Below are 144,179 nucleotides of genomic sequence, written 5' to 3' on the forward strand. Positions count from 1 at the left end.
TTAACTGTATAACTCCAAAACCCCCACCAACTTTCTGGTACTACTGTGGCATGTTGTGGATTGTATCCTCTTGTGGGTCTGGTTTCATTGTTCATTTTTATTGTAGCTGTTAGTGCTAAAGAACTTCCCATGACAAAATGATCCCTATTTTCCAGTGGCCATAGGGATGCAAATGAGATATAAGTAATTTTGAGTTGATGCAAGATTTTTCAAATTTTGTATGCAGGTATCTGCAGCTTGAAAATTGATCATTGTCAACTGGGGATCATTTGTATCACTTGGACATCCCTAATTGGCCATTTCAGCATATATGTTGAGCTGAGAGATTGCAAAGGGTTCTGGAAGTGTGGGGAGCTATTGTGTACCCCACAGCCCTCACTGCAATGGGTCAGTTGACAACGGATGTGTAGGATTTGATCTTGTACTTGGCATAGGGTCTGTTACCGTCTGCATTTCTCCAATGCGATAGTTTGTTTTAGGTGCCAATGTAAACAAAGTGCTGCTATACACTGATAAGCCAAAATAGCCTGCTTGCATGTGGTGTAATTCCTCCTGGCGCTACCATAACTGCGCTAACCCATCAATACATAGACACCATGAGACTTATGCAGGTTACTTGTGATTTCTGGCAGCAATTCCTGCTGATCCTGTGCATCTAATACAATAAGGCTGGGTGCACACATGAAAGGCTGCGTTTTATGTCATGTTTTCATTTTATATTGTGTCCGGTTTTTGTGCGTTTTGGCTGCATTTTTGGTGCTTGTGTTTTGTTTTTACCACAGATGCGTTTTGCGTGCGGTTTTAATGTGTTTGCAGTTCGCATATTGTCTGTTTTTCATGCCTTGGGGGAAAACGCATATAAAAATGCATACCCATTGACTTTCATTATGTGTGGTTTTGATGCGTTTTTGCATATTCGTGTTCTCCCCAGGCTCTTTTAGCTGGGTGCTCCACCCGGCTGTCATCGGCGCACCCCCTCCTATGATGTAAGCAGAGTTGTGCAGAGAAGCGCCGGCCCTGCATTCTCTCCTCTCGCCCCACCCGGGTACTTTCATGCTACCCGGCTGGAAATAAATTCTGGGGAAAACACTGCATATTATGCAACAAAAGCAGCATTTTTTAATACGCACGCATATAAAACGCATACCGTATGCGTTTTTCCTGCGGCTCATAGACTTCCATTAACAGCAAAAACAGCGTTTTCTACAATGCTAACGTTTCTGCTATGTGTGCATCTAGCCTAAGCCGCAGACTGAGAATGAGGTTGCTGATCTGGTGCTCTGACTACAGTCTGAGTTACCAACTGCTCGGGGGACCCAAACCACTAGGAACGGAGCAGTGCTTTTCAACGCTGCTAGATTTGGGTGCAGCCGGCGCCTCCATAGACTTCAATAGGAATCATTCCTATTGTAGCGCTCAGTGAGTAACGTCGGCTCCGTCAGAAGACAGAGCCGAAGTTGCTTAAAAACACAATAATTCGGCCTCCAGCAATCGCTGGAAGCCGAATTATTTCATTCCCCCACTATCCATGTCGGCCTGGAGGGGGAATAGTAATTAAATCTGCCCGGACTTGTGCAGAAGCAGGATCAGCCATATACCGCTGTATCCTGTGCCCAAGTCTACCGGCGCCGATTTCAAATGTACGCACTAGGAAGTCTGATTACACTAACCACATACAGTTCTTATTCAAGGGGTATGATCACATATGCGTGCCACCTGCAGTGGCATCTGGGAGGAAATGTAGTGCTTGTACCATACACCCCCCCCCCCTTTCACCGTGATTGGAAGGGACTTTCCTTCCAATCATGGTGAAACGGGGGGTTTTGTATGGCACAAGCGCTACAGTTTCTCCCAGATGCCACTGCAAGTGGCAAGCATATGTGACTGTGGCTGTTAAAGCTCCAGACACTGGAGAGGGCAGGGATCTGAGACTGGTGATGTGGTCTAAGCAGCTCAGATTAGTTTTAGTTTCATGGCTCCCCACCTGGATGATCACCATGTTGAAGATCCTTAGAGGCATGTGGGTGGGCATTAGGTTAATTGGGGGGGTGAAGGGTATTGGCTAGAGAAAATAAAATATAAAATATGAAATGGGCTTTAAATGGACGTACTTTGCACTTTTTATTTTGTCATCCTCTAAAGTGTGCGTTAACGCATAAACGGCACGCAGGCCATAGTTTGCCCAGGGCTGGCTCTGCATTGCACTTGCCCTTCGTCAGTGATAAGCTATCTCCCTCAGTGTGAAAAACCCTAAGCTGTATACATACTCTAAGGCTGGTTTCACACCAGGACGTTGCGTTTTAGGGGACGTTAAGGTCGCATAACATGCCCCTAACGCAACGCCTGGTGGTGTTGGAGCAGGACGCTACCAAGAGCCTCGCTACAAGCAGCTCTTGGTGCGCCTGCTCTGTCGGAGGCACTGCGGAGACCACGTGAGCGGAGCTCTCCGCATCACGTGGTCCCGCCAGCCAATCAGCGGCCGCTCCAAGAAGAAAACACTGCAAGTGCAGTGAATATAAAGTAGCCATGTGCCTGGCTATGTAGCGGCCTCTCCCCGCCTCCTCTCCGCCCCCAAAATAAAAACCCACTCGTACTGAGCATGTGCAAACAGTCTAACGTGGCTTAGCCGCATGTAAAGTACTGCATGCAGTACGTTATCAGGACGTGCTGCGTTACAATGTGACGCAACGTGGGCACTGTGAACAGCCCATTGATTTTTCATTGCTGTGCGGTGGGGTGCGTTACAGGCTGCTCTAACGTGCGCCTGTAACGTCCCACTGTGAAACCAGCCTTAACCACCCTGGCGTTCTGATAAGATCGCCAGGGAGGCTGCGGGAGGGTTTTTTTTAAATTAAAAAAAAACTATTTCATGCAGCCAACTGAAAGTTGGCTGCATGAAAGCCCACTAGAGGGCGCTCCGGAGGCGTTCTTCCGATCGCCTCCGGCGCCCAGAATAAACAAGGAAGGCCGCAATGAGCGGCCTTCCTTGTTTTGCTTACACCGTTGCCATAGCGACGAGCGGAGTGACGTCATGGACGTCAGCCGACGTCCTGACGTCAGACGCATCCGATCCAGCCCTTAGCGCTGGCCGGAACTTTTTGTTCCGGCTGCGCAGGGCTCAGGCGGCTGGGGGGACCCTCTTTCGCCGCTGCTCGCGGCGAATCGCCGCAGAGCGGCGGCGATCGGGCAGCACACGCGGCTGGCAAAGTGCCGGCTGCGTGTGCTGCACTTTATTTGGGGCAAATCGGCCCAGCAGGGCCTGAGCGGCAGGCTCCGGCGGTACTGGACGAGCTGAGCTCGTCCATACCGCCCAGCTGGTTAAGGCTCATACACACATCAGACAATAGTCTTTGGAAAATGAAAGATCACAGACCAATCTTACCACCCTTCATGTAATATAAGAGCCATACCTACACAGTCTTTTCTATGGAGCTGAACTCCCCATCAGAAAAAAATCTTTGCATGATGCTGCACACACAGATGCTGTACAGACACAAAAGATCAGTATCTGCAAAAGATCTCTTCTTGCCAAAGATCCGTTCCTGCAAATTGCATTCATAGTCTATGAGATCTGCAGATCATAATACACACCTTGTTTAACTGACATTCATCTGCGGATCTGAAAATCCATCCTGGTGGATCTGCTCTGCAGATGAATGTCTGTTAAGCAAGGTGTGTATGGGGATCTGCAGATATCATAGACTATGAATGCATTTTGCAGGAACAGATCTTTTGCAGATACTGATCTTTTGAATGTGTACAGCATCTTTGTGTGCAGCATCTTGCAAAGATTTCTGTCTGATGGGGAGTTCAACTCCATAGAATAGACTGTGTAGAGTATGGCTCTCATACTACATGGAAGGGTGTAACTTTGGTCTGTGATCTTTCATTTTCCAAAGACTGATGTGTGTATGAGCCTTTAGTCTAGAAATGTAGGTACTAAGGATGATCAATGAGATGCAAATATTTCAAAGTTTATGCAAGTTTATGTACATTTTTATGCAGACATGCAGCTTGAAAAATGGACCAATCAATTTAAACCTGGGTGGGATTTGATTGGTCCATTTTCAAGCTGTGCATATTTGCATAAAAATTTACATAGACTCAGAAATATTTGCATATCATTGATCATCCCTAGTAGGATTAAAGTAAATCATACAGGGTGCCTTAAATATGGGTCAGACCTAACTTTCTGATTTATAATCCTGTTAAATGTAGGTTCTACTGTGACAATTTGCATTACTTCCCCCAGTACCATCCCCCATTCGTGTGTCTAAAGGTGCATACACACATCAGACTATAGTCTTTGGAAAATGAAAGATCAGACCTAGCTTACCCCCTTCCATGTAGTATGAGAGCCATACTCTACACAGTCTATTCTATGGAGCTGAACTTCCCCATCAGAAAGAAATCTTTGCAAGATGCTGCACACACAGAAGCTGTACAGACACAAAAGATCAGTATCTGCAAAAGATCTGTTCCTGCCAAAAATCTATTCCTGCAAATTGCATTCATAATCTGAGATCTGCAGATCATCATACACACCTTGCTTAATGCTGAATACACACGGTGCATTCGCGCACTCGATTTCCCGCTCGATTCCCGTCGATTCGTTTATTTCCAACATGTCCGATTTGGATTTCGATGGATCGTTAGGTCGATTCGCATGCAAAGTATGCCGAACCGACCTAACGATCCATCAAATTCCAAATCGGACATGTTGGAAATGAATCGACGGGAAATCGAGTGCACGAATGCACCGTATGTATTCAGCATAACTGACATTCATCTGCAGATCAGACAATCATCTGCAGATCTGAAAATCCATCCTGGTGGATCTGATCTGCAGATGAATGTCTGTTAAACAAGGTGTGTATGATGATCTGCAGATATCAGACTATGTATGCATTTTGCAGGAACGGATCTTGTGCAGATACTGATCTTTTGAATGTGTACAGCATCTTTGTGTGCAGCATCTTGCAAAGATTTCTATCTGATGGGGAGTTCAGCTCCATAGAATAGACTGTGTAGCTATGGCTCTCATACTACATGGAAGGGGGTAAAATTAGTCTGTGATCTTTAATTTTCCAAAGACTATCGTCTGATGTGTGTATGCACCTTTACTGTCAGCACTGCTGGTGCTTGAAGTGTCTGGTAGTGATGTCAGCCAAAGCACATAAGCTTTGGTGCTTCTAAAGTTTTTTTGGTACTTATCCGTTAGCCGGGCGCATCCTCTAGGTGGCGACAAAACTCCACCAGAGTTACATCTTTCCCTACTATCCATGTCGGCCTGGAGGGGGAATAGTAATTAGCGCCACCTGCTGGATGCGCCCGGCTAACGGATAAGTACCGTTTTTTTTATTACATATTCAAAATGCCATTATTAACCTGTTGCTGACTGTGCCACGCCAATTAGCATTTGCAGTGGCAGCCCCAGGACCGCTCCACACCGATTGGCGTGTACGGCCTTCTATGGGGCTAGCAGGCTGCGCACGCATCTCCTGCTTGGAAGGTGGAGCGGCGTTCTGCCTTCAGTCTCCCAGCGGCTATCGCCGCTCGAAGACTGTTAGATGGCGAAACCGACATCTAATAGGGTAGTACAGCGCTGCGATCTAAGGCCTGGGGGGTGGCAGCGCCTTGGGGACATGGAAGCGATCGGCGGTGATGGGTTGAAGCCTATCGCAGCCGATCACAGTGATTGGCTGACTGGGGGAGGGAGGGAAAATATTTAAAGAAATGTTTTTGTATTGAAGAAAATTTGTATATAAAAAAAAAAAACATGGGGAGCAATCGGATTCCCACCAACAGAGAGCTCTGTTGGTGGGGCGGATTCGCTTGTGTGCTGAGTTGTGTGGCCCTGCAGCGAGCCCTTAAAGCTGCAGTGGCCTATTTAATTAAAAATAGCCTGGTCACTAAGGGGTTTTAACACCCAGGTCCTCAAGTGGTTAATCGGTACTGTATAGCATAAAATGTGAGCTGCTTTTTTCTATTTGAAATTTTTCACAGTTACCAATAAACCATGGCAAATGTGACCACAATCACCTATGAACATATCACAAACCGTGCAGGGTCTACATCTGCAACATTAACCACTCTAACAGAAATATTAGACACTAAAAAAAAAACACTCTGAGGAATACTCACCTCGGTAGGGGGAAGCCTCAGGGTCCCAATGAGGCTTCTCCCATCCCTGTAGCTGCAGGCAATCCACCGCTGGCTCCCCCGAATCCTTCCCCGACAAGTCTGACGAGAGGATTTATTTACCTCTCTGGGATCCGGTGCAGTAGCAGTTCTTCGTTCGGCTAGGCGGAGTGCAATCGATACGTTCTGCTGCGCAGGAGCCAAAGGACTCGCACCTGCGTAGTAGAGCGGATTGATTGGGTTCGGCTATTTCCGCCTTAACCCGAAGGAAGAGCGGCTAGTGGGCCTGTGCAGGATCACGGTAGGTAAATATTTACCTCGCCGCGCTCCTGGGACCTGGGCAGGCAAGCGGAGGAGGATGGGGGAAGCTTCTTTAGAATCCAGAGAGTTCCCTCTCCTGCGGTAAGTATCACCAGAGGGATTTTTTTTTTAAAGGGGACCTAAACTGAGGGATATGGATGTTTCCTTCTAAACCATACCAGTTACCTGGCAGACCTGATGATCTCTTTGGCTGCAGTAGTGGCTGAAGCACATATCTGAAACAAGCATGCAGCTAATCCAGTCTGACTTCAGTCACAGCACCTGATCTGCATGCTTGTTAAAGAGACTCTGTAACAAATTGTTTATCTTTATTTCTTCTATGCTATAAGTTCCTATGCCTTTTCTAATGTGGTCTGGCTTACTGCAGCTTTTCCTAATTGCACAGTAGCTGTGTTATCTCTGTTATATGATCTAATCTTCTCTCTATAGTCGGCACAGTCAGGCTGAGGCAGTCAGACTGGAATGTGCAGGGCTGCTTGTGATTAGCTAGAAGCTGTACACACCCCCTGCAGGCTCTGTGTGACTAACACACTCTGCTTAGCTGAGCCTATTAGAAGCTGGTTAGTTTGTTTGTAAACACTGCCTAAAACTGGCAATTACAAGCCAGGTTTGCAGCAGAGAATGGCAGAAACAGCACAGAGGGGACCAGGAGCACATAATGAATAGAATGGTATGCTTTTTATTGTAAGAATTTCAGAGTACAGATTCTCTTTAAGGGGCCGTGGCTGAATGTATTAGAGACACAGGATCAGCAGGATTCAGGTAACTGTTATTATTTTCCATGGAAAAATCCATATCCTTCTCAGTTTAGGTTCCCTTCAAATCCAGATCCTCTTTAAGGTGGAATAAGCCCAGCGGTCCTGGATCTTTTATTTTTAAGTTAATAACAATTAGTTTTCTTTTTGTTGTTTTTTTTAGACTGACATCACCCAGCCCTGCTACAACAGCGCACAGACAAGAAACTGGTATGGTTGGGTAGTGCTGAATTTGTGCCCATTTGTTTCAAAAAATGTTATTGTACATAATAACCTTTTTATAAAGTTCAAAAGTTCACTTATTCCACCAACCAAACCCTCCCCGTCCCCTATACAGAAATGCATGGCTGGGGGAACTTTTGACCTTTTGTAAAAACTTTTATTTCAAAACCATAAAATATAGAATACCTTATTCAGCATGAAAGGACATGCTGCATTACATGACAATTTCATGTTTCACTATTGAGTGGGGCTTGGTGATGTCATCTTATGGGGAAAAAAAATCGTTCTCATGCACACAACAAAAGCACAAATGGGCATTAACACAACATGGAGTTTTTATTTATGCGGATTGTAGGGGGTACCAACATCACAGCTTCCCGACAGATGTGGGCAAACAAAGCAGATCCTACATTAGATCTGATGTGATCATACAGCAATGAGTTAGAACGGCTTGCTGTATGGTCGGGAGCAGGCACTTCCAACCATCACACACAGGGCAGCAGCAGCAGCTTAACACTGTTCTGCTTGCAGTCTTCTTTCCTCACCAATCCTAACAGCCTTCTTCCCAGTACACATCAACTGCACATCTCTTTCCTCTGGAGACATAGGCTATCATTCATAAAGCATTCACGCATGCGGTAATGCTGAAAACAGCTGACTTTACCGACCACTTCGCAAAATCTCCTATCATAAAAAATGTTCCTGCATGAACACCTGACATTCCCGAGCAGTGAGGTAAATGACTGCCTTGTGCAGTGATTATCTCAACACGTCACTCAATGTCAATTCATAAAGATTAGAGCAGGCGGTATTGGGACGGAGAATACTGCTTGCTTTGAAGAGGTGATAAGCGTGCGGATAACAGCAAAGTTAATGGAGACAGATCTCACAGGCAGCAGCGTTGAGAGCAGAACAAAAAAAAAAAAAAGCTTTCAGAATACCCCAGGCTAGGGTTGCCGCGGTATACCGTTATGACGGTATACCACGGTTTCAAAATGCATGATAACCATACCATGCACTTTTTGAAAATACCGGTTTACACAAGATGGCGCTGTAAGACGTTTGCCCGGCACACAGGGCTCCAACCCTTCTCTGTTCATCTCCCCCGACCGCCTCACCGCATCTGTGGGAAAGATTCCCCCCTGCCTCCAGGAATCCAGGGACCCAGGGCTCGCTGCAGTCGGACTCCGGAAATCTTAACCACGTGGCCGCCCCAGCTCCATACACGCAGCTGCCGCAGTCACTTCCTGCTGATCAGCTTCCTACTGATCGGAGCTCCCCATGGCTGACCGTGCCGGTCCCCGCCCGCTAAGCCCCAGGACCACCACCGCTATGCGGCCCCCACTGCTGGGTCTCACCGAGCAGCCGCCACTGATCGGCACTCCAGCCGCCTCTGCTTCCGGACCGCACGGCCACCCACGCAGGGGAGCCCTCTCCTTCCAAGCCGCCTCACATTGCCTGCCTTCCTCGCATCCACCACCACCAGGCACGGAAGACACCCCCAGCAAATGGCCTCCACACCACCTGCAGATGCCGCTGCTCCAGTGACAGACTAGGCCACCCATGTAGTCCTCTACATGGTTGGCCTAGTCTGTCACTGGAGCAGCGGCATCTGCAGGTGGTGTGGAGGCCTCTTGCTGGGGTGTCTTCCGTGCCTACTACATATGCTGCAGGCACCTATCCTGGCTACCTGTGCTGCAGGCACCTATCCTGGCTACCTATGCTGCAGTCACCTATCCTGGCTACATCTATCCCTCGCTACCTATGCTGCAGCCACCTACTACTGGCTACACCTATCCCTGGCTACCTATGCTGCAGGCACCTATCCCTGGCTACCTATGCTGCAGCCACCTACTACTGGCTACACCTATCCCTGGCTACCTATGCTGCGGCCACCTATTACTGGCTACACCTATCTCTAACGCCACCTGGACTTCTGCAGGAGCAGGGTAAGCCTTTTTTCAGTTTTACCTGGGGCTCCAAATCTCCCAGGGGCTTAATCAAATGTATACTGAAGGAGTAGTGCACCCCACACTGGGGTGGGGGTGGGGTGTAAGGGGTGCTCAGGGTCCAAATAATTCTATTATAATTGTATAATACCGTATAACGCAATACCGTCATACCGTGGTATTTTTTTTATGGTTATCATACCGTGAAATTTCATACCATTGCAACCCTACCCCAGGCTGTGTTTTCTAACCTCTTGGGTACCTGTTTACAGATGTTTTTTTTTACATCCGAATGTGTAACATTTCTTGAAGTTCTTCTAAGCTGTGGCAATTAACCTCCTTAGCGGTAAGCCGCCATGGAGGATATCAGCCCCTGGTGGGGCGATTCTTGTGCTGTAAATTGCAGTACGCGCAGCCAGCACTTTGCTAGCTGCGCGTCCAGCTCGATCGCCACCGCTCTGCGGCGATCGTCCGCACGCAGCGGCGGAAGAGGGCCCCCCCCCCCGCTAGAGCCCTGCGCAGCCCGGACCAATCAGTTCCGGGCAGCACAAAGGGCTGGATCGGATGGGTCTGACGTCAGGACGTCAGCTGACGTCCATGACGTCATTCCGATCGTCGCCATGGCGACATGAGAAGCCAAACAGGAGATTGCGTTCTATACGCGATCTCCTGTTTACTTTTGTTGCCGGCGGCGATCGGACTAGAGGGACACATGCGCCCTCTAGTGGTGTTTTATGTAGCTACCACTCAGGTAGCTACATGAAACAAAAAAAAAAAATATTTCAAAAAAAAAAGTGCAATGCAGCCTCCTTGGCGGAAAAATTGAACCGCCAAGGAGGTTAAATAGATTGTTTAGGAAAGACTACTAGACAGATTCAGGGCCAACAGAGGCAGTTAAAAAAATGCACATCTAAAAGGGAAGTTGGGGATGCCCCTTTTATTGTAACGCTGTCTCTGCAGGAGAAAATGTATCAACTCGGGCAGCTTCTCCTCTTACCACCAGCGTAGTTCGGGAAATCACCGAACTTCTATCGCAACTTTAAACATTTTTATGAAATAGCACACAGAAGTCTAAAATACCGAATGCTGTATTTTTCTGCCCAGATTTTTTTTTTTACCAAACACATTTTTATGAATGATAGCCAGATTGATGTTTGTCAGAGGGTCACATGATGGTTCTGTCATGGAGATGGTGCTTGAGCAGGAAAGGGGAATGGCTGGACAGATAAACGACCACCCACTCCGCTGGGAACTTTCTGTATGTAGCTCGCCCCACTCTACCCCTGGAAGTCATAAGGTGACCCGGGATAAAGGGGTAGTGGGGCACAATCAGGGGAGGACTAAGACCTTTCAGCCTGGGGGGAAAATACAAACTAGAGGCCCGTTTCCATGGCAGCCCCAGCCCAAATGACATCAGATACGCACCCCACATGCTGGTAGTCACGTGGGGCGCCCATGTGGAAATAAAGCAAGGACACTTCCAGGGCAGTGTGACAGGTAAAGTATAACTGCACAGGCACCGGGGGTCACATAATACATTTGGAGGGATGACAGCGAGGGGTTTCCGTTGTGTCCGTCGTTCGTGATTATCGCACGTCGTTACCGCTGCGCACCAAATCAACCACATCGGCCTGAGAATTCCCAGCATCTCAGATTCAACCAATTTCCGCCCAAAGTCAGTCAAATCGTCAATTGGGCATGCTTGTGGCGGCACCGATTTTCACCCAATCTGATAGTAATTATCAAAACAGTTGGTTGATCGCCGAGACAACAGATATATGGCCACCTTCATTCCCCAAGACTCCCCCCCCCCCCCCCCCACACACACACACACACTTATGTCCATAGAGGGCGTACGAGAGAGAACGGCGCCGGAGACTTGGGCGCAGGACACAGCCAGTATATGGCTGATCCTGCTGCCGCACAAGTCCGGGCCGTGTTAATTACTATTCCCCCTCCAGGACGACATGGATAGTGGGGGAATGAAATAATTCGGCTTCCAGCAATTGCTGGAAGCCGAATTATAGTTTTAAAAGCAACTTCAGGTCCGTCTTCTGACGGCGCTGAAGTTACTCCCTGTGCCTGCGATAGCCGTAGTTCCTATTACGGCCTATGGTGGCGCCGGCTGCGCCCAAGTCTCCTGCTCTGCTGCGCCCAAGTCTCCAGCGCTGGATTTACCGTTTTCGCCATAGAGGTACTGTCCCTTCAGAAGAGGGACAGTTGGGAGCTATAATGGTGTAAAAGCAGACAGATGGTTTTTTTTTTTCCTATGGACCCTGCAGGCAAGCCTCTGCTCTGCATCTTGCTGTGTATATTTACCAGCTTACCTGTCCTCTAATTGCTCCATAATTGCACCTTTATTTCTCTCAGCCAGCCTAATGTTTTACATTGCCTTATACAAAAACCTGAATGCAGTAGGCACTGTACCAGCCCTAAATCATTAAATGAGAGGCAGCCTGGGGGGAAATCTACCCCTTTCCCCCCTGGCCAGTCCTCCCCTGGGCACAATTATTGATCAAAATCAGGAGTCATGGGGATGCTTTGCAGATGCTATTCAATTTTATGGGGGTGATTTAACCCTGCTGCAAGCACCCCATTGGTGCCACCCCAACCTTTGAATAAGTCCATACTAGGTTGGTTTGGTTCCCCTTTGAAAAAATTAGGGCTATCTTAACTGATATAATCGCCCATAACTTATTAACTTTTCTCCTAGGAGATTTTTTCAAACCTTACTAATAAAAAGTGTACCTGAGACATGGGTTGGGGTAAAATTCATACATACCTGGGGCTTCCTCCAGCTCCCTTCAGACCTTTGGTTTCCTCGCCATCCTCCCGGGCTGCCTCGGCTCTCTGCTAAAGTCCTCTGAAATTTCTCCAGTCGGCACATGCACAGTTCAGCTGCACGTTTGCTCCTGGTGATGGGGGGCGCACGGCCGAGCCACGCATGCGCAGTACACCCAGACTGGAGAAATTTCAGAGGATTCTACTGGAGGATTGCGGTGACCTGGGAGGACAGCAAAGGAGCCAAAGGTCTGAAGGGGGTTCGAGGAAGCCCCAGGTATGTATGACTCAGTGGCGTCCCTAGCGTCGAGCGGCAGGAGCGGCCCGCCCCGGGTGTCTTCAAGGTTGGGGGTGACACCCGGAGCCCTGTGCAGCCGCCCCTGTGCTTTGCTTGCAGTGTGGCCTGGGGTCTCACCCCCTGCATGGGCCTTGAGATGGGCTGCCCCCCTGTGTTTCCCTCCCTCCCGTCAGACCTTCAGATCAGCGCGGCGAGCAGGGACAGACCTCCAATCAGCGTGGGACCCAGCTGACAGAGCGGCACAAAGTATCCCTGACTAGTACGACTACTTCATATGCGGAAGTGACGTCACTCATCATCTCCTGCATATGAAGTGACTTGCGCGGCTGCTGTGCGCCGCTCTGTCAGCCCGGGTCCCACGCTGATCGGAGGTCTGTCCCTGCTCGCCGCGCTGATCTGCAGGTCTGACGGGAGGGAGGGGGAGGAGAGAGAGACACCCTACCTACCTACCTACCTACCGCTACCTAGCAAAACCCCCACTGCTACTCTTCTACATGCCTACCTAACCACCCACACACTACTACTTAGCTAAACCATACCTACCTAACCACCCACTGCTACCTACCTAACCACCCACCCACACACTGCTACCTACCTAGCCACCCACACACTGCTACCTACCTACCTAACCACCCACACACTACTACTTAGCTAAACCCTACCTACCTACTTAACCACCCACCCACTACTACTTAGCTAAACCCTACCTACCTACCTAACCACCCACACACTGCTACCTACCTAACCACCCACACACTGCTACCTACCTACCTAACCACCCACACACTGCTACCTACCTACCTACCTAACCACCCACACACTGCTATCTACCTACCTAATTACCCACACACTGCTATCTACCTACCTAACCACTCACACACTGCTATCTACCTACCTAACCGCTCACACACTGCTATCTACCTACCTAACCGCTCACACACTGCTATCTACCTACCTACCTACCTAACCACCCACACACTGCTATCTACCTACCTAACCGCTCACACACTATCTACCTACCTAAACCCACACACTGCTACCTACCTACCTAAAACCACACACTGCTACCTACCCACCCATCTACTGCCTGGGGACACCCTACCTATCTGTAGTGGGGGCACCTTACTACCTATACTGGGGACACCTTACCACCTATACTGGGGATCACCTTACTACCCATGCTGTCGACACTTACCACCTATACTGGGGGGGAGACAACTCCTTCCCACCTTTACTGGGGACACCTTACTACTTATACTGGAGAATCCTTACCAACTATACTGGGGACACCTTACCACCTATACTGGCTGCACCTTACTACCTTTACTGGGGACACCTTACTTATGGGACATCTGGCCACCTATACTGGGGGGTTGGTACCCACATCTTGCTATATAGTGGTGCCATGGCCACACAGACTTTGCCTCAGAGGAACGCACAATCTAATCCTGTCATAGTGTAATGTCCTGCCATATAATGTATTTATTTAGCGCTGATATCTTCTGCATCACTTTACATAGTACATAGTCATGTCACTGACTGTCCTCAGGAGTTCACACTCTAATCCTACCATAGTCATAGTCTAATGTCCTACCATATTATTATTATTATTATGTATTTATATAGCACTGACATCTTCTGCAGCACTTTACAGGATATATAGTCATGTCACTGACTGTCCTCAGAGGAGCTCACGAGGGGGGGTGTCTATGGATAATCAGCACCGGGTGTCAAATACCTTAGGTACGCCACTGGTATGACTTTCCCCCCACCCCTGATTAAGGTTTCCTTTAAAGAGAATCTGTATTGTTAAAATCACACAAAAGTAAACATACCAGTGTGTTAGGGGACATCTCCTATTACCCTCTGTCACAATTTCGCCGCTCCCCGCCGCATTAAAAGTAGTCAAAACAGTTTTAAAAAGTGTGTTTGTAAACAAACAAAATGGCCACCAAAACAGGAAGTAGGTTGATGTACAGTATGTCCACACATAGAAAATACATCCATACACACAATCAGGCTGTATACAGCCTTCCTTTTAAATCTCAAGAGATCATTTGTGTGTTTCTTTCCCCCTGCAGCTCACTGAAGAGTTACAAGCTGATTGTTTGTTTACTCTTGCAGACAGCTCTGCCCGGTTGTCTGTAATTCTGCAGTATGTGACTCATCAGTATGTGAACAGAGGATTTATCCAGCTTGTAAAAGATAAGAGAGCAGAGAAAAGCTGGCTAATGTAAATAACACACACACACAGGGGAGTGTGCAAAGAGGGGGCATGCATAGCAGATCACACTGAAGAGTTGGCAGCCTTCCAGACACAGGAGGACAAGTCCGACAGGGGAAAGATAAGCTGATTTATTACAGAGATGGTGATAGTATAAAGTGCTGCAGTAAGCCAGAGCACATTATAATAGGTTTAGGAACCTGTAGGATAGTAGAAAACACAATGACATTTTTGTTACAGAGTCCCTTTAACCTCCTTGCCGGTTCAATTCCTCCGGCAAGGAGGCAGCGCAGGAGGTTTTTTTTTTTTTTTTTAAATCATGTAGCGAGCCGAGGGCTCGCTACATGATAGCCGCTGAGCGTCGGCATCCCCCCACCCACTCCGATCGCCTTCGGCGATCAGAGTATGCAGGAAATCCCGTTGAGATGGCGACGGGGCGGGATGATGTCACCGACGTCATGGACGTCGGGACGTCATAGGGAATCCCGATCCGCCCCTCAACGCTGCCTGGCTGTGATTGGCCAGGCAGCGCAGGGGTCTGGGGCGGGGGGGAGCGGCTCGGCGCGGCGGATTGCGGCAGATCGGCGGCGAGCGGCGGCGATCGGAAGTTACAAGCAGCTAGCAAAGTGCTAGCTGCTTGTAACAAAAAAAAATTATGCAAATCGGCCCAGCGGGGCCTGAGCAATCCTCCTGCGCAGGTTACCCCGAGCTGAGCTCGGGATAACCGGCAAGGAGGTTAAAGCTCTTAGCAGGCAAGAAAATACTCAAAATAAAATGTTTAACTAATTCTAAGTACTTTTTCAATTGCTAGGTGCTGACAAGTAATTTGTAGATGAGATGAAAAATGTCTGGGAGAAAACTATTTTCCTTCCAACATTACAAATATTCAGGCTAAGTTCACAGAACGAAGTTAAAACAACATTTAAAGGAAACCAAAGATGAACGATTCACACAAAATAAACATATCAGTCAATAGCTTGTAAAGAATAAATGCTCTACTTGATAATTTCGCCACTCTGGTGTGCCTTTTTGAGTGTTTTTTTTTATCCATTATTGCTCCAGGAAAAATCCAATATGGCCGCCGGCTCATACCCCTTCTGCCTCCGGGTTATGAGTTGTTCTGGATGTGCTGTTTAGCCTCTGAGACTATAGACAAGCAGGGCTGCTACTGCAGCCTTTCATCTGTGTGCTTTCCACTTTAATATTCTGGCATGCTGTGTGGCTGCCTGTAGGAAGTGTCTCTCATAGAATTGAAACTGCCAGGGGCGTAGCAATAGGGGTTGCAGAGGTAGCGACCGCATCGGGGCCCTTGGGTCAGAGGGGCCCCAAGGGGCCTTCTCTCAAGCACAATATTAGGTCTCTATTGGCTCTGTGTTGTTAATAATCACTTCTATAGATGCTTTAAATAGTAGTAATCATTAACAAACTGTTTCCCATCCCCTTCTTGCATCTCTGACACTGTTGTTGTCCTCTGCAGATCTTGGTGCGCCGTATCAATTGTAATGTATAGAGTGTTTGGAGGGGCCCCATGCAAAACTTGCATCGGGGCCCACAGCTCCTTAGCTACGCCACTGGAAACTGCATACAGTAGATAATGATGACTGCACAGTCAGTGCACACAGTAGTGATGGGTCGTTCGCGAACGAGCCAGCTCTAAGAGCCGGCTCTTTGCTGCGAACGACAAGAGCCGGTGCTCAGTTTAAAAAGAGCCGATGCCTGTCAGTCACTCACCAGTGCGCTCTGCTCTGTAATAAAGGGCACTGAGGCATGCCGGGAGATGTAGTCGTCCTCCTGTAGCTTGTAGGGGTGTATGGGGTGGAGCAGCAGCAGGAGGGATTGCCCAACTCAGAGAAGCAGCCTGGAGTTGTCATGGAGACAGGGCGGGGCTTTTCTTACGTATCTGAGTGGCTTCTAATGATAATAAATGAAGAGCTGTTTGAGAGCCATAGGAGCCGGCTCTTTAATGGGAGCCAAGCCAAAAGAGCCGATTATCTTAAAAGAGCCGGAATTCCCATCACTAGCACACAGCCACACTTGTCTGTTTCAGAGCTTCTTTCTGCAAGAGCAGCCCCTCCCATGTCATCAGCTCTGAGTATACAAAGCAGGAAAGCTGAGCCAGGAGGGGGCAGGCTTGGGCTTGAAAAGACTCCACAGAAGACTGACTCAGCTATAATGATTCCAGGTCAAACCTAGACTGAATGCTCAGTCGGGGATTCTTATCACAGCTGATAACACAGATTAAGCAGAGAAGAATGAAACTAAAAGCAGGGTAGGTGTTTACTGTCATGTTCCCACTGATAAATGTAATAAAATACATGAGGGTGCTTGGTCTCTGGTTCTCTTTAACGCAGAATAACTCACTGCAATGAAAAATCAATGCCCTGTTCACAGTGCACACGTTGCGTTGGTGTCTAACGCTGCACGTTAAGTGAAAGTACTGCATGCAGTGCGTTATACACGTTATTAGCTGTGTTAGACTGTTTGCACATGCTCAGTACTGACTTGGAAGCATACTTTTCATTGCCTGTATTTTCTACTGTATCTGCTGTACACGTTGGTAACGCTGCATTGCCACTTTTTGACCGCGTTGCAAGTTTGCGTTGTGACTTTAAGGTTGCATCAAAACGCAACGTCCCACTGTGATTCTAGCCCAGGCCTGGGCACACTTGGTCCTCCAGCTGCTGAGGAACTACAAGTCCCACAATACATTGCAGGAATCTGACAGCCACAGTCATGACTCATAAAGGCAAATGCATTGTGGGACTTGTAGTATCTTAACAGCTGGAGGGCCAAGTTTGCCTATGCCTGTTCTAGCCTCATGGTCATCTAATAGCCTAATTGGCCTCAATTCTGGTAGCTATGTAAATATTTTTTGTCGGTAAAATACAGCAATCGGTATTCTGAAAGGTTTTTTTGCATTTCCAAAAAAAGTGCGGAAAATGTGGTAACACATGAGGGATTTCAGCAGTAAGTATGCAGTAAATAATAATGGTCTTTAAATGTGTTCAATATGATAGGATGGTCTTTAGTTTAGTTTTTTTTTGAAGGTGGGGGGGAGGTGTATTTGATTATGTAGCAACCTATGGAAAGTTTATTTATATGCGGCATCTAAAAAAAAAAAATCCAGCATTTGGCGTTTTATTTCTACTATTCTTTTTTGATTCACAGCCTGGATACTCCACTAAAACAGAAATAGGAGCTCCTCTAAAAACTACAAAATGCATACAAATTAACATGCCCCCACTTTTTATGAGAATTCAGATGTTCAGTAAAATATTGCAAAATACCACGCAATTTATGACCTAATTTACCACATACGGTAAATTATGACTAAAATCTACTGCATAGCGAACTGCTTTTACCGCATGCGGTAAAATACTGTGTATGCAGAAAAATGGACGCTAAGCCTACCAGAATTGAGGCCATTGTGATCTCTCAGGATGGTAGGGGCTATCTCAGGACCAAGGTCTAATTTGTTAGGAGGGCCACAGGGGGTATGCAGGGCCAGGACTGTTGATTTCCACCCATGGGGACTTTCAGACTATCTCTCCTTTTTCTCTCTTTTTTTTTTTTTCTTCTCCAGAACACAATATTGGGCTCTATTCACAAAGCTTTTTCACCTGTTTTCCTCTGTTTTCACCTTATCTGTTACTTTTTTTAAAGGGAAGGTTCAGGCACATTTAAAAAAAAAATCCATATCCACTTATCTGGGGCTTCCTCCAGCCCGTGGCAGGCAGGAGGTGCCCTTGGCGCTGCTCCGCAGGCTCCCGGTGGCCGACCCAACCTGGCCAGGTCGGCTTCTTCTGCGCTCCAATCTGCCACTCACTGGTGTGCGATGAGGGCATCGGACGACCTCTGGGCTGTACTGCGCAGGCTCAGAACTACTGAGCCTGCACAGTATAGCCCGGAGATCATCCGATGACGTCATCGTGCCCGCGTGAAACGCAGATTGGAGCGCAGATGAAGCCCGACATGGCCACCGGCCTGGCCAGGTCGGGTCGGCCACCAGAGACCACCGGGAGCCTGCGAAGCGGCGCCGAGGGCACCTCCTGCCTGCCACGGGCTGGAGGAAGCCCCAGGTAAGTGGATTTGGATTTTTTTTTTTTTTAATGTGCCTGAACCTTCCCTTTAAGCTTCCAAAGAGCAAAAATCTAATTAAGGTAAGAACAGTAATATTGAAATGAAGTTAATCAGGAACAACTTTCTTTGAGTGATTATTTTGCTTGTAAGTGTGTTGAAAAGTTATTTTATCAAGGTGATAAATAAATCATGTTTGAGAAGTTTTGTGAATAGAGCCCAATGTGGGGTGTATGAAATGTGCTGTAGAGCAGTTAGTCATTGGAAATAAATTCGAGATAAAAAAAAAGCCAGATACTTACCTAAGAGGGAAGGCTCTGGGTCCTCTAAAGCCTTCCCTCTCCTCTCCCGGTGCCCGTTCCAGCACAGAATCCCCGCAGCAGCATTCAACCAATTTAGTCAAATGCTGGTGATGGTCAAGTAGATGCAAATAACTTCGAGTTGATACAACTTTATGTGCATTTTTATGCGAATGTATGCAGCTTGAAAATGAACCAATCAAATCCTTCTGAGGTAAAATTTGATTGGTTCATTTTCAAGCTGCATAAATTTGCATATACATTTGCATCAACTCGAAGTTATTTGCATCTACTTGACCATCACTATCGACTGCTGCTGTCTCCACCGCCGAAGGGAGACTTTTGGAACTCTTTGGGAGCCTGAGTGCTCCCGAAGACGGGCCGCTCCATACTGAGCATGTGCAGTATGGAGCTGCCTGCCTTCAGGTGGACTCGGCTCCTGAAGACTTCCGAAGTTCCCCGCAGCAGGGGAAACGGGGGAGCCAGCACTTCACCAAGGGCACCAGGAGAGGGAAGGCTCATTAGGACCCAGAACCTTCCCTATCCTTAGGTAAGTTTCTGGCTTTTTTAATTTATTTTTTTATCTAGATTCCCATTTACTTTAAGTGCCACACAGACTGTGGCAGCTCCGCTCAACATAGCACCCAGATGGACCTCTCTGGTTGATCTCACTGTGTCCTGTGTATTTCTACTATATGCTCTACCAACGCCAACCCTGTATGTGTCAAAAATAATTCCGGGTACAACCCCCATTGTACTTGGCAAAATAAATTATTCTGATTCTGTATCTAAAAACTGTATGCAATCCAACACATGGCTTTCTTCTGATCTGTTTCAAATCTACAGTTTCTCTAAACCTGGTGTAAGGTCTATATCTTAATATGCCACGTATTTTGTGTGTCATATTATGTTTTCTTGTTATAACGAAATACTTTGAAAACAGAAATAATCACATAACCGCGAGGCCAGATGCCCCAACCTGCATGTTTGTTCTAAGTAACTAATCAATGAGACCATGACATACTCATTATAGCCAAGATACTGACAGCTCTTTTCACTATTAGTAATCATAGCCTTTATTGTCGTTTCCTTCATGATAAGAAATGCAGCTGTGTGACTGCAGTGTTGCTCATTTCACAGAAGAATCCATCACCTGAATCATGTATGTTGCAAACCTTACTGCACTAGCTATGTGCTTGTTTTTAACCAAGTTGTCTAAATTATAAAGGTTCTCCAGGGTTGGATAACTTAAAGAGAATCTGAACTGAAAATTAAAAGTCAAAATAACCATACACGTCATACTTACCTCTTGTGTAGTCTACTCATCAATCGCTTTCTCCTCTCCTGCACCTTGTTTGTCCACTATGATCAATGGAATTCTCTGTCCTCCATTTTGAAAATGGCCATTACCGAAAAACAGCTTCCTGGTCAGCATACTGTTAAACTGTAAAATCGCCCACTTGAGCTATAGGGAAACGTGGACATTACCTTGCACATTCAGTTGTAACTGACAACAGCTAATATATATCTGACAGCAACTGTTATATTTTAATTCTGACAAAATATTGTCAGAACTGGAAGGGATCACTGGAAGAAGAATACTTCTGAGCTACTGAGAGGAACCGACTGCGAGGTAAGTATGTAATATTCATTTACAGCTACATCATGTGTTTATTTTACATAATTTTACTCAGTTCAGGTTCCCTTTAAGCGACCCAGAAAGTTATTTGAACCATTGTCTGTTAGGTAGCAAAAGATTGCAGCGGTATCAGGATCATGATAGCAAGGCTGGATTCATACTTTTTTTTCATCCCTAGGCCAAGTATATTGGGGCTCCCCTTTAAGAGCAGCAGCGCCCCTTTCATTCCATGCACCACCCCCTCTGCCATGTCTATCCTCCATGTACAGCAGGCCTTCTTTCATGTATAGCTCTCTTGGACATTGGCTTTGCTTTTCATGAGTTGCTCCCCATTTGCAGCCTTTTCTTTCATATTTAGCAAACCCTATTTCATGTCCAGGTGACCTCCTTGGGCTACAGCCACCTAAGGCCCGGGTCTTGGTGGCCCTTCCAGAAATCCCTCCCTGCATGGTAGACCATAGTTAGGATTGCTGAATATTCAGCAGATCTGAGGCTGTGTCATTGGCGGTGAGAGCAAATCCAAGACTACCTGCAGTTATAAGAACTGTTTAAAGTCTCACGTTTTAAAAAGAAAACGTGCAGAGGTGTTTTTGATGGATGAAATTTGTGTTGTAGCTCAGCAAAGGGAGGTCTGCTTTGAGTCCTCTACAAAGCTGCATAGATCTACCCGTATGTTTTGCTCCAGCTATTTAGCCAGAAGTTTGATCAGGCCACTAACCTAAACTGGCAAGAGTGCTTTACTGTTACTTTTATTTTTAGCTTCATAAGTATGTTGTTCAGTCCTCCAGATAATGTTGTCAAGTCTGTCTCTAAGTATGGTAATGTTTTCTCTCTGCTTTGGGTCTCCTGCTTGCCCATTCATAAACATCTAACGAGACTTCATCTTCCTCATCCAGCTGAAGACTACCGGATGACAGCCTGACTCTCACCATGGGATGCTTCATGGTTTTCCCAAATACAGCATAGTAATATGGATTTATGATCTCAGATTCAGAGTCACTTGATTCTGTACCACTATATACATAGCGCTCTGTCACTTGAGGACCTTTCTTTGAGGATGATGAAAGAACAAGTGAAGCTGGTGGTGGAGGAGGAGGTAGTGGTGGAGGTGGAAGTTGCAATGGAATAAGCTTATGTGGCAATGGACTTCTGGAGACACTTGAAGTCCTGCTTAAGATAGGATAAGGTCCTAAAGGTTTAAATTCTGAACCATGTGGAGTCCAGGTAGACTTCATGTCTGAATGACTCCAAGATCTTTTGGGGTAAGGGTCTTGACAATCTTCCATGTCTGCTGTCTGTACCTCTGATTGGTTCACTATACTAGCACTACCTTTGCAGCTAGTCCTCGGGTAGACTGGTTGGTGATACTCCTTTAATCTTCTGGCACTTGGATTTTGATCTGCTGATTTTCCTGGAAACAGCTTAGACTGGCTGGTTAGTCTCATGATTTCCTCCACCACAGCTGATGCCTGTGCTGAAAATGGAGTTAATCCATCTGTATAGCAGTATCTGTTGGGCGGACCTTTCTTTACATAGTGTCTTGCTGCATATGGCTCCGGGCCAGCATCTGTATAGGAAATCCTTGGTGATGAAGGTACAACCTCTCTCATGCTGCCTTCTGAAGAGCTCTTACGACTCTCAGTGAAATGGTTATTTTCCTCACAATAGGACACAGGTCTCCTCTGGTTCCGCTGATAAGGTGTATCCCTTCCTAGATCACTATAGTTACAGCCAGGAAACGAAGAACTGCTTTTGGATTGCTGCAAATCTACAGACTCTCCACAGATCTCCACAGGTTTGCAGTGTTCCCTCTCAGAGTTGAAAAGCACGTCGACAGCAGAATTCCTTCGGTTCCTGTCCATAAGGGGATCCCATTCCACACTGTTGACACTTCTAGAGCATGGTTTGCTGGTGAATACAAGGCGAAGGTCATTGGGCTGGGGACAGAAAAAAAAACAAAGCTATGTGCAATTCCATCCAAAAATCCAATACATTTTATACATGGTTAAAAAAAACACTACTGTGCCATGAAAAATTGTAAAATTTAAGCCACATGTAAGATGTACAATTATCCTAGAGTAAATTGCACTGTAAATTATTTTTCTAAGTCGCTATCACTTACAGTAGGACATAAAAAATCTTACAAATCTGACTGGTTTTGGACTAGTCTATATCCTCATGGACGATTCTTAATATTTTGTTTATCTTTTACAAAAGCACTGCCTGGAAAGAATCCATACAAAGATGTCAGCCATGCCTACTTAGGGCTAGTTCACACGAAGAAGAGCGTTTTTGAGTGCATTGAAAAGCACTTGGCTACTGTAATCCTATGAGGGTGTCCCCACAGTATCGCAAACGTGCTGCATGTACCATTTTTTGGAGCGATTCAGCATGAATGAATGAATGAATGAATGAATGAATGAATGTGCAAAAATGCTAATTTATTCAAAACTTGCTTTAAAAATCGCTGCCCAAAATCACTGCCCAAAATCGCAAAGTGCTAGCGGTTATGGAGTGAACTTGCACACTATTCTGGTGACTGGCTGACAGCAACATAAGAAAAAAGTAATTTATAGTGCATTTTACTGTGCAACAAAAAAAATCTTATATTTATGAATTTTAGAATTTTTGGCAATAGTGGTCCAAGTTTTAGCAAATGTAATTTATCTTAGCGAGTACCTTAAAAATCTGTCTCAAATGTGGGTCACATTATTTGCTTTGCTGCTTCCTGATTGTGATGCATTTGATTATGGAAGCAGGTATTCACAAGAAGGGGGGGGGGGGGGGGGAGGCTGCTAAAACTGCTGCGCTCTGCTTGGGAATCACAAAAGGACAAGATGAAGGGAAACCTGCAGTTATTTCCATAAGATTTATGAAAACTCTTGCAAAATCCAGACTTTATTTATGAAAGGTTTCTTACACCCCTCATACACAAAGCTACTGTAATAGAAACCTGTTAGTTACTACAGTCCTGACCTGCCTTGAAGTATCCTTGTGTAAGAGAAGAAAAATTGCCCCACCAACCTTCATATATTCTCCTCCCCCTGTTGATTGCACAGAGTGGTTAATCCCAACATGTAGAAAGTTCTTTGCATGCTGTTCATCAGCCAAGTATCTCTCATGTCATCTATGTAGAACTGTCCACAGGGCCGGTTCTAGTAACACCGGGGCCCTAGGGCAAAGTCAGCCCAGCCCCCCCCAAAAGACACCCCACAGCCAAAAAGCGGCATTAGGGATTCTTTGTTGCAACCAAATTTCCCTCCTGGGCCCCTGAAGTGACTGTGGACGCTCCCTCCCAATCACCTCCCACCTTAACTGTACTCCCTGGAGTCCCTTCAGAGTCTTTGGTAGAGATGTAGCGAACGGTTCGCCAGCGAATGGTTCCAGGCGAACTTAGGGGGTTCGCGGCGAACTTTTGCGGAAGTTTCTTTTCGCCCCATAATGCACTATAAGGGTCAACTTTGACCCTCTGCATCACAGTCAGCAGGCACATTGTAGCCATTTAGGCTACACTAAGCCCTGGAGCCCCACCCCCCCTTATATAAGGCAGGGTCCGGCGGCCATTACACCCACTCGTGTGCCTGCTAAAGAGAGGATAGGGACAGCTGCTGCAGACTTTTTCTCCTAGGGACAGATTAGTTAGGTTCTAGGCTGCTTTGCTTGCTCCTGACTATTATTGCTTTTAAAGCACCCATCAACAGCAACAGCTCTTTTTAGAGCTCATCCTGTACATATTTTTTTTTCTGTGTGTCAAACTGACACTTGTTGCATGCACTGGTGTGGCGGAACTATTAGCTCGCCAGCTATTACCATACAAGCTGGTGGAGTCGGAGGCTTTCCGTAAGTTCGTGGCCATTGGTACACCGCAGTGGAAGATACCAGGCCGCAATTATTTTTCACAAAAGGCCATACCCAAACTGTACCGTGCAGTTGAGAGGCAAGTGGTGTCATCTCTGGCACACAGCGTTGGGTCAAGGGTCCACCTGACCAAGGATGCCTGGTCTGCCAATCACGGGCAGGGCCACTACATTACATACACAGCCCATTGGGTCAACCTGGTGACCGATGGCAGCAAGCAGGGAGTACGTGGCTGCGCAGCGGACCGACTTGTCACACCTCCACGGCTTGCAGGCAGGCCTCCAGCCACCTCCTCTCCACCTGCTACCACCGCTTCGCTGTCGTCATCCTCCTCCTCCTCCTTGGCTGGTGCCGCGATCTCCTCTCCAGCTACACAGCCCCAGCACCCCAGGGCCTATGCTGCATGCCAGGTACGACGGTGTCACGCAGTGTTAGACATGTCTTGCCTGAAAGCGGAGAGTCACACTGGAGCAGCTCTCCTGGCTGCTCTTAACAAACAGGTGGAGCAATGGCTGACCCCGCACAAGCTTGAGATTGGCAACGTGGTGTGTGACAACGGCAGCAATCTCATTGCTGCGTTGAATTTGGGAAAGCTGACACACATACCCTGCATGGCACATGTGCTGAATCTGGTCGTGCAAAGATTTGTGTCCAAGTACCCAGGCTTAGAGGACGTCCTGAAGCAGGCCAGGAAGTTGTGTGGCCATTTCAGGCGTTCTTACAAGGCCATGGCACGCTTTGCGGACATTCAGCGTAGAAACAACTTGCCGGTGAGACGCCTGATTTGCGATAGCCCGACTCGCTGGAATTCCACCCTGCTGATGTTCTCTCGCCTGCTAGACCAGGAGAAAGCCGTCACCCAGTACCTGTATCATTACAGTACAAGGACACAATCTGGGAGGATGCGGATGTTGTGGCCCAACAACTGGACACTGATGCGAAATGCATGCAGGGTCATGGAGCCCTTTGAGGAGGTGACCAAACTGGTGAGTCGCGATGAGGGCACCATCAGCGACTTGATCCCCTACGCCTACTTCCTGGAGCGTGCCGTGCGTAGAGTGGTGGATACAGCTGTGGAGGAGCGTGAACGAGAAGAGTTACGGCAGCAGGAGTCGTGGACTCAGGAGTCGTGGAGCCATTTACACCCGAACCCGACCCGAACCCGATGTTCCCACAACACCTGTGGCAGCACAGAGGGGGGAGGAGGAGGAAGAAGAAGAGGAGTCGTGTGGGGAAGGAGAGGAGTCAGACTCTGATGATGGTGATGATGAGGAAGGTGTTTCTGTGGAGGAGGAAGAGGCGGCGGAAGAAGAACAACCGCGGCAGCCGTCACAGGGGGCTTCTGCTGCTCCACGTTCCCGTGGTATTGTTCGTGGCTGGGGGGAGGAAGAGGAGTTGCGTCCCGTCACTGAGGAAGAGCAAGAGGAGATGGAGAGTACGTCTGCATCCAGCTTTGTGCAGATGTCCTCTTTCATGTTGTCCAGCCTGTTGAGGGACCCCCGTATCAAAAAATGACCTGTACTGGGTGGCCACGCTACTAGACCCTCGGTACAGGCACAAAGTGGCGGACCTGTTAACAACTCAACAGAAGGCGGAAAGGTTGCAGCACTTGCAGAACAAGCTGTCGATGATGCTTTACAATGCGTTTAAGGGTGATGTGGCTGCACAACGCAATCAAGGTACGACTGGCAGTAACCCTCCTCCTCCCAAGTCCACGCAGGCAAGGACAGGACGCTCCAGCGATCTCAGGGTGATGTCGGACATGCGGACGTTCTTTAGTCCAACTCCTCGCCATAGTCCTTCCGGATCCACCCTCCACCAACGCCTGGACCGGCAGGTAGCCGACTACCTGGCCTTGAGTGTGGATGTAGACACTGCGAAAAGCGACGATGAACCCTTGGACTACTGGTTGCGCAGTGAATGGTAGAAAAGATGAGGCTCCAGCACACTCAAAATAACAGCAGGGGACTGGACTCGACTCTCAGCATAGGACTGCAGCGGAGTAATTCCTTTAAAAGCGTGCACAGGCTGTTAGGTGGCAAATGAGCAAGTATAGAGGAGAGAGAGGAGATTAAGCCAGCACTGCTATTCAGGTAATTTATTCAGCGGATAAAAACATGAACACTTACAGTCAGCAAGGTCGGATGCAAAGCGGAAGGGTGGGCGCCAGGTCTATATCCCCCTGCGGACGACCGTTTCGCGCCGCTGGCGCTTGTTCACCGCAACTCGCCAGCGGCGCGAAACGGTCGTCCGCAGGGGGATATAGACCTGGCGCCCACCCTTCCGCTTTGCATCCGACCTTGCTGACTGTAAGTGTTCATGTTTTTATCCGCTGAATAAATTACCTGAATAGCAGTGCTGGCTTCATCTCCTCTCTCTCCTCTATACTTACTGGTTGCGCAGGCTTGACCTGTGGCCAGAGCTGTCCCAATTTGCCATACAACTTCTCTCTTGCCCTGCCGCAAGCGTCCTGTCAGAAAGGACCTTCAGTGCAGCTGGAGGCATAGGTACTGAGAAGAGAAGTCGCCTAAGTCACGACAGTGTTCAGTACCTGACCTTTATCAAAATGAATGAGGAATGGATCCCGGAGGGCTACTGCACGACCGAAGACCAAGTCAGTCCCCACACACAGCATCTTTGCCTGCAGGCCGCTTGCCTTCTCCGCCACCACCAACAGGGTCCAGGACTCTAGGCGGATTCCTGAATTTTTAAGGCCGCTGTTAGCAGCGGCCGCTACACTAATTTTTCTGGTGCGTGTACATGCCTGCCTAATTTTTCTGGCTGCACTGCGGGCGGCTGCAACAAAAAAACAAAAGGCATGTACATGTGCCCATCCCCCTTCGTGATCATTACCTTGCCGCGGTGAAGGGGCTTGCATATCACAATGAAGCAATGACCGCCGGCTATTTGAGTGTCTCGGGTGGGGGTGGCACACCAAAGATAATAAGGTCGTTGCTTCATTGTGGTCAGACCAAATTTGATCAGCTGGACAGTCACTGTTGTTCTATCATTGAGCTACCACAGCCCGGCGACCATATGGGCTTGAAAACCGCCACAGCCTGCACTCTCGCCATGGTGCGCACCAGTCCAGCATGGCCGTCACTACGGAAACAGCTGTTTGCGGTGCATTACACAGTGAGTTTGGTGTGTCAGTGTGTAGCAGTACTCTAATTACACTCCCTGATTGATGTATACACATGCAAGATGTTTGAAAGCACGTTAGGCCTGCAATTTAGCATTCAATGTGATTTTTGCACTTAAAACGCTGCTTTGCGTCAAATCCAGATTTTTCCCGGGGACTTTTGGCGTGTATCCCACTCCGCCATGCCCCCCTCCAGGTGTTAGACCCCTTGAAACATCTTTTCCATCACTTTTGTGGCCAGCATAATTTTTTCTATTTTTCAAAGTTCCCCTCCCCATTGAAATCTATTGCGGTTCGCGAACTTTTCCGCGAACCGAACCTTCCGCGAAGGTTCGCGAACCGAAAATCGGAGGTTTGCGACATCTCTAGTCTTTGTCAGTGTAGTGTCTCACCTGCCCGCCAGAGCAGGTGAGACGCTACCCTGTCAAAGACTCTGCAGAGTCGCTGGGGAGCCACAGTTAAGATGGGAGGAGACACCTTTGGGGTCCCTACATGCTCTGGGGCGATTGCCCTCTTTGTCTCTATGGTAGCGCCGGCCCTGACTGTCCAAACTGAACTGAGAGGTATATGGAAGCTGCCATATTTACTTTCTTTTAAATAATAACAGTTGCCAGGCATTCCTGCTGATCTCTTTGTCTGCAGAGGTATCTGAATCAGGGCTGCAGTACACCAAGAGCGCTTCTGCGCGCTTTTAAAAATGCTAGCGCTTTGAAAAGCGATCGGCTAATGTATTTGAATGGGATGGAGCACACCGAAGTGATGTGCTTTTTTTCCCAATCGCAAACGCAGATCCTGCACCATTTCTGTGCTTTTTTGAGGCGATTCAGCCTCAATGTTATGTATAGGAAAGTGGAAAATCGCTCTGAAAAAGCACTAGAACAGAGCAATTTTACAAGTGTTTTTGTTACAGAAGCTGTTCAGTTTCAGCTCTACTGTAACAAAAAATAAAAATTGCTCCACCAAAACACTCCACAAAAATCACTAGGTATGATTAATAAATCGCTAGGCACATGCCTAGAATCACTCTGAAAAAAATCACTTCAAAAAGCACTGAGAGTTTGCGAGTACGCTATCGCATTTTTGGTGTGCACTGGCAACACATGCATCCAGTCAGACTTCAGTCACAGCATCTAATCTGCATGCTTGTTCAGGATCTATGGCTAAACATATTAGAGGCAGATGACTGCCAGGCAACTGGTATTGATTAAAAGACAATAAATATTGCAGCTTCCATATTCCTCTTACTTCAGGTGTATTTTAAGGACTTACCCATATGAAGCGTGTTGGCTTTTCTTGGGCCATTTAATACTTTATGTGGATTTGACTTCATAAAAAAAGAACAGCTTTTTCCTGAGTGTGGCCTGCCTTTCCTTCATTCCATGGCATCTCTGTCTGCACTACAAGGCTGCCATCACCATTTACCTGCCTGTGTAAGGGCTGGTGCACACCAGAGCGGTTCTGGAGCGTTTTTAAAAATGCTAGCGGTTTGAAAACTGCTTGGGTAATGTATTTCAATGGGCTGGTGCACACCAGAGTGGTTTGTTTTTTCCACAAACTCAAACACGGGGGCTGCAGCATTTTTCAGATTTCTGAGGCGTTTCTGCCTCAATGTTAAAGTATAGGAAAGTGGAAAACCACTCTAAAAAGAGAACGCTAGATCAGAGCGGTTTTCCAAGCGTTTGTTACAGAAGCTGTTCAGTAACAGCTTTACTGTAACAATATATGAAATCTCTCCAAAAACCGCTAGGCATGTTTAGAAAATATCTCTAAACCTACCCTTACTGGAAGGTTGTGGAGCTAATCTGTTGCTGCTACAAGTTTCATATCTGCAATAACTTGACACTTATTTCAACACCCAGTCTTATTTGGAATGAATCTAAAACTGCAGAAGTAAACGCTGTAAGGCCTGGAGCCCACTAGCAGCACTTTTTTTTGCAATTGCAGAACGCATGCTGCAGTGAATAAAACCCACCTATTTTATTTACCCATTTGTCCCAGTCATTACAACATTTAAAATATTTCCCTAGTACAATGTATGGCGACAAATTACAAGCCATTATTTGTAAAAATAATTATAATATACCCTCGTGACATACATATTAAAAAAAATTGTTATCCCTAAGGGTAACTATTTATGTAATTTTTTAAAATGTTTATTATGCAAATGTTTTATTTTGGTAACTATGGGAGAGTGGGGGAGGTAACAAGTTAATTTTAATGTTACATGTGTGTATTTTTATTCAAAAAGTGTATGTAGGTGTAATTTTACTATTTGGCCACAAGATGTCCCCCCACGTTATCTTCCTGGGTGTACTGTCAGTTTGCTAACAGGAAGTAATGTGTGCATGTGTTATTTTTGTTTTATTAATGGCCATAGCATCTCATTGATGCCAGTGGCCATTGATCATCATGGGCACTTAGATCAGTGAATGGGAACTGTGTTCCCATTCACTGATCAGAGTACTAGTACACCACCATGAAGGGGAGGGGTATGCTGGCATGCGCATTCGTGTATGCCACACATAGACGACAAGTATCTACATCCGTGGAATGGGAACAGTCTTCCCACAGGGCGTAGATATACAGGTCCTTCTCAAAAAATTAGCATATTGTGATAAAGTTCATTATTTTCTGTAATGTACTGATAAACATTAGACTTTCACATATTTTTGATTCATTACACACAACTGAAGTAGTTCAAGCCTTTTATTGTTTTAATATTGATGATTTTGGCATACAGCTCATGAAAACCCCAAATTCCTATCTCAAAAAAATAGCATATCATGAAAAGGTTCTCTAAACGAGCTATTAACCTAATCATCTGAATCAACTAATTAACTCTAAACACCTGCAAAAGATTCCTGAGGCTTTTAAAAACTCCCAGCCTGGTTCATTACTCAAAACTGCAATCATGGGTAAGACTGCCGACCTGACTGCTGTCCAGAAGGCCATCATTGACACCAGGGGCGCCTAAACCAGCAGGCACTACAAGCGGCCGCTTGGGGGCGCTGGACATGTCACCAGGCGCAGCTGCGGCCACTTGCCGGCCGCTATGTAAACACATTTTCCATAATAATTTATTGCGTGCCAAGAGGACTCCAGCGATGAGGGAGATCACAGCCCCACCTACATACACTCCCCCAGCCAATAGAGGGAGAAACAGAGCTCTGCTCCACGCCTTCACCTCTAAGGCCGCCCCCTCTTCACATCAGTGGCCACAGTGTTTACTGAGTTGCGGCGCCGCCTCTAATTCTGCCCCCTTGCCAGAAGAGTTAGGGTGATGTGCTGGTTACTCACACAGGCTGAAGTTCGCCATGTCCTCTGCGTCCCCCTGAGACTCCAGCTGCCGCTAATCACACTGCACTACAGGGGGTGGACAGACCGGAGTTGTGTGTGAGGCAGCAGGAAGCCTTCACACACATGTACAGCAGCCATGAGGGACAGAATAGTGACACTGGCACAGGAGGAGGGGGAGAGGAGGTGACCTGTGTCTTCAGTTTGCCGCTCTGTGTTGCCAACAATCCGTTAAAATTACCCGAATTGTTGCTGTCCGCTTTGCTCGTCCTTTTGGGACAGCCATCCATCCAAATAGATGCTCATTTGGCGAGATTGTCAATGTGCATGTGCGCTTCGAGATACAGGCATTCAAGCAAGCTAATCCCCGACTTCAGAGCCAGAAGTAGGCTTTCTTCTCCGAACCCGCCCTCGATCCCTCCCTTCATCAATAATACTCTTTCCCTGGTGCCTCCATGGCAACATACTACTGGGTTAACTCCGCCCTCTTAACCCTACCAGGACCATGACTATAAGAAGCTTTACCTGCAGGCCTGTGGCCATTCTTTTTTTTGTCCTCTCTACAGGATCATGCAGGACAACAGAACATCGATTTCATAAGGACCATATACATTGGAACATGTTGGAGATGTGAGTGGGGTTACCCTTCCCCTATATTTGGATTATGCGGCATCTAAATGAGCCTAATATTCCCAAAAACACTCCAAAACAGGTATATGTTTACCAAATTACTCATGTTTCCATAGTATCTAATGGCTTGTATCCCCAGTGCCTGATACCTGGTAAATCCGGTAGATATGGTACATAAAATGGCTGGCATAGTACACATGGCTAGGTAGGCAGGGTGTACTCACTGTACTTATGATTGTCCTCTTTTCCTATCTGCGCTTCTTGTTGCAGCCAGGCTCCATGTGCTTTGCCGGGTCGGCGTTCTCGCTCGGCCATTGCGCATGTCACTTCCGCCCTGTTCGGAATTCCGGAAGTGCGTCACGCTTGATTCTGGGCGCCCATTGGCCGGAGGGAACAGGGCAGGATGAGCGGGCGCCATCTTACTTAGGGGCAGGAAAGTGTGTCCGCGCAGCTGATTGGCCATAGGTTTAAAGGCCATGCGCGGAAGGCAGCGTAGCTCGCAGTAGACGCTGGACAGCGTGGAGGACGGAGAGTAGCTGCTGGGAGTCTGAATAAGCTTTACTATTATTCTGTGTAAGCTAACACTTTTTGTAATCCCTTTCTTATCTATGCTATTATCTAATTCTGATCCTAAAAATTGCCTTTTTGTATCTCTCTTCCTCCCTGCCTATCGCAGAGTGTGTACTGTGCCCTAATAGCTGCAAAGATCGCATCAAGTGATGGGGAAGTCAGCCAAAAAGAAATCCTCTAAAGGGTATGAGAAAAAAAAAAAAAAGGAGGGGGTAATTTTACCTCTTAAAGATACAGTCACTAACAGTGATATCTTTATCTTTATCTTATCTCTTCAAGATCTCGTAAATCCCCAGAGAGACGAAGATCAAAAGATAGAAGAACTAGATCACGATCTAGATCACCCCACCGAAGATCCTCCAGGGGCTCGCCTTCAAGGCGTCAAGACAACACACATCATCATGATGATCGATCAAGAGCGAGACAGTCAAGCTATAGGAGATTAGAGTCACCTGGACCATCTCACAGAGGGAGTTTAACAGTGGGATCGGATCTTCAGGGTGCCACGGCACAGCAGCAACAACAATTCAGTCCAAGCAGTATAGTGGCAATAATTAAACAGACCGTGATGGAAGAAATGGCAGCCAGGGCTACGCCGGCTACAGAATCACAGAATACTACTATTACACAGCATGGAACCACCTCATTAACAGGCTCCCAACCTTCACATGTTGATGAAGAAGAAGACAATGAGGAGGAACTGGAGGAAGAAAATGATTCTTCAAACTTTGACTTTGCATTAGTTGATCCACTTATTCAAGCGGTCAAAACGGCAATACATTGGGAAGAGGCAGAAGTAGATCCAGCCAAAGTGAGGAAATATTATCCACATTTGAAAAAGAAAAGTGCGTCGTTTCCCCTAATGGAAGAAATAAAAGAATTAATGACAGATGATTGGGAAAAGTTGGATAGAAAACCATCTTTTCAGAATCGCTGGGCAAAATTATATCCGGTGTCGGAAGAGGAAGCCAAATTTCTATCAACCTGTCCGGCAGTTGACGCTTCAATTTCAAACTTAGTTAAACATCTGACTCTCCCAATGGAAGACTCGGTCACGTTCAGGGACGGATTAGACCGACGCATCGATAATGACCTGAAAAAGATATACTTTTCATCAACAGGAGCTACCAAGCCTGCTATTGCATTGACGTCCGTTGCAAAGGCCATCAAAGCATGGGGGAAAAATATAGAAGATATAGTGAATGCAGGCGGAGAGAAGGAAAAAATCTTGGCAGCGGCGCAAGATATAAAGATTGCGGCGGATTTCGTCAGCGAGGCAGCAATTGATACAATACGAGCATCTTCAAGAACAATGTTATCCTCTATAACAGCAAGACGGGCATTTTGGTTAAAACCTTGGTCGGCAGACCCAACCTCGAAGCAGATGTGGGTGAAAATACCGTTCGATGGAAATAATCTTTTCGGAGAGAAATTAGATGAAGCAATAAAACGTGTGACCGGTGGAAGATCTACCTTAATTCCGCAGGAAAACAAAAAGAAAAGACAACGATTTTTTCAAAAAGGTCAAATTCAAGCAAAATATAAAGACACGAAAACTTACAGACCAGGTCAGAGTTATCGCAGATCGTGGAGAGTCAATTCGGCTAACAACCAAAGAGCAGCTAAGTCCACAACAGCCACTTCTCAGATGCAAGCGAAGTCTTTTTGACTATGTGCCACCCCACGAATGTCCAGTGGGGTCACGTCTAAGAGAATACAAACAAGTGTGGGAAGACAACATTCAGGATCCATGGGTGTTGTCTACAATAAAAGATGGCCACACCTGGTCATTCAAAACGGCGCCTATGGTAAGGTTCAATCCAACGAAAATGCCAACATCAGACCTAAAGAAAACAGTTTTGCTTCAATTCAAAGAAAATCTACTGGCTCAGAAAGTGATACAGCATGTACCAATGCAAGAAAGATTCGAGGGAGTATACTCACCCATATTTCTTGTCCCGAAAAAAACAGGAGAGTGGAGACCGGTCATAGACCTGAGATATTTAAACAAATATATAAAAGTGGAAAGATTCAAGATGGAATCTCTACAATCAATAATTACAGCAGTACAGCCAGGAGACTACATGATCTCGATAGATCTTCGCGACGCATACTTTCATGTTCCGATACATCAGAAATATCAAAAATTTCTAAGGTTCACAATACAGGAAGCACATCTTCAGTTCGCAGCACTACCCTTTGGCCTATCAACGTCACCTCGAACTTTCTCAAAGATTCTGCAGGCGCTAGTATCGCTCCTGAGGCTACAAAAAATCCGCTTGTACAGCTATCTAGACGATTTATTACTGCTAGCACAGACAACAGAAAAAATTATACAAGATCGAGAGAGGGTTTTGACCACTCTGACAGAGTTTGGATGGCTGATAAATGGTCAAAAAAGTCAGCTGACACCTTCGAGACAACTTCTGTACCTAGGAGCACTGTTCAACACAGAGAACAGTACAGTAAGTTTGCCACCAAACAAAATACTGAATATTATACAAAACGTTCAAGCAACACAAGCGGTAAAACGCATGTCAGCAAGACAATGTCTGAAGATCTTGGGGCTACTAACTTCAACGATACCGCTAGTCAGATGGAGCAAGTGGCGAATGAGACCGTTTCAAATTGGCTTCCTGAAACAATGGAAGAAGAAGAATTATCAACAGTCGATACGAATAACGACATCAATGAGAACTTCGTTGACATGGTGGAAAGTCAGCGGCAATCTCCAAAATTGCACATCTCTGACAGTAGAAGAAATATTGATTTTAACAACAGACGCAAGCAACACAGGTTGGGGCGCAGTATGTGGAGATCGTGCAGTACAGGGACAATGGTCTTGGTCACGACCGGTAGTATCGAACGAATTAGAGCTCACAGCTGTCCTCCTAGCTTTGAGATGCTTCCAGAACGAGACGTTCAACAAGGCTTTATGTATACACTCGGACAACAAGACGGTGGTCTCGTACCTCCAGAGACAAGGAGGTACTCGAAGCCAAACATTAATGAGGATAATGGAGGAAATTATGTCTTGGGCAGAACGCAATCTGAAGAGTCTTTCAGCATTTTATATTCCAGGGAAGGAGAATACTTTGGCGGACTTCCTATCGAGATCGACACCAAACAATCTGGAGTGGTCTCTGAAGAAGGAGATATTCGATCAGATTACACTACGATGGGGCAAACCAATGATGGACTTGTTTGCAACGAATCTGAACAACAAGGTACTGAACTTCTTTTCAAGATACCAGTGTCAAGGTTCAATGGGGATAGATGCATTGAGTCAGCAATGGCCACAGTTGGTGTATGCCTTTCCCCCAACCCCATTGATTGCGAGATTTCTTCACAAACTCAGATTCCAGAAAGTAACAGTGATTGCAATACTACCATTCTGGCCCAGGAGGCCCTGGTTTCCGCTACTGTTACAGATGACGGTGGAGGATCCAATCTTTCTACCACCAGTTCCAGATCTGTTAACACAACAGGGAATACTACACCCATGTCCACAGAGGTGACATCTGACGGCTTGGAAACTGAAAGGAGGAAGTTGACACGCTTAGGTTTTCCTGAGCAGGTCATTAAAACTCTACAATGTGCAAGGAAAGTTTCGACTAACAAACAATACTGTAACATTTGGAAGAAGTTCGTAGAATTTTCACTCCAAAACCAATGGAATCCCGAACACCCTTCGGTGGCTGATGTATTGACTTTCCTACAAACCGGAGTAGATTTAGGCTTAAGCTTAAGCTCAATTAAAGGACAAGTGTCAGCCTTAACAGCCTTTTCCGGAACACAATGGGCCAATGAACCGCTAGTACAACAATTCATGAGAGCAGTGTTAAAATTAAGACCACCAAAAAAGACTTTTTACCCCAAATGGGATCTTCCCCTGGTATTAAGATTTCTGGAACAATCACCATTCACGCCTACAGAGGACTGTTCGCTTATAGATCTGACACAAAAAGCGGTATTTCTAATAGCAATAGCTTCATCAAGCCGAGTATCGGAAATACATGCGTTAAGTGTTAACGAACCTTACACTACCTTTTTTGGAGACCGAGTGGTCTTAAGACCATGTCCTGAATTCCTTCCAAAGGTAGTATCAAGCTTTCATCTCAATAGGGAGATATCACTACCAGTACTGTTTCTCGAGGAAGATACTGCTACACAGACTACAGATCAGCAAACCAGAGTATGTCATCCACTGGATATTTCTAATATACTTCAAATATATATGGAAAAGACAAAGGAGTTCAGGAAAACAAATCAATTATTTGTCATTCCATCAGGATATAAAAAAGGCCAACAAGCATCGACTCGAACATTGTCGACCTGGATAGCAAAACTTATACAGAGAGCGTATAAAGCCAGGGGGCTAGAACCCCCTAAACAAATTTCTGGACATTCGACAAGAGGAATAGCAGCATCTTGGGCTGCATATTCAAAAGTCTCACCGGAAACTATCTGCAAGGCAGCTAGCTGGGCGACAGTACATACCTTTATATCCCATTACCAGGTGGATCCAATGGCATTAACCACGGCCGAATTTGGGAAAGCTGTACTGTCAGTTACCTAATGCTGTAAAAATTGCTTTGACTTGCTTTTTGCAAATTGTAAATAAAGATGTGTTTGTTTCAGCATATCCCACCCTCATTGTCAAGTTATTATTGCGATATACATCCCAGTAGTATGTTGCCATGGAGGCACCAGGGAAAACGGAAAATTGTATACTTACCTAACGGTAATTTTCCTTTCCTGGTGCATCTCCATGGCAACATACGACCCTCCCTGCTGAGGAGAGATAATATTCAAAAGAATGGCCACAGGCCTGCAGGTAAAGCTTCTTATAGTCATGGTCCTGGTAGGGTTAAGAGGGCGGAGTTAACCCAGTAGTATGTTGCCATGGAGATGCACCAGGAAAGGAAAATTACCGTTAGGTAAGTATACAATTTTCCGTTTTTTCGCTAATCGCTATGGCTTCTCTCTCCTGCCAATGGAAAAGATAAAGGAAGCCGACAAGCCCTCCCCCACAACTACATTCCGTCCATCTGCAGGAGCAGTAACTTGAGAGAGAGGAGAGAGAGAGGGGCACACGCACATGTGGCAGTCTGGCAGAGGATGTTTTTATGGGTTCATTCTTGTAATGTCCCCAGCAGCAGGTATTCCTCAAACTGTAAATGTGACGTAACTTTTAAGATTCTCCTGCAACGTGACATAACTTTTACATTCCCTAGTAAAACATCCAGATCCAGCTGGGGTGAGAACACATGCAATTTCCCTGTGCTGGCACTGCATTTTTTTAATTTCAGGGAAACGGAGCAAGTAGTCAAGCAGAACAGAGTAGCTAGCCTGTGCACGATCAGAGACGTGACAGGCTGTAGAAGCACGGTATGTGTTATCTTTTTTTTTTTTTTTTTTTGCAGTCTGATACTATTAATTTTAAGACCAGTGCAGTCCTCATCCTTTTCCCCCTTCTATAGTTATAATCATGAGTATCACAACACACTGGACTTAAAGGGACCTCACCAATAAGTATGTATATTTTTTGTAGAGGTTTGTCTAATATACTGTATTGTTCAAACATGATGGTTACTCCGACTCACCATCACGTTTGAACAATATATTAGACAAACCTCTAAAAACAAAAAATATACATACTTAGGGCTTTCTCCAGTCCCCTTCTGGCTGATCGCTCCCTTGCTGTCCTCCGCAACCTTGGATTGTCATCAGGTGGGATGAAAACCTTAGCTGGGGTTTCTGCACTGTAGTCTTCTGCAGCACTTTCAAGTACATAGTCATGTCACTGACTGTCCTCAGAGGAGCTCACACTCTAATCCTACCATAGTCATAGTGTAATGTCCTACCATATTATTATTATGTATTTATATAGCACTGACATCTCCTGCAGCACATTACAGAGTACATAGTCATGTCACTGACTGTCCTCAGAGTAGCTCACAGTCTAATCCTACCATAGTGATAGTCTAATGTCCTACCATATTATTATTATGTATTTATATGGCACTGACATCTTCTGCAGCACTTTACAGAGTACATAGTCATGGCACTGACTGTCCTCAGAGGAGCTCACAATCTAATCCCTACCATAGTCATAGGCTAATGTCCTACAATATTATTATTATGTATTTATATAGCTCTGACATCTTCTGCAGCACTTTACAGAGTACATAGTCATGTCACTGACTGTCTTCAGAGGAGCTCACAATCGAATCTCTACCATAGTTATAGTGTAATGTCCTACCATATTATTATTATGTATTTATATAGCTCTAAAATCTTCTGCAGCACTTTAACCTCCCTGGCGGTTTATTTATTTTGCCAGGGAGGCTGCGGGAGGGTTTTTTTTAAATTAAAAAAAAAATATTTCATGCAGCCAACTGAAAGTTGGCTGCATGAAAGCCCACTAGAGGGTGCTCCGGAAGCGTACTTTCGATCGCAATGAGCGGCCTATCTTGTTTCGCTTTCCTCGTCGCCATGGCGACGAGCGGAGTGACGTCATGGACGTCAGTCGACGTCCTGACGTCAGAGCCGCCCGATCCAGCCCCTAGCGCCGGCCGGAACTGTTTGTTCCGGCTGCGCTGGGCTCGGGCGGCTGGGGGGACCCTCTTTCGCCGCTGCACGCAGCGGATCGCCGCGGAGCGGCGGCGATCGGGCAGCACACGCGGCTGGCAAAGTGCCGGCTGCGTGTGCTGCTTTTTACAGAATTGAAATCGGCCCAGCAGGGCCTGAGCGGCGACCTCCGGCGGCATACCCCGAGCTCAGCTCGGGATTACCGCCAAGGAGGTTAAAGAGTACATAGTCATGTCACTGACTGTCCTTAGAGGAGATCACAGTCTAATCTCTAGCATAGTTATGGTGTAATGTCCTACCATATTATTATTATGTATTTATATAGCTCTGACATCTTCTGCAGCACATTACAGAGTACATAGTCATGTCACTGACTGTCCTCAGATGAGCTCACAATCTAATCCTGCCATAATCAAAGGCTAATGTCCTACTATATTATTATTATGTATTTATATAGCACTGACATCTTCTGCAGCACTGTACAGAGTACATAGTGATGTCACTGACTGTCCTCAGAGGAGCTCACACTCTAATCCTACCACAGTCATCATAGTCTAATGTCCTACCATATTCTTATGTATTTATATAGCACTGGCATCCTCTGCAGCACTTTACAGAGTACATAGTCATGTACAAACCCTGGCTGCCCAGAATTAATGATTAATCATTCTGATTATCAGCATATATGTTGTCACTCACAGCATATGCTGATTATTCAGCAGAACAGACAATAGTCATACTGTCCAGGTTGAGATAATGATGGCAGCTGCAGTAACAGGAGCAGAGGTAGGGAAGCACTGTACAGCACTATTTACATGATAATCTGACTTGCCATGGAAAGTTCCTGTGTCTCTGGATGCCCTCCTGATTGCTCTGCTTCAGTTCCAGCTTACCATGTGCTCCATACTCCTCCCCTCCCTCCTCTCTTCCTGCTTTTTCCTTTCCCAGTGTGCACCTGTCAAACAGGACCCCCATTGTGAAATATTTCTCCCATTAATTCTCCCTCCTGTGACTCCCACTTTCCATAATCTCTATAATATGGTTATTTTCGTGGTGGGGGGGGGGGGGGGGCGCCACAGGTTTTCTTGCCTGGAGTGACAAATTGGCTAGAGGTGCCCCTGATTGACACCCTCTAAACAAGAGGGTAAGACATTGAAAGAAATTTCTGAACGAATAGGCTGTTCCCAGAGTGCTGTATCAAGGCACCTCAGTGGGAAGTCTGTGGGAAGGAAAAAGTGTGGCAGAAAACACTGCACAACAAGAAGAGGTGACCAGACCCGGAGGAAGATTGTGGAGAAGGACCGATTCCAGACCTTGAAGGACCTGCGGAAGCAGTGGACTGAGTCTGGAGTAGAAACATCCAGAGCCACTGTGTACAGGCGTGTGCAGGAAATGGGCTACAGGTGCCGCATTCCCCAGGTCAAGCCACCTTTGAACCAGAAACAGCGGCAGAAGAGCCCAACCTGGGCTACAGAGAAGCAGCAATGAACTGTTGCTCAACTTTTGCATGTCATTTGTAAATCAAGGTGCCAGAGTCTGGAGGAAGACTGGGGAGAGGGAAATGCCAAAATGCCTGAAGTCCAGTGTCAAGTACCCACAGTCAGTGATGGTCTGGGGTGCCATGTCAGCTGCTGGTGTTTGGTCCACTGTGTTTTATCAAGGGCAGGGTCAATGCAGCTAACTATCAGGAGATTTTGGAGCACTTCATGCTTCCATCTGCTGAAAGGCTTTATGGAGATGAAGATTTCATTTTTCAGCACGACCTGGCACCTGCTCACAGTGCCAAAACCACTGGTAAAGGGTTTACTGACCATGGTATTACTGTGCTCAATTGGCCTGCCAACTCTCCTGACCTGAACCCCATAGAGAATCTTTGGGATATTGTGAAGAGAAAGTTGAGAGACGCAAGACCCAACACTCTGGATGAGCTTAAGGCCGCTATCGAAGCATCCTGGGCCCCCATAACACCTGAGCAGTGCCACAGGATGATTGCCTCCATGCCACGCCGCATTGAAGCAGTCATTTCTGCAAAAGGATTCCCGACCAAGTATTGAGAGCATAACTGAACATAATTATTTGAAGGTTGACTTTTTTTGTTTTAAAAACACTTTTCTTTTATTGGTCGGATGAAATATGCTAATTTTTTGAGATAGGAAATTTGGGTTTTCATGAGCTGTATGCCAAAATCATCAATATTAAAACAGTAAAAGGCTTGAAGTACTTCAGTTGTGTGTAATGAATCTAAAATATATGAAAGTCTGATGTTTATCAGTACATTACAGAAAATAATGAACTTTATCACAATATGCTAATTTTTTAGAAGGACCAATACTGCCGCAAACGTGGCTAGTGGTTAATGGCCCATTAGAGTCCTTGCAAAGTGGTACAGAATAATGGCACAGTGCACAATGTAAATCCTACCTGTCTGGCCACTTCAGTCAGGAGGTCTGGGGAGGATCGGCATTGCCTTTCATGGAGATTGGCCTGAAAGTGTCTCCTGGAATTACATAAGGAAAACATTCACTTGACCAGCAGCTACCATTAGCACTTTGGTATAATTCTAGTTTAACATAAACATGCTTACCGCTCAAATGGGAGATTCTTTGCTTTTCCTTTAGTCCAGGAGTCGAACAGTTGTTTTTGGGTTCTCCCACTAAATGAAAGAATACTATTGTTATACAACAATTCTGAAAGGATTAGTCCACCCAAAGCACATCACATCTAATTTTGTTTAAATAACATCTGACTCTTCTCAGGAACAACATTTTCTACTTAAGCTCCAAACCCTCCCATATTGTCCCATTCCTGCCCACATTGTCACAGCCCTGCCCACGCGTCACAGCCCTGCCCACATTGTCCCATCCCTGCCCACGCATCACAGCCCTGCCCACATTGTCCCATCCCTGCCCACGCATCACAGCCCTGCCCACATTGTCCCATCCCTGCCCACGCATCACAGCCCTGTCCACACGTCACAGCCCTGCCCACATGTCACAGCCAGCTAGCGCTCAAGTCTGTATTTTACTATCTAATACAGATGACAGAGAATAGAGACTTGACACGCTTTAAACTAGTGGTAGCAAATTTTAAAAAGGCCTGTCTTCTGGTTGTCTACACTTCATTTCACTCCACTTATTTGAGTTAACAGGGTTGAAACAACAGAGCTGTCACTGTCATCACTTTATATCAGCAGAAATGTAAAAGGAAAGGTGTCTAAACATTAATGGTGTGCATACACCTTTGACGGATGTCACCAGTCGGAGTTTAGGACCTGATCCCCTTGGGCGACAGCGCTAGGTCGGGCTGCACACACACGTGTTAGCTGTGTAGTTGACCACACACTGTTGCTATGAAGAAGAGGGTGAGCTGTGCGGCAGGCGGGGAAACGGTGCAAGCAGTGAGGGGGAAAGGGGGATTGGCATCGTTGGGGGTGAGTAAATCCGCCTGGCGGATCGGTCGTGGGTTGGGGATTGGCTTCCACACATGTCTGATTATCGACTGAGGCGGTCGTTATCAGCCAACTTGCATTTCAGCGCATGGGTAGGAGGGCCAAAGTACCTCTATAGTAATGTATAAGGTTTAGATTAAGATCTGCCCCCTACTCTATGGATTTCCAGACTGCCTCCAGTCCTGACATACCATAGTTCTGACCTGTTTATAGTGAATAAAGTCAAGTACCGTATATCACAAGATTAGCTGGTAGGAATGATCCCACACACTTGCTGCACTGCAAACAAATGTTGCCTTACTAAATCCCTCCCCCACCAGAGCTGCTTAACAAACGCAGCAGACCACATAATAAGCCCAGCTTTATCTACAACTATTTAACTGTATGCAATTAATTTACATTATAGAGAGGTATCCTCAAATCTCTGCAAATGTAAAGTTTGTGACACACACTATGGAAAGTCTGGTAATGAGGTGCTGCTGGATGGCTTGACTGGTTGCTTATGGGTTTCTAATCTGGGTTGAATGAATAATTCAAGTGTACCTGAAGCAAACCTCAAGTCAAAGAATGGATACTTACCTAGGAAGAAAGAAACCATGCCATCCTCCAAACCACCATTGTCACTCGTGGACCCTCCAAAGAAATCCGACATGAGCTTATGGGATGCGACCCGGATTTCTAGAAGGTCCCGGCGAGCAGCAGCAGGGGCAAGGAAGACACAGGAAGCCTCTACAGGATCTTCTTAGGTAACTATCTGTTTTTTAAACTGAGGTTCACCTTGCCCTCGGGTTCACTTTATGGCTTCCACCTTCTCTGCTTGTTTTCAGAGAATGAAGAAGTAGTAAAGTCTCACTTAGGCCTTGTTCACATTGCATTCCCCGCGCACGTCCGTCCGCGTTGGGCTGTTTTTGAGGAATCTTTTTTTTTTTTCCGATTCCCGGCGCTTGGGTGGGCGATTCATTTTTGTGCTTAGCGGTTTTCTAAGTGTTTTTTATGAGCGGTTTTGTAATTCACTCCCTGGTGCAAGTCAGGAAGTGAACTCTTTGACCCGGAAAAGAATAAATACAATGTATTTACTCTTAAAAACGTGAACGCAATCGCTACACAAAGCGATTTTGTGAGCATTTTGCGTTTCTCCCATACTTTTCATTGAGGCGGAATCGCCTCAGAAATGGTCCGTGCACGCACCGCTTTACTGAGCGGACAGCGCACGACCCGCGCTGATCTGAACCTTCTCATAGACATTCATTGCACAAGCGTTTGGTGGGCAATTTTAAAAATCGCCTGCGTGTAACAAAAACCCCAAAACGCCTGCAGTGTGAACAAGCCCTAAAAGCACGACAATGAGCTGAAACATCACATCATTCTATTACAATAGCTCCACCTTGCAGGAAGCCTGACATAATAGGAATGTAAAGTGAAGCTATTGCTATGCATTTGTTAAGTATCAGCTACCTGGCTACCAAGCTAATTTTATGACTGTCGAAGTCACAGGAAGACATTATTTTCGTTTTGGTTATTTGGAAAGGGAATAAAAGCCCTCTTGGATTGTATTGCTGTCCTATGTCTCAGTTTGAGAGAATTTCCATTACTTGTCCAGGCAGGAAGTGAGGTTATCTCTTCAAATCTGTCAGACAGCAAAATATAAATCATTTTTGTACAGTGAGGGTAGAGTGCCAAACATTACTGATGTTCTACATGAAAGTACCTCTAAAGCGATATAGTATCTGGTGGATTAAGCTCATGGTGGGTGAGGTTCCCTGATCCTAAATTTCGTTGTACTCATTGTTTTCAGGGACCCTCCTGTGCTTTCCACCCTTCTCCTCCTACCACTTTCCAGAAGCTTACCGAATGTTGAACAAGTGATTCTTAACTGGCCATGTGCAACTTCTAAACCACACTTACCCAGTGAAAGAAAGTGCTTATGTGCTGCTTCTTGCACAAGCACTTTCTTTTACCGGGTGTCTGGATCTCGAACATGCGCAATCCAGTTTAGCTTCTGCACAGCCATGGGCACTTCCTCTAACTTATTTGACTGATGAGCCTGTTAAAGGATACCAGAGCCCAACTCACTCTGCTAAAAAAAAAACATATTGTGCTGGTGGGAGGGTGTCAGTGTTCAATTACCGCTCCCTCTGTTTGCGGCTGTGTGCCTCCGGCACGTTCCTGAGCTCGTCCTGTCTCCTGACCTCAGCATTCAGTATGGAAATGCTGTGCTGCACATGCACAGTATTTCCTTTTACTTCTGTGTGACTGCGCTCCACCATCAACCCAAGACGCGCGCTGTGGCATCCTGACGTGCGCGCTCCACAGCCCTCTGCAGTTTCTGTTGTGGAGACGCTGTGGAGCACACCCGCCAGGAAGCCTGCAGGCGGAAGCGAGTGGACTGGACGCATCTAGGGGTGACGGAGCGCGGTCACAGGGGAGAAGAAGGTAATACTGGGCATGTGTGATGCAGTATTTCCATACTGGATGGTTGGGAGACAGGACGGGGCCCGGGAACGGGCTTAACGGAGGCACGAGCAAGCGAAAGAGGATCCGCAAACCAGACTTGGCTGATGAAAAAATACTGTTCTTTATTACAAAATCCACAAGACAATGTGCAATAAAACCACAGGGTCAACTGACGCGTATCGGGCCTACAATTTGCCCTTAGTCATAGTTAACGGAGGCACACAGCTGCAAACAGAGGGAGGGGTAAGTGAACGCTGACACCCTCCCACCAGCACAATATGGGTTTTTTTAGCAGAGTGAGTTGGGTTCTGGTATCTTTGAAATATTAAAGATTTAGAGACTGGAGAATGGGAGGGACCCTGAAGATGACAAGCACCACGAAGAAGGTTAGGAACAGGTAACCTAGCCGAAGTGGGCTTAATCCACCAAATACTGTATTTCACTTCAGGAGTATTTTAAACGTGAATACAACAGGAATTGGGATGGAAGACTGTGCTCGGCTACACTAATGGACATAAAAAGGTAAAACTCTGAAAAGGGAGGAGGTGGAGGGGATTATGCAATCTTTGCACACAGGTAGATTGGCTCCTCCTCTCTTCCCCCTATTCCTTCCCGACTCTCTAATGTGGATGATGAGGAGATATAGGTAGGAGTTTGGACGCCTGTCTCTCCAATAAAATTGCATTGCCATCTTAACAGGAAAAGGAGCCAGAGGAGCCAGGCTATAGTGCTGTGACAGCGCTCCTCTTCTTTTCTATAATTTAAACATAGAAAAACAATCGCACATAGTGCATTACTGTGAATCACAAAGTACAGTTCCCCACACGTGCATAGGTGCTCAATTGTGCATCACTCGTGGTCTCTACAACCCCTCCACACTAGCAGCTCACCAGATTGACACCACCTCACAATCCAGGTGGGTCTAGCGCTTAGCCTATAGAGCGGCCAACTCCAATGACACTTCCACGATACTTTAGTTCACAATAAGATGATCCATATTTAATGACAAGTTCCACATGAAAAACATATAAGAACACACATAGCATAAAACCGTTGGGCTAAAAGTTATTGCCTGCGCAATATCAGCGCACTCACTTGTGTAGGAAGATAACAGGCATTTCAGGCATTGCAGCCTAGCAATAAAGCTTCTCTGCTGGCGGTGTCGGCGTCCCGAACTTCCCCGCTCCTCGTGGCAGCCTGTCTCCTGACCTTTCAAATCCCAGTGACGTCAGCGCTCCTGGTCACGCCCGACGCGTTTCGTCCAATGGACTCATCAGGGGCTGATGTCACTAGGGCGCCGACGTCTTTTATACTGAGGGCTAGCTCTATTGCGTAGTCTATGGGTGCCTAGGGCGCCCAAACGTACTTGCATCCACTACTTACTTATTATGACGTCATCAGTGGCCGTCTGGAACGCTGATGTCCCGGCCCTACCTGATGACTAAAACCTGTGATGAGGGTTAATGCCATCTTGTGGCCAAATTACTAACTTCCACCCTTTTGGCTGAAAAAATCTTTCAGTCTAAGTCAGTGCCATCTTGTGGCCACTTGGCTAACTTTTTTGCATTTGTTGAAGCTAGACCTGCCAGTATGTCAACCAATGATTGGAAATAAGGGTGGAAAGCCCATGCTTTAAAATATATTTTATATTTTGAAAAATCCCAATGTTCCAGTTTTTTCTGGTCCGATGGTTTTTATTATCTTTTTCATTTGGAGTAAAAAATTAATAAAAACTAAAAAAACACATTTATGATTTAATATAAATCAACTCCTCCATCCTACATAATAATTTCAACATGAGGGACTGATTAAAGGTGGCCAGTATGACCATCCCTATGACACTCAAGGGGTCGACCATGCCCAAATCAAAGGGGGCTATGATTATGGAGCTCAATATATTTTCTTCTATTGCTTACATATTTCATTATAGATTTTCTACTTGAGGCACCTTATTGTTTAATCGGGCAATGGTTGTTTATTCCTGGGCTGCAATCCCTTGCCCTCTATTTACAGACAACAGTCATGACTTTTAGGCCCAATTTTCAACACCTCCTCAGTTTACATGCTGCAGTGCCTCCCATTGGCACCCGCCTACTGAGTGAGAATGCTGTGTATCTCCTCCCCATCATATACTGTGCCCTTATTTGGCCTCTATATCCCCTCCCCTTAGCTAGTGTGGTAATGTAAACAGGTGTGTGACCCCCACTTTAAATATACAAAGGAGCCACAGGATTCTCAGTGTTCAAAAATTCATACATCATTTGTAATAAAACAATTTAAATCAAACTCTACATTAAGTCCCCCCGGGGACAATGATCGCATGTTGAATATCCATCTCCCCTCCGCTTGGGAGATGTCCCTCACTACACTCGAACCTCTTCACCTCTTAACATGTGACTCTACCCCCATAAACCTCAGTCCAGTGGGGTCTCTATTGTGATGTGTTTTAAAGTGATTGGAAACACTATGTGTGGCCAGCCCTTTAATTATGTTTGCCACATGTTCCCCTATCCTTTTGTGTAATGATCGGGTGGTGCGCCCCACATATTCTAGCCCACAAGGGCATATCAGGACATATATCACCCCCTTGGTGCGGCACGTGATGCATTGTTTTATCCTGTGTTGGTAACCTGTGTTTTTCGCAGTGAGAGTATCCCCTCTACATGGCTGTGCCTCTCTACAACCCCTGCAGTCCCGGCAGGGAAAGAATCCCCTTTGACCCAGGAGGTTGGCCGTATTTACCTTCGGGGGGTCCTGGAAGCTGGGGACTAGCTTCGACCTAAGATTGGGCGCCTTGCGGTATATAAATCCAGGTTTCTTTGGGAGTGCCCTCCCCAGCGTCCCATCCAGTTGCAGAATACGCCAGTGTTTCATAATTATAGACTCAACATCTCTATATTGATGGCTATAATCAAGCAGTAGATCAAATTCTCTGCTCCTGACTCCTGATGGCTGTCTGTTTTGTAATAGGTCAGACTGTTCCATCCTCGATACTTCATTCACTACGGCCTGTAAGTCCGCAGGGTTGTATCCCTTATCCACAAATCGCTGGACCAGAACTTGGCTCTGTTCTCTAAAATCATACAGGTTGGTGCAGTTTCTCCTGATCCTCATTATCTGTCCCTTTGGAATGTTATTCAACCACCTACTGTGGTGACAACTGCCTTTAGGGATATACCCATTTTTGTCTGTAGATTTAAAGAAGGTTTTGGTCACTAGTTTGTCATCCTGTTTGATAATCGTCAGGTCTAAGAATTCCACCTGCTTAGCTGCCTGACAGAACGTTATTTTGATGGGTGACCAGTGGTTATTAGCTGTTTTACAGAATTCATTGAGTTCCTCACTCGTACCCCTCCATATAAAGAACAGATCGTCAATAAATCTGTTCCAGCTAATAATGTTCACAGCTTGTGCCTTGCTTAGTATTTCTTGTTCCCATTTGCCCATATAAATGTTGGCTAAAGATGGGGCAAACTTTGCCCCCATGGCACATCCCGTTAACTGTAAATAGTAATCTTGATCGTACCAGAAATAGTTATGCGAGAGCGCAAATTTTAACAGTTCCATAATGAACCCGATCTGCTCCACTTTCAGATCAGTATCCACCCCCGTGCCTGTTCTACTGCATACATCCCACTGAGATGGGGAATGACCGTGTATAGAGACGTCACGTCTCCTGTGACCAGTATATCATTTTGTTCAATGGATATATGTTGCATCTTTTGTAATAGGTCTTTTGTGTCTTTTAAAAGATATGGTAGTTTAGCCACTGCTTCTTGGAGAAACCAGTCCACATATTCTCCCACTCTTTGTGTCAATGATCCCACCCCACTCACAATGGGTCTCCCCGGAGGATGGACCTGGTTCTTATGGATCTTGGGGTTATAGTAGATTACAGGAAGTCTCGGGTTTGTGGGCATAAGGTATTTAAATTCATTTGTGGAGATAAAAGTTTCTCGTTCCCCCCTCATTAAAATCTCCTTTAGCTGTTGTTTAAATTCAATGGTGGGGTTTTTTCTCAGTTTTTTGTATGTAGTTGGATCAGCCAGTAGTCGGTTCATTTCCGTTTTGTATTGACTACCATTCAGCACCACCAGACCTCCCCCTTTGTCAGCGGGTTTTAATATAAGATCTTTAGTTTCCACCAGTTCCCTAATCTGTTGATCAATCATTTTACTGTTTTTCAGCCTTTTCACTTCCAGCCCATCCAGGTCTAGAAGTACCGCTCTTTTGAAAGTTTCAATGGTGCTGTCTTTGGCATTATCCTGAGGGTTAAATAGTGATTTATTTTTGAGGGTAGTGTGCATGTAGTGCTGAGGTGGTGGGTTGGCTTTGGGTATAAGGCCGGTTTTATTCATGAAATACTTTTTTTGATTGAGTTTTCTCACATATTTGTTTATTCCCAAGTATGTCTCAAATTTATTCAAACTTTTTGGGGGTGCATAGTTCAAACCCTTATCAAGTAGTTTTAATTGTTGTTTAGTTAAGGGTACCCCACTTAAATTGAAGATGCCTCCCCCTATCTCTGCCTTTTTCTGTCTCTCTCTTCGTCCTCCTCGAACCCCTCTCCGGTTCTTTTTTGCCCTCCTTCCCATTCCTCCTCCTGGTAATCTCTCTGATAATCCCATCTCTCTCTCTGACCTGTCCCTAAAAAACGGTCATTATACTCAATGAGTTCCTGATACCGATTTGATAGGGGTAATGCTGTATAGCCTCTATTTTCTCCGCCCTTATATTGGGCATTGATTCCACTTCTCTGCCTGAGATTATAATGTTGTTCCCCCGGTCTTAACTGGGGAGGAGGACGGCCGCCTCCTTGTGGTTGTTTAGGGGCATTTCTGAGTATAGGTCGAGGGGGTGGAGGTCCACCCCATGCCCCTCCCTGAATACCCTCCTTCTGCCCTCTTTGTTGCTCTTGCTGCAAATGTCTAGTTTCTGTGGGGCGATCTGGTGCTCTGAGACCTTCTTGGTCCAGATGCTCCCGCACGGGACCAGTGTTACCTGTTATGGGTACATGCTGTGGGTTTTTTGGCTCAACTAGCTTCTGAGCCTGCTCCACCTGCCACCTGTAGGCTTTATGAGTTTTATATTCATCCCAATCACTCCAGAATCTTCTTTGTCTAATTTCCATAATTTCTCTTTCATTTTTAGTCAATTTTTTCATAAGTTCCTCCATAGCTTCCTTATATGCATCCCCCTCTTTGAACGGTTCCATGACCACTTTCAGCTGATCAATCTCCCCCTCAAGGCGGTCTAATCTCGCCTGCTTTCTTTTTGACAATATTTTTAATAGATCAAGTCCACTTTTATTAAGAAAGTCCCCCATTTCTTTATCATTTTCCTCATTATTCTCTCCATCATTGATCAGGATGTCCCACCTGTATCTTTTGGGAACCAATTGTTCCTCAATATATCTGCCCAGACTAGCCTGGTCCCACCATGCTACCTGTTCTTTTAGCATAAGATTGTGTAACCTCTTGAAATTGCTCTCTAGTGTTTCCCCCCTGACATTGCTGGGTTCTTTAGAAAAGATCCCTATTAGGTTTATTTCTCCACGTTCCCTGAGTGCAAATGCATCCATGGTGATGATAGCTGTGAAAATGCCAGTAAAGGCTAATAATTCCCAAAACGCTATGAGAATGCTAGGAAAATGCCAAGAAAATGCCGAAAAAAAACTAGAGAAATGCTGATTATAGAATGCTGAATATAAAATCCAAACTGATCAGACCTCACCTATCACTCTAAAGACAGTTTATATGTGGATACCTCTAGGCATTTTTACTTCTTGTATAGTTTTATATAAATGCGGCGGCAGCAATTAAAAGGATAGCGGATACCATCCACACTTCACCTATAATAAACACAAACTGCGCCTGCCAAAATACAAACGGGTACAATAGATAGCATATGCTTCAGTCGAGTATTCGCTATCACAAGTCCTTGAATATCAATCTATAGTGCTGTGACAGCGCTCCTCTTCTCTTCTATAATTTAAACATAGAAAAACAATCGCACATAGTGCATTACTGTGAATCACAAAGTACAGTTCCCCACACGTGCATAGGTGCTCAATTGTGCATCACTCGTGGTCTTTACAACCCCTCCACACTAGCAGCTCACCAGATTGACACCACCTCACAATCCAGGTGGGTCTAGCGCTTAGCCTATAGAGCGGCCAACTCCAATGACACTTCCACGATACTTTAGTTCACAATTAGATGATCCATATTTAATGACAAGTTCCACATGAAAAACATATAAGAACACACATAGCATAAAACCGTTGGGCTAAAAGTTATTGCCTGCGCAATATCAGCGCACTCACTTGTATAGGAAGATAACAGGCATTTCAGGCATTGCAGCCTAGCAATAAAGCTTCTCTGCTGGCGGTGTCGGCGTCCCGAACTTCCCCGCTCCTCGTGGCAGCCTGTCTCCTGACCTTTCAAATCCCAGTGACGTCAGCGCTCCTGGTCACGCCCGACGCGTTTCGTCCAATGGACTCATCAGGGGCTGATGTCACTAGGGCGCCGACGTCTTTTATACTGAGGGCTAGCTCTATTGCGTAGTCTATGGGCGCCTAGGGCGCCCGAGCGTACTTGCATCCACTACTTCCTTATTATGACGTCATCAGTGGCCGTCTGGAACGCTGATGTCCCGGCCCTACCTGATGACTAAAACCTGTGAGTGGGGTGGGATCATTGACACAAAGAGTGGGAGAATATGTGGACTGGTTTCTCCAAGAAGCAGTGGCTAAACTACCATATCTTTTAAAAGACACAAAAGACCTATTACAAAAGATGCAACATATATCCATTGAACAAAATGATATACTGGTCACAGGAGACGTGACGTCTCTATACACGGTCATTCCCCATCTCAGTGGGATGTATGCAGTAGAACAGGCACTGGGGGTGGATACTGATCTGAAAGTGGAGCAGATCGGGTTCATTATGGAACTGTTAAAATTTGCGCTCTCGCATAACTATTTCTGGTACGATCAAGATTACTATTTACAGTTAACGGGATGTGCCATGGGGGCAAAGTTTGCCCCATCTTTAGCCAACATTTATATGGGCAAATGGGAACAAGAAATACTAAGCAAGGCACAAGCTGTGAACATTATTAGCTGGAACAGATTTATTGACGATCTGTTCTTTATATGGAGGGGTACGAGTGAGGAACTCAATGAATTCTGTAAAACAGCTAATAACCACTGGTCACCCATCAAAATAACGTTCTGTCAGGCAGCTAAGCAGGTGGAATTCTTAGACCTGACGATTATCAAACAGGATGACAAACTAGTGACCAAAACCTTCTTTAAATCTACAGACAAAAATGGGTATATCCCTAAAGGCAGTTGTCACCACAGTAGGTGGTTGAATAACATTCCAAAGGGACAGATAATGAGGATCAGGAGAAACTGCACCAACCTGTATGATTTTAGAGAACAGAGCCAAGTTCTGGTCCAGCGATTTGTGGATAAGGGATACAACCCTGCGGACTTACAGGCCGTAGTGAATGAAGTATCGAGGATGGAACAGTCTGACCTATTACAAAACAGACAGCCATCAGGAGTCAGGAGCAGAGAATTTGATCTACTGCTTGATTATAGCCATCAATATAGAGATGTTGAGTCTATAATTATGAAACACTGGCGTATTCTGCAACTGGATGGGACGCTGGGGAGGGCACTCCCAAAGAAACCTGGATTTATATACCGCAAGGCGCCCAATCTTAGGTCGAAGCTAGTCCCCAGCTTCCAGGACCCCCCGAAGGTAAATACGGCCAACCTCCTGGGTCAAAGGGGATTCTTTCCCTGCCGGGACTGCAGGGGTTGTAGAGAGGCACAGCCATGTAGAGGGGATACTCTCACTGCGAAAAACACAGGTTACCAACACAGGATAAAACAATGCATCACGTGCCGCACCAAGGGGGTGATATATGTCCTGATATGCCCTTGTGGGCTAGAATATGTGGGGCACACCACCCGATCATTACACAAAAGGATAGGGGAACATGTGGCAAACATAATTAAAGGGCTGGCCACACATAGTGTTTCCAATCACTTTAAAACACATCACAATAGAGACCCCACTGGACTGAGGTTTATGGGGGTAGAGTCACATGTTAAGAGGTGAAGAGGTTCGAGTGTAGTGAGGGACATCTCCCAAGCGGAGGGGAGATGGATATTCAACATGCGATCATTGTCCCCGGGGGGACTTAATGTAGAGTTTGATTTAAATTGTTTTATTACAAATGATGTATGAATTTTTGAACACTGAGAATCCTGTGGCTCCTTTGTATATTTAAAGTGGGGGTCACACACCTGTTTACATTACCACACTAGCTAAGGGGAGGGGATATAGAGGCCAAATAAGGGCACAGTATATGATGGGGAGGAGATACACAGCATTCTCACTCAGTAGGCGGGTGCCAATGGGAGGCACTGCAGCATGTGAACTGAGGAGGTGTTGAAAATTGGGCCTAAAAGTCATGACTGTTGTCTGTAAATAGAGGGCAAGGGATTGCAGCCCAGGAATAAACAACCATTGCCCGATTAAACAATAAGGTGCCTCAAGTAGAAAATCTATAATGAAATATGTAAGCAATAGAAGAAAATATATTGAGCTCCATAATCATAGCCCCCTTTGATTTGGGCATGGTCGACCCCTTGAGTGTCATAGGGATGGTCATACTGGCCACCTTTAATCAGTCCCTCATGTTGAAATTATTATGTAGGATGGAGGAGTTGATTTATATTAAATCATAAATGTGTTTTTTTAGTTTTTATTAATTTTTTACTCCGAATGAAAAAGATAATAAAAACCATCGGACCAGAAAAAACTGGAACATTGGGATTTTTCAAAATATAAAATATATTTTAAAGCATGGGCTTTCCACCCTTATTTCCAATCATTGGTTGACATACTGGCAGGTCTAGCTTCAACAAATGCAAAAAAGTTAGCCAAGTGGCCACAAGATGGCACTGACTTAGACTGAAAGATTTTTTCAGCCAAAAGGGTGGAAGTTAGTAATTTGGCCACAAGATGGCATTAACCCTCATCACAGGTTTTAGTCATCAGGTAGGGCCGGGACATCAGCGTTCCAGACGGCCACTGATGACGTCATAATAAGGAAGTAGTGGATGCAAGTACGCTCGGGCGCCCTAGGCGCCCATAGACTACGCAATAGAGCTAGACCTCAGTATAAAAGACGTCGGCGCCCTAGTGACATCAGCCCCTGATGAGTCCATTGGACGAAACGCGTCGGGCGTGACCAGGAGCGCTGACGTCACTGGGTTTTGAAAGGTCAGGAGACAGGCTGCCACGAGGAGCGGGGAAGTTCGGGACGCCGACACCGCCAGCAGAGAAGCTTTATTGCTAGGCTGCAATGCCTGAAATGCCTGTTATCTTCCTACACAAGTGAGTGCGCTGATATTGCGCAGGCAATAACTTTTAGCCCAACGGTTTTATGCTATGTGTGTTCTTATATGTTTTTCATGTGGAACTTGTCATTAAATATGGATCATCTAATTGTGAACTAAAGTATCGTGGAAGTGTCATTGGAGTTGGCCGCTCTATAGGCTAAGCGCTAGACCCACCTGGATTGTGAGGTGGTGTCAATCTGGTGAGCTGCTAGTGTGGAGGGGTTGTAGAGACCACGAGTGATGCACAATTGAGCACCTATGCACGTGTGGGGAACTGTACTTTGTGATTCACAGTAATGCACTATGTGCGATTGTTTTTCTATGTTTAAATTATAGAAAAGAAGAGGAGCGCTGTCACAGCACTATAGACTGATATTCAAGGACTTGTGATAGCGAATACTCGACTGAAGCATATGCTATCTATTGTACCCGTTTGTATTTTGGCAGGCGCAGTTTGTGTTTATTATAGAGGAGCCAGGCTGCCAATTTTTTTACATGTTTTTTGCAAAAAAAATAATAATACGGATGTGCAATGGAAAAAAAAAAACAACCGTGGGCATTGCTAAGTAATGCAAATGAACTAACGCATACATTAACAAAATTGGAAAGCTGTACTTAGATTTAAAGTAGGGATGGTCAATGAGATGCAAATAATTCTGGGTTGATGCAGGATTATGCAAATTCTCTATGCAAATGTATGAATCTTGAAAATGGGCCACTCAAATCCCATTAAGGTGGAATTCAGTTTGGTCTATTTTCAAGCTACATACATTTGCATATGAAATTTCCATAATCCTGTATTAACTTAGAATTATTTGAAACTCATTGATCGTCCCTAATTTAAACCAATCAGATTTGTTTTCTCACCTGTATCTGAAGTTGGAGCCTTTACTGCACAGGAATGGCTTGGGCTTACATTTCGGTTCTTCGGACAGACGGAAGAAGGCGTGGTATTCCACACAGGTCTTCCAGAAGGCTTTACAGGCATCCCGACTGACCATAGTGAATTCCAGGGTATCCTTGCATAACGTCTACAGAATGAAAGTGAATGGATCAGAGATGGATTAAGATATAACGGGGCCTTGGGTGAGGTAGTAGATTTGGAGCCCCCTTGTGGACTTTTTGGTAAAATGAAGTGGAGAGAGAGGTCAGACTAGGTGGCAGGTGGGCCCCTTGACATCCATTACTAGGCCCCAGGCACCTGCCTAGGTTGTCTGGTGGATGATCCTGCTCTGGTATGGATACTTTACCACAGAATTTGTCATTATAACAAAGCATCTTCACTGGCTAAAATTAAGATTACGTAATCTCACCAGATATCAGAAAATGTCTTTTTTGGACTGTCCAGAGCTGCCTTCAGTGTTTCAGGATTTGCTCTATCTGGGGAAAGGATCTGGAGAAATGAAGGGCAGGAGCCCTTAGATATTGCCACATTTTCTTTTACTTTTCCATAGTAATTAGATTGGGCTTTGGTCATCTTTTCTTTGTTCACATGCCTTATGCTGGGAAAATAGATGGCTTAATAGATCATTTTTCCACAGGCTCGATCTGATTTTGATCGTTTTTCTGACCGATTTTATTTAATTGACGAGAATGGAAATCAATCAGAAAAATGATCGGAATATTGATCAGCTAGTAAATTTGCTAGAAAAACTCATTGTATATTCCCAGCATTGAATACTTGCACACTGCTCTGGATGTAGGAATACCAAACCTGCTGCACATTGTAGCTTGACTCGTGTAAAGTTCTGCTAGTTTGCTGCACATTATTGTTACCACGTTCAGAATATACATTGATCAACCAAAACTTAAACACAACCTAAAAAAAACCCTCTTTGTGCCACCAAAACAACTCAGACCCACTTTGACATGGATCCACAAGATCTTGTGATACCTGGCACCAATTTATTAGTAACAAATGCTTTAACCTACTAACGACTGCTCAACGCCAATTGGCGTGAGCAGTGTGGCAGGTGGGGATTGCAAGATCTCCGCATGAATAACGGAGCTCCGCTATCAGCCTCCCAGCAGTGATCGTCGCTAGGAGACTGTTTACTATGTACAGCGCTGCTGTACGGGGGACAGCCGTGTCACTACAGCGATCCACTGTCATAAGCTGAAGCCTATGACAGCCGTTTGCCCTGATTGGCTGGCGAGAGGAGGGAGGGGATATTACAAAAATAATAAACAAAATAACGGTTTTATTTAAAAAAAATGTTTTTATAACATCCTGGGAGAGATCATTGCCCACCAACAGAAATCTCTGTTGGTGGGCAGAAAAAAAAGGGGGGGGATCACTTGTGTGCTGAGTTGTATGGCCCTGCAGCAAGGCCTTAAAGCTGCAGTGGCCCATTTTGTAAAAAATGGCCTGGTAACTAGGGGGTCCTTAAGAGGTTAAACCATGTAAGTTCCAAGGTGAAAGCCACATGGGACAGACTTGTTTTTCCAGCACATCTCACAGACACTCCGTTTAGATTTAGGGAATTTAGAGACCAAAAAAAAATATGATTCATCATACCCAGCCACCTTTTTTAGACTGTGTGCTCTGGCACCTTTCCATCAATTCAGCAACTTGTGCTACAATGGCTCTTCGGTGGGATAGGACCAACTGGGCTAGCCTTTGCTACTCACGTTTTCAACTGTCAGCTGTTCATCAGTTGTCCTTCTTTGAACCACTTTTAGGACTCTTTTAGGACTCTTTCACACTAGGAGCTGATCTGTGGGTTTTGACGGAACGCTCCTGGGTTAGAAAGGTAGCATGAAACTGTTTTTGACTTTTATGTTAACATTCCCATTAGACAAAGCATCTGGGAGCTTTGTATCATCCAGTGCCGGTGTTTTCCCATCGAGTAAATTAGAACTACCGCCGCTGATCAGCGTTGCATTGGAACTTCCTGACGTCATGTGTCCATGAAATCAGGTTCATGCACGCATTGCCTAATATAAAAGAGCCCTTAGCAGGAACCAACCACTGTATGCTTGGAACATTCCATAAGACCTACGTTTAGGGGGATGCTCTGACCCAGAGTTGACCATCAAAATTTGTCCCTTGTCAACGTCACTCAGATCCTTACATTTGTCCAGTTTTCCTCCTTTCCTTCAAGACTGCTCAGTTGCTGCCTAATATAGTACACCCAAAACACTTGCAGTTATAATAAAACAATCAACGGTAATCACCTATCAGTTGTTTAACCACTTCGCATCCAGACCTTGTTTTCCCCTTCTGGACCAGAGCAGTTTTGACATTGTAGCTATGTCCCTATTTAAACAGCCATAACTTTATCCCTACTCACGACACCTAAATAATCTGGAAATTGTTTTTTTCAGGATAAACTAGACTTTCATAAGGGGATATTTTGTCCCGAGAATTTTTTTTCTGCGCATTTTAGTGGAAAAAAAGAGGGAAAACCGTTAAAATTGCATTATTTCTCAGGTTTTCTTCAATTCTAGTAAAAAATAGAAAGTGCTACAGTAGGTAAAAGACATGCCATCAGTATTATGTCCCCCAAGGATAGATAGCCAGATGTGTGCCCAGTATAGCCAGATGTGCCCCCCAATATCAGCCTCCATTATAGGCAGATGTGTCCCTGCATTTGCTACCCCCATATATACTGTATATATATATATATATATATATATATATATATATATAGACAGATGCGTACTCTAATAAAGCACCCCTCTTTCTAGCCAGATGTGTCCCCAAGATCAGTGTTCCCCATTATAGCCAGATGTGCCCCCAGGATTAGTGCCCCCGCCCCGTTATAGTCATATGTGCCCCCAGCATTAAGTTATGTCCCTCAGGACCATCAGATGTGCCCTCCATTATGAAATCCGTCACCCCATTACCCTGATGGGCCCCAATAATCATTTCAACCCCCCTCCCATTCAGATTTAGAACCTTCACCCTCTGTTATAAATAGCCAGATGTGACCCTCCTTAACACTCCCCCCCCCCCTCCGTGGCCAGATCGTTAAAAAAATGCCCCTGCAAGGAGAATATCTCACCTTACCTGATTCCTGCGATCATCCTGCAGCTCCAGCCTCCATTCACCACGGTGCATGCAGCCCTGTGATACCGAACACCCGGGTCCTGGCTTGATGACGTCATTAAGCGGGACCCGGATATTCAGCGTCATAGGGCTGAGTGAAGAGCAGTGAATGGAGGCTGGAGCTGCAGCTTGATAGCAAGAACCAGTTCAGGTGAGATATTCAACTTGCAGGGGCATTTTTTTTACAATCCGACCACGGAGGGGGAGAGATGAAGGATCACTGCAGTTTGCTACAGCGGTGATCGTTCATCTGCGGGGGGGGGGGGGGTCACTAATTGGCTACAAAGGAACATGTTCCCTTTCGCCAATTAGCAATGCAGCAGTCAGTGCCGGGGGGTGTGCTCTGAAGCGCACCCGATCGTGAACAGCAGGGCTGCAAGCCAGTCAGTATGTCTACGTCATGGTGGCTTGGAGGGTGCCACAGATGACGTAGATATACTGTAGCAGTGGACAAAGTGGTTAAAGTTGTGTCTAGTTGGTTTATGTTGCCTTTATCTTGGCAAATCTCAAGAACCAGGTTAGTGAAAGATGATGATACAAAACAAAACTACTTAAAAAGGAAAACTCATACTCACATCTATATGAGGGTGGAGTTTGATCAAGAAATGTTTCCTTTTAAAGCTCAGCTTTCTAATAGTAGCCCAGTTGAATGTATTTATCTTAGTATTTCCCTAGGAAAAATCAAAGGAAAAATATTGAGAGAATAACCATATGGAGAATGCTAATTTTCTTGCTTTTCCATTCATGGATGATCTGTGAGGACATGAAGGAGCCCAAGAGGAGCTCAGTAGAAATGAGCATTTAAGGAGGCTGCAGTTATCTTTTAACCTCCTCTCCTACCTGTGAGGAAACGCGGAAAAGCCGCCGTCTCTCGAGGTGAGGCGGCTGTTTCCGCGTCCAGCATGGCGTCACAACGCGGAAAAAACGCCGCATGCCGCATGGGCAGTGCGGCGGAATCCGCATTGGTAACGGCGGAATCCGCATCAGAGGCGGCCCCCGCACTAGATACATTGCATGACAGTACTGGTGTGGCTGGGACTGATAGTCCACCAGGATTCAGACTTACACGCGCGCGAGCACAGAGGCAGAGTTTAAATAGCAGTTAGAAGGGTGTCGGCTGACCAGCTGGGTCAGCTGACAAATTCCACTGCTCTCATTGGACCAGCAATTAGGGAGGTCCTGGAAAGGTCCTAGAGTATATATACTGCTGGTTGTTCACTTGCTCTTTGTCTGGCGTGCGATCACATATGTGGGAGCACTCAGACCTGTAGTCAGATCCTTAAGTGTGCCGGGACCAGCTGGAGCTGTAATCCTACACTTAGCTAGATTCTGTTGATAGCTAAAGTACTAGTTTGATTGTGATTATATGTTATGACTTTTGCCTGCTTTGACTATCCTCCTGAACTCTGATCTTGTACCTCGATATTTCTGATACTCTGTTGCCGAACCCCGGCTCGTTCCTTGACTCTGTTTCTGCCTCCTGATTTTGTACCCCGATATATCTGATACCTCGTTGCTGAACCCTGCCTGTACTTTGACTCCGCCTTTGCCTCCTGATCTTGTACTTTATCTGTCCGTGTGTGTACGACCTGGCTTGTCCGACCTCGAGAACCGACCTTACCGTTAGAGGCGGTTCCTCGCTCTGTTAGCGATCCTTCCTCCTGAGGGTCACTTTCAGATATACCTTCCTACTGTCAGTCTGACTCCTCCCGTCTTGGAGAGCTCAGGTCTGCGGAAGGAATCTGTGCAGTACTCCTTGCTGCATTGAGGCCTTGTCCTCTAAGTGTTACTGTTACACCAAACACTACACTCTACTCAGGTGAACAGAGGTTAGTTTGTATATCGGATTATCGGTGAGACTGCAGATCACTTATAATCTAGTATATATCTGTATTTCCGGTGATACTGCAGATCACCGGTAATCAGATACTCTCTGCGCCCACCGATCGTTACAGAACGCCAGACCAAAATACAAAATGGACGCAAACACTGATTGTCTGGGTGTACTTGCCGCTTCGGTGGACAACATCAATCAAGTACTGGGCACTCACATAACTCTTATTGATGCCCTATCAGGGTCTGTACAAACCCTCCAGACATCAGTGGATCATGTGCGATCCTCTCCTAGCTCTGACATACGTATGCCTGTACCTGAAAGCTTTTCCGGCCACAGATCTGACTTCCGGAATTTTAGGAGTAGGGTGTTGTCCTATTTTGAGTTGAGACCCCAATCTTCGGGTACTGAGACCCAGAGGGTCACGTTTATTAAAACTTTGTTGTCCGGCGACTCCCAGTCTTGGGCGTATAGCCTGCCCGCCGGAGACAAAGCTCTTACCTCTGTAGAGGAATTTTTTAAAGCTATGGCGGTAATTTACGACGATCCGGACCTTGCCTCGACTTCTGAGCGGAAGCTCAAGCTTTTGCGTCAAGGCGAAGGTCCGGTCGAAGATTACGCGGCCGAGTTTAGGAGGTGGTCAGTTACGGCCAGGTGGGACACCTATGCCCTATTAGATAATTTCTTGTCAGGGCTGTCCGATGAGGTCTCTGATTTGATGTTAAGCCAGCCCGAGCCCAGAACAGTCGATGAGGCCATCTCAGCGGCCATCCGAATCGACCGCAGGCTGCGCTACCAAAAACAGACCAGGGGTAGTTCCCGTCTCAGAGGGTTATCTTACACCACGGTCCCAGTGACTCCACCTACTACTATTTCACCTTCTCCTGTCGTGCCGCCTTCCGAGCCGATGCAGATTGCTCGGTCAAAATTAACCCAGGTAGAGCAAAGACGGAGAATGACCGAACAGCTGTGTTTGTACTGCGGTGAAGGGGGGCATATAGTACAGAACTGCCCCAATAAGCCGGGAAAACGCTGCCGCTTAGGAGTGGTGGGGGGTAACACCCTGGGCGTCCGACTTTTACCCCTAGAAGAAAAACGATTGCTTCTTCCCTGTACCGTTACATGGGAAGATAAGACTGAGGTCACGGAAGCCTTTATCGATTCAGGCTCCGCGGCAAATTTTATGGATTCGGAGTTTGCTAAGAGATTGTGTATTCCGCTCACACCAGTACAACCACCCATCCAGGTTACGGCAGTGGATGACTCTCCTCTGCAAGGGAATCACCCACTGTCTCAGACACCAGAGGTGGGGGTCACCATAGGGGTACTGCACTGGGAAAAGTTACAGTTTTTTGTGTTGCATATGACAACCTCCACCATTATACTCGGCATGCCATGGTTGCACCTTCATTCTCCACACATTGATTGGGCCACCGGCCAACTAATTTCTTGGTCAGCACACTGCTTTCAGCGATGTTTAGGGAAGGTGACATTGGGCCAAACCAGGGTTCATGTTCAGGGGGTACCTGAGCAATATGTGGAATATTCTGATGTATTCTGTCCCAAGGCTGCAGACAAGTTACCCCCACATCGCTCTTTCGATTGCCCCATTGATATACGTTCAGGTTGTATGCCCCCTCGGGGTCATTTGTACAATTTATCTGGGCCAGAGAAATTGGCTATGAAGTGTATTTTTGAAGTCACATCTGTCGCCTTTCTGGGGTACATAATTTCCACCACGGGCCTGTCTATGGACCCCGCCAAAGTCTCCGCTGTTTTGGAATGGCCTCAGCCGGTTGGGTTGAAGTCTTTACAGCGGTTTTTAGGCTTTGCGAATTATTATAGAAGGTTCATAAAGGGGTATTCCACGGTTATCGCACCCCTCACCTGTCTTACGAAAAAAGGGGCAGATACCACCCACTGGTCTCCTGATGCATTAAGTGCTTTCTCCACTTTAAAAGATTTGTTTTGTTCCGCACCCATCCTGAGACATGTAGACACCTCTTATCCTTTTATTGTTGAGGTAGACGCCTCGGAGGTTGGGGTAGGGGCTGTGCTGCCTCAGCGGTCAGGCTTGCAGGGAAGGCTACACCCTTGTGCGTATTTCTCTCGTAGGTTCTCTCCGGCAGAGAGAAACTACGATATGGGCAACAGAGAGCTCTTAGCCATTAAACTTGCCTTTGAGGAGTGGCGTCACTGGCTGGAAGGAGCAGAACATACAATTACTGTATACACGGACCACAAGAATCTAGAATACATCGAGGGGGCTAAGAGATTAAGTCCCCGTCAGGCTCGATGGTCTTTGTTTTTTTCGAGGTTCAGGTTCATAATTACGTATACCCCGGGTAGCAAGAACATTAAGGCAGATGCCCTGTCCAGATGCTTTGAGTTGGAGACAGCACAGCCTTCTGCCCCAGAGACCATTGTCCCACAAAATTTGGTGCTGGCCGTAACAGAGACTTGGGAAGACTGGACAGAGACCTTGAGTCCTTTTCAGCAGGATGTCCCTGAGGGGAAGCCTGAGGGGGTTTTATTTGTGCCTCTGCCATTCCGTCTCCGGGTGCTACAGATATTCCATTCACACAAGAATGCGGGACATCCTGGGGCATCTAGAACGCAGGATCTTGTGGCCAGGTGCGCTTGGTGGCCGTCTCTGGCAGCCGACTGCAAAGAATTTGTTAAGGATTGTGCGGTATGTGCTAAAAGCAAACCCTCCCGGCTGGCACCTGTAGGGAGGTTGCAGCCTTTACCCACCCCGAATGAACCATGGACCCACTTGTCCATGGATTTTGTGGGTGAGCTTCCCAGATCAGAGGGCATGTCGGTCATTTGGGTGGTAGTCGACCGCTTCAGCAAGATGGCCCATTTTGTGCCCTTGAAAGGACTCCCCTCGGCCCAGGAATTGGCCGACTTGTTTATCAAACACGTGTTCCGGTTACACGGCATTCCGGAAAACATAGTGTCCGATCGGGGAGTCCAATTCGTATCTAAATTCTGGAAGGCATTCTGTCATCAAATGGGCATGAAGCTGTCGTTTTCATCGGGCTACCACCCACAGACCAACGGTCAGACGGAGAGGGTCAACCAGTCGTTAGAGCAGTTTTTGAGATGCTACGTTGCAGAGGCGCAGAATGACTGGGTCAAATTTCTGCCCTTTGCAGAATTTGCACAAAACAATTTGAAAAGTTCTTCCACTGGATTTTCTCCGTTCCAGGTTGTGTCTGGAAGATTGCCCAAATTTTCACCGTTACCAGTGGCCTCCACTCCGTTTCCAGCTCTGGAGGCTTGGCAAAGGTCTTTTAAAGACATTTGGCGGACGGTGAGAGACAGTTTGGAAAAGGCGTTTCTGAGTCAGAAGGGTCAGGCTGACAAGAAACGGTCTTTGGAGTGGAGATTCCAACCAGGAGACTTGGTTTGGGTATCCACACGTCACTTGGCCCTGAAACAGCCCTCAGACAAGTTGGGTCCCAGGTTTGTCGGGCCTTTCCCGATAGCCAGAAGGATCAACAACGTCACTTACGCTGTTGATCTTCCCGCTAGCATGCGTGGGGTAAGGTCCTTCCACGTATCCCTGCTTAAGCCAGCAGTCCATGTGGGTCCCACTCCTCCTCCTCCTGTGTTGGTGGATGACCAACCTGAGTACGAGGTAGAAAAGATTTTAGATTCACGCGTTGTACAAAACTCGGTACAATATCTCGTACATTGGAAAGGGTACGGCATTGAGGAGAGACAATGGGTACCGGGGAGTCGCATGCATGCGGACGAATTAAGGAGGGAATTTCACGCCTTACATCCCGAGAAACCTGGTAGGAGTTGTCCGGAGTCCACTCCTCGGGAGGGGGGTACTGTGAGGAAACGCGGAAAAGCCGCCGTCTCTCGAGGTGAGGCGGCTGTTTCCGCGTCCAGCATGGCGTCACAATGCGGAAAAAACGCCGCATGCCGCATGGGCAGTGCGGCGGAATCCGCATTGGTAACGGCGGAATCCGCATCAGAGGCGGCCCCCGCATTAGATACATTGCATGACAGTACTGGTGTGGCTGGGACTGATAGTCCACCAGGATTCAGACTTACACGCGCGCGAGCACAGAGGCAGAGTTTAAATAGCAGTTAGAAGGGTGTCGGCTGACCAGCTGGGTCAGCTGACAAATTCCACTGCTCTCATTGGCAGAGGCGTAGCTAGGGTTTTCAGCGCCCGGGGACAAAGACTATTAATGCGCCCCCTAAGGTGAAGGGGCGTGGCCAAATATGGGCGTGGTTATGGGTGGAGCCAAACGTACATGGAGGTTAGCAGGCTCACGCTCACCCACCCTCCCTCAGTAGGTACCTTCCAGCATGTTCCAAGACAAATTCAGCAATCATGAGCTCCCCCCCATCAAGACAAATTCCGCAATCATGAGCAAACATGACCAACTCAGCAATCATGAGGCCCCTAACAAGACAAATTTAGCAATCATGAGGCCCCCAACAAGACAAATTCAGCAATCATGAGGCCCCTAACAAGACAAATTCAGCGATCTTGAGGCCCCCAACAAATCATGAGACCCCCAACAAGACAAATTCAGTAACCATGAGGCCCCCAACAAGACAAATTCAGCAGTCATGAGGCACATAAATAGACAGCATTTCACATAAATAGGCAGAATGCCCCCTTAATATGGTAGACACCTCTCACCTGGCAGCAGTTCCCCAAAATACACTCAATCTGACAGCAGTGGTTCCCCAAAAATAGGTAGCCCCAGTATAGGTGGCCAGCAGTATAGATGTCCCCAGAACAGGTAGCCAGGAGTAGAGATGTCCACAGAACAGGTAGCCAGGGGTATATGTGCCCAGTATATGTAGGCAGGGGTATGTGTCCACAGTATATGTAGCCAGAGGTATATGTGCCCAGTATATGTAGCCAGGGGTATATGTGTCCAGTATATATAGTCAGGGGTATATGTGCCCAGTATATATAGTCAGGGGTATATGTGCCCAGTATATGTAGCCAGGGGTATATGCCCAGTATATGTAGTTAGGGGTATATGTGCCCAATATATGTAGGCAGGGGTATATGTGCCCAGAGTAGGTAGCCAGGGGTATATATGTGCCCAGAGTAGGTAGCCAGGGGTATATGTGCCCAGAGTAGGTAGCCAGGGGTATATATGTGCCCAGAGTAGGTAGCCAGGGGTATAGGTGCCCAGAGTAGGTAGCCAGGGGTATAGGTGCCCAGAGTAGGTAGCCAGGGGTATATATGTGCCCAGAGTAGGTAGCCAGGGGTATATGTGCCCAGAGTAGGTAGCCAGGGGTATATATGTGCCCAGAGTAGGTAGCCAGGGGTATATGTGCCCAGAGTAGGTAGCCAGGGGTATAGGTGCCCAGAGTAGGTAGCCAGGGGTATATATGTGCCCAGAGTAGGTAGCCAGGGGTATAGGTGCCCAGAGTAGGTAGCCAGGGATATAGGTGCCCAGAGTAGGTAGCCAGGGGTATAGGTGCCCAGAGTAGGTAGCCAGGGGTATAGGTGCCCAGAGTAGGTAGCCAGGGGTATATATGTGCCCAGAGTAGGTAGCCAGGGGTATATATGTGCCCAGAGTAGGTAGCCAGGGGTATATATGTGCCCAGAGTAGGTAGCCAGGGGTATATATGTGCCCAGAGTAGGTAGCCAGGGGTATATATGTGCCCAGAGTAGGTAGCCAGGGGTATATATGTGCCCAGAGTAGGTAGCCAGGGGTATATATGTGCCCAGAGTAGGTAGCCAGGGGTATAGGTGCCCAGAGTAGGTAGCCAGGGGTATATATGTGCCCAGAGTAGGTAGCCAGGGGTATATATGTGCCCAGAGTAGGTAGCCAGGGGTATATATGTGCCCAGAGTAGGTAGCCAGGGGTATATATGTGCCCAGAGTAGGTAGCCAGGGGTATATATGTGCCCAGAGTAGGTAGCCAGGGGTATATATGTGCCCAGAGTAGGTAGCCAGGGGTATATATGTGCCCAGAGTAGGTAGCCAGGGGTATATATGTGCCCAGAGTAGGTAGCCAGGGGTATATATGTGCCCAGAGTAGGTAGCCAGGGGTATATATGTGCCCAGAGTAGGTAGCCAGGTCAGGTGTCCCCCTCCCCAGCAGGAGGGGAGCAGCGCAGAGAAGAGGAAGAGCTGCTCTCTCTCCCTCGCTGTCCCCTCCAATGTCTGTCCGGGACGGTGCTGGCAGCCGCGGGCGGAACTTACCTCCGTCTCTCGCAGCGCAGGATGGATCTGCCGCTACTCTGGTCTGGTCCAGACCAGAGCAGCGGCTGCGCACCCGAACTTCCGCCCGGCGCTGGAGCGAGACGGAGGTGAGTTCCGCCCGCCGCTGCCAGCACCGTCCCGGACAGACATTGGAGGGGACAGCGAGGGAGAGAGAGCACCTAAGGTGAGGGAAGGAGGGGGGATATGGCCCCCCTTCCCCACCGTCCGCACAGCTCTCTCTCTTCTCTGCTCTCCTCAGGTCTCCGCAACAAAAAAAAAAAAAAGCAAAAAAAAAACCCCGAAGCTCAGCTGGGCGCCCTTGGGGGCCCGGCGCCCCGGGGCACTTGTCCTACCCCGACCCCCCCTAGCTCCGCGCCTGCTCATTGGACCAGCAATTAGGGAGGTCCTGGAAAGGTCCTAGAGTATATATACTGCTGGTTGTTCACTTGCTCTTTGTCTGGCGTGCGATCACATATGTGGGAGCACTCAGACCTGTAGTCAGATCCTTAAGTGTGCCGGGACCAGCTGGAGCTGTAATCCTACACTTAGCTAGATTCTGTTGATAGCTAAAGTACTAGTTTGATTGTGATTATATGTTATGACTTTTGCCTGCTTTGACTATCCTCCTGAACTCTGATCTTGTACCTCGATATTTCTGATACTCTGTTGCCGAACCCCGGCTCGTTCCTTGACTCTGTTTCTGCCTCCTGATTTTGTACCCCGATATATCTGATACCTCGTTGCTGAACCCTGCCTGTACTTTGACTCCGCCTTTGCCTCCTGATCTTGTACTTTATCTGTCCGTGTGTGTACGACCTGGCTTGTCCGACCTCGAGAACCGACCTTACCGTTAGAGGCGGTTCCTCGCTCTGTTAGCGATCCTTCCTCCTGAGGGTCACTTTCAGATATACCTTCCTACTGTCAGTCTGACTCCTCCCGTCTTGGAGAGCTCAGGTCTGCGGAAGGAATCTGTGCAGTACTCCTTGCTGCATTGAGGCCTTGTCCTCTAAGTGTTACTGTTACACCAAACACTACACTCTACTCAGGTGAACAGAGGTTAGTTTGTATATCGGATTATCGGTGAGACTGCAGATCACTTATAATCTGGTATATATCTGTATTTCCGGTGATACTGCAGATCACCGGTAATCAGATACTCTCTGCGCCCACCGATCGTTACACTACCCTAGGGTTAATTCTGGGCATAGGAGAACTAGGCTGTTCCCTAAATCACCATGGGCTGGCTGCAACAACCAAAACATTTCCAGCACAATAATCTTTATAGAATTATTATATACAGTTTCAGGATACATGATGGATAAGATAACACTATAGTGTAACTGTAGGCAAAAATCACTCCCATTTAGCATAACAGTGTCCAACTCCTGCACTGAGTTATACTAAACAGTGTCCAACTCCTGAACTGAAAGCTCTTTAATGTTGGCGTCATTGGACATTAACCCATTAAGTTGCATGGGGTTTTATATGAGCTATGTGAAAATCAAGAAACCAGTAAGACTTCAGGAATGAAGCTACACATCAGACACCAACAGAAGGCTGTCCTTGTTTCCTGACAACCCAGACACATTTTCCAATCTGCCTGACGGCTCACTCCAGGAGGCATTGGCCAACAGCCCTATGAATTCTAAGAGGATGACCAGCAGCTACGCAGACTGTGTGACTCTAATATCAGTCTAATTTTATAAGCACTTTTCTTCTTTTCACTTACACTTACGTCGTTTAAATGTTTAACTGATCACCTAAAAAAAAGATTAGCTGCGTGTGATTCAGACAATACTGACCAGAAAAATCAGCAGACTGCCAGGCAACTTGTTTAAAAAATATTAAATATGGCGCCCTTCATATAGCTTTTGCGTTGGGTTCCTTTTAAAAGCATGCAGGACTCCTGTTTTGTAGCACATCTATAGTTTACTGATGTAAGCAAAGCCATATAAGGCTTGCTTTAAACTTGAGCTGAAATTGCTCTGTTTCCAACAACTGACATGTTACATAGTTAAATAGTTATTTTGGTTAAAAAAAGACATACGTCCATCGAGTTCAACCAGTACAAAGTACAACACCAGCCTGCTCCCTCACATATCCCTGTTGATCCAGAGGAAGGCGAAAAAAAACCCACAAGGCATGGTCCATTTGTTAAAGGAATACTGTAGGGGGTCGGGGGTAAATGAGTTGAACTTACCCGGGGCTTCTAATGGTCATCCGCAGACATCCTTCCTGTGCCTGCGCAGCCACTCACCGAAGCTCCGGCCCCGCCTCCGGTTCACTTCTGGAATTTCAGACTTTAAAGTCTGAACACCACTGCGCCTGCGTTGCCGTTTCCTCGCTCCTACTGATGTCACCAGGAGCATACTGCGCAGGCCCAGTATGGTCTGTGCCTGCACAGTACGCTCCTGGTGACATCAGCGGGAGCGAGGACACGGCAACGCAGGCACAGTGGTTTTCAGACTTTAAAGTCTGAAATTCCAAAAGTGAACCGGAGGCGGGGCCGGAGCTTCGGTGAGTGGCTGTGCGGGCACAGGATGTCTGCGGGGGACCATTAGAAGCCCCGGGTAAGTTCAACTCATTTTCCCCCGACCCCCCCTACAGTATTCCTTTAAGCATAGGATCTGTTCAGACATGTTCCGAATTGTTTGTGGCATTGGCCATTGTGTGTCTACTGAAGTGACAGAGCGCACGACTTTCCCAGACACTAGACAGAAATCGGACACGTCATAGATCGCAAGACAGAAGTGGTGAGATCAACGAGATTGTGTCTTCGATGATCACATCAGATCTGCTGTAATCATCCACAACATGACAGGTTCTAATGTGAACCTACGGTAGCCTGATTCAGTTCACCCATGTTGCTGGCTTTGTTGGGCCTCATCGGAGCCAGGTATTTTTGCTGCCTGAGGCAAACTTGTGAGGATGCACCCCACTGATTTGGAATGATTGCACAACACCCAACAATTTTACCCTGCTTCATTGAATGTTCTCACATGACATGCTGCTGCTCAACATAATAGCGCACTGGATAGCTGTGAGTTTGTAACAAACTGCTCACCCTCAGCCACTCCATTCCGCCTCAGTCAGGACAGCAGTGCCACCTCCTCCCTTCTGCTGTGCAAGTCAAATGAAATACTGCTGCTCTCCTGCCTCCCCCTCCTCCCTCACTGTCAGACTCCTCACGCAGCACAACAAGCTGCTTTTCCCCAATGTTTACCTCTTCACCTCGCTCGCTCTCCTCTCGCTTCTCCTCCTACTCTGACTGCATGCTGTTAGTGTAAATGCAAAGTACAAACAAACATGCTTCCCCTGTAATCTCTCCGCCTGAGGCAAATGTTTCACCTTGCTTCATGAGAGAACCGGCCCTGGATATGCCTCTACAGGTAGGATTCCATGTTTTAGGAAAGTTATGGAGAACCAGAGGCACTAGAAATTTGTGCTATTAGCCAGGGATCTGGATATGTGCTGGCTAGCGGGTACATAGAGGAATAATTTCTATATTCACTCACTATTCTGAAGGCATCCTTCTACCTCACGTGAATGTGAAGATTGTAAATACATTCATGCTTGATGGGGCCATATACATTGGTATCACTACAAACCGGTCAAAACATTCATGGCAATATATAATTCTGACAAAAGGCATTCATGAGAAAATTCTAGGTGTCTGGTATATTTTTCATTTCCATAGCCCTTATCAACAGACTAAGACCTGAGTTTACTGACCCGTATCACCAGAACTCCCATGTGAGCAACTGCAAGATTGATTTGCATGTTCTCCCCATCGATGGCTTGATGAGATCTTATTCCATACATGTCCAACTTTCGAGCTATGTCCAGCAACTGCATGTCTGCCTCCGCTGGAGACTTCCCGCTAAAAGGTAAACATGTGTTTATGATGGTCAGCTGTAACTTTCCAAAACTGACTATGAGCTCAAATGCAAGCATGGTATTTGGTATCTGTACTCTTTACAGCATGGCAGCCATGTACCTGCCCAAATGAAACATGAATAATTTAAAGTGGACCTGAACTCTTGCACAGGACAGAAGGAAAACATAGAGAAATGAACCCTGTATGTATTTAGAGAGTTTTGCCTGTTTAAATCCCCCTCATTTGTGTCTCATTACAAGTTGTGATTTGATCTACCCCCTGTGTCACATGACTGCCATGGCAGAGATGGCAGATAAGCTCATTTGAAAGCACAGGGTGTTGACAATATGTCTGCTTCCATGAATTGGGAAGTAGAAACAATGCAAATTTATTTTAGGATTTGTATAAGCTGTAACAAAGAAATGTCTTTTGTTTAAAGGTTATTATGCTGTTGTGTATCTTTTAGAGCAGAGAGGACGTTCTGAGTTCAGGTCCACTTTAACCATGAATTAGCTGTTGATGACAATATCTCTCACACTGTGCAACTACCTTCCGATCACCTCCTTACCTGGATGGGACAGTATGCCATGGGTGGTAGATGTGTAGCTGCCTCCACTATCCATGTAAAGGGGGCCTAAAATAAATTTGATTGTAGACTCTGCTTTTGAGGAACACTCACATTTTCCACTTTAATGTAAATCACATGATCAGTGAAGGGGAACAATCTTAACCCTCCTGGCGGTTTGTAAAAATCCGCCAGGGGGCAGCAAATACGTTTTTTTAAAAAAAAAAAATTTTTTTCATGTAGCGAGACGAGGTCTCGCTACATGATAGCCGCTGCTCGGCGGCATCCCCCCAGCCCCTCCGATCGCCGCCGGCGATCGGAGATCAAGAGATCCCGTTCAAAGAACGGGATCTCTTGGAGGGCTTCCCCCGTCGCCATGGCGACGGGGCGGGATGACGTCACCGACGTCGTGACGTCAAAGGGGACTCCGATCCACCCCACGGCGCTGCCTGGCACTGATTGGCCAGGCAGCGCACGGGGTCTGGGAGGGGGGGCAGCTGCGGCGACGCGTATAGCGGCGGATCGGCGGGTAGCGGCGGCGATCGGACACTGCACGCAGCTAGCAAAGTGCTAGCTGCGTGCAGCAAAAAAAAAAATTATGCAAATCGGCCCAGCGGGGCCTGAGCGGTGCCTCCCGGCGGCATAGCCCGTGCTCAGCACGGGCTTACCGCCAGGGAGGTTAATGTTACCTCAGAGCAGGGCCAGTTCTAGTTACAGTGGGCACCCCCACCCGCTCCCTGCCCAACCAAAAAGCAGCATTAGAGACCCTTTGTTTCAGCCAAATTTCCCCCAAGGGCCCCTGACCTGGCTGCTGCCGCCCCTGAATACCCTCCAATTAAGCTGTGCAACCCGGGGGCACTGCAATGTCTTTGGCAGAGTAGCGTCTCACCCGTCCCACGCTGCCAAGTCATAAAGGAGAGGCGACCCTGCAAGGATGAAGTTGGGGAGTACATGGAGCCACAGACTGACAGAGGAGCACACCCACTGGAGCAGGTGAAACACTACTCTACCAAAGACTCTGTAGAGGCCCCGGGGAGCAGACTTGGGTTGGGGGGGGGGGGCTCAGGGGCCCTGGGGCAATTGCCCCCTTTGCCTCTTTGGATGCACCGGCCCTGCCTCAAAGTGCTGCAATTGGTCATTCATTTTCAGAATTCAGAATGCAATTATGGACAGAATCAAGTACATACAGTGTATCTCAGAAGCACATCTCTAGTATGCAGTAAGCATATGCCATGCAGTGCAAACCTTTTTTTATTTTATTCCAATGAAGACATTGACAGATTTACTTTAAAGTGACACTGAAGCAAAAAAAAAACAAAAAAAAAAACTTATGATATAATGAATTGCATGTGTAGTACAGATAATTAATAGAACATTAGTAGCATAGCAAAGAGTCTCATTTTTATTTTCAGTTACTGTATTTTAAAGGATACCCAAACTGACATGTGACATGATGAGATAGACATGTATATTTACAGTGCCTAACACACAAATAACTATGCTGTGTTCCTTTTTTTCTTTCTCTGCCTGAAAGAGTTAAATATCAGGTATGTAAGTAGCTGACTCAGTCCTGACAGGAAGTGACTACAGTGTGACCCTTACTAATAAGAAATTCCAACTATAAAACACTTTCCTAGCAGAAAATGGCTTCTGAGAGCAAGAAAGAGGTAAAAATGGGAATTTCTTATCAGTGAGGGTCACACTGTAGTCACTTCCTGTCTGAGTCAGGACTGAGTCAGCCACTTACATACCTGATATTTAACTCTTTCTGGCAGAGAAAGAAAAAAAGGAACACAGCAGTCATTTGTGTGCTAGGCACTGTACATACACATGTCTCCTCATCATGTCACATGTCAGTTCGAGTATCCTTTAAACTACTGTATGAAACAGCAGAGCTAATGACCCTTTGAAATTTTCTGCAGTAGAAATCTTATCTGAAGTTGTCATTGTTTCTTTGCTGTATAAGTGCTCCAGAAAATAGCATTGCTTTCTGACTAAATTAGTCGGAGAGCTCAAAGAAGCTCTTTTGCATAACAAGGGAAGTGTCTTAACTCTTCACTGGAAACAATATGAGACTCATATCATATATGTGCTAATAATGGTCTATTTCTTAGCTGTACTACACATACAATTCATTATATCATAAGTTTATTTTCACTTCAGATTCCCTTTAACCTCCCTGGCGGTAATCCTGAGCTATGCTCGGGCTTGCCGCCGGGAGCTCTATGCAGAATATAGCTTGCAGCAAGTGTTTTTGCTCACCTCCATGGGGATCCAGCTGTCAGTAGCCATTCTCCTTCCTGTCCTCCGAGGCTCTGAATCACTCTGGTGAGATCGCCATCATCAGGGCAGGTTCTAGGCTTTATTTCACCCAGGGACACTCTTTAGGGACAGTCACACAGCCACAGGTCACAAGTATACTGTATCTGCCTACTTACTAGTGACCAGCCACTCATCCAGGAGGAAATGGACCAGGAAAACACACAGGCAAAGAAAGCACAGAAAGCTGACTCCTCCATGGGACAGCCTAAAGTAGCGCTACAGGACATCAGGTGTCATCACGCGGTGGTGACGTGCAGATGATTTGACGTCTGATGCAGACAGCCCAGGAGGAGTCAAGGAAGGTGATCCTGCTGGTAATCTTCTTCTTCTATTTGGCTGCACCGCACGCCACCAGCTCCCTAGCGCCCCCCTTCTTCTACTTGCCAGTCGTCGCCCTGCCTGCACTGCTCAAGAAACGGCCCTGGCCATTACCGATCTCACCAAAGAGTTACAGCGCCATCCAGAGGACAGAGGAAAAATTGCAGCGCTGAAGCCCAGGGAGGTGAGTAAGTTATGGGGCTGCTGCAGAGACTCTGGCGGCATGATTCTTTTTCTGATTTTAGGGTCTGAAACATTTTAAAAAGACCATAAAATCCGGAAATAATCATACCGCCAGGGAGGTTAAGCAATGGTAACATTTTGGACTAACATTGAGCACACTCACACATGTCGTTGGTAATACTTAAGGATTTTGTTGTCCAAATACTCCTGGTTTGGTAAGTATTGGTTCTGTTCCAAATGTTTCCTGGCAGGTTCCTCCTCATAGTCTCCCAGCTCAGCTATGAGGAAACAAAAATAAGAGCACGAGGTAGTTTAATTCTTGATTTGGCTTTTTGTGTGTTTATTTAGGGAGGGAGAATGGGTACATGTAAAAAAGGAACCACTGTAATTTGGGCACCAGAGATAGCCGCATGTAGAATATCAGTAATTTTTACAATCTCTAAACCTAACTCTATTCTCTCTTGAACCCTCCCTCTTATAATGCCTAACCCTAACTGACTCCCCCCCCCCCCCCACCCCATCCAGTATCTGAGCCATATAAAAAAAAAATTATTGGGCGCAACCAGTGTCCCAATTACTCCCCGGGCACCGCTATAGCCACAGTTAACATTGCAGTCATTTTACCAAAGTACCACTGGCACCCAAATGAGCACTTCGGAGAAACATATAGTTTTACTAAATAGTAATATGTTTATGTTACTTGCCCTGCAGTATGTAAGATGTCATTAAGGCACCACTGTTGTCGTTGCAAGGCAACCTCCCAGACGCTAAGTCTTTTTTCATTTGAAGAGCAAAAAGATACCTGAAAATGAGCAACAAATAATTAAGGCAAAACAGCACAAATGATTAACTTTTACTCATAGTGAATTATTTATTTATTTATTGTATTTATAAAGCGCCAACATATTACGCAGCGCTGAACATTAGTTTAGGTTACAGACAATATTTAGGGGTGACATACAGCAAAATGACAATACATGAATACAAGAAAGACCAGATCATGCAGCACAGTATGAGTACAAGATAATGCTTAGTCAGTCACTGGATGGGAGCATGGAGATTAGGCAAGTCGAGTTCACTCAAGAGTTCAGTCAGATCCATAGGATGGGCGTACGGTAATGGAGGTGTGTGAACAGGTAGGAGACAAGGAGGAGGACCCTGCTGAAGGCTACAGGGAGAGGTAACCCCCCTTTTCCAACTGGCAAGCACTGGAGTGAGTTAACATAAGTTTTATCTATGATTTTCTAAAGCTGGAACAGCAATGTAAGAACAATTAATGAGGCACTTTAATGACATATAGTAGAATGCAGTACATTTTTCAGAATACCCACTTTTGTGGTAATTGTTCTGGTTCCAGCATCATAACACTTCCGATGTCTGTATATTGGTATGTAGCCCCACCCTCCCACTGAAGTCATGCTTAGCCTAGGCTGATTAGATATGTGGAGTTCTCACAGCAGTGTGTGAGGGGCAAATGGAGGAAGCAGAAGATGGATGGGCACCGCAGCGGGCATCAGCAGACAGGTAAATTACGATTACGTTTGTCACAGTGCACCGGATCTTTAAGATCGAATGACTCCGGTGCAAAGTGCCACAGTCGTTTGACCTCCCGTTCCTGTCCATCGTGTGCCATCGTGTGGAGGAGGATGGATTGGGAAGAGCTTGTTGGTTGGGAGGCGTTGCTATGAGGTTTCCTGATCCATCTTCCGGCATCTTAAGATGAGTATTCAGCTTAAGCCCTTATCTCTTCATCTAGAATGCACTTGAGAAAATTCAAATTTGTCCTAACTTCAGACTGGTAAGGTTTCAAATTTAGTCCAAAAAATTCTACTTCATACTCTAAATGATCGCAAACAATTCAAATAACGGGTAAATAGAAATGATGAGGATAGCAGCAGTACACTGCATTCCAAATGATTATGCAAATTGTATTTAAGTTTCATAAAGATTATTTTTTTTTAAATTAAACTCATGGATGGTATTGTGTCTCAGGTCTCTTTTGATCACTGAAATCAATCTCGGACACCTCTGATAACTAGTTTGCCAAGTGAGCCAGATTAAAGGAAAAACTACTTAAAAAAAAAGTGTTCCACATTATTAACCTCATCCGAAAATTGTTTTTTGCCGAGGGAAAAAAATTCAAAGCCTTTGAGGGCACCCTCACCCAATAAAGTTTGAGAACCACTGCATTAAAGGGAACCTGAAGCGAGGAAACTTATTTAAAATAAATACATAACGTAGCTGCAAATGAATATTACATACTAACCTCACCGTCAGTTACTCTCAGAAGCTCACCATTTTCTTCTTACAGTGATCCCTTCCAGTTCTGACAATATTTTGTCAGAACTGAAATATACAAGTTGCTGTCAGTTATATTTCAGCAGCTGTCAGTTACAACTGAATGTGCAAGGTAATGCCCATGTTTACCTGTGGTTCAAGTGTGTAATATTACAGTTTAACAGTCTGCTGACTAGGAAGCTGTTGTGGGGTAATGGCCAAAATGGAGGATGGAGAATTCCATTGATCACAGTGGACAAATGGGACGCAGGAGAGGAGAAAGAGAATGAGCAGTAGACTACACAGGACGTAAGTATGACCTGTGTATGGTTATTTTGACTTTTTATTTTCAGTTCAGGTTCTTTTTAAGCTGACTGTCACTTGCATCCACTATTTAGAAAAAGCAGAGAAAAATAGAATATGCATAATAATTTGGAACGCGGTGTAGAGTGTCCACCTTTACAAAATAAATCAGCAATTTCAGCCCCAGTGGTTGTGGTTTAGCCAAGGGTCATCCCTTTAAAGCGGACTATAACCCTGCATTTCAACTTTGCTCTAAAATATTATTTACAGCATATTATATGCAAATAGCATTTTTTTTTTACTAGACCAGCATTGGAAGGGTTAAACACAGAGGTTTAAAGTTCGTGGAGAGATATGCAGAAGTTCAGATAGATACATTCTATTTAGTTGAATGTATCTATTGATAAATGTTACACACCATTTGGCTGTCTTCCAAGCTCCTTCTCAGTGAGAGAGATGAGTCACATTCAACACTTAGATACATTTATGTAAACAAAATGTATCTATTTCAGCTTCGGATGCGTCTGCAGAAATCTCCAGGAACTTTAAAGCCCTGTGTAACCCTTCCAATGCTGGTCTAGTAAAAAAAAAATGCTGGTTGCATATAATATACTGGAAATGTGAGGACGCGGAAGAGCCGCCGCCATGATCCGGCGGCAGGCGGCTCCTTCCGCGTCCAGACGCGTGCCACACACGGAGAGGCAGCCGCCTCCCCTCTGCATGAGGCGGCTGTCTCCGGGCAAGCGTCGGCAGGGCACGCAGAGACCGCCGCGTGGGACACGGCGGTCGCTGCCCATAACCCCGCTGCGGAGACACCGCAGAGCGGGGCAGCGGTAGCTGGGACATGTAGTCCCTCAGTTAGAGTGACGCGCGCGCACTCAGGACATAATTTATGACTCCCTGAGGGGAGTCAGCTGACCAGGCTGGTCAGCTGACTCCAGCACCTCTCCCTATTGGTCCAGCACTTAGGGAGGTGCCGAATGGCACATAGGTATATATATTGCTGGCTGTTCATTTGTTCCTTGTCTGGCGTTGCGTTCACATACGTGGGAGCACCCAGATCCGTTAGTCAGATCCGTTAGTGTGCCGGGACCAGCTGGAGCTGTAATCCTACACTAAGTTAGATTTTGTTGATAGCTTAAAGTACTAGTTTAATTGTGATTATCTGTTATGACCTTTGCCTGCCTCGACTATCCTCCTGAACTCCGACCTTGTACCTCGTTATATCTGACACTCCGTTGCTGAACCCTGCCTGTACCTTGACTCCGCCTCTGCCTCCTGATTTGTACCTCGATATATCTGACACTCCGTTGCTGAACCCTGCCTATACTTTGACTCCGCCTCTGCCTCCCGATTTGGTACCCCGATATATCTGATACCCCGTTGCCAAACCCTGCCTGTACTTTGACTCCGCCTTTCGTCTGCTGATCTTGTACCTTATCTGTCTGTGTGTTTACGACTTGGCTTGCCCGACCTCGAGAACCGACCTCACGATTGGAGGCGGTTCATTGTCCCGTTAGTGACACTTGCGCCTGAGTGTCGCTTTCGGACTTTCCTTCCCACTGTCAGTCTGACTCCTCCCGTCTTGGAGAGCTCAGACCTGTGGAAGGAATCTGTGCGGTTCTCCTTGCTGCACTGAGGCTTGTCCTCCGTATTACTGTTGCACCAATCACTACACTCTACTCAGGTGACCAGAGGTTAGCAAGTATATTGGATTATCGGTGATACTGCAGATCACATATAATCTGATATACACCTGTATTTCCCGTGATACTGCAGTTCACCGGTAATCAGACCTCTCTGTGCTTCACCGAGCGTTACAGAACGCCAGACCACAAAAACGATGGAATCACGCACTGATCCTCTGACTGTGCTTGCCACTTCGGTGGATAACATTCATCAAGCACTGGGCCAGCACAAAGCCTTAATCGATGCTTTATCAGGCTCTGTGAAAACCCTTCAAACGTCAGTTGATTCAGTACGATCCCCTCCTAGTGATGACATACGTATGCCTGTGCCTGATAAGTTTTCCGGCCACAAGTCTGACTTCCGGAATTTCAGGAGTAGAGTGTTGTCCTATTTTGAATTGAGACCCCGATCCTCGGGGACTGAGGCCCAACGGGTCATCTTTATTAAAACTTTGTTGACAGGGGACTCCCAGTCCTGGGCATATAACTTGTCTCCTACCGATACCGCTCTGACCTCGGTAGAAGAGTTCTTCAAGGCCATGGCCATAATCTACGACGACCCTGACCTTGCTGCGACCTCGGAGCGGAAGCTCAAACTTTTGCGGCAAGGCAGAGGTTCGGTCGAGGATTATGCGGCGGAGTTCCGTAGGTGGTCAGTCACCTCGAGATTTGATAACTTCGCCTTAATGGATTACTTTCTGTCTGGGTTAACGGAGGAGGTCTCTGACTTAATGTTAACGGTACCAGAGCCCAAGACAGTTGATGAGGCCATATCATCGGCCATTCGTGTAGATCGCAGGCTACGCCATCAGAGGCAGGCTAGGGGAAGTCACCGTGTCAGGGTGACTTCGTACGCGGCACCGGTTGCTGCATCCTCGGTAACAGCACCTCCGCCTGTCTCTCCCTTTCCGGCCTTGCCTCCACCAGAGCCGATGCAAATTGGTCGATCAAAACTGACCCAGGTGGAGCGAAGGCGGAGGATGAGGGAACAGCTGTGCCTATACTGTGCAGAGGCAGGGCATAGGGTGCGAAACTGCCCCAACAGGGCGGGAAACGGGTCTGCCTAGGAGTAGTGGGGGGTGACACCCTAGGCACACAAACCTCACCCCTTAAAGAGAAAAAATTACTTCTCCCATGTACGGTCACATGGGATGATAAATCTGTTGCCACTGAAGCCTTCATTGACTCCGGCTCAGCGGCTAACTTTATGAACTTTGAATTTGCTCAAGAGCTGGGTCTACCACTCACTCCCGTGAGGCCCCCCATTCAGGTCACGGCAGTTGACGATTCCCCTTTGCAGCGGAATTGTCCACTGTCACAGACTCCGGTTGTGAGACTCACCATAGGGGTTTTGCACGGGGAGCAGCTACAGTTTTATGTTTTACACATGTCCACCTCCACTATCATCCTAGGCATGCCTTGGTTGCAGGTTCATTCCCCACAAATAGACTGGGCCACAGGACAGTTGACGGCATGGTCACCTCACTGTTTCCAGCAGTGTTTGGGGAGGTAGACGCCTCCGAGATCGGGGTGGGGGCTGTGCTGTCCCAGCGTTCTGGTCTCCAGGGTAGACTACACCCGTGTGCCTATTTTTCCCGAAGGTTCTCTCCGGCAGAGAGAAACTATGACATAGGCAACAGGGAACTCCTAGCCATCAAGTTGACCTTCGAAGAGTGGCGTCATTGGCTAGAGGGAGCTGAGCACACTATCACAGTTTATACCGACCACAAAAACCTAGAATACATCGAGGGGGCTAAAAGGTTGAGCCCAAGGCAGGCCCGATGGTCACTATTTTTCTCGAGATTTACATTTTTGATCACGTATATGCCAGGGAGTAAGAATACCAAGGCAGACGCACTTTCTAGGTGTTTTGAGCCAGAGACAGCACAGCCCCCTGTTCCTGAGACCATTATCCCACGAAATGTGGTGTTAGCCGCCACCGAGACTTGGGGGGACTGGAAAGAAACTTTGAGTCCTTTCCAGCAGGATATCCCAGAGGGGAAACCAGACGGGGTATTATTTGTTCCGCTACCATTCCGTCTCCAGATCTTGGAGATGGTTCACTCCCATAAGAACGCGGGACATCCGGGAGCATCTAGGACGCAGGATCTCGTGGCCAGATGTGCATGGTGGCCTTCGCTAGCCGCTGACTGTAAAGAGTTTGTCAGGGAATGTGCGGTGTGCGCAAAAAGCAAGCCCTCCCGGCTGGCATCTGTAGGTACTTTGCAGCCTTTACCCACCCCGAGTGAACCATGGACCCATTTGTCCATGGATTTCGTGGGAGAGCTTCCCAGATCTGAAGGCATGTCAGTTATTTGGGTGGTGGTCGACCGTTTTAGCAAGATGGCCCACTTCGTGCCTCTGAAAGGACTCCCCTCGGCCCAGGAACTGGCCGATTTATTTATCATCCATATCTTTAGGCTGCATGGCATTCCAGAGGACATAGTATCTGATCGGGGAGTTCAGTTTATTTCGAAATTTTGGAGGGCATTTTGTCACCAAATGGGCATGAAATTGTCGTTTTCCTCGGGGTACCACCCACAGACAAATGGCCAGACGGAGAGGGTCAACCAGTCGTTAGAACAATTTTTGAGATGCTACGTTGCTGAGGCACAGAGTGATTGGGTTGAATATTTACCTTATGCAGAATTTGCCCACAATAACTTGAAGAGTTCGTCCTCAGGTTTCTGCCCATTTCAGATTGTGACTGGTAAACTGCCTAAATTCTCCCCACTTCCAGTTGCGGCCACTCCGTTCCCAGCCTTGGAGACGTGGCTAAGATCATTTAAGGACATGTGGTGGATCATCAAGAATAATCTTGTAAAAGCATTCCAGAGTCAGAAAAGTCAGGCTGACAAGAGACGCTCGTTGGAGTGGAAATTCCAACCTGGAGATCTGGTTTGGGTGTCAACCCGTCACCTGACCCTGAAACAACCCTCTGACAAACTTGGTCCCAGGTTCGTGGGCCCATTCCCAGTTAATAGGAAGATCAACAATGTCACATATACCATTGATCTTCCTACCAGCATGCGTGGAGTGAGGTCCTTCCATGTATCACTTCTCAAACCCGCAGTCCAGGTGGGTCCCACTCCTCCTCCTCCTGTCTTAGTCGATGCCCAACCCGAGTATGAGGTGGAGAAGATCATAGACTCACGTACTGTACAAAACTCGGTGCAGTATCTCGTACATTGGAAGGGGTACGGCATTGAGGAAAGGCAATGGGTACCTGGGAACCGTATGCATGCGGATGACTTAGTTAGGGAGTTTCATGCTTTACATCCAGGGAAACCTGGAAGGAGCTGTCCGGAGTCCACTCCTCGGGGGGGGGGGGGGGGGGGTACTGTGAGGACGCGGAAGAGCCGCCGCCATGATCCGGCGGCAGGCGGCTCCTTCCTCGTCCAGACGCGTGCCACACACGGAGAGGCAGCCGCCTCCCCTCTGCATGAGGCGGCTGTCTCCGGGCAAGCGTCGGCAGGGCACGCAGAGACCGCCGCGTGGGACGCGGCGGTCGCTGCCCATAACCCCGCTGCGGAGACACCGCAGAGCGGGGCAGCGGTAGCTGGGACATGTAGTCCCTCAGTTAGAGTGACGCGCGCGCGCGCACTCAGGACATAATTTATGACTCCCTGAGGGGAGTCAGCTGACCAGGCTGGTCAGCTGACTCCAGCACCTCTCCCTATTGGTCCAGCACTTAGGGAGGTGCCGAATGGCACATAGGTATATATATTGCTGGCTGTTCATTTGTTCCTTGTCTGGCGTTGCGTTCACATACGTGGGAGCACCCAGATCCGTTAGTCAGATCCGTTAGTGTGCCGGGACCAGCTGGAGCTGTAATCCTACACTAAGCTAGATTTTGTTGATAGCTTAAAGTACTAGTTTGATTGTGATTATCTGTTATGACCTTTGCCTGCCTCGACTATCCTCCTGAACTCCGACCTTGTACCTCGTTATATCTGACACTCCGTTGCTGAACCCTGCCTGTACCTTGACTCCGCCTCTGCCTCCTGATTTGTACCTCGATATATCTGACACTCCGTTGCTGAACCCTGCCTATACTTTGACTCCGCCTCTGCCTCCCGATTTGGTACCCCGATATATCTGATACCCCGTTGCCGAACCCTGCCTGTACTTTGACTCCGCCTTTCGTCTGCTGATCTTGTACCTTATCTGTCTGTGTGTTTACGACTTGGCTTGCCCGACCTCTAGAACCGACCTCACGATTGGAGGCGGTTCATTGTCCCTTTAGTGACACTTGCGCCTGAGTGTCGCTTTCGGACTTTCCTTCCCACTGTCAGTCTGACTCCTCCCGTCTTGGAGAGCTCAGACCTGTGGAAGGAATCTGTGCGGTTCTCCTTGCTGCACTGAGGCTTGTCCTCCGTATTACTGTTGCACCAATCACTACACTCTACTCAGGTGACCAGAGGTTAGCAAGTATATTGGATTATCGGTGATACTGCAGATCACATATAATCTGATATACACCTGTATTTCCCGTGATACTGCAGTTCACCGGTAATCAGACCTCTCTGTGCTTCACCGAGCGTTACAGGAAATAATGTTTTAGAGCAAAGTTGAAATGCAGGGTTATATTCCGCTTTAAGTGGGCTCCTCTGACGTTACTAACTAGCTCCTCCGTGGCCCTATAGATGTGACTAGCATTCACCACTTTTGAAGTGGCAATATAATTCTTATGAAGAGGTATGATGTGGTACTAGTGATGTGTCTTATCACATCATTTATATAGGATAAAGGCATACTTTATAATTAGGCCCCTGACTGCATCATGAAGATAGTCTGATGAGTAGATATTTGCATCAATGTGTACCCTCCTCTGAATGGTAAACAGTAATCTATGATCAGAAGAGCTATGAAGCAGCCACTTCTACCAGTGCAGATAACTCAGCCTATCACAACACAGCTAATGAGAAGAAGCATTACCTGGTCTGCTCTCCACACAGCAGACCTGGATCCACTGGGAAGAACTTCACCATGAACTTGAAAATGGCTTCCTTAGGATCTTGAAGAAAACAGATTTCGCACAAATGCTGCATGTGAATTACAGTAGATTTATATACATATATGCCTAGAAGTAACTCATACAATAGACAGCTATGTGTCTAAAATATTACCAGTAAACTGTTCTGTACTTCTATAAGATTTACATATTTGGGCAACTTACTTTTCACCTGTTTGCTGATTGGTTTCAGAAGTCCCAGCCAAACCTGCAGTAACAAGACAAATTCATCCATTCTCTTTATGATGGGATTGGCATTGCATCCTGTCAACAAGTGCTGCCTAAATTGTTGCAAAACTGCCCTTCATATATAATAATAGCAACGAGAAATGTAGGAGGAAGACCTGAACAACCACTTATTCATGCAGTTATCTATTTAGTAAGGAGTTTATTAAAAAATAGCGCAGCAAAAAAATAGAGCAGGATGATGGCGATAATGACCTCTTCCTACTAAGGTTAACATTTTAGAAATGTCCTAAATCGTTAAAAAACCTTAGTAACAAAATGTCATTATCGGCATCTGCATACAATACCTGGTTCCGACGATCGCATCTCCTCCTCCACTTCCTGGTTAGTGTGCAGAAGTCTTGCAGTCAGCCAATCACATTGCAGGGATTTAAGCCGCATGGTGATTGGCTGGCTGCAGGACTCCTGCAAAGTGCAAACTAACTAGGAAGTGGAAGAGACTTGATCACCCAGGACCAGGTAATGTATACCTATACCCCTGCCTACTCTCACACTGAACCTTACCTTTACCTATGCCTATCCTTAAAGGGTCACTTAAGGCTAGAAAAAAAAAAGAGTTTTACTCACCTGGGGCTTCCACCAGCCCCCTGCAGCTGTCCGGCGCCCCAGCAGTCTCGCTTGGATCCTCCTGTCCCTGCCGGCAGCTACTTCCATTTTCGACGACTGGCTCCGACAGGCCTGGGAACCCGAGTGATTCTTCGTGTTCCTGTCCGCAATAGCGCCCTCTATACTGTTATTGTGGCCAGGAACGTGAAGAATCACTTGCGTTCCCAGGCCTGTCGGCGGGGACAGGAGGATCCGAGCGAGACTGCGTGGGCACCAGACACCTACAGGGGGCTGGTGGACGCCCAAGGTGAGTAAAACTCTTTTTTTTAGCCTTAAGTGCCCCTTTAAGACCCACCAGGTGCCTAACCCTAACTGCTCCACCCTGGCTGCTTAATTCTAACCACTCCACCCCTATGCCTAACCCTAACCCCCTGCCTAATTGAACCTCCTCCCTGCCACCATAGACGGCAATAGTAAAATAGTAAAATTTATTGGGCGCAATAATTTAACCTACTTGCCACTACAACATGAATTTTACTATTGCCACATAAGGTCGGTGACGCCATTTTTATCTGCAGTAGTCCTGCGCCATTTTTATCTGCTCTGTTTAGGTGGACATGTAAAAGCAGTACAGTATAAAATCATGCAGATATAGGTCATGAGCCTCATGTTCGTGTCAAATACCAGAATGAGGAATACATGTGATCACAGTAAGATAGTAAAAAAATAAAAAAAACAGTTTAACTGCTTGATGACCACAGGCTAGCCATTTTTTACAATTCAGCACACTAAAGCTTTAACAGTTCGCTTCACGGCCATACAATTTAGCACACAAATTAATCTTGCCTCCTTTTCTAACCACCAACAGAGCTTTCTGTTAGTGGCATCTGATTGCTGCTGCAGATTTTAATTTATTAATTTTATTGTTTGTTTGTTTTTTAATAAAAATATCTATTTTTTTTAAATTATCCCTCCCCCTGAGATCCAATCAGTGCGATCACCTCTCATAGGCATCAGCCTATGAGAGGGATCACTTTGTGCGCCTCTCCTGGGGACAGCTCAGTGACAGAGCTGTCCCCCGTAAAGTGCTGCACTAGATCGCAGGGCTGTACAAGTTATTCCGGCGTTTTTTTATTTGCAGCCTGCCAGCTCTGATCGCAGCTGGCAGGCTGCTCCGTAACTCAGCGGGGATGCGCACAATCCCTGTTAATCTCCGCCCCAGGACTTGACGTTGATCGGCGTTAGGCGGTTATGGGGGAGCCACTCTGCGACCATTGATCGAAGTGGCTAATACTTTCACTTCAGGCACAATAATTTTTTTTAAATCCATCAATTTCATGACTTATTCACAGACATTTACTTACATTGTATCCATTGTTGTTTTTAAACTCTAGACCAAAATATTCCTTCTCCGTTAGATTTAAATGGCTGCAGCTCATGTTAAACAATTCTTTTCCAGGTGCTTTTTGCTGGATAAAGCAAATAAATATAGTATGTTTGTTTTTTTAATTACAACTGTTAATGTACTAAATAATACATAATTGTTTTCTGTTTTGATACAGCCCAAACATAAAAAGTCACCAAACAACGTTCACTGTGAGCTACATCTTTTGTATGTGAGGTAGTTCAAAGTGTTGAAGTAACTGACATAATGCTGAAATCACTGTTTGGGGTTGATTCACAAAGGTTACTTATTTTTCACCATAACTGTGAGGAGTGCTAATGCATGGGATAAACAAATAAGGAGAGATAATCCATGAGATAAATAGATAAGGAGAGCTAAACCATGAGTTTAATCAAATAAGGAGAGCTAAACCATGAGTTATGTCAAATAAGGAGAGCTAAACCATGAGTTATGTCAAGTAAGGAGAGCTAAACCATGAGTTATGTCAAATAAAGAGAGCTAAACCATGATTTAAGTTAGATAAGGAGAGCTAAACCATGAATTGAGTTAGATAAGGAGAGATAAATTGTGAGTTAATAAATAAAGTGAGATAATTTAACAGAAAAGCTTTGCGTGAATCAGACCCTAGTGTTTCTAGGTATTGCTACTATAACAAAGCCAGGAGTGTGTAAACAGATACCTTACTGCATTTTATGATGGGTAGCTCTGCTTTCTTTAACCACTTCACCACTAAGGGTTTTTTTCCCTTATGGACCAGAGCAATTTTCACATTTCAGCGCTCCTACCTTTTATTCGCCAATAACTTTATCACTTCTTATCCCACCTAAATGATACACTATAAGTATATGGCCAGCTTAACAGTGTTGCAATCATGGGCTTAACAATCACCCATGCGACCCTTGCCATCGCGGGGGCCCCCAAGGCTTTTGGGGCCCCTACTCCTCCCATCCATAACTGCAAGTGCAGCCAATTAGCAAATAAACCTCCCCATTTGCTAGCAAAAATCAAGTGCAGGAGTGTGTGTAATTTTTTTCTGCTTCCAGACACTGCTATACAGCAGAAAACTCTTCTTCCATTTGCCGGCTCCCAATCACATGGGGTTCTGGGACCAAGGGAGCCCCATGATATTATATTTGCAAGGGGGCCTTATTAAGTCTAGTTATGCTACTGCAAGGGAAGTCATAGTTGTGGTATCATGTTAGCCATTGACAGTGTAAAAGAAAATTAAAATTGTTGTTGCAGATAATGCTTTTTAATTGGCTCACTAAATATACCATTTTTTAATGCAAATTTTCAGAAACGGTCACTACTTTCCCTCTGGCATCACATTCTAACACATTCAGTTAGCTAATTAAAAATGTCACCTGCTACGTCAGTTTTCTGTCATCTGTTTTATGGGAAGCCATCAGGCAGTGAATAAGCCATATAGCTGCACTCTCTTTTGACACAGGCAAGATACAATTCAGGGATCATTGGAACTGTTTATAAGCATAACAAGCTTCCAAAACACGAGATGTTAGATAAAATTACTATGCTCCGGTGCTCAGCTGCGTGTCTAGTGACATGGTAATAGTGGGCTCTGCTCTGCAATCATGCCACTTCCTGTCTTAGTTAAGACGCTTCATGTAATTAAAACAATTATAACGCTCAGCAATGGAACATCTGAGCTCAGTACTTTGAATATCTTTGGAAACTCAAGACAATGCCAACAAATACGCCAGTCCTATTAACCCCTGCAATGGCCCGGAGTATACTTATCATAAATATATATATATATATATATATATATATATATATATATATATATATATATATATTGAAAGAATGCTACATTAAAGTGGAACTGAACTCTTGCACAGGACAGAAGGAAAACATAAAAAAATACACCCTGTATGTATTTATTTCCTTTTAAGCAATACCCGTTGCCTGGCTGCCCTGCTGAGCTTATGCCTCTAATACATTTAGCCATAGACCCTGAACAAGCATGCAGCAGATCAGATGTTTCTGACATTATTGTCAAATGTCAGCCAGGTCAACATCTGAACTGAGTTATGTTCTCTCTGTATCTGCGTGGATTTCCTCCGGGCACTCCAGTTTCCTCTTGCATCCCAAAAACAGATAAGTTATTTGGCTTCCCCCTAAATTGTCCCTAGACTATGATACATGCACTACACGATACATACATAGACATATGACTATGGTAGGGATTAGATTGTGAGCCCCTCTGAGGGACAGTTAGTGACAAGACAATATACTCTGTACAGCGCGGCCTAATATGTGGGTGCTATATAAATAAATAAATCTGACAAGATTAACTGCATGCTTGTTTCTGGTGTTATTCAGACACTACTACAGCCAAACAGATCAGCCAGACTGCCAGGAAACTAGTATTGTTTTAACCTGCTGAGCGGTCTGGACGAGCTCAGCTCATCCAACACCGCCAGAGGCTGCCGCTCAGGCCCTGCTGGGCCGATTTTCGTCAAATAAAAAGCAGCACACGCAGCCGGCACTTTGCCAGCCGCGTGTGCTGCCTGATCGCCGCCGCTCTGCGGCGATCCGCCGCGAGCAGCGGCGAAAGAGGGTCCCCCCAGCCGCCTGAGCCCAGCGTAGCCGGAACAAAAAGTTCCGGCCAGCGCTAAGGGCTGGATCGGAGGCGGCTGACGTCAGGACGTCGGCTGACATCGATGACGTCACTCCGCTCGTCGCTATGGCGACGATGTAAGCAAAACAAGGAAGGCCGCTCATTGCGGCCTTCCTTGTTTATTCTGGGCGCCGGAGGCGATCGGAAGAACGCCTCCGGAGCGCCCTCTAGTGGGCTTTCATGCAGCCAACTTTCAGTTGGCTGCATGAAATAGTTTTTTTTTAATTTAAAAAAAACCCTCCCGCAGCCACCCTGGCGATTTAATCAGAACGCCAGGGTGGTTAAAGGAATAAATATGATATCCTCCATATTATTCTCACTTCAACTGTCCTTTAAACAAGCATGCGTGCTGCATGCTAAGGGCCCATTCAGATCACAAATGCGGATGGCCATGCGTGCGGAACGCGTGCGGACCGCAACGCGTACGAACGCATGGCCATCCGTGTTTGTGTGCGTTGCGTGGCTGATCCCATCACTGAAAAGTGAATGGGACAGCCACGCGTTTTAGCAAAATCTGCTTGCAGCATGCGTTCCCGGACCGCACAGGTCCGGAACGCATGCAGTGTGAACATCAGACATTGCACTCTATGCAATGTCTGATGTCGTGCGTATCGGCCACCTGCACGCGTTTCCAAAACACGGCTGGAAACGCGTGCAGTGTGAACGGGCCCTAAGTGCATGTGCTATGCAGTCAAACTTAAAGGGAACCTTAACTGAGAGGGATGTGGATGTTTCCTTCTAAACAATACCAGTTGCCTGGCAGTCCTGCTGATCTCTTTGGCAGCAGATGTGGCTGAATCACACACCTGAAACAAGCATGCAGCTAATCCAGTCTGACTTTAGTCAGAGCACCTGATCTGCATGCTTGTTGAGGGGCTGTGGCTGTAAGCATTAGAGACCCAGGATCAGCAGGAGAGCCAGGCAACTGGTATTGTTTTAAAAGGAAAAATCCATATCCTTCTCAGTTTAGGTTGCCTTTAAAGAGGAACTTTAGCCAAGGTTTTGAACTTTATCCCAATCAGTAGCCGACATCAGATTTCCCACAGTAAAAACAGTATTTACCTTATCTCAATCATGAGGGGGATCTGTATGGCTAAAATTGTGATGAAACCCCTCCCATATTGTGATGTCATGACCAAGGTCCTGATAGTTTGCTATCTGTGAACCTTGTTGCATTGTGGCAAATAATGGCTGTTTCCAACTGCCAAGCAAGCAGCATCTCCCTCTCTGTGCATATAACTCTCAGTAAACATTCTGCACAGGTCACCTGGTAGAACTAAAGATGACACCACCAGTGATAAATGACAGAATGTAAATCAGGGAGAGGAAAGATTTTACAATGGACAAACACTGACTGAATAAATTATAAATGAATATTGTAAAAAATAAGCAATTTTATTCATTATGTCATTTTCACTACAGTTCCTCTTGAAGTCACTTTGTTGAGGGTCTATGACAAAGTATTAGAGGCAGAGGATCAGCAGGACAGCCAGGAAACTGGTATTGTTTAAAAGGAAATAAATATGGCAGCCTTCATATCCCTTCCTAGGCTTCTTAGGTCAGTTGTCATTTAAGTAATAGATTGGTTAGTGATTTATCTCTAGTTAGGAAAACTTCCCATGCTTTTCTTTAAAGACAGAGTTGGCAGAAGCAGAACAGGATTATCCACCAGGCAAACTAGGCAGGTGCTTAGGGCCTAGTGGGTGTCAAGGGGCCCACCTGCCACCATCTCTGACCTCTCTCCACTTCAGCTTAACTAAAGGACCACAAGGGGGCCCCAAATCTACTACCTTACCTAGGGCCCCATTATATCTTAATCCACCTTTGGGCAGAAGCAGGTACAAGATCAGATACCACCTCACATGCCACAGTGCCTATATTGTCCTGTCTATGTGGACTACAAAGAGTAGAGACAGGCCAATGTAGGTACTCTGTACAGTGTGGACAATCCGATCTCCCAATTGCACGACACTGTGACAGTGACCTGAAATTACTGGTCATTAATTATGTTCCCAAATTAAAGGACATCCAAACTGACTTGAAAAAGTTACAGGGACTCAGAGAGGACAGACAGCCCAGCTCTGATGCTTACCCGGGGCTTCCTCCCGCCCCATAAACACATCTCTGCACACTGCCTGCGATTCCGATTCAGATTTTTAATCGGTTTTTACATCCAATTCCGATTTTTAATCATTACTGCATGCTGCCTTTTTTCCTCCGTCTTTCTGTTAATTGCATTCAGGGAAAATCGGAATTGCAAATCGGAATCGCAAAACGGATTTGCAGTGTGCAGGGAGCCTAAGTCCCACGTCATCCTCCCGCGGTCTGCCGTTTAGTCGTGGTGAGCTCCGTTACCAGGCTCAGTGACGTCATCTGGGTCTTCCGCGCATGCACAGTAAACCCTGACTGGCATCGACTGAGCCCGGTAATGGAGCTCACCGTGGCTGAATGGCAGACCTCGGGAGGACGGCGTGGGACTTAGACGTATTTATGGGGCGGGAGGAAGCCCTGAGGAAATATCACAGCTGGGCTGTCTGTCGTCTCTTTAAAGGGAACCTAAACTGAGAAGGATATGGATTTTACCTTTTAAAATAATACCAGTTGCCTGACTCTCCTGCTGATCCTGTGTCTCTAATACTTTCAGCCACAGCCCCTGAACAAGCATGCAGATCATGTGCTCTGACTGAAGTCAGACTGGATTAGCTGCATGCTTGTTTTAGGTCTGTGATTCAGCCACCAATGCAGCTTAAGAGATTAGCAGGACTGACAAGCAACTGGTATTGTTTAAAAGAAAACATCCATATCCCTTTCAGTTAGGCCCCGTTAATGTGCATGCCTGGAGGCACATGGCTAGTTAATTCTTGTACTTGAGAGGCACATGGCTATTTATTTTTGTATTTAGAGGCCACTTGACTACTTAGTTCTTTTATCTAGTGGCACATGGCTACTGAATGTTTGTATCTGGCTGTATAATTCTGGTATCTGAGCAACCTAGCTGCTGAACTCCATTATTTGGGGGTCATACAGCTTTCTAATAACTGTTGTGTGGCCAATAGGGTCTCTGAGGAAGCGGTGTTACCGTGCAGCGGCTGTAAGACCGGTATAGTAACCTTTTGTCTTTTCTGGCATGCCTGTACCCTAAGAGCAAGGTCTGGTGCTACGTCTTGTATCTACCTCTACACAATTAAAATGTCTATACGTAAGCACAGCCAAGAGGGAATGGTGAACAGTTTATGCCCCTCAGCCCAGCACCTAGTGCAGACTATCTAATCTTTACTAACGTATTTTGCTATGTGTAGTAGCCGGATTGTGGATTTAGTTAGCAGTTATACGCGTTCACGGAACATACTGTATACTGGTGGATCTGTGTGAAAAAACTGTGCTTCTGCCATTGATGTTGCCCCAAGCAAATCTCTGCTTTATCCTCTCTGAACTTAGAATCCCTTTTCATGTTAAGCAGAATTCCTCGCCAAATGGATCAAATGCCTGCAAGTGAAGAGCCAGATCTGCTCCTGGAAGAATACCCAGCCAGCACAAGCCTTAATGGAGCCATTAGCTACAATAACATACACTTGACCACCAGCTTGTTTGCTTGGCTGCAAAGCATCTATATATAGATGTGCGTGTGTGCAATAGGCTTTCTGCCTCAGCTTACATAGCTACATAGGTTATTGTTTGTAACGTTAATAAAATGTAAACACATGCTTTTAATCCCAAATCTTATACTATGAATATTATAGCACTATTTCTTATAACTGGCACCAAGTCTCACCTGCATCTGACATCTTCTGCATATATAAACAGGTGGGTTCATCCTACTGCTGCAACTATAATTACCTCATTGCATAGGTCAGGTTACCTGCAGGACAGGTGCTGTTGGTGGGACAGTTGTGGAAACCGCTCCATTAAAATGATGTCCATTATAATGAACAGAAAGTGATAGTTCAGACCACAAAAATAATTTATTCTGTGTAATATTTTTAAAATATTTGAGCACTAAAATAGGCCAGAAGGTAGATCAGATAAATATTTAAAATGACCACAAAACCCTATAGTTCACAGAAGAGGCAGGTAGACAAAATAGATAAATGATACAAACATATGTCTGATTGTATAAAAAGCAACCCTCTGATTATAAAAGATACAAAAAACAATACCGTTTTTTGTTGTTGTTGCAATTGTTTTACTGCTAGTAGTGAGTGAATATCAATCTGCTGCACACATCATAAAGTGCAAAACTTTGTACAGACAGAATTTAAATACACTGTAACTGTCTGGATGTCTGATAGATTTAATGTTATATCAAGTCAATTAATACATGTCTACAGCCCATGTTATTCTGAGAACTTTGTTTAATAAAACAAATTTGGGTGGAAAAAAATCTGTTCAAAGTGTCAACACATGAGATGTGTACGTGGAAACCTGATATCACTATCAGAACACGTAAATAGGATGCAGAAGCCATGCTTTCACTTGTGGTTCTACCTTTCACTGTTACAATATGGTTAAAGTGATGTCTTATGTGCATTTTATGCAGCCATGCTAACCTGTATTTAGCAAATAAATGTCTACTATTGAAATTGTCCAAAACATTGTAAACAATCAAAATAGCAATATGCAAAGAAAATGTGTATTCCTTTCATCAAAGTTATATCATATTAAGTATAAATCTATCCAGAACGAAGTCAGAGCTGTGCAGGTTAATGTAGATGATGGGAAAATGGTAGGAATGGATTTACTTACATCCACCACAAAGGTCTTCTGAGAGTCATCCAAGAACTGGACTTTTAAGTGAAGCATCTTGTGAGAGTCTGTGTGACCTGCTGTGTGGCAGAATGCGCAGTGTCACAGCCAGCCTCTCTCCTCCAGCCTGGTGACAGCAGCTGCTTGGTGGAGCATCTGAGATCCTCTGCCTATGGAGAGAACATTTACAGGCAGCATACAAAGCGTATGGACGAGTGTGCGAACAATCAGGCTTATAATTATTATGTGTGTATGGATTTTATCTACATATATTGGCTAGGCAAGGAGAATAATACAGCAACCAGACAAAAGTTTTATTTTTATTATTCTAATTACTAAATTAAAAATGGATTGCTGACAGACTAATAAATGTTTTAGGTATTGCAGCATAGAGTGTTGTATATCTACATACAATGGGGTTGATTCACTATAACATACAGCGTGTCTTATCAGTTAGCATGCCTTATCAGAGTTAGCGTGCCTTATCAGAGTCAATGTGCCTTATCAGAGTTAGCGTGCCTTATCAGAGTAGCATATCGAGCGCTACAAACTTATGCCTGCTAATTAGCAATGATGAGAGCTCCACTTGTCCTGCCCCGAGCCCCTGCGGGTCCAATCACTTTAAAGGACATTATCCCCACACTTTAATTGGCCCAATAGGCCACCTGTCACTTGACAGGAAACTTGAAAGGCAGACTATTGGGCCAATCAAAGTGTGGGGATAATGTCCTTTAAAGTGATAGGACCCGCAGGGGCTCAGGGCAGGATGAGTGGAGCTCTCATCATTGCCAATAAGCAGGCATAAGTTTGTAGCGCTCGCTATGCTACTCTGATAAGGCACGCTAACTCTGATATGGCACATTAACTCTGATAAGGCAAGTTAACCCTGATAAGGCACGTTAACTCTGATAAGGCACACTATTTGTTATAGTGAATCAACCCCAATGTGCACAATAAGATTTAAAGGGAAGCTAGCACATGAGTGTCAAAATTTGCTGCCAGGCACTAGGGTAGTGCAGGTGTTAAGGAATAATAATAGCTCCTGCTCTGTGCAGCGAGGTGGAAATTTGGAAATGTATTGACAATCTGTAGTACTACCATAGTTGTGTAATTTGAGCTTATAGTTTTGAAAAATCTTAGCATACTACAAATTTGAATGGAATTCAATTCAATGTTTCATAACATTTGATTACAAAAAAAAAGAAAAAATAGACTCTGTGTAGTTCTAGATCCTTTTGTTTGAATTGAGGTTAGCAAGGAGAAAGAGGAAGCTGCAGGATGTTTACACTGGCAACCTGGCCATGGTAGACAGCTGGCAACCTGAATTTTGGATTTTTATATTTAAAAAAAAAAAAAATGTATTTTAATAATAGAATTCCAAGCCAGTAATTTAAGGCTGAAATTACAACAAATATTCAGTCTGAAATAATGCGTAAAGGAATACCGAGATAAATGACGCATGTCTAAAAGAACCCATATATATGTTGTGGCATGGTTGCAGTAACTTACCGCAGTGTCTGTTCACCTCTGATATGCTCTCGCTGCTCATAAGTGGCACATTGGCCAGTAAAGATTAGATGGGTCTACACTAGGAAGTACTCTAGTAAGGTGCTTACACACATACAATCTTGATTGGCCAATTTTACTCTGAAAAAGAATCCATGACTAACTTCAGAGACTTCTTAGATCTAGATGGTTATCTGTGGACTATCATCAAACTTACTGTGGGAGATGTATGGACACCCTGTTCTTGATTCTCCTGTTAGATATAAAATATTAAACTAAACCTGTAGGGGGAAGCCAAGGCATTATCAGTAATTATATTGGGGCCACGCACCTTCTGTTCCTACAGCGTGGCCGTGCAGTATCACGCAAGCATGCCCAGTAAGCTGGATCTGCAGCCTCAGTGCTGCTGCGCATGCACAACTGTGCTTGCAACAAAGGACAAGCACAGCCCTTATGTGGAGGGGGCAACTCTCAGGGATGGGGGGGGGGGGGGGGGCATCGGACTACCCTACTCTTCAGGTTAATATCTTATTTTGAACCTGAGCCTCGGCTTGGGATCACTTTAAAGCAGAAAAGAACTGCGGATACAAATCTTGCAATAAATCTGCAGTGTATCTACGGTACTTCCTGTTTTCATGGAAACAGACATATTGTTAACATCCTGTGCTTTCAAATGAGCCTATCTGCCATGACAGTCAGCTGACACAGCTGAGGGATAAAATTACCACTTGTTATTACACACAGATGAGGGGGAATAAGACAGGCTAAACTCTCTAAATACATACAGGGTGCATTTCTCTATTTTTTCCTTCTGTCCTGTGCAAGAGTTCAGGTCCACTTTAGGCCTCGTTCACATCATACGCGCTGCCGTATGCATTTCAGTGTGCGACACGCAAGAATGTCAGAAGTGCGTAGACAGCACTTCTGCCGTTCAGATCATGTGCGCTGCTGACCCATTCACTATAGTAAATGGGATCAGCAGCACAACGGCACACAAATATGTGAACAAGGCCTTAAAGGATACCAGAGATGAAAGCCTAAGGAGAAACGGGGGGAGGGGGGAGCTGGGCATGTATGGGGAGCGGTCCTCCAGATGGCCAGCGCTCCCCCATTCTCCTGTGCCCCTCTCTTTTCTTACCTAAAGCCCCCTGGCAGCCTCTTCCGGATCGCCATAGTCAGGCTTCAGTGCTCAGGCGCTCGCCCGGCTGTGCATGTCCTACAGCGCATGACCGCATCCGGGAGCGTCACATCACAATTACGTCATGCGCAAAGTGCTCCCAGGCCGCGGTCATGCGCTGAGTCCTGGGAACAATGCCGGGGCTTTAGGTAAGAAAGGAGTGGGGACACAGGAGAACGGGGGGAGTGGTGGACATCTGAACAGCTACCTATACATGCTGGCTCCCACCATTTCTCCTTAGGTTTTCAGCTCTGGTATCCTTTAGTGCTAGCAGACTGCTTCCTGATCTTAGGCTGAGACCTACTATTGCTGGGTATTTACTTTCCGATCGATTTCCATTAACTTTAATAGAAACATCGATCGGAAAATCAGACATGTTGGAAATAATTGATCTGACAGTAAATCGACCATAAAATCTCAGTGTGTACCCAGCATAAGGCTAACATGGGATTGAAAATGTGTTTTTTTTCATAGATGGCCAGAACTCATTTAGTAATACAATACTGGGGCATGCTCAGTTGGAAGGGGCGGGATTGCAAGAGGATGCAAGATTTTTAGTTATTTTAGTGAAAATGTCAAGTTGGTGGCGGATTGCACTACTGCTTATCAAGTGTATCCAAAATTTCAACATCAGTTCATAAAGTAGGCACGTCATATTTTCCCTTCATGGCCTGGAAAGAAGATCTAAACCAAACTAATGTAGTAACTTGTGTTCTCTTTGGAAAGGGAAGTACACTGGATTCTAAAAATAAATGATTTCCTGGCCTTTTCTGCTTTCAGCATAGCTTACTTTTATTTACCCTTCATACACATTGCTATATATCCTCAATTTTTGTTCTTTTAATCCGAATTGTTTTGGTGCGCCATCCTAGTTTGACAATTTAACATGTGATCATATTTAGCTGGGACTATTTTATTTGTTTAAGGATTAGGCTATGTTCACAGTGGTGCGAAATAATGGCTGCGCTGTAATTCTGCAATGCACCACCTATGCAACGTTCACAGTAGGGCGAGTGCGTTGCATTGAGTGTGGCATGGTAACACACTACATTCGTGTGTTTACAGTAAAAGTGAAGCATACTATTCATTGACTATGTTTCACTGTATCCAACGCAATGCAGGTGTAATGTGCAATGCCGCTTTTCTGATCTATTCCTGCTGCTACAGGCACCACAAAGGCCATTGTGAACTTAGCCTAAGGTATAGCCAGATAGGACAATTGCACCGCTTTGAGTCCGCCAGGAGAAAAGCGCGATATATATGTTCTGTGTTTGTTTGTTTAGTAAACAGTCAGAACAGAGTAGATACAAAAAGTGCTCAGCAAACAATCCTGTTTCACACCAAGAAGGGCTTCGTCAGAGGATCACAAAAGAGTGCAAAAATGGTCTGGACTGGAGCAGCACACACATGCAGCGATGGTCTTTATACTTTTGTTGGGAGGATGCTCTATTTTTGCACTATTGCACACACTGGTGGTCTAGTGGAAAGATGTGTTGATAGACTGTCCATTCACCCAATTTTTATATTGCTGGTGTGAGGTAAACCACTGTGTCATGTCTGCAAATATAATACACAGCTGCACTGCATCCATGGCCTCCCTTGGTGTGTGTCCACTCCCATCTATTCTCCCGCAGTCAGCACCAATGGTCAGGGACTACTGCACATGCGCGGCCCTGGCCACTTGCCTCATTGGTCGTGTTTCAGGCCTTAGTTAAGACAAGTAACTGCGTAGGGGTAGAATGCTCCTGCCTACAAAAGCATGACCAAGAAGGAGCATGGCCTGAGCAGGGGACTTTACCAGGGCTGCCACCAGTGGAACTGACAGGACCGGACGGACACCGATGAAGCCAATGGACTACGGGGGCTGGAGGAAGCCTCAGGCAAGTATAAAACCTTCTGGTGTTTATATCTCAGGTACACTTTCATGCAAAGTATACACCTTGGAATTGGGCCAGCCAATACGCTTTCTGGTTAGTTTGATGGCCCAATGCTAGAATGCTTGCAAGCTACAATTGTTAACATATTATTGATTATATTACATAGAATATTTAGCTCTGTACTAAAAGGATATGGGTGGTCAATGAGATGTGAATACTAATGCAGCAGCTTTTGGATTTGAATGGTACGATTTAGGGCCCGTTTCCACTACTGCGGAAACCGGGCCAAATTTGGAGAGTTTTCACGTAGGCAAACCACGGAGGGAAACTCTGCCATAGAAAACTGGTCCCGCCAGCCGAATCGTTTACCTAAGCCTAAGCCCCACCAAGCAGTCTGACCCACGCCTTACTATTCTAACCAATGGGAAGAAGGTTGAGTGCAGCTTGGACATGTGCCCATACAGCATCCCATTTGGGAGGAGTGGTTAGTGCCTCACATCTTAGCCACTCCTCCATTCCCAGATATCACTGCTGCTCAGCCTGAGGTACAAGATGGAGCAGCAGTAGGTAGTCAAAATTAATTTTTTAAAACCCCCTTTTTAAACATGTTAAAGCACATCTGAAGTGGCGTGACAAGATAAACAAATACACATATACTACTAGCACTACTATGAAATTATGTAAAGGCCCCTTACTGTTTTGCAGTACAGCAAGTAAAAAAAACAAACCCTGGAGTCGTTATCTATGCAAAATAGCTTGTTGAACAGTTTCAGTTTGTTGAATTCAATCGGTTTCCTGAAAAGTAGATAGGTTATGTGTCTGCTGGGAGAAGATAAAATAATAAGTTTCTACTGCAGGGAAGTTCAAAGGGTCAATACTTTGGCTTCTTTTCCAGCTGAAGGGAGGGATCACACTTGCGTCTGCGGAAAAAGCATTTTTTACAGTGGCCAGTGATTTTAATGAGGAATCTCATGCATTGTGCAGGAAAGTAGAGCAGGTTGTATCCATTTCTTTCAAAGCTATGTAGAATTACAGATGCCTCCTGTAAACACAGCAGCCCCATAGAATACAATTACATGCGCTTTCGCATGCAATAAAAATAGGTAAAGAAAGTTGTTCTATTTACCATCCATACAATTCTTTGTCTCATAAGTTTATTTTCACTTTTTGGTTCACTTTAAAGAGAGCTGACAGCTTAATAAAATGCCTCCAGAGCCAGGGTTGTGGAGTCGGCAGTTGGAGTAATTTTTGGGAGTCTGAGTCGGGGAAAAATGCACCGACTCAATACATTTAAACTGTAATTAAAATGGAAAATATGATAAAATGATCTATTTCTCAGATAATAGTCATCATAAATCCCATATATACAGTAATAGCTGTGCTTAGTCCACAAAAATAAAATAAACCAATCAAATAGTTACTTGTGCTGCTGCAATAAAGCAGTCATCATATTATTAAAGTCAGATCTGATTGTGACTGTATATATGATGTGCACACAGGAATCTTTTATATATAATAAACCATTCTCAGCTCTAAGAATAAAGGCTGATGTGTAGTTGTAACTGGTAAGGATGGCCAATACGATGCAAATGATTCTGCATTGATGCAGGTGTATGCAAATGTATATTGCTCATGAAATCAATTAATTTGATATGTTGTAAACTTTGGGGTCGGTAACTACAAATTACGTTACACAGTAGTGTTATAACTCTACATATGCACTCCCTGCAGAGCTGTTGTGAATCCACGGAGAATGTTGTGCGCTTTGAACTGAGAGGTGTTGTCTGTCACCCATAAACCTGGTTCAGATTGTGCATGAAGAATGTGTTATAGAGGAAGAATCCCCTTATTCTCCAGCAGAGTACCTTGAGTTCTTACATGTACCCACATTTAGGTTAACTAAGGCCCGATCAATGCTCTTTGTTGCTTCCTGGCCAGGAAAAGCAGATGATATAATATACTGTAGCTATAAAATTCGTAGGCTTTGGCAGTGATGAAAGGTCTTATGTTGCATATGTTCAATCTACAAGATTGTTATATGCAATTTAGAGGAGTCGGAGAAATAATAAACTGAGGAGTCGGAGGATTTTCGTACAGCCCTGTTCACAGCAGCACGAAATTACCAAATGGCTTAGGTTATACAGTACTAATACACCCATTTTTAAATGAAAGTTTGTTTCCCTTTTAAAAGTGCTTTCACTGGTTGTACAAATAAAAGTGTAAGCAGCCAGGTGTGAAGGTGTGTAAGTAATGACATAAAATACATAGTGTGATTGAAACAAACCAACTGCAACTGAATAAAAACAAAACAAACATGAACACCACAATTTATAAACTAGAAAAAGTAAAATCATTTTATTTGCATTAGACTTATATGTGCACAAGTGGGAAGAGGGGAGTAAAGAAATCATAAATCATCTGAAAGTAGAGTAATATTATAAACAAACAATAGATCAGAACCCTTACCGAAGGAAGAAAAAGCAGGTGGTCAATGGAGTTGGAAGAAGTAATAATACATAACAAATAAAATAACCGAAGAGATACAGGCAAAATAAAACAAACTGTATACACTGGTAATTCTAACCACTGGGTTCCTGCTAGGGGCCTGCACAAGCCCATGTGCTACCCAAGCATCTAGCTCCGACACACCAACACTGTGTGCTCTATAGTCTTCTTTTCCCACCAATTCAAACACCTTAAGCACCGAGGTTGCCTTAAATTCTCCAGGAGGTTCTCAACACTTTTTTTTTAATCTCCATTCGCCCCTAACCGTAACATAGAGGATTGTGATCATCTGGTTACCCACGTGTCCTCTAGCTTGGCCACTGACTATCTCTCGGACCCAACGGGAATCTTCTACAGCTGGGGCTACAATGCTGAGAAAACACGCAGGTCCAATGTTATTTCAAGCAGCTTCACTTGATACCGTAAGAACGTAAACATAATCTCAAAAGCATACGCTAAAAACCTTTAGAAACAAACAAAAAAAATCAAGTGTACAGCTTCAATGCCAGAGAGGCAAGCAGAGTGTAGCCAGATGTAGCTGTCCTGACCCGCTGGCACAGAAGGAGTTAAGAGCAGATTCGAGGTAATGAAGAGAAAATAAACCATGCAATTAAGGCTCAAATTATCCTCCTTTAAAACCGTCTTTTAAAAAGGCATTATGTAGGTAATACTGAGTTTAAGTATTTAATAAATACAAGTTTCAGAAAATGATTAACTATATCGATTAAAAAAAACAAAATAATAAAAATAAAAAAGACAAGACTGAACTGTTGCATATTAGCTGTTAATAGTAACTTAGGAGACTAGAAAAAAGGGGGGAAAAATAATATATTTGTTTAACCTATGGTAAACGTGCTAAGCACAGCTGTCGATGGCGAGCGAACGCAGCCTGCCATCTCCGAGCGTCCGATGACGATGTATGGCAAATGTGCTGTTGTGCAGACAGGTTTGTAACGGCTCAGATCTGCAACCTGGGCTGTAAAGTCTTCAAAGCCGAAGCTGTGCAAATTTCCTCTGAGTTATCTGCAGGCAAATGAGAGATCAGGGAGATCAGCATCCACATGACAATTACAGGTACAGGGCACAGTAGGAAGAGTTTATAGTGATACAACAGATGCAACAATACAGAACGGATTACGAGAGCTGCAACAAGCTTTCATTCTGGTTTTGGCTTTAATAAAACAATGTTATTTTGGTATATATAATATTGGAGAGATGTGAAGGAAGGTTTAGTTCCAGTTTTCTCTAAAGGACACATCCGAGCTAAAACAAAACAAGAACTACTTGCCTGGGGCTTCCTCCAGCCCCTGGCAGCCTATCTGTCCCACGCCGCAGCTCCACTCCTAGCCGCCCCCTCTCGAACCTTCCTTTTAATGTGTATATACTAGTTGTAAATACTTTCACTGAGAAGTAGGGCTGGGGTTACAGAGATGGCATTGAATGAATCCAGCAACAGGTGGAATTGAGAGGAATATGAAGGCTGCCATCTTCATTCTCTGATAAAAACACTAAACATCAGATTAGAAGGAATGTCAGACATAGTTCTGTGTTGTAGAATGATTAATACAAATCGACCAACAGTTGTTACTCAGAGATTGCATGGTGTGTGTGGGGGCACTTTAAAAGAGAGCTGCACATTCTGTACGTACGCAAGTAGTGCAACATTCCAACCCAAAGTACCTCAATAACGAAATCAGACATTATACTAAGGATGTAAGAAAGGTTGCAGGAAAAAGCTAAATCAAGTCTCACTGACCAATTCAATATAAAGTTCATCAGGACAACATGTCAGCGCACATATCAAAATAAAAAAAAAAAAAAAAATCACACAGTTTAAAAACACTAAAAAAAATGAGGAGCCTTAGGATATAAACAGGTCCAACCCCACTCATACATACATCACATCGGCCATGCACGCTCCATGCATATTAAGCATAATCTGGATACAAAGCCTCATAAATTTGAATAGCTATAGCTCACTATATAATCCAGTGAAGGGAGGAAAAACATACTCTCAGTATGGGTCTGACAGCTGTTCAGCAAAAAAATTGATTTTGAAACAAAAAAAAAAAAAAAAAATGTTATACGAAGGATGACCAGATACATAGATCTGGCAGATGTAGCCCCTTCGATCCATGTGACCTGTCATCTGCTACCTACTCAAAGAAGCAAATAGGTTGATTGTGGGCGGGGCACCTGGCGATCAAGGTTGAGGTTTATGTTAGTCAAGGAGGGGCTTCCCCCATCTGCGCTCCATCCCTTGCAGAGACTGGCAACACTGAAACCAAAAGATCAGCATGACAGCCAGGTGGTAGAAAAGGATGTTGCAATTAAGAAGAGAAATTAATCTCTATCTTTAGGGAGAGTCCACACAGGCAGAACAAATGTTTCGCTCATCGGAATGGATCTGATCTTATGCAAGGCAATATTCACTAGCAATATCTGTCTGTTCAGATGGATTTGTTCGTTCAGTTCTGATGAGCGAAACTGAAGATTGTAAAGTACCCGATAATTCTGTATCACCAACACTATGGATGCCAACGGAATCAGCATAAGCCTATGATAGTGGACAGTGTCTGTACTCATTAGGCTGGACGACACATAAGTTTCGTAACCTTTTACTCCTGTCACATTTGGTTCCACCACTGCTCGGGTATACAGATCGAAGCCCCAGCAGAAACATATTGGGCTCCCCATTGGTTTACAACAGACCAATGGGAATCCTCCCTCCACCAAGAAGTATTCTTATTGGTCCACCATATATACTTCTGAGCTCCAACACAAGAGGGTGCTGGCTGCCTGCAGCACCTGTAACTGAGGTAATGCTGGATACACACGTTGAGATTTCCCGTGCGATTTGCGGGATCGAACAGATCGATTTGATTATTTCCAACATGCTTGATTCGGATTTCGGTCGTTTCTGCCGTCGATTTGCATGTTAAGTACGCCAAATCGACGGCAGAAACGATCGAAATCCGAATCGAGCATGTTGGAAATAATCGAGTCGATCCGTTCGATCCCGCAAGTCGCACGGGAAATCTCAACGTGTGTATCCAGCATTAGAGTCACTGATATACAAGCCTGGGTCAGTTAGCTTAATCTAATGTACAAGACAGACTTCACACTGTAAGCGGTCATGTTACAGGCCTGCTTTTTAGAGGAGGCTTGTCACCTGCTGGTGACTACTAGTACATATTTCACATCTACAAATGTTTCAATGACACAGGTTGTCACCTTATAAAAAACGCACAAATAACCCAAGCCCTCCAATTGTACTGAATTCATACATCATTTCAGAGGGGAGGAGAGAAACCCATGGGACTAAAACAATGTAAAATATAAAAAAAGAGATGAAAGCCGGTATTATTTAAAAGGAACCTGAAATTGGGGAATATGGAGGCTGACATTTCTTGCCTTTTAAAATATTCAGAGGGCCTGGCTGTCCTGCTGCTCTTTTGCCTCCAATAATTTTAGCCATATGCTCTGAGCAAGCACGCATGTTTCTGACTGAAGTCTAACTGGATTTGTCTAACTGACTGAAGTCTAACTGGACTTGTTTCAGATGTGTAATTCATACACTACTGATACATGAATCAGCAGCAGGACTGCCAGGCAACTGGTATTGTAAGGAAATAAATATGACTACACTTCAGGTTTCCTTTAACCCCCCCCCCTGGCGGTTTAATTCCCGCGGCTGCGCGGGCGGGTTTTTTCTCACTTTTTTTTTTATTTTAGCATGTAGCTAGCCTAGCTTCCCCCCTCCCTGCGGCATCCCCCCGTATGTTCCGATCGCCGCCGGCGCTGCTTGCCCATAAGGAAATCCCGTTCTGAACGGGATTTCCTTGAGGGCTTCCCCCGTCGCCATGGCGACGAACGAAGTGACGTCATAGGGAGTCCCGATCCACCCCATACGGCAGCCTGGCGGTGATTGGCCAGGCTGCGCAAGGGGTATGCGGGGGGGCCACTGTATCCGCGGCGGGTAGCGGCGCATCGGCGGCGATCAGACCAAACACGCAGCTAGCAAAGTGCTAGCTGCGTGTTTGGAAAAAAAATTTATGTAAATCGGCCCAGCAGGGCCTGAGCGGCACCCTCCGGCGGCTTACCCCATGTCACACACGGGGTTACCGCTAAGGAGGTTAAAGCCTGTTAACGGGACTCACCGCCGCTGAACGTCAGACCGCGGGAGGATGTGTGGGACTTATACGTGTTTATGGGGCGGGATGAAGCCCCAGGTAAGTATCGATTATTCTTTTTATTCATCTCTGAGTCTCTTTAACCTTTTCTGGATGTTGGTAATTTAAATGTACATCCTGTTTGGGACCGGTTATCCCTGCCAGAGCGTAGATTTCAATGACCGCGCCGCATGCTCCCACTGCTCTCCTGTCGCTGCAGCCCACTCGCACTGCCATCACTATGACAGCAGAGCTCCTCGAGTCTGAGAAGCAGATTTCATTGGCTCCTGACCCTGTCATTCAATCACATAGGCTCGCCAATGACCGGCTCAGAGAGCTGCTCTGCTGTCATAGAGAGTGGGCTTCAGCGGCGCAAACAGCAAGAGCGACGAGTCTGCAGTGTGACGTCTGAGTTCCGTTTCTGTACCAGAAAGATCTGTGGGATCCATTGCCTAACTATAACCAGGACTATCGCGGACTGCAGACTGTGCAGGAAGCCAGGAAGATGCACTCCCCATACAGCCTATGGGCGAGCACATATGCCCCGGGCTTCAGACGGATCACTGTGGACCATATAAGCGGACATTATACTGAGATTTTGCCTGTAATTGTGTTGCAGTCACGTAATGTTTTCCCCTGTAGTGTGAACAGGCCCTTAGGGACGTACTTACATACCCTCCATCAGCACATTCAGTGGCTGCTAGATGGGGTGCAACTTATGCTGATAGATGGTTCGATTTGGCATTAAGGCCCCTGGTAGTAAGTTTTGTCAATACACTTTCTTGCAATACGTATTTCTGCCACAGTAAGTGAGTGCTAGCGCGCCTCACTTCAGATTTGAATCGCTGCCCGTAATTAAATGAAGGCTCATTACCACGCATTGTCGAAGATAATTACAAAGCCCTTTTTAGCGTTGCTATCGTCTGATCGCACCGTAACCAAAACGCTGGTTACTAGTGTGAAACTGGCCTCAAGGTACCTCTTTTTGCTTATCACAGTACACCTCCATCACACCCAATCAGAACATACTCATCAGGTGCGATGACCAACAGGGTCTAGTAGCGATTTGGGGAAATTTCCAGGTCACCTCTGACCTCCACAATCAAATACAACCAACTTCCTATTCCACGTACAATATCCCATTCATGACCAATGTAATAACATCAAATAAAACCTCTCATAGCGTAATACTGTGCAACTATTTAATAGTATGAAAGGGTAATGCACTCACATAAATGGCTTGTAAAAGCAACAGCACAGGCTCTCCCTCGTTCAGGTGACCTTGGCTGGCCCCTCGTGATGTCCTGTCCTTACCGTGTATAGTCGGCTGCCCAAGCACAGCCTCCATCTCACTGCTTCCCAACTCAGCTCGCTACACGAATACTCGTACACCGCCACATGAGGTGGACCCCAGCTGACCGAGGAGCCAGCCGAGGCCACCTGAACAGCGGGGAGAACCCCTACATCAAGGATGTCAAACTGAAATAAAAAGTGATCCGAACTTGAGCTCCGGGATCAAGTCGTGGTCCAACCTGAATGTCTAGTGGCCAACTCTCTCCCTTATGTTCCCTGGTGTCTAAAAGCCCCAGTCCATCCCCTATACAGTGCCTTGATGTTTGGTGGTCCTCCCTGCCGCATCTACACAATTCCCTGATATTTAGTGGTCCTCCCTCCCCTATACAGTTTCCGGGTGTCTAGTGGCCACCCTCCTTCCCCTATAGTTCCCTGGTGTCTAGTGGCCCCCCTCCTTCCCCTATACAGTTCCCTGGTGTCTAGTGGCCCCCTTCCAATATAGCTTCTCTTGAGGTCTAGCGTGGGCCAAACATAATGCTAAGTAGGGAAACCACCCGAGGGTCAAACCTGATTGCTCCAAGGGCAAGATTTGGCCCACAGGCCAAAGTTTGACATGTATGCCATACATAAAACTCTACCCTGTTTTACTATTTATGTAAGTGTAATACCCTTTTAAAATTATTACAGTAAACAGTCTTACTGAATTACACTGAGCGGTTTTTATTTGATGTTATCACAATGACCATGAATAGGATATTTAAGGTGGTATAAGAAGTGGATTGTATCTGATCATTAAGGTCAGGGATGACCCGGTAATATCCCCCAACGTGCTACTAGACCCTGGTGGTCATTGCATCTGGTGGATGGCTTCTGATTGGGTGTGGTGGAGGTGTACAGTGATATGTAAGAAGAGGGACCTTGAAAAACATTTGCAGAGGAGGAAAAGGACTTCATGCTGTGGAATTTGTGGGACTTTATTGCTATTACATATGAATTTGAGTGGCGCCTGTGTATTCATAAGCAGGAGAGAGCTGCCAATGTCTGGTGGTAAATAAGAGTAGTAACTGGGCCGAGTATTCCGGATGGTCTGATTGTGAATGAATGGAATGATGTCACTTTGTAGAGTGTTGAAGTGTTGTAATATAAACCTCAAATCAGTACAGCTTATGAGGATTGGTCAGAGGCAGGCTCCACTGCTGAACTGGAGCCTCGGAAAAAAAACAGGTTCTCTCGTAGCAGTGAAAACAGAGTGGAATGAACAGAAGGGTAGGATGAAACCAACCTGCTCTGTATGGCCACGTTTGAGGTCCCTCTGAGTGTCTCACTGAACTGTGCACGTTGTACAACACTGATCCTGCTTCTCAGGCAGAGATGCATAGTTCATTTGCCTGACGATCTCTGCAAACAGTTCGTCCACCATAGTCTTGCTCTTGGCAGATGTCTCCATAAAAGGACAGCCCCACTCCTGAGCTAGAGATCGGCCTTCTGTAGACATGACTTCCCGCTCAGACTCCAGGTCAACTTTGTTCCCAACCAGTATAAGGGGGACTTTCTCATATCTCTTTACTCTGACTATCTGGTCCCGCATTGGTTTGATGTCCTGTTCAAAAAAGAAAAAAAAGCAATGAGATAACATTGTACGTGCAGGACAATTCTCAAACATATAATGTAAATGTAGAGTTCAAATATTATCCTAAAGCAACGTACACACATCCAACAAAGTGCACCACCTACAGCGCAATATGACCGGCACCACATCAAACCGGTTATGTGACTTGTATTTTCCATACACCAACCAACTTCACGACCAACTCGTTAAAGTACTGCGTGTGCAAGCAAAATGATGGATTGCACAACATGGCCGCATTCAAAACAAGTACGTTGTTCAAACAAGATTGTACACACGTGGCCAACTGCACAATATCAGCTCAACAGTCGTGGTGTGAGTTGATCTGCCAAACTGCCCGCTATCAGTTGCTTGTCTAGTCGTTTGCCTCGCGTACACAACGCCTGATTGTGATCCACCAAACCAAAATCAGACGGATTGGTTGCACGTGTGTACGGGCCTTTAGCAAACCTCTTGACTTGTGCAGACCAACAGATAGTCACAGAGGAAACATGCGACTTTAGGGGAGGGAAAAGTCAGATACTTACCTCGGTAGAAGGGAGCCTCTGTATCCTCCAATTTTAACTGGCCAACGATTGGACAATTTTACCACTTCCATGTAGTATGAGAGCTTACCTAGACTTTGGCCAAACAAAATTAGATGTGTGTACAGACCCTCAAGCTTGCCATGCGCACATGAATTTTCCTGGAGAGTTCCAAGCAGATTCAATTACTGTGTTCTCTTAAGCGTCATGCATACAAGGAAGAAGGGGTTACGCTTATCCTGTTAAAGGTCCATGATTTTATATGGAAAAGCGAGTGCTACGGGGATTCCTGCTGAGGCACTGTCTGGTTCAACCATTCTAGGGAACACACGCATTGCACATATATCAGTCTGAGATTGCTGGGGAGCAACAAACTGCACTACTTACACCATTTAATTTGAGAAATTAAATGAATTGAAAGAGAATAGTGTGTTCCAGTATGTACGACCGACAATAACTGTCAGATATCTGGGTGAATTGCGTCAATTTGTTGATCGAGCAGGATGGATGATATTGGTCATTTGTAAAGGCTACTGTTTACATGGTTTGAAAGATGAAGAATCCATTTTTGGAGCATGGAGGCACAACATCGTTCAGACCGATTAGTGAAGGTGAATCGCATAGGAGATCACTTGTAGTGTGTGGACCAATAGTCAATGCACTTTCGATCAACCGTGGCTGTAGTTGATCCCCAAATAAAGTTGATGCCAAATCGCTAAAATGTATGGCTACCTTTATTCACCAGCTGCAACTTTTCAAGAGAATCTGTAATATCTGCTCCTGTGGGGTACTTGCTTTGGGAGGGGGAAGCCTCTGGCTTCCTCCTACCTTCGCAGTAGCCCCGATCCAGCGCTGGGACCCCCAGACAGTTGGAGGGCAATATTTATCTTTTGGATCATCGCACCTGCACAGAAGAGTGGACCAGATTGGGCTAGGTTATTTCTGCCAGAGCCCGAGGTAAATGTCAGCAAATGCTGCGCACATCTCCCGACAAGCTTGGCAGATATTCGGGGGGAGCCAGCGCTGTACGAGTAAAATAGCCACTAGGAGACTTGGACACAGAATACAGCCGATATAATACAATTCCCCCTCCAGGTCCACGCGGATAGTGGGGAATGATGTAATTCAGCTTCCAGCTATAGCTGGCTGCCAAATTACAGTGTTTTAAGTGTAACTTAAGCTCTGTCTTCTGACGGCACTGAAGTTACTGTCCGTGCGCCGTTATAGCCGTATTTCTTATTATGGTCTATGGTGGCACCGGCTGCGCCCAAATCTCCTGCGCTGTATCCGACATCTTCAGCGCTGGATTGGTGCTACTGCGGAGGACGGGAGAAGCCTCATTAGGATCCAGAGTCCTCCTCCTCCCAAATTAACTATGCCCCAGGGGCACCTTTTTATTACAGATTCTCTTTAAAGTGGACCCAAATTAAAAATACAAGATTTCTGAAATAAAATCAATTTTCTAAATTATAATAATAATAGCAGCCTTTTTTCAGCTGCATGACAAATATAAAATATTTTACATTTATTGGAGGAACCCCTCCCTTCCTTTCATATTGCCGGGACAGAATACGGCAGACTGGTGGAGTAGGAGGTGTCCGGCAAAGGAGGAATTGCTAATGGCTGCCACCTGTATAACCCTAGTTATGAAAAGAGAAGGGTGAAAAGCATGCACTGAAATGCTCATAGGCTTGAAGGAGTGTTTATCTTTGTAGGTGTCAGAGTGCTGCAACTAAATGTTTTGAATTAAAAAAAAATGTTTGGTTTGGGTCAGCTTTAAAGAGACTCCGTAACAAAAATTGCATCTTGTTTTTTATCATCCTACAAGTTCCAAAAGCTATTCTAATGTGTTCTGGCTTACTGCAGCACGTTCTACTATCACCATCTCTGTAATAAATCAGCTTATCTCTCTCTTGTCAGACTTGTCAGCCTGTGTCTGGAAGGCTGCCAAGTTCTTCAGTGTTGTGGTTCTGTGATGCATCTCGCCCCTCCAGGCCCCTCTCTGCACACTGCCTGTGTATTATTTACATTAGGGCAGCTTCTCTCTTCTCTCTTATCTTTTACAAGCTGGATAAATCCTCCTTTGAGCTGGCTGGGCTTTCACATACTGAGGAATTACATACAGGCAGAGCTGTCTGCACTCTGCAGGAAGAAACAGCCTGACACTTCAGTGGAAGATAGCTGCAGGGGGAAAGAAACACACAAATGATCTCTTGAGATTCAAAAGGAAGGGTGTATACAGCCTGCTTGTGTATGAATGTATTTTCTATGTGTGGACATACTGTACATCAACCTACTTCCTGTTTTGGTGGCCATTTTGTTTGTTTATAAACAAACTTTTTAAAACTGTTTTTAACCACTTTTAATGCGTCGAGGAGCGGCGAAATTGCGACAGAGGGTAATAGGAGATGTCCCCTAACACACTGGTATGTTTACTTTTGTGCGATTTTAACAATACAGATTCTCTTTAAGAAGCCTTGGTTACCTGGCTCCTAGGATTGGTGATTGGTTCTTGCACATGTAAGAAGACAAAGTACATGCTAATGTACACATATCTTTTAAATAAAGTACAAGATGCATTGCCCTTGAGATAATTTATCTTTCCTGTAATAGACAGACAGGCTAACACCCACTTTAGCAAGCTAGTGCTCGTGTGCATCATTTAAATAATGGTAAGGGATGATTGGTCAGTCTGATTCTAGCTTGGTCTAATGTAAGCATAAGGATTGCAGCACAGGCATTACAGCTAAACCCACAGCATTAAGGGAACGAGCAGTTTACAACACTATCTCATCAGCTTAAAGGGAACATTATCACAGGGAAAGCCCGAGGCATTGCCATCATTGTGGTTAAAATGCACAATTGGAGAGGACTGTTCTAATGCAAAATTAATGTCATTACTTAATCACATCTGCACAATGATGGATGGATGAACAACCCAAGCAGAGGAAGCAAGGCTGCTGAAATACATACTTTCAATGTTCAGCCATTCCTTCTGAGATCTGGGTGGAATGACACAAATATGCTTGTATCGCTCAGTTCATTCTCAAGTTGGGTACAGACAGAAGAGGGTTGTTGGCCATGCAAAGCAAAATCAGAAAACAATCACACCCAAATGACATGGAACATGAATGCACAGAGGAACTCACTAAAAGCTTATATTGCTTCCCAAAAGATGCAGATAGCATTTTAGCCAGGCATGGATTGGAAAGGACGCTATGCACAGGGCTTCTGTGAGTATACAAAGTATTTATGAAGCGAGGGGGGATATAAAGGCTAACAATTTTCTTCTGGATCCTAAAGAGGCTTCCCCCATCTGCTTCACCCTCCAGGATCCAGCGCTGTCAGCCAAGGAAGATCGGACGTAAATATTTACCCTTCCCTGGTCCAGCGCAGGTGCAGTAGCAACTTTCCGATGGGTTCTGGCAGAAAGAGCTGAGCCCGATTGGATCCACTCTACTGCATAGCAGCAAGTCGCCCGTGCAGTAAAATGGACCAAATCCGGGCTGGCTATTTCCGCCAGAGCCCAATTGGAAAGCTACTGCGTCTGCGCTGGACCAGGGAAGGTAAATATTGCATGTGCTACTGCAGGCTGAGGCTTAGAAGGATGGGGGAAGCCTAATTTGGATTTAGAGGCTTCCCCCCTCCCGAGGTAACTACCCCACAGGAGCACTTTTTTTTGTTACAGTATCTCTAAGTATTTTTCAGACTTAGGCTCCTTGCACACTGCAAGCAAATCAGATTCCGATTCAGATTTTTAATCTGTTTTTACATCCGATTCCGATTCAGATTTTTAATCTTAACTGCATGCTGCGTTTTTTGATCCGTTTTTCTGTTGAATGTATTCAAGGAAAATCGGAAACGGAATCGGAATCGGAATCGGAAAACGGATTTGCAGTGTGCAGGGAGCCTTAAAGTGTAGCTGAGTTATCGTGATAAAAAGCTTTTATACTCACCCAGGGCTTCCTTCAGCCCCATGGGCACCTTGCCATTCTCCCTGCTCAGTTACGCCAGTCGGTTCATACACAGAGCCAAGAACCAACTGAGCAGGATTACCAGGACTGATTGAGGCTGAACAGAGGCACCTGGGAGGACGGCGAGGTGCTTATGGGGCTGAAGGAAGCCAATGTGATTATAAAAGCTTTTTATCACGAGGTCTCAGGTTTCCTTTAAAGTTCAAATTTTCTTCACTGCCTTACCCAATTCTGCGGATGTTTTACAGCAGTAGTTTAGGGTTGCCGATTGTACTACAGTGGTATTAGGTATGTAGTGGTTGAGGGAAGCATATTATCTGTGGGTGGTTCCATATGTACCAGTCAGAGCTCAGCAACTATACTCAGAAGCCATTGTTGTGGCTAGAATTACGCAGCACCATGAAAACCCCATCTTACTCCTGAAGCAGATGCAAGTGCTGGCGGTACACAGTCCCTCCTAGATGGCATCACAGAAGAATTGTGATAATGTGACAATAGAGAGACAATCAAAGGTATGTGGCTAATTTTTGTATACACTGTTCCAGCGCTGGTTCCCTCTGAACTTATTCAACATGAGTTTGTCTAATATGCTGTCATTGTAGCACTCCCATCTGTTCACTAGCGCATCCATTCTAGGCTTGCATGAGTGTGGTCTGCACATGCCCAGTAAAACAAAGCCACTAATGCACTAACGCCTCATTCTACTGGGCATGCATGGCCTGCACTTTAACACAAGTTGCCTGGATGTCTTGCTGATCCTCTGCCTCTAATACTATTAGGTCCAGTTCACATTAGCGTTAAAAAGCGTAACCGGAGCGGAACGGATACTGGACAAATTGAATGGATACAAATGGATCCAATGGTAACCAATGGAACTGTTCACATCCGCTCGCTCGATCGGATTCGTTCCGTGCGTTCCGATGGATGCAACTTTGCTGTAGCACCAATTTTTCTGGACCCGTAAGCCCAGTGGACCAGAAACAAAAGCTAAAGCCCTGCATTGGGGGCAATGAGAAAACAGAAGGTTTCTTCACACTAATGAAGAAATGGACCATTCGGAGGGCAAAATCCACTGGGGGAATGTGGAGACATGAACCGACCATACCTGAGCGGGCAGGTGGGTGAGGGAGGGTGCTGCAACCGTGCGAGTGGGTGAGGGAGGATTAAACTTACCCAGGCGTCTATTGAAACCGGGCGGTAGAGAGGATTTCTTCCAGGCGTCCTTCCGCGTCATGTGACTAGTCACATGACGCGGAAGACGACGGAGGCATGGAAGAAACCCTCTCTACTGCCCGGCTGCAATGAAGAAGACGTCTGGGCAGACACAGAACTACTGCGCCTGCAAAGTACGCTCCGGTCCACGTGGCAGTGATTGACAGCGCCGCTCGCGCAGGCGCAGTACAGGCCGACCCCCAGGTCGGCCTGACGTCATCGCCGGGGACCAGGAGGCAGTGGCGGCGAACGGCTGTGGGCAGAGCTGCGGCGAGGGACATGCTGGGAGCTTGGGGCTGGACGAAGCCCCCGGTAAGTAGCACTTTTTTTTTTTAAAAAGCCTGATAACTCCTTTAAGCTTCATACACACTTCCAATAACGTGACCCCTAAGGCAACAGTTCCATTCACAAGCAAATACAAACGCGTTCTTTGTCTACAAAAGCTATGGGAGTAGAATTGGCTTCTGGCGAGCAGGGTAAATGAGAACAACAATGTGCTCGGCCGTTGCTTAAAAATTCAGCATGCCAGATGTTTAAAGGACAACTGAATTGAGAAGAATATGGAGGCTGCCATAGTTAATTCCTTTTAAACAATACCGGTTGCCTGGCAGTACTGCTGATTTATATGGCTGCGGTAGTGGCTGAATCACACCAGAAGCAATAATGCAGCTAACCTTGTCAGATCTGACGATGTCAGAAACGTTTGTTCAGGGTCTAGAGGCAGAGGATCAGCAGGACAACTAGGCAACTGGTATTGTTTAAAAGGAAAAATATATGGTTGCCTTCATATTCTTCTCACTTCAGTTGTCCTTTAAGCAACCTTGTTGAACACCTGTACACTAGATTCCTGACAGAGTTCAATCTAGCGTGTGTACGAAGCTTACGTTTCCTGGATTTAGGGCTGGTTCACACTAGACAGGAAAACTATCCCAATTCACAAAATGAACCACAACAGTCCAACAGATATTTTAAAGGATCCTATGCTAAACACAGTATCCGTGTGCCGAATGGTCTGTTCTAACTGTTGCAATGATAGAGCGTAAACTCACTGCCTTCATGATAATTCCACACACCAGACAGAAGCCGGACAACTCATAAAACCAATGCTATTATGACATCTCCAATGCAACAGACATGTCTGAAAAATTGTTCTATGGATGGAGACAGCATAAGTGCGATTACTGCCCATGACACTGAGCACCACAGTGTGAACCAGGGCTGTGGAGAGGGTACAAAAATCAACCGACTCCAACTCTGCAGTTTATGAAACTGCCAACTCAGACTCCAGGTACCCAAAATTGCTCCGACGACTCCAACTCCCCAGCCCTGTTTATCAAACCACCGACTCCCAAGTACCCAACACTGCTCCGACTCCACAGCCCTGGTGTGAACCTAGCCTTAGGCCTTGCTCTATCGTATCAGCAATAGATACAAAGCAGCCAGCCCTACAACAAACACTTGCGGTAAAACAAGAGTAAGGGCTGGTGCGCACCAGATCGGTTCTGAAGCGTTTTTTTAAAACGCTTGCAGGGGGAAAACTGCTTGGCTAATGAAAGTGAATGGGATGACGCACACCAGAGCAGTTCGTTTTTTTCCCCCCAAACGCAAACTCGGGGGCTGCCTCAATATCAAAGTATAGGAAAGAGGAAAACCGCTCTGAAAAACACTAGATCAGAGCGGTTTTCCAGGTGTTTTTGTTACAGTAGCTAGAGTAACAACAGAGGCGCCAACAGAGTAAAAAAAGGAACCGTATTTAAAAACAATAAAACAAGGGGGTAAGGGTGGACTTACCTCCCCAATGTTCAAACACAACCACTGTGATCAATATGCAAAAACATTTAATCTGTACTCCAAGATAAACGACTTCTTAACCTGAGTGGGGACAGGTCTAATATCCCCATATGCGCTATTAGTGGTTGCCTGGTTCGGCAACCCATGTTTGTGAGTATCTCTCTTATTTGCGAATTACACCATCAGTCATCACCAATAATACACTATTGGGGGCTCCCGTCTCTACCTTTTGTTTCCTTACATTGTTACAGTAGCTGTTCAGTAACAGCTTTACTGTAACAATATATGAAATGTGCTACACAAAAACGCTCCAAAAAATGCTAGGCATGTTTAGATAACCTCTCTAAACATGCCTAGAATAGCTCTGGAAATCTGTTTTAAAAACCTCTAAATAAGGGTAAACTGGGAGGTGGATAGACCCGAAAACTCACAAGGACTGAAAAAGACACAAAGGGCCAAAACCAGGAGCAAATTGTAAGTTTAAGAAAACCTGTAACATCAAAAAGTTCCCCTGGGGGGTACTCACCTTGGGAGGGGGGAGCCTCAGGGTCCCAATGAGGCTTCCCATGCCATCCTCTGTCCCTCGGGGGTCTCGCTGCAGCCCTCCAAACAGCGGCGATGTAAAGGTTTACCTTCCTGGCTCCTGCGCAGGTGCTGTGGCGGCTCCCAGCTCCGAAATAGGCGGAAATACCCGATCGCCGTCGGGTGTGCTCTACTGTGCAGGCGCAAGTCTCCAGCGCCTGCGCAGTAGAGCGAACTTGACTGAGATTGGGTATTTCCGTTTACTTCGGAGCCGAAAGCCGCAACAGCGCCCCTGCTGGAGCCTGGAAAGGTAAATATTGAACAAGCTGACGGATTTGTCGGGCCGCTGTTCGGAGGGCTGCAGCGAAACCCCCATGGGACAGAGGACGGCGTGGGAAGCCTCATTGGGACCCTGAGGCTTCCCCCTCCCGAGGTGAGTTTCCCCCAGGGGAGGTTTTTGATGTTACAGTGTCTCTTTAAAGTTATGTGTAAGAGGAAAGCGGATTAAAAGAAACTACTCACACTTTTCTGGTTGCAATATCAATGCAACCACTAATAAGGCTTGCGGAGGAATAACAGCCACTACCCAGGCTCCTGAGGGTCCTCACTGGTCACGCTCCTGGTGATTGTTTTTCCGAGGTGCTCGAATCTCAATCACCATAGCCAAGGGCACTTTTGTTGTGGTTTGTATTGATCTGAGGAAGAAGGTAATGCCTGCGAAACTTGTTGTCTAGATCCAATTTCCTATTGTACATTAAGCTGTATTGACTATTTTATCTACAGCAGAGGTAAGTCTACTCCTACCTCTCCTCATTCACTTATTTTATTTTTTGGCACCTCCGCCCACCAGTACTTCCAGGGTAGGATTTTCTGTTGCCTAAAAGTATAAGGAAAGATTAACACTAATGACTGAGCGGTTTCCAAGCCAAACAAAACAAGGTGTGGCAAGTTGCGTTTTAAAAATGAACTTATGATGCCAAAGTCTGTAGTGTTATTGAAGCTGGAAAAAAAAAAAATTATAAGCTCTACATTTACAAAGTAATAACAGTAAGATCTCCTCTGCGGGTTAGGAGAACAATATGAACTTCACCCCGCATATGGCAGAGGCAGCATGTGACAGCATCTCTGCTAAGAGGTTGCACAACAGCACAGACAGATGTAGATTTCAGTGATTCATGCAGCAGTGGCCAGTGTTAAATAGGTCATGATTTAAAAATAACAGGTTGCATTATTACATAGTTGGCCACAGGACTGGTTCTTGGGTGGGACAGGGAAGAAAATGATTATCGTGAGGTTGGTCTAAGACAATGAAGGACAGTCAGACTCACAGGCACAATTTATTATGTGGTACGGGGCTAAGCTTAAAAAGTGGACCTGAACTCTTGCACAGGACAGAAGGAAAACAAAGAAATGCACCCTGTCTGTATCCATGACTAATCACAAGTTGTAATTTGATCCCTCAGTTGTGTCAGCTGACTGCCACGGCAGAGAACTAATAGGTAAACACATGGGCCCATATGCAATTCGGTTTTCTCCTAGGTGTCAAAAAAAGTTGATGATATTCCGCCGGACCTGCGCACTCCCGCTATGCGCAGCTCTGTGTTCAAATAGCGGCTCTCACTGACTCCCCGCGGCAGCTATCTTTCCTTCTGCCTAGTTCCCCCTCCTTCGTCATCAGCCCAGGAGCCGGCTCAGGCTCTCCATCTTTCCTTCTGCCTAGCTCTCTCCCCCCCCCCCCCTCCTCCATCATCAGCCCAGGAACCGGCTAAGGCTCCCTATCTTTCCTTCTGCCTAGCTCCTCCTCCTCAGTCATCAGCCCAGGAGCCGGCTCAGGCTCTCCATCTTTCCTTCTGCCTAGCTCCCCCTCCTCCATCATCAGCCCAGGAGCCGGCTCAGGCTCTCACTAAAGGTGCGTATACACGCACGACAGCAGCCAACGACGGGTCCGTCGGCACCTCCCGCTGGGCGGGGTTTCAGCAGACTGTAGTGTGTGTGTGTACGCACTGTCGGCGGACTGATAAGGCTGTTCCTGAACGATCCGCCGTTGGCTGCTGTCGTGCATGTGTACGCACTTTTAGGTGGCAAACACTAATTTCCTCCGGCGCTGATTGTTTAATACCGCAGCTCTGCAGACCACCAGGAGAGACAACGGCTATTTACGCTAATGTCTGGTCTTTTCATTCCCCCTTATTTAGCAGTTTGCATGCAAGCAGGTAGCAGAGAAGGAATTCCCTCCCTCCTCCCCCTTCCAGAAGTTGTCACTGCCGAAGTACAGGAGAGGAGAGAGCACATGGATCTGCACAGCATTAGGGAGAATGAGTAAGCAAGACTGATGTACGTGACTCTTTGTGTATATCTGTGTGTGTATCAGTGAGTGCTTGAGAAGTGTGTTTGTGTGTGCATCAGTGACAGAAATTGTGCAATTCAATCTTTTCCTAAAACCGTTCAAGCCTAGCAGGCAACATATCTCTCTCCGATCAACGAGAGATCTGTCTCTTGGTCGATCTGCCCATACATCGTCTGACATATAGGCACTTTAAGACTGGTCAGCCAAGGTGATCCTGAACAATTTTTGGGGGGCTGAAAACAGTCCTATATTAGTGGATGTTGCTTGTCCTAGCTACTTAAATGCCAAGCAGTTGCTACTAATGTCCTCTAACCCAGTTGCAGGCAACTATGTGTAACAGTTCTGAGCAACCACACTGTATATATTAGCATCTGCTTTGCATCTTAGTACGTGTGACCAGTGCATGGAAATAACGAGGTCTGTGGGTAGCAGCTAGGTACTAAGTTGAGTCTCCCAGGATCTCCCCCCTCCCCTCACACACACCACTGTTAATTGCTCACCTGGAATGACTGCTGATTCACCAAGCTATACACCAAGATAAAGCCCTGCCCATTCTTAATGTACAAATCCCTCATGGAGGCAAACTGCTCTGTGCCAGCTGTATCCAGAATCTCCAGTACGGAGGGTGAAGAGTCCACCTCAATCTCCTTCCGGTAGAAATCCTCAATGGTGGGGTCATATTTCTCTATGAAAGTGCCTGTAACAAACTGTACAGTCAGGGCTGACTTCCCAACCCCTCCGCTGCCCAACACCACCACTTTGTACTCCCTCATGGACCCAGACAGGCAGATTCAATCTGCACATGCACTGCAACACGAACGGGTGAAGAGGGGTGTTAATGTGATGGATGGAGCTTCAAGGTGATCATATCCTCGGGCAGTAAAAAGAGTCCACTGAGGCGTGTCTTGTAAGAAGGAATCCAGCCAGCCAGCAGTCCCAGGCAGAGCAGCACCAGGACAGGAGCGTCCTCCTCACCGTCTCTATTGGCTCCTGTTTGAATAGAACACAAAAATATAAAACATTTAAGAGAATGGAATTCCCACAGACATATAAAAGAACGGGTCGGATACATTTAAAATTAAAATGACCTACAACTCCAGAATTTCATATGTACAGTCATCGCCACACTCTATCCACACAAAGCCTGGGATTCCTATGCACAATATCAGAAAAGATTCCCTTCAATGGAACTGTATAAAAGATAGAAAAGAGCAGCAAGACCTAGAAGCCAACACTTCCAGAGGCAATCAGGCAACTAGGATTGACCGATGCATGTAGAACAGTATTCTGCTGGTCATATTATCACTGTGGTATTAAAGAACATTAGTCTGTAAACTCCTCTGAGACTGGGGAATGGTGTAAATGGTATTACGTACTCTGTAAAAGCAATATAATGGAAATGTAAAAATGTAGTTTCCCACTAAATGACTAAACGCAATTGCAAATGTAAGCTATATTAGGCCAAATGAAAATCCGCTGTGCGTGTCAGTTATAAAAGTGGTGTGTTAATGTCAACGGGTGCTTTTACTTGTGAATCATCAAACCACGAGGCAACTAACTGGATTTTCAAAACCATAAAAGCCAGATCTTCAGTTTGAACTGCAGATGTACTGTTTACAAGACTGCAAAACTGAAATCCTTTGAAGAGTGGTAGGGCTGCGTATCAGACCGCTTTATTACCAAATCAGTACAGTGAGCAATGTGAAATGACATAAGAACCCCAGAATCAGTGTCCAGAACCAGCTGGAAAGGAAGAAAGTATAAATAGAGAAACAATTAAAATAGACTAAAGAGGTGTATGTGTACATATATGTGTGTGTATATATATTTAATTAGCGTCACACATGCAAGTGTGGTGTTCTCCTCAGAAAGCCGGGTAGCATCAAAAAGTAGCCGGGTGTGGTCCGATGAGAGAATACAGATGCTGCTCTGCACAACTCTGCTTACAGCATAGGAGGGGGTGAGACGATGACAGCCAGGTGCTCCCGAAAACCTGGGTTCAGCACCTGGCTAAAAGAGCCTCTGGAGAACAGTGGTCATTCACTCTATTTAACTGAAAGCAAATTGTTTGGCTTCACTGTGTTCCCCACACTAAGCATGGGACTGAGAACACCAAGGAGAGAGTTGCCTGGGGGGGATCAGAAAGGACATTATAGGCAACAATGTAAAGGCAAAGTTCAAAGGTACATAGGATTGCAGGCAAGTTAGCCACCCCCCCCCCCCCCAATGATGCAGCACAAAGGAAAATAGCCCCAGTTTGAGCAAAAAGGCTAGTGAGAATGCTAGACAAAAAAACAAACAAATGTACAAGCTAAACATCAAGGTCTACCACTGTCTAATTATACCAGCTGTCACTTTTTGTGTGACACTAGACTTAAAGGACAACTAAAGTTAGAGGGATATGGAGGCGGGGCTGTGGAGTCGGTACAAAAATCATCTGACTCAGTTTATGAAACCACCGACTCCAGGTACCCAAAAATTGCTCCAATTCTGACTCCACAGCCCTGTATGGAGGCTGCCATATTCATTTCCTTTTAAACAATGCACACTGCCTTGCTGTCTCGCTGAACCTCTGCCTCCAATACTTATAGCCATAGGCCCTGAACAAGCATGCAGATCTGATGTGTCTGACTGAAATCTGACTGGATTAGCCGCATGCTTGTTTTAGGTGTGTAATTCACACACTACTGATGCCAGAAAAATCAGCAGGATTCTATGCAATTGGTATTGTTACAAGGAAATTTATATGGCAGCCTCCATATATCTCCTATTTCAGGAGAAGGTACAGGAGAGCTCCACTCTTGGAAGGAATACATAAAAAAACAAACTTATCTTACCAAATGCATACTGATATAACTCAACATTCAGGGAATAAAGTCCATTGGACAGATGAGACAAAACCAGGGCTTTTTAGCTCTTCCCCCCCCCCCCCCCCCCCCAAATCTATGAGCTCTATATCCACATACAGAAAACGAAAGCTTTAAAAGAAAACACACCTGGAAGAGGCTCTGTTTTGTTTTGGGGCAGGTTTACACCCAGGACAAATCATGCAGACCAGCAGTTCTGACACAGCTGGATGCATGCTTGTTATGGGTGTATACACCAGAATCTAGCAACACAATCAGCCTAGCAATTATTGTATATTCTGGCATATAAGACTTTTTAACCCTTGAAAATCTTCTGAAAAGTCAGGGGTTGTCTTATATGCCAGTTATCATAGATATGCCTTATCCTGTTACCGCCTCTCAGATCTCGCTACTGAGGACTGTAGTGAAGCGGCGCAGGCACACATGTGCGAGATCTGAGAGGCAAAGAAGGAAGTACATAGGATACAAGGGTGGTCCAGAAGGGTGAAAGAGGCGTGTTTTATGCACAGCACGATCTATTCTTCCATACCGCTCTGATAAACAGGTAGACAGGGAGAGTTGACCAATCCAACCAGCCAATCGCCTATATACTGGGTACCACATACAGTACAGCACCAGTATCTGTTCATACATAGCACCAGTGTATGATTTAAAAAAAATAAATATATATTTGGTGTGCGTAGGAAGAGGGGTAGTCTTAATTAGCGAGCATATCCCAAACTATATTTTAACTGTAAAAGTTGGGGGGGGGGCGGGAATCTTATACGCCCAGTTGTCTTATACACTCAAAGTAGAAGCACCAGTAGCAGCCAACAAATCCTATTTAGTTTGGGCCTCCTTTACAAGGAGTACAGCTAAATATATATGCTAAATTACTGTCACCCAAAATGGTTGTGCATGATCATTTTTAGTGACAGTCTAGAAATGGCTGTACAGATTCCGTCTGGCTCACTCTGCTCTATGTAAGGGGGAAAGGGGGGTGGGCAGGAAGTGCAACATCAGTCAACTGAGTATGGCCAACACAAACTATTCATAGGGGGAAGCCACAGACATCGGGGGCACCTTTTACCACATTAGTTTTTCATCCAAGACCAACATATATAATCATTTTGAGAGACAACAAAAAAATGAACATGTTTACTTGGCTGCTACAAGTGATCCTACACTGCACAAGTGGAGTAATAGAAGTTATGTAGCCTGTGGCCACAGTGGTATGTCTGCAGTGATAAAACTGGCAAAAAAAAAAAACCAAACAAACTGACTAGCATATTCAGAAACAAAATAAGCAACTGACTAATCATAATTGTAGCACATTTCTAGGCAGAAGCTTCTAACACAGGGTAATTACACAGCACACAGACTAATTGTAGATTTAGATTCTGTTTCCATGACTGCACACCTCACACTTCCTATATACCCATATTTTATAACTGCATGTGCCAAATAACAGTGTGAGCTCAACACTGTCAATATTTTTACCACACCCTATTAAACCACAGCCACCAACACTAGTTTCTTTTCATCCTGACTCACGAAATGACTACAGTACTGAACAGGGAAATGCTCATCTAGGGTGATCAGCAAAGGTAGACATGAAGAAGAATAGTCAGTGATTTATTTTACAACTCCTTTAAATACTGTATACCTGTATATTTTCCACCTTTATTCCATGACATTATGGAAGTGCCTGAAATAACAATTGTGCATTCAGACCTGGAGAGTGGTTGGGTACTACTTCCTAGCAGGCATTACACGGCAACATCCCCACCAAACACAGGCAACACAGCTTTTCAAAAAGAGAAACCAGTCAAGGTGACCACTGCTGGCTAACAGCACAATGGTAAAACTTGTGACCATGCCCAACTAACTGCAACCAAGGGCTCTTTCAGACTAGACAATGCAAGCACAAACAAAATTTTGTGCACGCATTCCCAACGCAAGGCTTACGTGGTGGGGCCGTTTCAGTGTTAACATTGGCAGCTCCAAATCGATATACCCGATGGGAAATAGTGTGCACCATGGCATAAAATGGTCCCAGTCGCATTACATCGTAGGACGCGGGAACGCTTTCGGTGTTGTGAAGGGTAACATGAAAGTCAATGGACTTTCAGGTAAACATGCCTGTTGCAAACAATGTGCAGGGTGTCATGACGGCAGCACTGCACATAGTATGAATGAGCCTTAAAGGACAACTGAAGCGAGAGGGATATGGAGACTGCCATATTTATTTCCTTTTAAAGAGACTCTGAAGCGAACAAAAATTGCTATTTTTACCTGGCAGTTCGCTTCAGTAGTCTCAGATGTAAACCACAGCATAACAAGGGCTTTAGACCCCCCCAAATCCCAGGGCAAACATCCACGACCATGTTGGTCATGGATTGTGCTGCCCTGAGAGGCAGAGCTTTCCGCTGTAGCTCTGCCTCTCCTGACATCAACCACCATGCGGATCTCTGCCTCTCACCCGCCCCTCTCTCTGAAGGAAGAGTGAGAGGGGCGGTGATTGACATAAGTAGAGGCAGAGTTGCACCTGAAAGCTCTGCCTCTTTCAAGAAGCGCGGCCGGATTGCCCCCCAGGGATTTGGGGGTCTAAAGCCCTCGTTTTGCGGCGGGGATTCAGCGGTTTACATCTAATGAGAGTACTAAAGAGAACTAGAAGGTAAAAATAGCAATTTTTGTTCACTTCAGTCTCTCTTTAAGCAATACCAGTTGCCTGGTGTTATTCAGATACTACTGCAGCCATATAGATCAGCAGGGCTGCCAGGAAACTGGTAATATTTAAAAGGAAATAAATATGGCAGCCTCCATTTTCTTTCCACTTCAGTTGTCCTTTAAGTCTTGTACACTTGCTAGTTGGAACTCTGCAGGCGGCCATCACATCCTCGAATCAGTACAGGTGTCCCCGAGCTCATTTCCAGCACTGCTTACTACAGGTGTATAGTAAATGGCTGCCGGAGAGATACTTAGAGGGCGCACTCCTTTTGCGCAGACTGGCCGTGAATGGCTGGAGTTACAGGACCCGGTACCGAAGAGGGAGAAGACTGAGGATGGCGGCGTGGGAGCAATATGCATGCATAGGGCTGGAGGAAGCCCCAAGTATGTATGGTACTTATTTTATCTCAGCTCTGGTACACTTTAAAGGACAACTGTAATGAGAGGGATAGGGAGGCTGCCATACTTATTTACTTTTAAACAATACCAGTTGCCTGGCAGCCCTGCTGGTCTATTTAGCTGCAGAAGTGTCTGAATCACACCAGGAATAAGCATGCAAATACTGTCAGATCTGACAATGTCAGAAACACCTGATATGCTGCATACATTTGTTCAGGGTCTATGGGTAAATGTATTAGATGCAGAGGATCAGCAGGATAACCAGGCAACTGGTATGGTTTAAAAAGAAATCAATATGGCAGCCTCCATATCCCTCTCACTTCAGTTGTCCTTTAATGGGTCAGCTGTGAGGTTTGGGAGCAGCGTGATAGGGGGTGGGGTGCACACTGGTGACAATCCCCACCTTTTGGACCTACTCAACACTCCACCGGGGCTCACATGCAGGCTGCAAATTGTTATGCCAGCAGTGAAGAGGAGTAGTGTGGTTCAGCATGGAGTATATTACCACACATTAGCCACTTCCTTTCCCTGGTGGAACCTAGAGAAATTCAAATGCCACATTTTACAGGTGTCACCATCTGCAACCCTTTGCTACAATGCCTGTCTGTCACACAGGAAATAAATAAAGCTCTAATCAACAAAAAAAGACAAAGGCAAGAATATAATGCTGTACCGTCTTTATGTAACCTGAGAGGAATGCATGAGTAGCACTTATACTTCCCCGGGTCTTCCTCCAGCCACGTGTTCCGTGGGCTCCCTTACCATCCTTCTATGTTGTCCTGCAATGTTTGCCGATAACCCAGAGGGGTGAGCCGGGCTGCACTACGCATGCACGCCCCCATGGCCGGGAGCGTTCTGCGTCCATGCAGTACTACCTGTGCAGGCGCAGAACGCTCCTGAGGGGAGCACAATGGGGTGTGTGCGCAGCCGGGCAGTGCATGCACAGTGGAGCCCAACTGATGCGACTGGGACTCCGTTACCAACGAATATTGCAGGACAACAGAGCCACCCGGAGCACTATAATTGTGCAGAGTTCCACTCTGCTCACTGAGTAATAAAGCACTGAACTTGGTAACGCCGTCCAGATTCTGCAATCAGAAATCATTACTCACTGTGACTGAGTTTTTATATCCAGTTGGGAGAGTGAGGGAACAGTAAATGCTTTATTACGTACAAGGAGAACGGATAACGAGACAGTGGTAGCCACTAAGGCCCCTTACCCACATACCACAATTTGCATTGCGTTTTCCGAACCGCAATGCAACAGGATCCAAAAGGTCATCAGAGGTGTATAGGCTGCACTGTCTGATGTCCCCATGCATGTACTGCAATTCACAGCGGCCGACAAAAGTACGCAAATGCGTTGCGATTTCTATCAACTGGATGAAATCGCAATTGCATTGCCAAAATATCGCATCGGGACGGAAGCTGAATCTGCACTTCTGTTTCCCGATGCACTGACTTGGGGAAGAGGCCCGAGGGTTAACCACTCAGTAAAGGTGGCCACTAACGATCCAATTTCTAGCAAAAAAATAGTTTGCGCTATCCGATAATGCTGATCGGAAATGAAATCGCTCACTACACAACCAACAAACCAATCTTTGCTTCCTATCTATCACAACCAACAAGAAAATGCTAATTTTGGTTTGACAAAAATCCAACTGGACTATTTTTTATAATTGTTCGTAATCGATTGTGCCCATCAACGGAGCTAATTTACAACCAATCCGATCAGAATTTCCAATTGCTCTAATGATTGTTCGCTAGAAATTAGACCGTTAGGCCACCTTAAAGGGAACCTTAACTGAGAGGGATATGGATGTTTCCTTTTTAACCACTTCAGGATTCTGCGTACGCTTAACTACGCCCCTGAATCCTGAAGTGGTTTCCATGGAAACGGCCGCTCGTATGAGCGGCCGTTCCATGTCAGTTCACGGAGGGTGTCTCTCCGTGAGCACCCTGCGAGCCGCCGATCGCAGCTCGCAGGGTAAATGTAAACACACGGGGAAGATCTTCCCCGGTGTTTACATGTAAACGGCGCTGCTGCGCAGCAGCGCCGTGGCAGAGATCGGCGATCCCCGGCCTCTGATTGGCCGGGGACCGCCGGCACCTGATAGGCTGAAGCCTATCCTATCCGGCGCAGGACGGCTTTCCGTCCTGCGCCGCACACAGGGGACGGGAGAGGGAGGGAAGGAGGCAGAGGGAGGACTAGCGCTGCGGAGGGGGGCTTTGAGGAGCCCCCCCCGCTAGGCACAGCAGCGCGGCGGCGATCAGACCCCCCCAGCAGGACATCCCCCTAGTGGGGAAAAAAGGGGGGAGGTCTGATCGCCCTGCCTGATTTCTGATCTGTGCTGCGGGCTGAAGAGCCCACGCAGCACAGATCAGCCAAACCACCCGGTATCCGGAAGTGGTTAAACAATACCAGTTGTCTGGCAGTCCTGATGATCTCTTTAGCTGCAGTAGTGGCTGAATTACACACCTGAAACAAGCATGCAGCTAATCCAGTCTGACTTCAGTCAGAGCACCTGATCTGTATGCTTGCTCAGGGGCTGCAGCTGAAAGCATTAGAGACACAGGATCAGCAGGAGAGTCAGGCAACTGGTATTATTTTAAAAGAAAAATGTATATCCTTCTTAGTTTAGGTTCCCTTTAACCAGTGGAGAGTGGAGGTAGGTGGGAAAGGCTCAGTGTTCACTATGAAAGACTGCCTGCTTACTCGTCTCAGGGCCTTCCTGACTACTTAGTGTGGGGTATGAGAGGATTGGGGAGGAGTTTGACTGAACCTAGACTTTTCAGATATAGGAGACAGACTGTTCAGTACAGCCAAGCAGCATCTGACATTGACACAGAATGTCAACACTGTAAATGCAGACAACCAGGTATTCGTTATTAGCATGAACGTGAATCTGAATGACATAGCAACAGGGCTAATGCAAGCTGGATGCCATATCGTGTGCGAGCCTTTGGCTGATGACGTGTATGTTGCTATGCATGGGGCGGAGGGCTGACAAGCGTGCGCGACACACAGAGGATTCCGGCAGGTGGGGGAGAGTTGAGGGCCGCGGCGTCGTGCAGTGCTCAGACATGACGGATCCTTAACAACTGTTGTGCGGTGACTGTACTTACCCGCCTAAATTGAAACAATCCGTTGTTTCTTGTTAGTTTCCTGCGACGTCATCAGTCTGCGAGTATGAGCCTTAATGCATTATATACTTGGCAGAGCTTATCAGTACAGTGCTATCAGTTCTGTGCACACAGAGCTGGCTCAACCAGCTCCCAGCACAGAGATATCAGTGAAGTATACACTAGCCTGGGCCTATCAGCTCACAGTACAGAGCTATCACTGCACTATACACTGGGCTACATTTATCAATACATTATCAGTTCTGTATTGTAACTAGAGAGAGATGGGCACTAGATACTGTGCAGAAGGACAATCAGCTGGATGTGTGCTGAACAGTGTTTGCACTGCAGAAACAGTAGCCAATCCAACTCGAAGAGAGCAGGCCAAGGCACTACGCCTTTCCATAAAAGCACATTTATTTCTCAGCTAAGTGCAGACAGTGTGGCATAGCAGTGGAGGTGAATAGGGCAGACTGGTTTTACAGTAGCCTGTGAAACAGTGCTGCACATACTGGGTTGGCCCTCTCTGTACAGTGCTATCAGTGTTGCCCACATTAGGCTGGACATCTTTGTACAGTTCTGTCAGTGCTGCACATACTGGGCTGGTTCCCTCTGTACAGCGATATCAGTGTTACACATACTGTACTAGTCTGTACAGTGCTACACACTGGGCTGACCCAATCTGTACAGTGCTATCAGTGCTGCACACACTGGGCTGGTCTCCTCTGTACAGTGCTCTCAGTGCTGAGCACACGGGGCTGGTCCCCTCTGTACAGTGCTATCAGTGCTGCAAACAGTTAGCTGGTCCCCTCTGTACACTGCAATCAGTGCTGCACACAGTGGGCTGGTCCCCTCTGTACAGTGCTATCAGTGCTGAGCACACTGGGCTGGTCCCCTCTGTACAGTGCTATCAGTGCTGCACACACTGGGCTGGTCCCCTCTGTACAGTGCTCTCAGTGCTGCACACACTGGGCTGGTCCCCTCTGTACAGTGCTATCTGTGCTGCACACACTGGGCTGGTCCCGTCTGTACAGTGCTATCAGTGCTGAGCACACTGGGCTGGTCCCCTCTGTACAGTGCTACCAGTGCTGCACACACTGGGCTGGTCCCCTCTGTACAGTGCTACCAGTGCTGCACACACTGGGCTGGTCCCCTCTGTACAGTGCTATCAGGGCTGGACCCGTCACGCTAGATAAATGCAGAGGACTGCAGATCCATCCCATACATACAGGAGCTGACCCCGTACCTCTCGCCTCTCCGCTCAGGGTGGGTCCCGGATTCTCCGCCGAGTCCGGAGCTCCGGAAGGAAGTAGTAGAGGCGGCTCGGCGGATGTGCAAGCAGAGCGGCGGAAGTGGCTAGCACGCCCGGGTCAGTAGGACGGATTGGTCGGGGGCGGGGTAGAGAGGGATGTCGTGAATAGGGCGGGGTGGAACGGGGAGGCTGACAGAGGGCTAGCTGTGAGGAAAGGGGGCGTGGCAATGATGCGGGATAAGGCAGAATGGAGTGTGGGTTGTGAGAAGGGGGCGTAGCAGGGAGATGGGATCGGCAGTGTAGGGCATGAGGAGGGAAGAGAAGGGGGCGTGGCAGGGAGATGGGATATGGCAGGATGGAGTGTGAGGCGCGATGAGGGAGTAGAGCAGTGGAGAGAAGGGGCGTGGCTGGCTTGCTGGAGCCTGGAGGCACTAAACTATGGGTGTGAAAGGATGACACGGGTGGCTGGCCCCGTGTGTGAGGAGGAGGATAGGTGACAGGCGTTGGGTGATGGTGCGGCTACCTCCTGTTGCCTCTTGACAGTTCTAGATGGGAAAGTGGTAGGCTGGTGGACGGTAGAGCGTGTGCAAGGGCAGCTTTTCCTCATCCAAATAAGTTGGTCATCCCTTACCAATCAGCATGTTCTCTACTGTGTATGGCACCCGTTTTGTTATCTCGTCCCATTATCTTCCCTAAAAATCCGGCCTAAGCTTTGGTGGACAATCACATATTTAAAGAGAAGGCTATCATTCATAAAGCGTTCCCGCATGCGGAAATGCTAAAACAGCCGACTTTACCGACCACTGAGCAAAATGTGTATTCATAAAGGCTATTTCCGCATGCGAATAGGGTTGCCAGGTCGGCTGATGGAGAAAACCGGACAGGGGGTGGAGTTAGGGGCGGAGTCAGAAGCGCACTTTTATGTAGAGTGGGGCTAAGCAATGGGCTTTTTAAAAAATGTTTTTTACAGTATTTATATCGCACTGACATCTTCTGCAGCACATTACAGAGTACATAGCCATGTCACTAACTGTCCTCACCAGTACATGCACATAAGAGACCACTTTTCACCAGTAAATGCACATAATAAGAGACCGCTTTTCACCAGTAAATGCACATAATAAGAGACAGAGCAGAAAACGATTACAAAACTGGAAAACTATGCAAATAATGCAATGCATTTATGGCGTTTTTGCACAGTGAAGTGGTCGATTTCTTGCGGGAAATTTTAAATTTTTTTTTTTTTTTCCCACCAAAATTTTTTATTGAGAACAATAAAGTGGACATACATAGGCATAAAGTTAAAATATAAATCTGCGCATACATGTATGTACACATTTTGAGCAAATATAACAGTATAACAGTATAAATTGCGTTGTACAATAGTATGAATTCAAGTGTAAAGTATAGTAAGCAGCGGGCTCAGGCGAGATTGAATGAGATTGAAAGTCACGCCTGGACTATACGGAGGGGAGATAGAGCGGAGCCAATGCACACAAAGAGCGGAAATACAACCAGAGAATTATGGGTCACTCACTCACCAAATCTCCAGACTCCTGACCTTACCTTGCTTCCTTCGCAGATGCAGAATCGCATTGCAAATGACGTGAGTGACGCACGTCATGCGTGCGTTGGCAACGCAGCGTTGGCGTTGCCGTAGCAACGTCGGGAAGCGCGGGCTCGGGGGCGGTACTTAAGCTGGCGTAACTTACGCCGCGTAAGCTGGCTGGCTGTGCCTTTGACTGACAGCCAGGCAGCGAATCAGCGGTCGCGCAGCGCTGGCGGACGGGTGGCGGCAAGTGGCAAAAGGCATAAAACCGGACATCTTAATTGTCCGGTTTAACATGCCTTTTTGGACAGGACACAGCGGCCAAAAACCGGACTGTCCGGTCTAAAACCGGACACCTGGCAACCCTACATGCGAAGCTGACTTTCCCGAGCAGAGCGATAAATTACCTCATTGTGTGGTGATTCTATGCGGAAATGTAACAAAATGTAAATTCATAAAAAGTTACGCAAGCGGTATGCGGATGGGGATTACTGCTCCCCTGGATGTAGCGATAAGCATGCGGAATACATGTAAGTGAATGGGACAGACCTCCCAAGCAGCAGCAGAGAGAACACCGCATGAAGGGACTCGGCCAGCTTCTCCTGTTTCCGCATGCCTACCGACAGCCTGTTCCAGAAAAACTCCGCACTTGTACCGCAACAGGCAACACTTTTATGAATGACCACCTAGAAGTGTAAAATACCGACAGCAGTGTTTTCCCGCACGAACTTTTGTTACCGACAACACTTTCATGAATGATAGACTATGAAGGGAATATTAAAAAAAAAAAAAAAACAGATACTTGAGTATAGGGAAGGCTTTGGGTCATATAGAGCCTTCCTGTTCCTCTTATGGTCCCCTCGTTGCTCCTCGGTTCATATCTCCCATCGCAGGAGCTTTGGGAGAGCGTGCTTGCGGATGCGCAGTATGGAGCGGCCTGTCTTTTCGGGCTCCCGAAGCTTCCTGCAGAGGGAAATTTGGACACAGCAGCCAGTGCTGGAGCGAGGGGACTGTGAGGGACAGAAAGGCTCTATAGGACCCAGAGCCTTCCCTCTCCTTAGGTAAGTATCTGTTTTTGTTTTTAATTTTCCCTTCAGACTCGCTCAGAGAAGGAAGCTTCTGTAGAGCCGGAAAAGATGGCCCTGCAGGCTCCTTGGAAAAAATTGCGGCTTTGCGCGGGGGTTGGGGAGGAGTAAGGATTAGGGGCCACGGGGTGGTGGTTAAGGGTTAGGCACCATGGGGGTGGTAAGAGGCACCACCAGAGGTTTAGGTACTGGTAGGGGGATGGTTCTGTGTAAGAGTAGGGTTTGGTTAGATCCTAGTTAAATATTGGTTAAGATTACTGATATTTTACTGTCGGAATTAAGTAGTGGAATATCAATAATTTTACTGATATTCTACTAGCTCTCTGGACCTCCGCCACTGGTTGGAACCGTACTCCTCTTCTGCCATGAGCACAACTGTGCCTGCCCAGTAGCACGGAACAGCTTGTGCACAAGCAGTTCCGGCTTTCTTGGGCAGGCGCAATACAGCCGGGCTTGTCCTTGAAGAGGAGCATGGCCCCCGATCAGATTACTGACAAGCCCTGTAATCTTTGGGAGTCTGCAAGTGGCAACGGGGGACTAGAAAATGCTGTGCCCCCTATTGTTTATAGGATCCAGTGGCTTCCCTCTTAGGTAAGTTTGTGATTTTTGACACAAGCTTTGTCTCGGGTACACTTTTTAAATCTTACATCTATTCTTAGGTACAAGCGTAGTTGTGTAACACAGATCCCCCTCCCTCTTTATCTACAGTGCTGCCCATAATTATTCATACCCCTGGCAAATGTTGACTTAAATTTACTTTTATTCAACCAGCAAGTATTTTTTTGACAGAAAATGACATAGGTGTCTCCCAAAAGATAAGACGATGTACAAGAGGCATTATTGTGGGGGAAAAAAACATTTCTTAGCTTGTATTTACATTTGAGCAAAAAGTGACCAGTCCAAAATTATTCATACCCTTCTCAATAATCAATAGAAAAGCCATTATTGGCTGTTACAGCAATCAAACGCTTCCTATAGTTGCAGACCAGCTTTTTGCATGTCTCCACAGGTATTTTTGCCCATTCATCTTTAGCAATGAGCTCCAAATCTTTCGGGTTGGAGGGTCTTTTTGCCATCACTCAAGTCAGGACTCTGGTTGGGCCACTCCAAAACGTTATTGTTGTCTGCTAAACATTTCTTCACCACTTTTGCTGTGTGTTTTGGGTTATTGTCATGCTGAAATGTCCACTGGTGCCCAAGGCCAAGTTTCTCTGCAGACTGCCTGATGTTGTAATTGAGAATCCTCATGTATTGCTCTCTTTTCATGGTGCCGTTTACTGTGATTAGGTTCCCTGGTCCATAATCCTTTTCCCCGCCAATGCCTCCAGCTATTCCCTTCCCATATGCCCTCCTTTTCTTAAAGTGTGCCTGTAAGAAAAAGTGCCCCTGGGGGGTACTTACCTGTGAAGGGGAAGCCTCTGGGACCCCCTGAAGATCTTCTCTGCATGAGCGCATGCCCAATAGCGACTTTTCACTCGGGGTCCGGTGGAAACAGCTGAGCCTGATCAGGTTAGATCTACTGTGCAAGCACACTGGTGGTACGTGAAATTTTTCAGGCGATACAAGTAGTACAGTTAGTGAAAAGGTTGAAAAGCCCTGCTCTAGGGGGCAAACAGCACTGTAAACTGATACAGCAGACAATCTTCCTCACACTCTGCTGCTGACACAGGATGAGAGAGCTGCTAGCTGTGCCTCTTATCCTCATTTACACTCATCTAAAGGATTATTAGGAACACCTGTACAATTTCTCATGAATGCAGTTATCTAATCAACCAATCACATGGCAGTTGCTTCAATGCATTTAGGGATGTGGTCCTGGTCAAGACAATATCCTGAACTCCAAACTGAATGTCAGAATGGGAAAGAAAGGTGATTTAAGTAATTTTGAGCATGGCATGGTTGTTGGTGCCAGATGGGCCGGTCTGAGTATTTCACAATCTGCTCAGTTACTGGGATTTTTACGCACAACCATTTCTAGGGTTTACAAATAATGATGTGAAAAGGGAAAAACATCCAGTATGCGGCAGTCCTGTGGGCGAAAATGCCTTGTTGATGCTAGAGGTCAGAGGAGAATGGGCCGACTGATTCAAGCTGATAGAAGAGCAACTTTGACTGAAATAACCGCTCTTTACAACCAAGGTATGCAGCAAAGCATTTGTGAAGCCACAACACGCACAACCTTGAGGCGGATGGGCTACAACAGCAGAAGACCCTATCAGGTACCACTCATCTCCACTACAAATAGGAAAGAGGCTACAATTTGCATGAGCTCACCAAAATTGGACAGTTGAAGACTGGAAAAATGTTGCCTGGTCTGATGAGTCTCGACAGAGTCAGAATTTGGCGTAAACAGAATAAGAACATGGATCCATCATGCCTTGTTACCACTGTGCAGGCTGGTGGTGGTGGTGTAATGGTGTGGAGGATGTTTTCTTGGCACACTTTAGGCCCCTTAATGCCTGTTGGCCATCGTTTAAATGCCACGGGCTACCTAAACATTGATTCTGACCATGTCCATCCCTTCATGACCATCATGTACCCATCCTCTGATGGCTACTTTCAGTAGGATAATGCACCATGTCACAAAGCTTGAATCATTTCAAATTGGTTTATTGAACATGACAATTATTTCACTGTACTAAAATGGCCCCCACAGTCACCAGATCTCAACCCAATAGAGCATGTTTGGGATGTGATGGAACGGGAGCTTCGTGCCCTGGATGTGCATCCCACAAATCTCCATCATCTGCAAGATGTTATCCTATCAATATGGGCCAACATTTCTAAAGAATGCTTTCAGCACCTTGTTGAATCAATGCCATGTAGAATTAAGGCAGTTTTGAAGGCGAAAGGGGGTCAAACACCGTATTAGTATCGTGTTCCTAATAATCTTTTAGGTGAGTGTATATTCACTGCAGCCCCAGCTGGCCCCGCCTCCTCCACGATGACAGGTCACCCTGCTGTCATTGAATCACCGGGCAGCATTAACTAGTATTCCCCTTCTAAGAAGGGAGAAATAATTCATGGTCCGGTTATCGTTGGAACCCCTGAAAAACCTTACGCAAGGCATGGACTATAGCATTGCAACTATAGCCGCGCCGTCATCTGGCACTACACACCTCCGTGCTCCAAGATGACCTGCTTCTCTGTCCCACTCCACCCGCTACATTTTCCTGCCACCCTGAAAAAAATTCTGGGGCCAACACTGCTCTGTTCCTTTGCTAGCCGATCCAGTAAATTTTCCGGTTGTTCCCAGTAACGCTCCACTGAGCATGAATGGCCCGGCTGTGCGTGCCCCTATCATGCTCCTGTGGCCGCACTGGGCTTAGGGGGCAGTTATTTTTTTGTATAGGGGTTAGTGAACATCCTTAAATTGTACCAGAGACGACATATGTAAAAGATTTGATAATTATCCGGGGCTTCCTCCAGCTCCATAAGCACTGCTGTTTCTCTCGCCGTCCTCCCTCCGTTCTTCTGCTAGTGGTCCTGGTAATCTGTCTCCGTCACGCCAGTTGGCTTTTCTGCTCATGTGCGGAAAGGTTACGCATGCGCAGAAGAGCCTGACTGGCGTGACTGAGCCAGATTACCAGGACCACTAGCAGAAGAACGGAGGCACTCGGGAGTACGGCGAGGGATTCAGCGGTGCTTATGGGGCTGGAGGAAGCCCTGGGTAAGTATCAAATCATTTACTTATGTCGTCTCTGGTTTACTTTAAGCATGTTGTATTTTGTGCAAGCATATAGTAGTCAGATATAAACCATTTTGACTAAAAGTCAAGCCTCCCATGTTTAAACTTTATACCTCCCCCTTGTTGTGCTTGCAGTCTCTTGAGCCTCTTGGGCTGTAGACACACTATGGGCCCTTTTCCACTAGCAGTCGCTAGCGTTCACGCTGAACGCTAGCGATTGCTGAATCGCAATTCCGCCGATTTCCCGACGTTTGCGGCCGCGATTTTGTTATGCTATGCACTGCATAGCAAAATCGCGGCAAATATCGCTCCGCCGCGCGTTCGCGTTCCCGTCAAAAAGGAATCGCGGTAGTGGAAATGACCTACCGCGATTCCTATGTTAAAAAGCAAACCGTAGCGATTGTAAAATCGCTAGCGGTTTGCGACTTTACGATTCGGCCAGCGGAAAAGGGCCCTAAGAGCAGCTTCTGAGAGCTTTTCTGACAATCTGAGCTTTCTGAGTGTTTTTTTTTTTTTTTAAAACACTACCATTGACTTACATTAAAATCACAGTAAAACTGTGACAATTGCAAGTTTTTGAAAAATCGCAATCGCAATTTTACTGCCATTTTAATGCAAGTCAATGGGAGCGTTTTTTAAAAACCGCTAAGAAAGCTCTGATGGTCAGAAAAGCTCTCAGAGGTCATAGTGTGTGTACAGCCTTGTTGTGTACCAAAAGGCACAAAACAGAGCTTTTTCTGCTGGTCATATTGTGATGTTATGCCCCATACAGCTTCTTCTTCACAAGCACGAACATACATGACACATGGATTTCAGTTAGATCTGGTAAAGAAAATGTGTTTTTTTTTTTCTTTCAGAAATTCTTGGTGAAATAGTCACAATGCTTACATTTACACCAAACAAAGGCGAAGGAGAAGCTATACTTTAACTACTTTAAATACTGTAAGTCTTCAGTGTTAAAGGAATCTTTGTTAAAAAAATAAAAATGGCCAGTTACCGTACTTATGTGGGGCTTCTTCCAGCCCCATGAAGTTGTTTTGTTCCTCACCGTCATCTTATCCTTGCAACGTTCAACCACTCTGGCCCTCTGAACGCTGCACATGCAGACCCAATCCGTGTGCCTCCTACACCACACTCCCGGACGGTTTGCTTAACATATTGCTACTGCGCGGAATGCAATCGAGGAGGCATGCGGCTGGAGCTGCGTATGCACCGTAGCCAGCAACTAACCGAGTCTCCTGGCTTTCGGAGGGGGACAGCGGAAGAATGGTGCAGCGCAGAATGACAGCGAGGGTCCTGACAGACTTCAGGGGGCTGGCAGAAGCCACAGATGAAAAACTGGCCATTTTTGTTATACAGTTAAAAAGAGACCGTAACCAAGAATTGAACTTCACCCCAATCAGTAGCTGATACCCCCTTTCCTATGAGAAATCTTTTTGTTTTTACAAACGGATCATCAGGGGACTCTGTATGGCGGATATTATGGTGAAACCCCTCCCACAGTGTGATGTCAGGACCATGGTTCTGACATAACACTGTGGGAGCCTTGTTGCATTGTGGGAAGTAATAGCTGTTTACAGCTGTTTTTTCCAACTTCCAAAAAAGCAAGCAGCATCTCCTTCCACTGGCATCACCTGCCAGCAGTAAAAATGTCACCATGTGGTAAATGTCAGAATTTAAATCAGGGAGAAGAAAGATTTTACAATGGACAAACACTGACTAAATCATTTATACATAATTATTGTAAAAATGAAGACCTTTTTATTACATTATTTTCACTGGCGTTCCTCTTTAAGTGTCACTTTAAAAACCCCATCTTCAAGTAAGGAAAGCCATCAGTTCAAGAGCTTCTATTACTCATAATTGTAATAGGAGTATCCAATGTTTCTGTGTATCACAGCGGAAAAGGCCCTTTCTCCCTAGCACACTTGTGCCTAAAAAAAAAATGGACAAAACCCAGTGATCTACCAATAAGCCGACCCCCCTTCCCATAGCTACCTCTCCTTGCCCCAGCTTCTCCTGTCTTCCTCGCATCTCCCTTGCAGCTTTGTAACTCAAGGCAAGAGCTCTGGGCCCACTGCCATGTGACCGTTGTAAAGATCTGGCTGTCTTGCGTTGAGTAACGAAAGTACAGGGGGGACGCAATGACTAGATCAAGGAGATGAAGTTATTGTTACAGGCATGCATAAGGGGGCACCGCACATGCAGACTCCTACACTTTTAGCTCAAACATTTGGTACAAAAAGTTTGGCTTATCCGCGGTGATATACAATAAGCCGCATATAAGATGTTTTGAGACTGAGATATCAAATCCAGGCATGCTGAGAGATGAATTCTATATGGTAAATTAGAACCAGTTCTGTAATAGATTTGGAGAAAATACTATGGTTATCTTTCAGCTTTCAGCTCTAGCTGTTATCACTGGGTAATGTTGTAATAATGAAACTCGCTAGCTATGCATTGAAGTAAACATCTCTGTTCTTTGTTAGGGCAAGGTCACCTTCTTAAAGGTGTGACTTGCCACTTGTGATAGCTCTAATGACTGCACAAATATTTCAGCCACAGTGATCTACCATGTGTAAAGCCAGATAATAGCCCAGTATTTGTGTACAGTAGAGATCTTCCTGAAGTGCTGTTTATTATTGCTGATTTATATAGGGGCCCTCGTTCATGAAGTGAGATGTTTGCATTTTGATCAAGCTTAAAGGGAATCTTCAGTCTAAACAAACATGCTGTCATTAAGTTATTATTATTATTGATTTATAATGCGCAAACATATTCCGTGGCGCTGTACAAAGTAAGAAACAAACATGGGGTACATAATACAGACAATGGTGTACACTAATATACAAGATACATAATTAGTGACAAAATACAAAAAATGATACAGCATACAGAATACAAAATACAGAAGTGGTAATGACAGTGATAAAAATAACATGATGAATAAAATGTATAATGATTTCCAAGACACAAAAGTGGACATTCATTATGTTAATTAAAATAGATAGGTAATATAATATCTTAGGCCCGGTTCACATTAGCGGTCGCCGTCCGGAATCGCCGTGCCGGAGCCGGACCGCATGCAGAACGGACGGAACGGACGCACGGCATAGCAATGAAAGCCTATGCGTCCGTTCACATGCGTCCGTTTCGTCCGGATCCGGACCGGATCCGGACTCCGGCATAAGACCCAACATGCGCTATTTTTTGGTCCGGCTCCTCCGGCAGCCGTATCCGGAGCGGAGCCGGACTGCACCATCCGGCCAATACAAACCAATGAGAACCGGAGAGCGCACAACACACTGGCTAAAAATCCGGATGTTCTACCCCACTTCCTATGCGTATTGAAGCAGCGATTTTGGATGGGGACACATGGGCAAGCATTTTGGAGTGGAGCAGCAGTGATTTTAAACGTGCTGGAGATGTTGGCAGTATGTCGGAGGTGAGTGCTAAACAGCGGAGGGCCTGATTCCACAGGTCCACCTTCTGCTGACCTCCCAGACCCCAACATTTTTATTCCTTTTCTACTATCTTTTGCCAAACGGATCCGGATCGCATCCTGATGAACACCTGATGCAAACTGACCAGATCCGGATCGGATCCGGATCAGAACCGTACGGTTCCGATCCGGTCCGGATCCGGTCAGGTCATCCGGTCCGTTTGGCAGAGAACCGCAAGTGTGAACGGGGCCTTACCCACCCTGTTTTAAAAGAACAGGCAAATGTTTGTGATTTCATGGGGCAGCCATGTTTTTCATGGGGCAGCCAACTTTTTGGTTGAAAGGAGGTGACAGGGAGCATGAGACACAGTTCCAACTGCCCTGTGTCCTGATCACCCCTCCCAGCTGTGTGTGCTACTAGGCTTAAAATCTCAAATTAAAAATTAAAAAAATTTTTTTTACACCAAAACAGCAGAAGGAGAACAACAACATCAGAAATCCCATCATGCGTTGCACAGCATCAGAGGAAAAATGCCCGGGCAGTTTTCTTCTGTGCAGCTAAAAATGAGCCTTGGGTAAGAAAAACAAAGTTCTGATGCTGTGAAACTGTTAAAGAAACCCCAAACCTTTTTAGTGCTGCTGAGTAGGTTTTTAGTCTGGAGGTTCACTTTAATGCACTGCCAAGCAGAATACAATTGCAATGCACATAGAACTATGAATGCCAGCTCCCCTCTGCACACAAAGTGCCGCAATCATCTCCACCGAGGACTGAAGTGAGAGGGATATAGAGGCTGTCATATTTAAAGGAGTTGTCAGCCAAATAGTACTGCTCCATGGTATACTTACCCAGGGCTTCCTCCAGCCCCTTGCAGCCGACATGTCTCACACAGCATCTCCGCTCGCAGCCGCTGGCCCAGGGTGGCTGTGCTTGTACACAGAGGGAAGCCGGACTGCAAGCAATCTTCAACTTTAATGTCAAGGGTTGTTTAGAGGGTCCTAGTGCAGCAGGGAAGGTGTAGGGAGACTGGGGCAGCTTCCCGACCATACAGAGGCTTTTCCCCTACTAAGGTAAGTATCTTTTTTTTTTGACCTCCTGGGCGATAATCCCGAGCTGAGCTCGGGGGAAGGTCGCGCAGGAGGATTTCTCAGGCCCTGGTGGGCCGATTTGCATATTTTTTTTCTGTTACACGCAGCTAGCACTTTTCATAGCTGCGTGTAACTTCCGATCCGCCGCTACCCTCCGTGCCGCGCAGCCCCCCCCCCCCAGACCCCTTGCGCAGCCTGGCCAATCAGTGCCAGGCAGCGCTGAGGGGTGGATCGGGACTCCCTCTGACGTCGGTGACATCATCGCGAGCATCGCCATGGTGACGGGGGAAGCCAAGCAGGAGATCCCGTTCTCAACGGGATCTCCTGCTTGCGCTGAGCACCGGAGGCGATCGGAGGGGGTGGGGGGATGCCGCTGCACAGCGGCTATCATGTAGCTAGCGCTAGCCTAGCTACATGATTTTAAAAAAAAATGTTTTTAAAAGTGCTGCGCCTCCTCCTGGGAGATGTAATTGTACCGCCCAGAGGGTTAAGTTATCACACTTTGAGACTCTGTGGCAGGAATGAGTTAAGATAAATAAAACAAATGTAATTAGAGTGGAACAGCAATGATGGGGATACGCCCTGCCCAGGACAGCAATGGCCAGATTGTCACTAAACAGCCCACGAAGCTTCTGCATCCTCAGCCCAGGACTGGTTAAGCCATGTCCGGCCTTTCAGTACCTGGTAGGGGTGATATGCCCAACACTGCTGTTACATGAGGCTTTTGCATGTGCTCTTCTTCTTTTTCCCACAGCTGCTGTTTTCCTATGATGGACAGTCTGTCCTATCTGGCTGATGTTTTGTTTTGATGGTTTCATTTCCCATCATCCTTAGGAGTCTGGGCTCTCTGAACAGTTTGCCTGGCCGTCTACATTTGGAAATATCTGTGTTCGACAGAGTATTACAGCTAGACACATGTACATTAGTGCCAGTCTGCTGGTTTTTGTGGTAGTGGCGTGGTACGGTTGATGTTTTTTTCTTCATTTTAAAAGCCATCCTCTTATGTAGACCCTGAACTAAGTGAAGATATCTGTTCTGTTCCCACGCATTCCAAGTCTGGTGATATCACAGTTGTGAGGTCAGGAATACCTGCAAACCGAGCTGATATTACCAGCCTACACCCAGGCCTGCTTTGTAATCAATTGCATATGAAACCTTATAGAGGTCAGTGTCTGTGGGCTATCAGTTGTCATCTCTTAAAGAATGAGATACTCTCCCAGGAAGATTATATTTCGGACTATAAGACTCTCCTGACCATAAGACGCACCTATGTTTAGAGGACAAAAAAACGGGAAAAAATATATACTAAACCTGGTGCATCCATGGTGAAGGAGCATCTCGTGGATTATGTTCCCTTTGTACCTCATGCCCCCTTGTACCTCTTGTGTCTGCCTGTGTCCTCCTGTGTCCTACTTGTGTCCTTCTCTATGCCCCTTTGTGTCCCCCCTTGTGTCTTCCTCTACGCCCCTTTCTGTCCCCCTGTGTCCTCCGTTTGTACCTGCGTCCTCCTCTGCATGGGCCCAGTACAGGGAGACCCTGACATTGCAGCTGGTTGTAGGTTCATATTTGCAGGCATTCACAAGTCAGGAACTCCCTGCATTTGGACTATAAGGCCTTGTTTCCATCTGTCCGCTTCTATCCGCTTTTTATCAGCACATCAATGTTACAGATTGATACATGTTGCTGAAAAGCGGACAGAAGCGGACAGAAGCGCATAGATGGAAACGAGGCCTAAGACGCAGTGACTTATTTCCCCCACTTTTGGGGGAGAAAAAGTGAGTCTTATAGTCCAAAACATACAGTATATAAGTAGATAAATACTTGTTCTACTTACATAACATATGCATTGTACTGTCCACATTTTGATCTCAGTGATCTTTATATAGTGAATAAAGAGAAAACTGTTCCAGGCATTTTCCATCTTTACTACCTCTGGCGCCATTCCTGATATAATTTCCTCCCTAACACCTCTTCCTGAAATGGTGTGTACAGAACTGCACTGTCATATCTAGTTCGCTTTGTATATACATTTGAGCATGACTTAGATCAGATTTCAGCAGCTTCTGTAGAAGGGTGAGGTCTTTTATCTTCTTTTCCCTTTTTAGCCTCCTGTCACACTGAACTGCCCTCAGGCAATCAGCAAGGATCAGGAATGTGGGAGTGGAAGAAGGGTAGATAACAAGGCTATTTTTTAACTTCCCTCTACCGGGCAATGTTTGAGAAAAGAACCAATAAGGAAACACTGACCTTACTTGAATAACCCCAAAATGCAGTTTCTACAAAAAGCTAGTGAGATCTCATCCAAGCACCAATGGAATATCAAAGAGTGTCACAAAACATTGACTTGTATCTAAAAATATATAACCTTTATTACAACATGTCTAAAGCAGCATAATTAAAAATATCTAAAATTACATAATTAAAAGTATCTAAGATTTCATAATTAAAGGATCTTAAAAGATCTAAAATTGCATAGTTAAAAATATCAGGCCAGGCTGACTGAGATAAGATTTATTACAGCAAAAACATTTATTATTATATTGGAATGCTTGCAATGCAGGGTCAGAATGTAGACTACATAATAAACACAGAGCAGCGGGTAATAGGTATTTAAAAAACAAGTGTCAGCGCCAAGGCAGAAGGCGACCGCAGCCGAGAAGGACAATGTCCAAAAGTCCACACAAGCAATGAATATATAAAGTCAGCGCAGGTCTATAGTAATACAGCTTTCATCATTTTTTGGTATACAGGATCTTCGAACAAAAGGGTAAAGAAGCAAGGCTTACCAGATTCCAACAACCCACATTATAAGGTTGTAAACGAGTTTGATAGGTGGTCCGCAGAACTTTCAAATGGTGTCGTTTCACCAGCGATGTTGCACACTACAGATTCCTCCGGAATATAGTAGATATCCTGAGATCGCAGAGACTCACCAAAGGAGAGTCCAGTAGGATAGTGACATGAAAGAGATATACGGCACATCTAAGTGTAAACCGTCTTTATTACATAACAAGTAAAACAATTAAAAACAAGGATAAAGGAAAACTCACATACGGGGCCCGTGCACTGGGAACCCCAAAAAAGTAGCGCGCATAAAATGGTCAATAGAAGACCTCAGGCGGCACCATTTTATTTGAGGTCTTCTATTGACCATTTTATGCGCGCTACTTTTTCGGGGTTCCCAGTGCACGGGCCCCGTATGTGAGTTTTCCTTTATCCTTGTTTTTAATTGTTTTACTTGTTATGTAATAAAGACGGTTTACACTTAGATGTGCCGTATATCTCTTTCATGTCACTATCCTACTGGACTCCCCTTTGGTGAGTCTCTGCGATCTCAGGATATCTACTATATTCCGGGGGAATCTGTAGTGTGCAACATCGCTGGTGAAACGACACCATTTGAAAGTTCTGCGGACCACCTATCAAACTCGTTTACAACCTTATAATGTGGGTTGTTGGAATCTGGTAAGCCTTTCTTCTTTACCCTTTTGTTAGAAGATCCTGTATACCAAAAAATGATGAAAGCTGTATTACTATAGACCTGCGCTGACTTTATATATTCATTGCTTGTGGGTAATAGGTATTTGATTTTATGGCTGACAATCCCACTTTAAGGTGCCCATTAATGGTACAATACTTTTTTGATGCGATCATTCGATCAGATTTTTATGATTGAATTGTATATAGAAAAACACGCAATATGTGGAGAAAATCGATGTGAAACAATTCTATGGTCGATTGGAATAAAGAATTTTGTTGATAAGAATGTTGGATTTTATAATCGCAACTGAAGAGAGAAAATGCCGTAATCAACCCTTTTATCTCACTAACATTATAAATGTGAAAATTTGGATGTTTGTTACTCAATCACGCAACAATGGTGTAATGATCTGCTCAGTTGCCTGTGCAGGCAGGCAGCTTTTTGACCATTGTTTAGGTTTGCATGCTGCAGGACTCTGGAAAGGAGAGCTTCTGTCAGTTTTGCAGCTTGTGTTTGCTGAGGAATTTGCATACGTTGTCATGCAAATTGCCTGGCCACATTCATTGGAGGTGTGTACTATAAGTACTATGTGTTTCCCACAATGCTTGGCTGGTCATAAGGATTCCTTCCTGTGAAACACTCCTGGAGGAGTGTCAGCCTTACTCTCTGTTTGAAGATCAGCTTAGAGTAATTTCTGAAACTGCGCTAGGCAGGTTCCCCTGGTGCAGTTAGGATTGCTTATCTGTTTTGTTTGTTCTGTTGCGATTGTCCTGTCCCAGCGGTGGTCGACAGGAAATCGTTCTGATCTCTGTTCTTGGAGTATAGCTGGTGCAGCGGTTGCTACCAGCTATCTCTTCTGATCTGTCTCACTTGGATCACACTAGCATCTTGCGCTAGCGCTGTGGATCCTTCTGTTCTGTCTCCTTGGATCGTGCTAGCCACTTTCTGCTAGTGCTGTGGATCCTTTTGTTCTGCCTTCCTGGATCGCACTAGCATCCTGCGCTAGTGCTGTGGATCCTTCTGTTCTGCTACTCTGTCTGCCTGGATCGCACTCGCCTAGCGCTAGTGCTGTGGATCCTTCTGTTCTGCTACTCTGTACCTGGATCGCACTAGCATCCTGCGCTAGTACTGTGGATCCTTCTGTTCTGTCTTCCTGGATCGCGCTAGCCACTTTCGCTTGTGCTGTGGATCCAATCTCTCACTTGTCCCTGTTTTCGTGTGTCTGTCTTGTCTGCTACGAACGCTTGCTGGAGGCTCGGTGAGGTAACCGTTAAGCAAGCGCTCGCGTCCTCTGTTACATGTTTGTCTGTCGATGGTTAGTTAGGCGTGCTTGTCTCTATTGTGCTTATCACGTGGAGACCGCGCATGAACGCGTGCACTGTTGCGAATGAGTGCGGTGTTCGCGTTCAGTTAGCGTTTGTTATTTTCCGTATCTCCTCATTGTATGATTTGCTGTGCCTTTGCTATCCTCGTATTCTGTTCTGATCTTCCTTGTGTCACTTTTGGCAATCGCCTTTCTTGCGGTTGCGTTTCTGTTTCGTATCTGCTGTTGTGTGTGCGCTCTCGCGGGGTGGCGACTAGATTGGTGCACACACATACAACCTGTCCCTTTGCTCATTCTCATTCGCAATCGCTTCTCTTGCGATTGCGTTCTGCGCTTCGTACAATTCCTGTCTGGCATTTGTGGAGGTACAGAGGATTGGTTCCTCTGCACTCCTCAGCGCCATCTGCCGACAGGAATTTCCCTCTACGGGTGCGTAGCACCTTTTGCTGGGTTCCTGCAATTATACGCTTGAGGAGGATTTCCGCCGTATCAGCGCACGCGTTGTGCGCCGATCACGGAGAAAGTTCCACAATCGTTACAAATGGCTAAACGGATTTGAATGAAATTTGGCACACACATAGTACTGGAATAACATCTGGAATAAAATAGAGGATACTTTGTATACCCATAACCAAAAAGTGGGTGGAGACAAATACAAATTTACTGGGAAAATGTAAACTGCAGCCATTCTTATACTATTAATGGTAGGGTTCTCAAACTTTGCACGGTTGGTCACTAGGTGACTGGGATTCATATTCAGAACAGTTGGAAAATCAAAATTCACCTATTGATTTTCAAGGGGAATATTGAATTGCTGCCATTCTTGTACTGTTGATGGCACAAGCCTCAAACCTGGTACAGACTGGGGCTCAAATTCAGAAAAGGGGGTGGAGCCACAGCCAATCAGATATGTTTCATTTCAGTGCAAATTATTGATGCCAAAGACCGCAAAGCTCACAAACTAGGTTGTTGAGTAATTTTGTGTTAGGGTTAGAAAAAGTGGGCGGAGCCAACACCAGCCAAATACATACCCGGGCAGCACCGTGCCATCAGCTAGTGGGAACTATCGATAACTACATTCTGATTACTTAAGATCCCACAAATCTGATCAAATGAGCACTTCTGAGGAAAATATTATACTGTTAATGGGCACCTTAACACCAAGGACCAGAAGCCTATTGTGCAACTAATTAATGATGCCCTGACAATGAACTGCTTTGGGCCCGATCCAGTTGACTTTTTCTCCTAAGTTTGCTCCTAGGTGATAGTTTAACGCTATAAATGAAATGCTTTTTAAGCCACCAGCAAGCAA

The 144,179-nt window shown here is 45.9% G+C and overlaps 2 protein-coding genes across 2 annotated transcripts; both read right to left on the reverse strand.

The window, feature by feature from the left end:
- Positions 1-20,727: 20,727 nt before the first annotated feature.
- FRMD7 (FERM domain containing 7) lies at positions 20,728-92,392 on the reverse strand. Its single transcript, XM_068247898.1, has 12 exons — positions 92,336-92,392; positions 84,911-85,015; positions 82,920-82,962; positions 82,679-82,757; positions 74,177-74,274; positions 73,636-73,750; positions 69,940-70,087; positions 58,750-58,845; positions 54,991-55,154; positions 41,379-41,447; positions 41,216-41,291; positions 20,728-22,643 (listed from the first exon to the last, which is right to left on the reverse strand). The coding sequence occupies exons 1-12, from the start codon at positions 92,390-92,392 to the stop codon at positions 21,516-21,518; spliced, it is 2,178 nt and encodes a 725-aa protein (XP_068103999.1). The 3' UTR covers positions 20,728-21,515.
- Positions 92,393-99,222: 6,830 nt separating this feature from the next.
- RAP2C (RAP2C, member of RAS oncogene family) lies at positions 99,223-127,364 on the reverse strand. The gene is made up of 4 exons (XM_068250937.1): positions 127,207-127,364; positions 117,363-117,852; positions 106,148-106,465; positions 99,223-100,423 (listed from the first exon to the last, which is right to left on the reverse strand). The coding sequence occupies exons 2-3, from the start codon at positions 117,633-117,635 to the stop codon at positions 106,187-106,189; spliced, it is 552 nt and encodes a 183-aa protein (XP_068107038.1). The 5' UTR covers positions 117,636-117,852; positions 127,207-127,364; the 3' UTR covers positions 99,223-100,423; positions 106,148-106,186.
- Between the last annotated feature and the right edge of the window lie 16,815 nt (positions 127,365-144,179).

Source organism: Hyperolius riggenbachi, chromosome 8, assembly GCF_040937935.1.
Source record: "Hyperolius riggenbachi isolate aHypRig1 chromosome 8, aHypRig1.pri, whole genome shotgun sequence".
Lineage (NCBI taxonomy): Eukaryota > Metazoa > Chordata > Amphibia > Anura > Hyperoliidae > Hyperolius > Hyperolius riggenbachi.

Bases quoted from the DNA above. Each gene is read 5' to 3' on its own strand.
- FRMD7 (XM_068247898.1), bottom strand. From the start codon at position 92,392: ATGCTTCACTTAAAAGTCCAGTTCTTGGATGACTCTCAGAAGACCTTT. The intron at 82,758-82,919 runs GTAAGTTGCCCA...GTTTTCTTCAAG, and splicing joins AATCAGCAAACAGGTGAAAA to ATCCTAAGGAAGCCATTTTC. The intron at 55,155-58,749 runs GTGAGTATGAGT...TTCATTCTGTAG, and splicing joins AACTCCACCCTCATATAGAT to ACGTTATGCAAGGATACCCT.
- RAP2C (XM_068250937.1), bottom strand. From the start codon at position 117,635: ATGAGGGAGTACAAAGTGGTGGTGTTGGGCAGCGGAGGGGTTGGGAAG. The intron at 106,466-117,362 runs GTGAGCAATTAA...TTTTTTGAACAG, and splicing joins TGAATCAGCAGTCATTCCAG to GACATCAAACCAATGCGGGA.